The sequence below is a fragment of the Sus scrofa genome, unplaced genomic scaffold, assembly GCF_000003025.6.
Source record: "Sus scrofa isolate TJ Tabasco breed Duroc unplaced genomic scaffold, Sscrofa11.1 Contig1173, whole genome shotgun sequence".
Lineage (NCBI taxonomy): Eukaryota > Metazoa > Chordata > Mammalia > Artiodactyla > Suidae > Sus > Sus scrofa.
This window is the reverse complement of record NW_018084828.1, coordinates 1-111,136: the sequence shown is the minus strand read 5'-3', so window position 1 is coordinate 111,136 and position 111,136 is coordinate 1. Positions and strand designations below refer to the sequence as shown.

The 111,136-nt window shown below is 44.5% G+C and overlaps 1 protein-coding gene across 1 annotated transcript; it reads left to right on the top strand.

Moving 5' to 3' along the window:
* The first annotated feature begins 8,815 nt into the window (after nt 1–8,815).
* On the top strand, nt 8,816–82,422 carry LOC106505329 (multidrug resistance-associated protein 4-like). Its single transcript, XM_021081023.1, has 23 exons — nt 8,816–8,987; nt 9,852–9,907; nt 11,526–11,793; nt 16,311–16,421; nt 16,941–17,061; nt 23,073–23,297; nt 29,118–29,207; nt 30,240–30,403; nt 31,958–32,083; nt 33,509–33,758; nt 43,324–43,425; nt 46,626–46,715; nt 48,560–48,751; nt 54,605–54,699; nt 54,897–54,983; nt 58,426–58,522; nt 62,123–62,329; nt 63,671–63,811; nt 64,617–64,654; nt 65,701–65,795; nt 68,288–68,434; nt 78,429–78,508; nt 81,754–82,422. Exons 3-23 carry the CDS (start codon nt 11,738–11,740, stop codon nt 81,934–81,936), a joined length of 2,697 nt encoding a protein of 898 aa, XP_020936682.1. The 5' UTR covers nt 8,816–8,987; nt 9,852–9,907; nt 11,526–11,737; the 3' UTR covers nt 81,937–82,422.
* The last annotated feature ends 28,714 nt before the right edge of the window (nt 82,423–111,136 follow it).

The window sequence follows — 111,136 nt, the reverse complement described above, 5'->3', positions numbered from 1 at the left end:
TTCTGGAAACACCCTCTTCACGTCTTTGCCTGGACATTTTCTCCCACCTCAGTCCCCTTGGGTGGGTCTCTACCTGTGAATGTTTGTGGGCCTCAGAGCTCAGTCTTTGGCTTCTCTCTCTCTCTGTCTCTCTTTGGTTTCCATAAATGTTATTTTTAAAAATTAAAGTGTAGTTGATATAATAATCCAATTTCTGCAAAGTGACCCAGTCATACATACATTCCTATTTCTTACGTTATCTTCCATCATGGTATAACTCGCCGTAGTATACAGTAGGACCAGAGTTCCCATCGTGGTGCAGCAGTTAACAAACCTGACTAGGAACCATGAGTTTGCAGGTTCGATCCCTGGCCTTGCTTGGTGGGTTAAGGATCTGGTGTTGCTGTGGCTGTGGTATAGGCCGGTAGCTGTGGCTCTGATTCGACTCTAGCCTAGGAACCTCCATATGCTGAAAAGACAAAATAAAAAATATATATATGTGTATATGTATGTGTATATACATACACACACATACACAGTAGGATCTCATTGCTTATCTCTTCTAAATGTAATAGTTCTCTATGTCTGTGCGTCTGTTTCTGTTTTGTAGATAGGTTCATTTGTGCCCTATTTTAAATTCCACGTGTAAGTGACATCATATGGTATTTGTCCTCTGACTTTCTTCACTCATGTGAGAATCCCTAGTTGTATCCATGCTACTGCCAGTGGCATTATTTCGGTTTTTTTTTTTTTTTTTTTTTTGGCTGAGGAGTATTCCACTGTATATGCGTATCTCATCTTCTTAATCCATTCATCTGTTGGTGGACGTTTAGGTTGTTTCCATGTCTTGGGTATTATGAATAGTGCTTCTATGAACATAGGGGTGCATGTATCTTTTATTTTATTTTTGTCTTTTCTACGGCCATACCCGTGGCATATGGAGGTTCCCAGGCTAGGGGTCTAATCAGAGCTACAGCTGCTGGCCTACACCACAGCCACAGCAATGAGGGATCTGAGCCACGTCTGCAACCTATACCACAGCTCATGGCAACGCCGGATCCTTAACCCACTGGGCAAGGCCAGGGATGGAACCGAAACCTCATGGTTCCTAGTCAGATTTGTTAACCACTGCGCCACAATAAGAACTCCAACATGTATCTTTTTGAATGAAAGTTTTGTCCAGATTTTTCCCAGGAGTGGGATTGCTGGATCATAAAGGAGTTTTTGTTGTTGTTGTTTTAGCCTGGGAAACATATGGAGGTTCCTGGCTAGGGGTCCAATTGGAGCTGTAGCCCCTGGCCTATGCCACAGCCACAGCAATGAAGGATCCAAGTCTGCAACTTACACCACAGCTCACAGCAATGCTGGATCCTTAACCCACTGAGCAAGGCCAAGGATCAAACCTGCATCCTCATGGATCCTTGTTCATTAACCACTGAGCAATGACGGGAACTCCCAGAGGTTTTTTTTTTTTTTTTTTTGTCTTTTTGCTATTTCTTGGGCCGCTCCCGTGGCATATGGAGGTTCCCAGGCTAGGGGTCCAATCAGAGCTGTAGCCACCAGCCTACGCCAGAGCCACAGCAACGCGGGATCCGAGCCGTGTCTGCAACCTACACCACAGCTCACGGCAACGCCAGATCCCCAACCCACTGAGCAAGGGCAGGGACCAAACCCGCAACCTCATGGTTCCTAGTCGGATTCATTAACCACTGCGCCACAACGGGAACTCCCCAGAGGTTTAATATTCAGTTTTTTGAGAAAGCGCCATACTTTTTCCATAGTGGTTGTATACAACAGTATAGGAAGTTCCCTTTTCTCCACACCCTCTCCAGCATTTGTTATTTGTAGACTTACTAATGATGACATTCTGGCTGATGTGAGGTGGTATCTCATGGTAGTTTTGATTTGCATTTCTCTAATAATGAGCAGTGTTGACCATCCTGTCATGTGCCTACTGGCCATCATATGTCTTCTTTGGAGAAATGCCTATTTACATCTTCTGCCCATTTTTTGATTGGGTTGTGTTTTTGTTGAGTTGTTTGAATTGTTTGTTTACTTTAGAGATGAAGCCTTTGTTGGTTGCATTGTTTGCAAATATTTTCTCCCATTATAGGTTGTGTTTTTGATGTGGAAACCTGTGCTGTGCCAAAGCTTTAAGTTTGATTAGGTCCCATTGGTTTTATTTTTGTTTTTATTTCTACTGCCTTGGGAGGCTGACCTAAATAAAAATTTATATAATTATGGCAGAAAATGTCACATCTTAGATCTGAGAGGCACTGTTCTTTGTTTCCCATTTTACGCTATTTTTCCCTACCTCTTGTTGAAGATTAATGACTATAGGTGTTGGGTTTATTTTTGGTTCTTTTGTTTTGTTGGTCTGTATTTTCTGTTTTTGTACCAGTCCACTGTCTTGATTATGTAGTTTGAATTTTTTCTGAAGTTGGGGAGGTTACTCCTGTTTTTTTTGCACAGGGGGAGGGGGCACCATGGCTATGGAGGTTCCGGCTAGGGTCGATGGGAGCTGTAGTTGGCCTACAACAGTAAGAATCAGATCTAAGCCATGTCTGGGTCTAACATTCACAGCAATGCCAGATCTTACTCACTGAGTGAGGCCAGGGATTGAACCTGCATCCTTGTGGATGTAGTCGGATTGTTTCCACTGAGCCACAATGGGAACTCTTGCTTTGTTTTTTTATCATTCAGGATTTCTTTGGCATCCTGGTCTTTTCTGGTTCCATATACATTTTTGGATTATTTGTTCTAGTTTGTAAAAAATGTCATGGTGATTTGATAGAGATTGCTTAAATTGTTGATTGCTTTGGGTGGTATACCATTTTAACAACATTAATTTTCTAATCCAGGAGCATGGGCTGTCTTTCCATTTCTTTCAATCCCTTTAATTTCCTTGATTAATGTTTTGCATAAATCTTATTTGTTTAACAAAATTCTTAAATCAGCAGGAAAAATATCAGCATTGTATATAATGTATTTGAGATATGTGTACTTTAAACAATAAACCTTGGGGTATTCTTAGCATTCTTGAAATGTTTCATATTAAGAGGGAATTAACAAACCAAAGCACTTCTGAAAGCATGCACTTTTCCACATGTCGTTCTTTGTACAATTTCAGTCTCACAGAAGACAACGAACCAAAGGCATCTAAGTTGCCAAATTATATGTCCACTCATCATTATCATTCCTAGAAGACTCTCAGATTCCTATTTAAAGCCTATTAAATCTTAGTTTACAACTCTGTTTAAAATTAGTAAAAAGTAATATTAGAAAAGTGAAGAGAAGAAAATATGTAAAATACAGACCATGAAATTTTTCAAGTTAAATAGTAGCTATTGAAAAGTGTATTATATAATCCATAAACCCTATGCTGTGTTTCATTAGGCCCTAAGAGTATTGTACAACAGCCCAGTATCAAGCTGGTAATGATCAGACAATGAAGAATATTATCATCATGTTCTGTGTGCTTCTGAGATGAGGGATTAGCACTACATTTTAGAAAAATGTCATCAAAATTTAACACTTTCAGAGTTCATGGCTTTGTTGTCCCCCGTGGGCCCTTTCTCGCTGGCACGTCCAGGTTCCACCTAGGGCTCCCCTAATCTTCTGCAGAACATGGTGTCGTGATATAAACTCATAGCTAATTTCTATTGTCCATATCATAATAAAAGCCTTCACTCATAGGTATGACTCTAAAAGTGTGAATTACACAGTATAAACTGTGAAATCATATACTAAGTGAAGTAAGAAAGAGAAAGAAGAATTCTTTGTGATATCACTTATATGTGGAATCTAAATTATGGCACAGATGAACCTATCTACAAAACAGAAACACATTCACTGACACAGAACAGACGTGTTTGTCAAGGGTGTAGTGGGAGGGAATGGGGTGGGCCGGTAATTTAGGGTTAATAGATGCAAATAATTACATTTGGAATGGATAGACAATAAGGTCCTACTGTGTAGCAAAGGAGATATATCTAACCTACTAGGATAGATCTTGATGAAAAATAAAATATAAACAAAGTATATATATATGACTGAGTCACTTTGCTGCAGGCAGAAATTGGCACAACCTTATAAATCTATATAAAAAAAAAACCTCCAAAAAACAAAAACGAACCAAAAAACCCTGTGAGCTCTGTGAGTATATGAAACATACATTTCATTTAAGTGTGATTTGCTGCATTTATACCCACAGCTTCCCTGAGAGTGCAGTTGAAAGTAGACTGCTTGACATAAGAGGGATGTCTTCAGAAAACAAAAGAAAAAAAATTCTAAAGTTCTTTATGATCAGGAATAGTACTTTAGCTTTTTAACCCCTAATGTCATTTATTTATGAATATCCAAAGCAAAGATAAACATTAGTAATATGCAATTCCAATTTCTTTTTTTTTGTTGTTGTTGTTCTTTTTGCCTTTTCTAGGGCCGCTCCTGTGGCCTATGGAGATTCCCAGGCTAGAGGTCAAATCTGAGCTGTTGCCGCCGGCCTGTGCCAGAGCCACAGCAACGCCAGATCCGAGCCGTGTCTGCAAACTACACCACAGTTCACGGCAACACTGGATCCTTAACCCACTGAGCAAGGCCAGGGACCAAACCCGCAACCTCATGGTTTCTAGTCGGATTCGTTAACGACTGCGCCATCATGGGAACTCCCCAGCAATTCAAATTATTTTTATGAATGTATTTCTTACTTCAAATTCTCTTAGTTACAAGAAAGTGACATTTAATAAACACAAAAATTTATTTTTGGAGTTGCTGTTGTGGCTCAGTGGTAACAAACCTAAGAAGTATCCATGGGGACTTGGGTTTGATACCTGGCCCTGCTTGGTGGTTAAGGATCTGGCGTTGTCGTGAGCTGCAGTGTAGGTCAGAGATGCAGCTTGGAGCTGGTGTGGCTGTGTCGAAAGGTGGCAGCTGCAGCTCAATTCGACCCCTAGCCTGGGAACTTCCATATGCCATGGGTGCAGCCCTTAAAAAAAAGAAGAAAAAATTTAATTAAATTTGATTTGTTGTGATTTACAATGTTGTGCACACACAAAAAATATTTTAATAAAGAAAAAAATGGACTCACTGATGGTGATTTGCAAGGGATAGAAAGGTTATGATGATATCTTTCATAGTTTTATAAGTTATTTTAAAAAATTGACAGGAAAAAACTAAGTCTGGCCTTCTGATTTTCTTGCTCGAGTGGAAGCAGGCTGTATCTGTATCAGATGATGTGTAAGCCTGTGAAATTCTCTAAGGGATCAGTGGGACATGATATTAATGTAGGATCTCAGTCTATAACGTAAAACTCTCCATTTCCTCTGTTAGAACATTCTGCATTTGAATATATAATCTTCACCAATATCTTACCGTATTTCATAGTTTTTCTTTCTTTCTTTCTTTTTGAGGGCAAGTACAGAGATTTCTCATGTCCTCCCTGTCCCACATCCCACAGCCTCCCCACTCCCAGCGGCCCCACCAGAGTGATACATGGGCTACCCCTGATGAATCTACACTGACACATCATGGCCACCCAAAGTCCATAGTGTCCATTAGGGCTCAACCTGGTGTTGGGTTTGGACGAATGTTTAATGACTTTTCTGTCATTGTGGTGTCATAGTATTTTCATTTTCCTAAAAATCCTCTGTCCTTCCTCTTTCATCCCTCAGCCCCACCCCCACCCTCTGGCGTCCCCTGATCTTTTTACCGTCTCCATGGTTTTGCCTTTTTATCATCTAGTTAGCATGATACAGTATGTAGCCTTTTCAGACTCACTTCTTTCCCTTAGTAATAAGCATTTACGTGCCCTCCATGTCATTTCATGGCTCTGTAGCTCATTTCTCTTTAGTGCTGAATAGTATTCCGTTTTCTGGATGGGACAGTTTATTTATCATCTCACCTATTGAAGGACATCTCAGTTGCTTCCAAGCTTTGGCAGTTATGAGTAAAGCTGCTCTATGTATTCCATAGATTTAAAAAAAATGGTTCCTCTTCCTTCAAAATTAAACATATGGCCCACAAGCTCACTTCCAATGTGCATCCAAAGCCGACTGAAGAGGCATCTCCTTTTCTTCTACTTCGTGCTCTCCCCATTTGCATTTATTGCATTATTAATATTAGCACATTAATTTTTTCTGTCTTCTATTTTTTTGTTTTAAATAATGTAGGAAATGTAATAAGACACCCAAGTGGATCTACAAAGTGCCATTCCAATACCAGAGATGGTTATTTTATGGAAACTGAACAAGCTGACTGATAGGCAGAGATGCAAAGTAATGCTTGATAGTCAGTTACTGAATGGAAGTCTATTTGAAATAAGGAAAGCAGCTTGAGGGTTGCAGGCCTAGAGGAAGGATGTGTGCTAGAAATAGCCTGCATGAGCTGTTTTGATTAACAAGTAAAGACTTAAGCTCCCTGACTGTTGAAGAATGATAAATTACACACATATAGGCACCAGTTGGTGAAAGGGGTGGAAACTTTTGGTCCAGGACTTGGTCTCAATTTAGAGAGAGTAGCATCTCTCATGGGTCACAAGTAAGCTGCGCTAGGTGGTTTAATTCTGAACCCATGGACACATGACATGGGTTAAATGTATCCTCAGAGACCAGATCATTAGAAGAGCTGGCACCTCAGGCTTTCTGACCAAAATCACCAGCTTTGGGCCAAAGGCCATCTGCCCTTTCCCACTTTGCCACGTCCAGCGCTGCAGGGCAACGGGAGATCGTGGAAGAGGGGCTGCGAGACAAGACAAAACACACAAGACGTTTAGAAAGTGGGGGACCGGGAGGCACTCCGTTCCGCAGAACAAAGGCGCCCAGGCTTTAGCCCACATGACTTTTATTAGGGAAGGTGACGTAGGTTAATGAGCAAAATCAGGTGCAGGTAATGATAAAGCTGTCTCTTAGTGGTTGTGCTTTTGCATGTGCGCCAATTTTGTTTACTGCCTCATTTAGCAGTTTCCATGGTCTCCAAAACCACTTGCCTCTTATCCAAAGCAGCCACCTTATCTTGGGTCCATAGAAATAGAATGTGAACTATTTCTATCACTTTAAATTTTGTAGTAGTCATGTTAAAAAGTGAAAAGGAACAAATGAAATTAATGCTAGTAAGCTATTGTTAAACCAGTGTGTTCGACATACCATTTTAACTGTAATCAATGCAAAAAAACATTAGTGAGACAAAAAATATTTTAGACTGCTTTGGAATCCATTGTGTATTTTTTTGTTTTTGTTTTTGTCTTTTTGCCTTTTCTGGGGCCGCTCCTATGGCACATGGAGGTTCCCAGGCTAGGGGTCTAATCAGAGCTGCAGGCACTGGCCTATGCCAGAGCCACAGCAACGTAGAATCCAACCCTTGTCTGCGACCTACACTGCAGCTCACGGCAACACCGGATCCTTAACCCACTGAGCAAGGCCAGGGATCGAACCTGCAACCTCATGGTTCCTAGTCAGATTCAGTAACCACTGAGCCACGATGGGAACTCCTCCATTGTGTATTTTATGTGTACAGCACATCTCAGTTTGAACCAATGCATTTCAAGTTCTCAGGATCCTCTTAATGATTGTGCTGCTGTACTGACAACCCAGGCTGTATAGGATTAGTTAGGTCTTCTATGAGTGCAAGGGAGTGGAGTTCCTGGCGTGGCTCAGTGGAAATGAATACAACTAGTATCTATGAGGATGTGGGTTTGAGCCCTGGCCTGACTTGGTGGGTTAAGGATCTGGTGTTGCCATGAGCTGTGGCGTAGCTCCCAGATGTGGCTTGGATCCCACGTTGCTGTGGCTGTGGTGTAGGCCAGCGGCTACAGTTCTGATTTGACCCCTAGCCTGGGAACCTCTGTATGCTGTGAATGTAGCCCTAAAAAGCAAATAAATAATAAAAATAAAAGGTCCATGAGCAAGGGAGTGAATATATTTATCAGTAATAAGAAGGATGTTTCTGATAGGTGTCTTAGTTTAGGTTCCCACAGTAGCAGACCCTGAAACAAGGATTTGAGGAGAAATAGTTCATTTTGAAGGGTTCCCAGGAAAACACTTGTAGGGAGTGGAGAAGTGAGACAGAGAAGGGAAGGAGGCCAATAAAAGTGTGTTAGCAAGCACGGCACTGCTTAGACAATTGGGCTCCTTCCTGCTGGGTGACCCTGGGAGACAGAATTATTCCAGGCCAGGGGACTGCAGCATTTGTCCACCAGCTCCCAGCTGTAGCATTTCCCACTCCCACCAGCAATGTACGAGGGCTCCAGTTTCTCTACATCCTCTCCAACACTTGTTACTGACTTTTCAGTTATAGTATTGAACCATTTAAGATCAGTAAACGAGCACAGATAGAGGTCCTATGACATCTTCCCCATGTTTGTAAGCTCTGTGCCTGCCCTAGAGGCCATGCTCCTAGGAAGCATTCACTAAACATTTGTTGAACGAATGAAAAAAAGGCTCAAAATTTTTCTTTGTATGTTGACTTAGGTTTTAGGATTTACAAAGTGCAATTCACAAATTCTGAGGTTCACAATAACTGCAGCAAGTAGGAAGGGTGGCAATTTCCTGCTCTAGACCTGAGGTAGGTTAGGTAGTAAGTGAAGCATCTAGAGCTCTGGTGCCCTGGCTTCGTGTCCAATCTTCTCTGTACAGTTCAACACTGGATTTCAGCATCTCTTCTGTATTAGTTAACATTCAGGGAAAAAACCCTAAAAAGTTTCAAAAGCTCTTCGTTTTTAAAAAAAAAGCAGAAGGTGAGGGGATCGAGTGCATGTGGCAGCTTGGAGATGCTCACCGTGGTCCGGAGATGGTTGTGGGGACGGGAGAGGACAGTGTGGGGCCGTGTGACAAGGGACGTCACTAGACCTCCCACTTCAGCAAGCACTGTCTTCACCTTTGCAGTAGTACCAGCAGCTGAGTGTTTACAGGCTGGAAACGGTGGGGCATGTCAAAGAGAACTGGACATCCGGTGAGGGCTGGTTATGGAGGCTGTAGATTGTCTTCTCTGGGAAAGAGCAAACACCAGAAAGGCAGGTAATTAAAAAAATGAACATGTTTCTGACTCTTTTTTGCAACAGAAAATTTCAAACATGCATGAAATATTAAGAAAATAGAGTAATAAATCCACATCTTGCCCATCAACAGAATATTATCAACATTTTGCCTTTCTTATATGTTTGACTTATTTAAAAAATGTTTGAATACATTACTTTTTTTTAAAAGACATGTCCCCTCCAGTTTTATTGGGATAGATTGACGCTAAAAAATTGTATGTATTTAAGATGTACAACTCAATGACTTAATATGCATATATACGCTGAAATATTCACCACAACCAAACCAGTCAACATAGCAAACACACCTTAACCGTTTCCTTATTTTCTCCTTTTTATGTTGGGAACATGTAAGATCTATTCTCTTAGACTATTAAAAGTACACAGCACAGGAGTTCCTGTCGTGGTGCAGTGGTTAACGAATCCGACTAGAAACCATGAGGTTGCTGTTTGATCCCTGCCCTTGCTGAGTGGGTTAAGGATCCAGTGTTGCTGTGAGCTGTGGTGTAGGTTGCGGACGCGGCTCAGATCCCGAGTTGCTGTGGCTCTGGCATAGGCTGGCAGCTACAGCTCCGATTGGACCCCTAGCCTGGGAAACTCCATATGCCGCGGGAGTGGCCCAAGAAATGGCAAAAAGACAAAACAAAACAAAAAAGTACACAGCACAATATTGTCAGCTATAGCTACGTTGCTGTACATTAGTTCTCCCGAACTTATTCATCTTGTATAACTGAAGCCCAGACCATTGCTGATATCATCAGTGTAGCTGAGGCACACAGTAAACTATCAGAAAAATAATAGATCTTGTTATAAGCTTCACGAACTTTGATCTTTCTTCATCTAGGTGGAAGGGAAGAGACTGCTGAGCTGTAAGATGGCTACACAAATAACTAAAGACTTGTGAGTAAGAGCCCAAGATGTTGTTCATTCAGCCCTACAGTCATTCATTCAGTTAAAAAGCATATTCTGGGCTCTTTTTATGCACCCTGTCCATCCTCTTGTGAGACAGACCTTGCTGGACGTGGACTTGAGGCCAAACCAGGGTTCATCACTTCCCGATTCTAAGACCCTGGACAAGTGCTGTCCTTGAGCCTCATCTCCCTCATCTGTCAAAGGGAGATGATAACACCTTCTTGAATAGGGCATTATTAAAGTGAAGGGTGAGGTAAGTTCTCCAGAAATAGGCATAACCTGGATTCTGTAACATATGTTGCTATTATTCAGCTAAGATCTGAGCACACGATGAAAGCAATCATCAGGCAGTCTCTCTCTGTCGCGTCCTATTCCCCTTTCCCAGTCTAGGAGGGCAGCAGATGCTCACAGAGGTCCCAGCACACTGCAGCATGTGAGATGCCCAAAGCCTGTCCCCAGGACAGCATGCATTCATCTTCCTAAATCATGTGAGCTCCTCTAAGCTTCGGTTACCTTCGCTTGCAGCGAAACAAACAATCTATGCTAAACGCTGGCCAGTTGAGGGTTTAGTTGCAGGTTGTGTTGTCCAACCCAAGTTCCTGCGCCCAAGGCACAGTGATGCCAAATAAACCGAAATGTTGGAGTTTGGAGCAGAGGAAGGTTTTTGCAAGGGCCAGGCAGGGAGTACAGGGAGCTCATGCTCAAAAGACCCAGACTCCCCAGGAGATTTCAGAGGAAGGTGTTTGAAGGCAAGGTGAGGGAGAGAGTCCAGGGCATGTGATCAGCTCCTGCACTGTTCTCTGGTTCGTGGTGAGGGACCAGGGTGGCATCAAGTGGTTTAGCATCCTCAGTCCTCAGGCTCCAGGTGGTCTGAGGGCTCCCCGCTCATGGTCATCAGGCAGCTCATTCCTTCCATCTGGTGGGGGTTTTAGTATCTACAAAACAAGTCGGAGATGTGCGTCAGACACTGTTTTCTGTATCCTTCAGGGAGGAACTAAAGACTCTGTGACTGTTATATGGCTGATCTATCACTTAATATTTTTTTGTTATTACATGTTCACATTCTTTCAGTCATTGATTCCTGAACCAACCTTTTGTAACTCAGAGGAGGTGGCAGACTAAAGCTTTTCTCCAAAGAGGCAGGCAGAGGACGCGGGTGGGGGTGGGGGTGTCTATCCCTGGAAGGCCCCATAGGGTCCTGCTGGGTTATAGTTGGAGAACCTCCCGCTGCATCCTTGTCTGGTCCTGATGAGGTCAGGTTGCCCAGAGTGCGGGCTGTTATCTCCCTCTGCAGCTTTTTCTGGGTCTTCTCCACAGCTGAGGGGGTGGGTTGTTCTGAGCAGAGGGAGCTGATAGAGCCTACACTTCCCCACTCCACCTTCTGGGTGGGGCCTGGGCTCAGAGCACCCACTTCAGTGGAGTTCACTGCAGGGTGCTGGAAATTGGGTGCCCAGGCCCCTGACACTAAGTGCCTGGCAGTTTCTTTACCCGCCTCCTCCTACTGTGCAGGAGGCCTCGCCTTGCAACAGCGTGTGGCTCCTGGCAGTGCCTGCCTGGCCACCCCTTGGTCCGGCTGCTCTGTACTGATCTAGGCTCTGGGGCTCAGGGCTACAGGTGGATGCAGTTGTGGCCGGTGCATAGGGAGTGGCCCTGGGCAGCAGAAGCCAGGCAAGCCATAGGTGCTTCACTCCCAGAAGGAGGTGGACTTCAGGCTCCTGCCCAGCAGACCTACTTGGTGGCCAAGCCTCCAGGAGCAGCGGGAGTGACAGCACAGCCAGAACAGTGTGACTCCAGCCCACGCCCACCCAGGTGGGCAACATGGGGAAGCCCAACCCGCTGCAGGACGGGAACGTCTGCTCGAGCCTGTTCTTCTGGTGAGTGCCCAGCTGAACATGCGACACCCAGCTGCCAAGGGGGGCCTGGCCTGACGCTGCTGGCATTTTTCAGGGATTGAGGATTGAGGGTCAGGGCAAGGGAGGCCTGGGAGGGAGACCCGGGACCTGGTAGCTGGGGTGTCAGGTGCCCCAGCTTTGCTGCTCACCTTCCCATCAGCCTCCTGTACCGGGGAGCAGGAGGCAGGGAGGCTGAGAGCCCAGGCTGCCCAGGGGGGACTCACCCCTTGTGGGGAAGGGTCTGGATGCTCCCCACCCCACCCTTAGCCGGCTTCCCCAGTGCTGCTCAGAAATTCGCAATTCTGAACCAAAGCTGCAGCCTTTTTTCCTAAGCAAGTAACTTAAGAACAGCTTCCTTTATCTAATTAGTGCTCTAATTAGTGCCCTGGACCACTGCCGTCTTCCAATAATGTTCCCCACTTTCCCCATGTTCCTTGGTGACAGCTGAGTTCCAGTTGTGTGGCTCCCTCTGTGCCTGTGTCTCTGACCATGTCTCTCTTCCTCCTTCCTTTGTCCAGGTGCGTCTCTCACTGTATGTCTTGGTACCTAGTTGTGGCAAATTTCATGTGGGTACAAAACACTCTGATTTTTATTTAATGGATGTGGACACTGTTCTTGAGCATGTTTTGCTTTGGCTTCCGACACACGCCAGGATTGAGACCACCCACCACTTCTCTCAAGGCTAGAGATCCAGATACGACCCCACAGGCCTCAGGGACCCTCTCCCCAGAGTGGTCCTCAAAGGGGGAGGTGCAAATAAGGGCAACAGGGAACGGGGCTGGGGGTGGGGTTTAAACAAGGTTCCAGGTGATTCTGATGGGAGGTTTAGGCTGGCTACTGCTTTAAGCCACTCCTCCCAGTGACTTTGTTCTTTCAGTATTAACTTTTAAAAGGGGCATCTGGTAGCTCAGCAGGTTATCTCTCCAGCATTGTCACTGCTGTGGCTTGGGTCACTGCTCAGGTGTGTGTTTGATCCCTGTCCTGGGAACTGCCCAATTCCAAGGGGGGAGGCTAAATAAAAAGGGGGGTGGGGGCTAGACTTTTGTGAAGTTAGTTGTTAATCATGGTTGCCACCCTGGGTTTCAAGTCTGAGGTGCCTCAGTGATGCCTTGTGTCCCCCACTCGCTGTCCCGGGAAAAGAGCCCAGCCAGGAAGTGGCGCCCAGAGACAAGCCCACCTTGTAGAGAAAAATGGAGTTTTCATCCTCTCGTTGGGTATTTGATTTTCTTCTCTTTGATTTTGATCTGCTCTCCAAAATGATAAATGATGCCAGTAACACTAGCTGACCGACTTTTATGCAAATGACCTCACTTGTGTTTTCAGTGTTTTCACAGCACAGGTTGGACTTAGGGTCTAGGATAAGAAGTGCATTGTGGCTCCTGGTAATTGTTGTAGGTTTTAGAAAAGAATGTATATTTTCTTTCTTTCTTTTTTTTTAAGAGAAGACATAGTATTTTATTTATTTATTTATTTTTGTCTTTTTGCTTTTTCTAGGGCCACTCCACGGCATATGGAGATTCCCAGGCTAGGGGTCAAATCAGAGCTGTAGCCACCGGCCTACACCAGGGCCACAGCAACTCGGGATCTGAGCCGCGTCTGCAACCTACACCACAGCTCACGGCAACGCAGGATCCTTAACCCACTGAGTGAGGCCAGAGATCGAACCCACAACCTCATGATTCCTGATCGGATTCATTTCCTCTGTGCCACGATGGGAACTCCTCAGAATTCTTTTCATTCTATATTAATGCGTCATCAGACACAAACTGCCCTCTCCCCTTCCTCCCAGCCCCTGACAACCCCAGTGCTACTTTGCTTCCCTATGAATGTGATTGCACTGTGTTGTCTCATGGAAGTAGAATCATGCAGTGTTTGTCCTTTGTGATCACAGCGTGTTGCACTCCCCCATCAGGGGTCAAGGGTTCCAGTTTCTCCACATCCTCACCAACACTTGTTTTCTCTTCCTTTCTTTTTTCCCCATAGTAGCCCTTCTAATATGTGTGAGGTGATATCTTATTGTGGTTTGGATTTGCATTTCCCTAAGGATGACTGATGTCGAGCATCTTTTCCTGAGTGAGCAGAATTTAAAGAGCTCCTTTCAGGGCTGGGCATCATCATGTGGTTCAGCCCCAGTGCTGGTTCCCGGAGCCTTGTCTGGAGTGATAACTATCGGGTAACTGGCCCAACGTGTTGCAAACCTTTTTAAGGGTAACGCTCACAGATTTATACTTGTGTTTTGGAAGGAAATTGACCTAGAGATACTGAGGGTCATGGAGATGCTGGACTGGAGTGGAGGAGGGGAGGGGGACACAGTTGAGGCCCTGGGTCCTCAGCACCACTGCTGGCACCAGAGTCTGGTCTTCAGACTCCTGGACTAGGATTCTTCAGAGGTGCCAAGGTACGGGGTTTGCAAAACCCGAAGCTCAGTCTCTCTTCTTGCTTCTTTAATGATTCATGGATATTCATTTATTCCACTCATCATTCTTGGGCACCTCCTGTATACCTGTATTGTCCCAGGAACAATGCAATGAAAGAAATGTGGTCTCTGCTTTCATGGGTTGTTATTGTCTGGCTTTGGAAATTTCCTTACTTTGGCAAAATCAGAAAAATGGTGTGAATCTTTGGGCTCACTCTGCATATTAATCATTATTTACATAATGCATAATGGATTTGAAAAGAGTTTTTTTTTTGGGGTAACATCTGTACAGTTACTGATTTTTCCTTTTATATTTAAGAAGTAATTTGCAGAGAGATAATTCGAGATAATGTCAATATCATTCTCACTAATTTTAACTTCCATTGAATCTTGACTAGATTCCTTTTATGTTTGCATTCTTTTGCAAGAGATTTCCTTTCTCTCCTGTCAACATAGCAGTAAGGACTCCTGGAGTCTTTCATTATTTAATGGGTTGTCATTCATTGCCACGTATTTGTCATGATGCTGACAGTATCCCAGGTTTGTGTAGTGAGAGCCATTCAAGCTGGCTTCTCTGTCTTTCTACACATCCTCACGATTCCTGAGCGCTTCCTCACTTGATGGTGCAAGAGGTCCCAGGCCCATCATGGACCTTCTCTGCCTGTGGGTCTTGGTCCATTGATAGCGATGCTATGGGTGGGCATGCCTGGGGCACTGCTCACCTGGGCCTGTACTGGTTCTGGCAGCCCCCACAGACATGGCCCTTTTGGAGCCAGTGTTATGACTGGGCTGGCCCTTGTGGTTCTTACGATTGCAAGACGCGTCTCAGCAACAACCATCAGGGAACTTTCAAATGACAAGGTTTATCACTCACACGTCCTACAGGGTTCAAGGCACACCTGGGGCCACACAGTGAGGTCCTGGGTAGAGAGAAAGAGGACATGCGAGCAAGCCTGGGCTTGGAGTTCTGCCTTTTGGGGGTGGAGGGTGGGGTGTCTAGGATTTTGTGTACTCACTGTTTATTGGTGTATTTAAAACACAAGAGCGGGAATTAAAGTGTGGGAAGGCAGAAGCAAGCAGTTAGTGAAATGGTTTGTTATCTGGTCACCCAGAGCTTTCTGAAAACGGGGGACTTCATGGGTGGGGTGGCCGGGCTCTTTATCTCATTGTGTGGCTGGCATGTGTTCATGGGAGATGGATGTCTCTGAAGTGCGTGTCTCCAAAGCCTAATGTCAGGCCCTTACCTTACACCCAACAAGCTAATCATCAGGCGCTGACCCAGACTGCCCAAGCGTGGAACCAGCCATTGCTGCAAGGAGCCTTGGTTCCCTTTAGGGAAGAAAGATGTTAGAAAGTCAAGATCTGGGTGAAGGGGGCTAAAGCCCAGACTTCCCATTATAAAGTAAATAAGTGGTGGGGATGTAGAGGCCGTTATGATGACTGTGTTAATCACACTGTGTGGCACATTTGAAAGCTGCTGAGAGTTGACCTTAAAAGTTGTCATCACAAGAAAAAAGAGATGATAATTGTGTACGTTAAAAAAGAACAAAACCCGAGATCTGGGGGTTGGAGTGCTCTTTGTACCAGTGTGTCATTGCTTCCAGGGTCTTTCAGGATTTTTTTATTTTTTATTTTTTTATTTTATTTTTTTGTCTTTTTGCCAATTCTCTGGCTACTCCCGTGGCATATGGAGGTTCGCAGGCTAGGGGTCTAATCAGAGCTATAGCTGCCAGCCTAAGCCAGAGCCACAGCAACTCGGGATCCGAGCCGTGTCTGCGACCTACACCACAGCTCACGGCAACGCCGGATCCTTAACCCACTGAGCAATGCCAGGGACCAAACCCGCAACCTCATGGTTCCTAGTCGGATTCGTTAACCACTGCGCCATGATGGGAACTCCTCTTTTAGGATTTATAGCTGGTGTGTGTGTGTAAACATATCTAAGTATTTTCCTCCCGTATCTCTCTATATTTAAAATGTAATTTTTTTTTTTTTTTACAAAGCCCATGAATGTAGGATTGTAATTAGACAGAGATGCCTGGTTTGGATGCATGTCATTCTCCTTCTCTTTCCATTTTAACAGGTGGCTAACCCCCCTGTTGCGAGTTGGCTACAAGCGGAGGTTAGAGGAAGATGACATGTACTCGGTGCTTCCAGAAGATCGCTCCGCGCGCCTTGGAGAAGAGCTGCAAGGGTGAGCAGCAGGCAGCCAGGTGCAGGGGAGGAAGAGGGAGCAGGTCTCCGTGCGGCTGGTGGTGGGAGTGGGCGCTGCCTTCCCCTGGGCTCTCCTGGAGCCCCCTTCCCCGGACCCTGCACGCTCGCCCCCGCCCCTCAGGCGGAGCCCAGGCTGAACTGACTCTGGAGGCTGGAAGAGGAGGGGCCCTCAGCCAAGGCCCTGGATGCCAGGCTCTGTCCCCGAGGGGGTGTTCCTGGAGGAGCTTGGCTGCCCTCCTGGGCTGCTCCTGTGCTGTGAGTCCAGCGGAGCTTGGCAGGCACGTGTGTCCTGAGCCTGGGCCTCTTTCCCTCAAAGCCTGTTGTTCTGGTGCTTCAGGGTCTGCATCGTTTTGCCTTCAGGATCCTGCAAGCCATTAGCCAGCCCCTCAGGGACAGTCACAGAGGGCCCTGCAGTAGAGGCTTGTCTCCACGCTGCCCCTCCCCTGTTCTCCCTGTGGCGGGCAGGCTGTCCTTTATTGTTCTTAGTGTCTCCTCACAGGTACTGGGATCGGGAAGTTTCGAGAGCTGAGAAAGATGCACGGGAGCCTTCTTTAATGAAAGCCATCATCAAGTGTTACTGGAAATCCTATTCAGTTTTGGGCGTTTTTACATTTCTTGAGGTAAAGTCTTTTACATACGGTGCATTGCTTTTCAGTGAATGTGGATCAGTCCTGAGGTGGACGGGGCAGTGGAGAGAGAGGCCAGTAGTTGAAGGTCTGAGATAAGTCTTATCTGAGAAACCTGATGGAGCTCAGCAATTGAGTTTATCTTTAGAAAGGACAGATGCTTAAAGGGCTGGACCTCTGGGGAATTGCTGTTTTTCTTTACCTGCTTAAAACGTAGTGTCATGGAAGGATGGCACTGAAAGGAAAGGCCATTTGATACCATGTTAAGACACTGTTGGTGCTCAATTAATAAGGTAAATGCTAAGAGCGGTCCTTGAACAAAATAAGATCCTACAACCTCAAGGAATATGCGCCCTGTGGTTTGGAGGAAGCAATCTTGGACCAGAGCCCCAGAAACATAAGGCATTACCAGGTGCTCAGCAAAGAATTTTAGCTTGACCAGGCCCCATCTGATAAATGCTTTCCTAAGGAGAGATCGTTGCTTCTTCTCTTCCAGAAGAACAGAACTAGGGCCCTGGGTCTGGGCTGGAGCTGCCCAGAGCTCCCAGGAGCACCCCCTTCCCTATGGATGGGCTCCCCAGCACCCTGTTGGGGGAGCTCCAGTTTCACCATGAATTCTGTGCCCCACCCATCTGGCTGGTGTCCCTGGTTGTCAGGGGCGTTGCTGGTTGAAAGGGGAGGCTTGGCAACCTGGCACTTACAGAGGGTGTAGGAGGGGGTGTGCAGAGGGAAACCAAAGGCTGAAGCCATGAGGTCCGTGACCTCCATGACCCTGAAGGGACTGGGTCAAGGTCCCCAGTGAGAGCACTTCCCCTGGGGCACAGTGCCAGTCAGCCTGCCTGTTGTGGGCTGTGGCTGCGGGGTGTCTGCCGTACCTCCTCCTGGTGGCTCTTGCTCTCTGTGGTACCTTCGTGCCGCCTTAGGGATGTGGGCAGCCTGTGGGTGTGACAGCAGGAGGGACAGAAGAGGAAGATGCCAGGAAGGGCTGTTTAGCTGGAGAAGGTGATGAGTTGTCATCAGTATGTTTTGTTGGGCTGAGGACAGTGGGCAAGGGGTTTGTAGGTGGACAGTGTGGCTCTTGTCATCCTGAAGGGCCCTGTGGGCAGAGGGTGGCCAGGTAGGTGAATCTGCCCCCTCATTGGAGAAACCAGAGACTCTGTCAGCTCCCAGGTGACTGATGGTGCCAGGAGACTGAGTTCTCACTTAAGACAAAGGTGGGTTGGCCCTGTGCCAGAGGGTGGGGACAGGTGCAGGGCAGAGTGTCACCTTTAAGAGGACACAGACCCCCCCAGGTACCACAGTGCTGTGTAAAGGGCAGGGGGGAGTGTTGATCCCACAGTTGTCCAGCCCAGTGATGCTCACTGCTGGGGTCCAGGAAGGCCAGCCCGGGGGCTGCACAAGGCGGCCACTGGTAGAGCGCTGGCCCCTCTTTCTGGAGGGTGGTTGTTGGGCGGTCATGGCAGGAAGGTGGGGCATGGAGGAGCTGAGGGCTCATCTCAGTAGTAGTCCTAGCAGTACTCATTATAGTAAACAGGGGTTCATACTCCCTAGTAGTCCTAGCAGTACTCATTATAGTAACAGGGGTTCATACTCAGCAGTAGTCCTAACAGTATTCATAGCCGTGACAGGGGCTCATCCTCAATAGTAGTACTAGCTGTACTCATAATAATATCAGGGACTCATACTCACTAGTAGTCCCAGAAGTACTCTAGCAGTAACATGAGCTCATCTCAGTAGCAGTGGTGCTTGAGGTACTATTAGTCGTTTAGTAATAACAATTGTAAGTAGTCAAAAAGTATTGTGTATTAGGAACTACTCTGAGCACTTTACATGTGCTGTCACTTGTGTTCCTCTGGCTAAGTCCATGAAGGCCTGGGTATTATATCACCTCCCCTTTAAAAGAGAGGACGCTGAGTACAAGTGGTTACAATGTGTGCCTGTGGTCACACGAAGCATAAAGACCAAGGTTCCATCTCGGGCACTCTGACTCACGAGCCTGACCATCTAATGACTGACGGCTTGTCCAGGGTCAGGGAGGCTTAGCGTCCTGAGAGCTTCATCTCCAGGGTCTCAGACACCTGCACCCTGAATTGGCCTCAGGGTAATAAACAGGGTACTGAGAACTCCCGGGAGCAGGGGCTCAGATTGGGGATCATAAATGAGGGTGGAGTCCAGGCGACCACGTCCTCTGGGAGCTGGAAGTGCTGAGAGTGTGACATTGGCAGCAGCGTTGTGCTGGGTTCACAGGGGTCAGGAGCCTTTAGGAAGAAGCCACCTTCCCTCCTTACCATCCCCACGTGGGTGAGCTGTGGCGGCCCTGGTGAGCTACGTCTACACGTCCATTCACACACTTGTGACACCGTTACACACCAGCTTGTTGAGATGGACCCGTGGGAAGGCAGCGGGTCTGGGGTGGTGACTGTGTTGGGACATTGATGATCTGGGCACAGGCTGAGTCCTCTCTGTTGTTACTTAGTGAGAGCTCGTGGCTGCTTGCTGAGAGGAGGTGTCTCTGTGAATCTGGGGATGCATTTGCTCATCAGGAATGAGAACCCCAGGTCATCCCCTGGGGTGTGGACAGTGCTCCTGTCCTGTTGTCTGAATCCACTTTCCCATGTGCCCCAGGCCTGAGGTCTTAGGGTGACAGCTGGGTGGGACCAGGCAGTTCCTGGGTTGGTAGCAGATAAATTAGTGTGACGTGAAGCTGACCTTTCTCCCAGGAGGGTGCTTGCTTGTTCCGGCTGTTGAGGCCAATGTTGTTGATGACTCCCAGGCAGTGTGCTGTGACCACTGACAGCACAGGCGGGGCCTCCCCCAGCACTACTGGCAGTGCCCACGGGAAGGGGAAGGTGATGCCAGTTGAGGACCAGGCTTTTAGTGTCAGGATTTTGAAGTATGAAAACCTCTGTTCTATGAGAATTGAGGATGACAGTAACGCTCAGAGAAGTGAGTACCAGGCTGATGTTGACCCTGGAGCTCCTGGAGGCCACCCCTGATGAGAACAGATCAACCAGTGAGCTCCTGGCAGGCCCAGCCCCTGTGTGCACCTCCACGGACTACAGCTGCTTCATGGGCCAGAGACACACAGGTCATCTCCCCACGTCATCTGGGGCCTTCTCTCTGAAGCTGCTGGTGTGGAAGTGGGGTGACCTCACAGAGCCAGTGTGGGTTCCCCCAGTCCCTACCCCTGAGAGGGGAGGAGTGGCTGGGGTTGTGACCTATTCCTGTGACCTTTAGAAATGGCCCAGGCTTGTCTGGCCACTTGGCCTTTGTCCAAGGCCACGCTTGCTGATTGTCTCTGGTCCAGGTGTCCAAGGCATGTGTTTGTGGAAATCTTCCGTCTGGAGCTCAGCTGATGGACAGGAAGGAAGCAGACCCTCTGAGTCTACAGGGAGCTTTGTGCCTCGATTCAGGGCTGGTTCCCCAAGAGCTGCCCTGGGCTTTGCGTTTATTCCCCAACCCTTTCTTCCAAGTGTCCCTCAGTCCCCTCCGCCCAGGAGGCTGAGGAGTGGCTGCTGGGGGCAGAGACACTGTGGGCCCTGAGCAGCCCCTGAGGCCCACACAGCAAGGGAGGGGTGAAGGAGCACTGAGCAAAGGGGACAGGGGCCCTGCAGGGCAGACCTGCTGTGCACACCTGCTGGTTCCTGAGCACATAGCGTTAGCCATTAGATGTGAGTGGTGTCCACAGTGACTGTGTCATAATGGGGGTGGTGCTTTCCAATCCATTTTCCTTATCTTTTTTTAAAGCTTTATGTAAGTTTTAATTGTGGAATCAAAATTTTTTAAAAATTGAATTACAATTGACTTGCATTTCAGATGTACAAACATAGTGATTCAATATTTTTATACATTAGAGAATTTTGACTGATAAGTGTAGTTACCACACAAAGCTATTCCAATATTATCGACTCTATTTCCTATGCTGTGTATTATAGCCACGTGACTTATTTATTTTATGATTGGAAGTTTATACCTCTTAATCTCCTTCACTTATTCCCCCATCCCCTCAATCCATTTTAAGGAGTCAGGAAATAGGTGACTCATTTTTCAAGATTGCACTCAGAATGGTTAGTTTTTTTTTTTTTTTTTTTTTTTTTTTTGGCTTCACCCACAGCATGTGGAAGATTGCAGGCCAGCGGATCCCGCTGCAGTGACAATGCTGCATCCTTAACGCACTGCACCACAAGGGAGCTCCATAATGGTCAGGAATTTTAAGAATATGCTTAGAAGTGAAACGGTTAATCACTGTCTGGAAAAGCTGGCTTTTATGAATGACGTTTCTCAAGAGGTCATGTTCTCCATGATCACCTCTCAGCAGCAAATGAGTTTTCCAAGCTTGTGCCATTAAGAATCGAGTAGCTTTCTTCCCAGGACTTCTGTGTAGTAAAGTGATCATAGCTTACACTTGTTTTTATGCTGGTTTCAAAGCACTCTGAGCTGTTATATATCATTTAGTTTTCTCAGGATTCCTTCGAAGTAAAGAAGGCAGGTATTTCCATGGATAAGGACCTGGAGGCGCACGAGGGCTTGTGATGGGCTTGGAGTCATCATCATCTGATGGCTGATCTGGTTTCTGAAGCAAAATGTTCTGATGCCTAGGCCAGTTTTCCATGAATTCTATCTTTCGCTTTTTAACAAATTTCTATTGAAGTATAATTGATTTACAGTGTTGTCATAGTTACAGGTTTATGTCACAGCGCACATATTTCTATACATTTTTTAGGTTCCTTTCCCTTATAGGTCATTACTGAGCTATACAGTAGGTCCTTGTTGGTTGTCTATTACATGTATAATCGTCTGTATCTGTTAATCCCAACCTCGTAATTTACCCTTCTCCCCACTCTCCTTTTCTTTTGGTAACCATTGGTTGTTTGTTTTCTATGTTTCTGAGTCTCTGCTTTGGAAATAAATTCATTTCTTTTTTTTTTTTTTTAGATTCTGCATATTAGCAATGTCATATATTTGTCTTTCTCTGATAATCTCTGGGTCCTTGATGGGGGACAAGGGACCTCACACATGGTAACTAGAGGGAGGAAGTAGGCTGTGGGTGGAGTGGCTATTTCACAGGGTGGGTAAGTGTTGCTGTTCCTTTGCCTTTCACATTGGGATAGAAAATTGCTTTCCTCAAGTTTTACTCAGGTCATAGCCCCCATGCCTCTCATCTCATTGGTTTAGGATTTGATTTTTGTCTTGGGGGATAGATGACGGATAGTGTTTCTCCCAAACCAGCACCTGCAGCGTATGTTGGATGGAGAGCCATGGAAGACATCATTTTTTAGCTTTGCCTATGGCATGTTTAACTTTTGATTCCGGGGAACATCCCAGCTTCTAGGAGGTAAAGACATAACCCCCCCAACCCAGCCCTCCAGAACTGAGAGCCTGGGAGCCTCCCAAGCCTGGTTTCTTTGTGATTCACCACGAAAATCTGAGCTCTATTCTCTTGATCTACTGACACGTGAACCTCAGGTAGGGAAGGATTGGATCTGTGTTTGTATCAAAGTCTCAGTTCATAAAGGCTCTTAAAGCAGGAGGCGATGGCAAGAGTGTGTCTCCTGTACGTGAGCCACCTGGACTTCCTGTTGGCTGGGGCCTTGAGTGCACAGGGGACAGGGACAGGCTGTTAGCAGGGTTCCTTCACATGGAAGCAAATGTCTCACCTTTCTTCTGCTGCCTTTTTCCTTATTCATCTTAGGCCGATACTCACTTGGTATTTTTGTCAAGTGTGTTCTAAAGCACTGGTTATGGTATTTATTGAGCATCCCCAGTGTACTGAGCACAGTGTACTAAGGCTTCATCATCTCTGAATGTAAACAATTGGTTTGAGGTTAAAACTGCTTTCTGCTTGTCTAGTAGAAGATAGCAGATCTGCATAATTTTTTCCTAGATTAGCTATGAATGTAGCATATTGTCAAAGTGTCTTTTTAACACGCTAATAACAAAAGTACAGCTTGTGTTAAGAAAAACCAGTATGCCTTGAATTTCTCAATATGACTTTTTTCCTTTAGGAAGGCACCAGAATAGTTCAGCCTGTCCTTTTGGGGAAAATTATTAGTTATTTGGAATACTATGATCCCAGTGATTCTGCCGCCTTCCACGAAGCCTTGGCCTACGCCGCAGGGCTGAGCGTCTGCGTGCTCACCTGGGCCTTTCTGCACCACTTGTACTTCTATCACATTCAGCGTGTGGGGATGAGGCTGAGGGTAGCCGTGTGCCACATGATTTACCGCAAGGTAAGTGTCATTGTCACCAAAGTGTGTACCTCCCCTGAAACATCGGAGGTATTTTGGGAAAGTTCTCTGTGAATTAACAGTTTTGGGAGTTCCTGTCATGGCTCAACAGTCAGTGAACCTGACTAGCATTCATGAGAACACAGGTTCAATCCCTGGCCCCGCTCAGTGGTTTAAGGATCTGGTGTTGCCGTGAGCTATGCTATAGGTTGCAGCTAGGATCTGGCATTGCTGTGCCTCTGGCGTAGGCCAGTGGCTACAGCTGCAATTGGACCTCGAGCCTGGGAACTTCCATATGCTGTGGGTGTGGCCCTAAAAGAGACAAAAAGACCAAAAAAAAAAAAAAAAAATTGTAACTGGGATCATTTATCCGTTACTAGAGAAGCTTGCTATTTGCCTTAAGGCAATTTTGTTATTGTTTAACCTAATTTTACCAGCAAATAATGGCAAGTTTTGTATTGAGATCAGGTCAGGGCTGCCTTTGATAGCTTTTAGCCACACATTATTGCATGGTACCCACTGAATTTGTAACAAAATATAATTTAAAAGTAAGTGTTAAAAGTATGACGTTGGAGTGCCCATAGTAGCTCAGTGGGATAAGAACCTGATTAGTATCCATGAAGCTGCAGATCTGATCCCTGGTCTTGCTCAGTGGGTTAAGTATCTGGCGTTGTCGCAAGCTGCGGCGTAGGTTGCAGATGCAGCTTGGATCTGGTGTTTCTGGGATTATGGTGTAGGCTGAAGCTGCAGCTCTGATTTGACCTCTATGCTGTAGGTGTGGCCATAAAAAGAAGGAAAAGAAATAAAAATATCAAATCGATTTTCAGTGTTTTCATGCCTAAATTTGATAGTGGTGTTTATGGAAATTTTGTTTTTGGTGTTCATTAAAATTTTGTTTACATGAAACTTGTATTTAAAAGTGAACGTCGGTGATTGAATCTATAAAATGAAATCTAGTAGAAAAGAATGTTTTTGGGAAGGGTATGATTCTATCTTGAAATGACATTTAACATAACTGCCTCTTCAACATAATTGCATTAACTAAAGAATAATGTAAATGAGATCTATGCCAGATATAGACTCCCTCACTATATTCTATAGCTATGATTGCTTTTAGTAGTATTAAAAATAGTGAGTTGTTTGGGATAAAACTTGAAATTTTGCATCATTTTTAGTAATTTTGGAGAGAATTTGTTGCTATTCATCCAAGTTATTTTCTTTTTTTAATAATGATTTTTATTTTTTCTATTATAGCTGGTTTACACTGTTCTATTGATTTTCTACTCCCAGCAAGGTGACCCAGTCACACATACATGTTTACCTTCTTTTTCTCACATTATCATGCTTCATCATCAGTGACTAGATATAGTTCCCAGCGCTACACAATAGGATCTCATTGCTTATCCAATCCAAAGGCAATAGTTTGCATCTATGAACCCCCAGATTTCAGTCCATCCCACTCCCTCCCTCCTTGGCAACCACAGGTCTGTTCTCCATGACCATGATTTTCTTTTCTGTGGAGAGGTTCATTTGTGCTGGATATTAGATTCCAGATATAAGTGGTATCCTATGGCATTTGCCTTTCTCTTTCTGACTTATTTCACTCAGTCTGAGAGTGTCTAGTTCCATCCCTGTTGCTGCAAATGGCATTATTTTGTTCTTTTTATGGCTAAGTAGTATTCCATTGTGTATACATACCACTTCTTCTTAATCCACTCATCTGCGATGAACATGGTTTTTCCATGTCTTGGCTATTGTGAATAATGCTGCAATGAACATGTGGGTGCATGTGTCTTTTTCAAGGAACGTTTTGTCCAGATATATGCATAAGAGTGGGATTGCTGGATCATATGGTGGTTCTGCGTATAGTTTCCTAAGGTACCTCTGTACTGTTTTCCACAGTGGTTGTACGAATTTGCATTCCCACCAACACTGCATGAGGGTTCCCTTTTCTCCACACCCTCTCCAGCGTTTGTTATTTGTGGTCTTATTAATGATGGCCATTCTGACTAGTGTGAGGTGGTACCTCATAGTAGATTTGATTTGCTTTTCTTTTCTTTTTTTTTTTTTTTGTTGTTGTTTGTTGTTGTTGTTGCTATTTCTTGGGCGCTCCTGCGGCATATGGAGGTTCCCAGGCTAGGGTTGAATCGGAGCTGTAGCCACTGCCTACGCCAGAACCACAGCAACGCGGGATCCGAGCCGCGTCTGCAACCTACACCACAGCTCACGGCAACGCCAACCGAACCTCATGGTTCCTAGTCGGATTCGTTAACCACTGCGCCACGACGGGAACTCCTGATTTGCTTTTCTTTAATAATCAGGGATGTTGAGCATTTTTTCATGTGCTTGTTGGCCATCTGTATATCTTCTTTGGAGAAATGTCTATTCAGGTCTTTTGCCCATATTTCACTTGGATTGTTGGCTTTTTTGCTATTGAGTTGTATAAGTTGTTTGTATACTTTCGAGATTAAGCCCTTGTCAGTTGCATCATTTGAAACTATTTTCTCCCATTGTGTAAGTTGTCTTTTTGTTTGCTTTATGGTTTCCTTTGCTGTGCAAAAGGTTGTCAGTTTGATTAGGTCCCATTGGTTTATTTTTGCTTTTATTTCTGTTGCATTGGGAGACTGACCTGAGAAAACATTTATAAGGTTGATATCAGAGAATGTTTTGCCTATGTTGTCTTCGAGGTGTTTGATGGTGTATTGTCTCAGGTTTAAGTTTTTAAGCCATTTTGAGTTTATTTTTGTGTATGGTCAAGTTATTTTCTTAATACAGTATTCCTTTTTTGTCGAGTATGCATTGTAACACTTTTAATGATACCTGATTTGATGTGTTCAGTGATTTTGTAATGAGAAATGCTGTAACGTTCCATAGTTTACCCTGATCTTAACTAGTATAAAAGGAGTTGGGATTTTAGATGTCTTTACAAAGGAGTTGACACAGATACACCATGTCAGTAATTGAAACACTTTATAAACTTGATGCTGGATACGTTTTTACCCTGGGCTTTCATTTTTATTAAAGAAAAATCCTTATTTAACTGTATTGTATGCCTGAAGTTTGCTGAGAGAGTAGATGGTAAGTGCTCTCCCCTCACATAAAAAAGGTGTGCTGATGGATGTTGGTTTTATTACAGTAATCTTTTCCCATTGTGTATTTATATGAAACATCACACTGCACACCTTAATTACATGTAATTTTTATTAACAAGTGAATCCTTATTGAAAGCTAAAACCAAACAATTTAAATGGAAAATTTAATTTCTTTCCCGTAGTTGGTACTTTCCTGGAGCTTTTGTTTCTTGGGATTATTCTTGTCAGCCAAATGACATCTGTTTCCTCCTCTTCTCTCCTGGAGCAGAGACTCATGCATTTTGTGGCCCTGTGAGCCCAGGACCTGGCCACAGCCACAGTGACACCAGATCTGAGCTGATTCTGTGCAGCAGCTCGTGGCAATGCTGGATCCTTAACCCAGTGAGCAAGGCCAGGGATCGAACCCACATACTCATGGATACTGTGTTGGGTTCTTGACCCTCTGAGCCACAACAGCAACTCTGGCTTGGGCCCTTTTAAAGGTGATCTCTAAGGCTGCACATCTGCCAGCTTCCCTCTGTGGCCCCTTCAGCATTTTAGTGCTCTCTTCAGCTGAATTTGAAATGCCTCTGAGGGCTGTATCATATATAAAAATGACTTTTCATTTATTTACTGTTCCACAGCTTTGAGAAAATTACTTTTGATTTTTGATCATTGATTTTTTTTTATTGTGCTAAAATATACACAGCATGACATTTACCATCTTAACTCCTTAAGTGCGCTGTTCAGTGACATTAGGTGCATTCATGCTGTGGTCCAGCCGTCACCGTGTGCATCTCCAGAACATCTTCTTCTTCCCAGACTGAATCTCTCAGCCCATTAAACACTCACCCCCCAGTCCCCTCCCCCAGAGCCATCACCATTCTGCTGCTTCTCTCTGTGAATTTGGCTGCTCTTGGTGCCTCATATAAGTGGAATCAAACAATGTTTGTCATTTTGTGTCTGGCTTATGTCATGTAAGCACCATGTCTTCAAGGTTCATTCATGATGTATCAGGTATCAGAATTCCTTGTTAAGGCTGAATAATATTCCATGATCGATGTATACAGCATTCTGAGTATCCGTTCATGTGGTCAGAGGACATTTGAGTTGTTCCCACGATTTGTCTGTTGTGAACGAGGCTGCTGTGAACATGGGTGTACAAAAAACATGTTCAAGTTTGTGCTTTCAGTCCCTTTGAGTACATCCCCAGAAGTGGAATTGCTGTATTATCTGCTGACTTTATGTTCAGTTTTTGGCAGAACTTGTATATTCTCTTCCATCACGGCTACATCATTTCACATTCCTACCTGATTGTTGATTTTTTTTGTTACCTTCAGGACTAAATAAGGTTTTTATGAACTTGACATTTTGTTTGGGTCAGTGGCTCCAGTTGGCGCCTGTTGAAATAGCTCATGGTGTCTGTTCAGGGTCCTCAGATCTCAAGAGCGCTTTGTTAGTACTTTTAACCAAGTAAGTAGATTGTGGGGCACAGGCTGTGTGTTTTGTAAGTCAACAGACTGGCATTAAGAACACAGGTCCGGAGTTCCCGTCGTGGCACAGTGGTTGACGAATCCGACTAGGAACCATGAGGTTGCGGGTTCGGTCCCTACGCTTGCTCAGTGGGTTAACGATTAAGGATCCTGTGTGGCCGTGAGCTGTGGTGTAGGTTGCAGATGCGGCTCGGATCCTGCGTTGCTGTGGCTCTAGCGTAGGCCAATGGCTACAGCTCCGATTCGACCCCTAGCCTGGGAACCTCTATATGCTGCGGGAGCGGCCATAGAAAAAGGCAAAAAGACAAACAAACAAACAAACAAACAAAAACCAAACAACAAAAAAAACCAGGTCCTCTGGACAGAAGTGGTGTTTGTGTTTGATTTTTTAAAAATTTTTGAGTGTAGTTGACTTACAATGTTGTGTTAGTTCCAGGTGCTCAGCAAAGTGAATCAGTTATATATGTCTCCATTCTTTTTCAGATTCTTTTTCTATACAGGTTATTACAGAGTATTGAGTAGATTTCCCTGTGGTTTACAGTAGGTCCTTCTTAGTTATCTCTTTTATTTTTGAATTTTTAAGGTTTTTTGGCTGCCCCAAGGCATATGGGGTTCCCAGGCCAGGGATCAGATCTGAACCACATTTGTGATGTATGTGGCAGCTGTGGCATTGCCAGATCCTTTAACCCACTGTGCCAGGCAGGGAATCACACTCACATCCTGGTGCTGTAGAGACACTGCTGATCCTGTTGCACCACAGCTGGAGCTCCAGTTTCTCTCTTGTGTACAGGAGTGAGTGGATGTTAATTCCACCTCCTAGATTATCCTTGACTTAACCGTGTCTCAGATTTACTTTAGTTGACTCCTAAGTCTAAACCTGTATCCTTTATATGTGGGCGTGTCCAAAGTCATCAACAATCAGGGTGGGGGGGTTGCTTCTACCTCCTTTTCCTCCCTTTACTGTCGCTGAGGGTGTGGCTGCCACCACATTAAAGAGGCTGTGGATGGGAGTTCCCTTGTGGCACAGAGGGTTAAGGATCTGGTGGTGTCCTGCAGCAGCTTGGGTTCGATCCCTGACCCAAGCACTTCCCCATGCTGTGGGCGCAGCCAAAAAAAAGCCCAAGCCCTGCTGTCCGGGGTCATCCTGCTCCTCTTGACACGACTCAAGAGCCCATGAAAACACACTCCCTTTTGCTGTGACCTCAGAGTGACTTGGTGTCACCATAGGAATCCAGTTCTGTTTCCTTCTCTCATTTCAGGCACTTTGCCTGAGCAACTTGGCCACAAGGGAGACCAGCACCGGCCAGATAGTCAATCTGCTGTCCAATGACGTGAACAGGTTTGACCAGGTGAGCTGTACCCCAGGGATGGTTTCCATTTCCTGTCCTTCTAATGGGTTTAGCTTGTTGGACACCAGGCACCAGTGTTGGGTGTTGACCAGGATTCTTTAGGGGACCTAAGACAAGGGATCTTTTTATCCACTACTGATTTCTTCTGTGTGCAGCTTAGATGTAATACTGTGTGTTGTGCTGGAGGTGAGAGCTTTGTTTTCCTAGTAATAAACAGGCAGCCGTGGTCCTACCCAGCCTGGTTACTGTCCCTGAGGGTCTCCCTGGAGGGCCCTTCCCGGCACGTTGTGCTGCTGTTGCTGCGGGACTGTCTGCTCCTCGATCAGGTGGTGTGGGCTGGGGGCAGGGATTGTTCCTCCCCCTGTGCCCTGTTCAGTGCCTGCTGCCCAGGGAGCCTTCGGGAAATCATGCCAGATGGGGGGTGGGTCCCAGCCAGACACAGCCTGATGTCGACTGTCCTCACACTCTTTCTTACACTTACCTTATGAATAGATCACATTGCCAAGGGCGTTGTAGCTGTTGGTCAGATCTGTATTGCACTAGACCACTTCTCTTTCAATTATTTATTCATCAAACATCACGTAAAGCCCCTATTCAGTCTCAGGGATGAGTAAGATTCCGTTTCTTCCCTGGAGAAGCCCCAGTGTGTCAGGGAGGTAAACACACAAGTATTGGAGAGTGTGGTAGGACCATAATACAGGTTTTGTGTGTGTGTCAGGGAGGGATGGGGGCTGAGTTTTGGGGCAGAGAGAGTTTGGGGAAGCCCTGAGCTCATCTGTGGTCTTTAGACAAAATCAGCATCTTGCTTCCAGTGCTGCTGCTCTGGGTCTCCCTGTTGTGGGTTCTGGGCTGACCTGGAGCAGCTTCATGTGGGGCAGAGGCTTGGATCTCTGCTTTAGCAGGTGGAAAACCCGCTGTGATCATTTCTATTTAGGTTCCTGTCTGTCCCTTCAGAGCAGATAGTTTCCCTACTGTGTCTTAAGGGTTGTGTTTTGATATAGTCCTAAGAGGTCCTTGTCTTCTTCTTTTAAGGTGACGATGTTGCTGCACTTTCTGTGGGTGGGGCCTCTGCAGGCTGTCGCGGTGACCGCCCTGCTCTGGATGGAAGTAGGAATATCATGTCTTGCGGGGATGGCGGTTCTAATTCTTCTCCTGCTTTTGCAAACCTGCATCGGGAAGTTGTTTTCATCACTCCGGTAAGAGAAACCCTGGGTTAAAAAATAGGTGACATATAGTTGGAAACATTCAAAGTTTGCTCAATGCGGTTGTTTAAAAACAAGATAAATACCTTCTCTGCTCTCTTTGCGTGTATTGTAGCCTCTTCAGGCTTAGCCAGGGGAGGGAGGCTCCAGCCTTAAGTTGAAGGCTGAACTTGAAGTGGGAAAAGCGAAGGCATTCGTGGCTCCTCCTGGCATCCCACCTGAATAGGTAGAGTGTCCTACAGCAGAATTTACTCATGTCAGAGTTATTTAAACATTGCTGAAACTAGTAATAATCTTACTTGGCCCATTTCTAGCTGCATATATTTTTGTTTGCTTGTATTACAATGATTTTCATGTATGCATGTTCGTGACTTAATTTTTTGTTTGTTTGTTTTACTTTTTTTCTTCTTTGACCACCCCTGCAGCCTATGAAATTCGTGGGCTAAGGATCAGATCTAAGCTGCAGTTGTGACCTAAGCTGTAGCTGTGGCAGGGTGGATAATTAATACACTGTGCTGGGCCGGGGATCAATTGTGTGTCCCAGCGCTCCCAAGATGCTGCTGATCCTGCTGCACCACAGTGGGAAGTCTAGTTCTTATTTTCTTTTTCTTTTTAGGGCCACACCTGTGGCATATGGAAGTTCCCAGGCTAGGGGTCAAATTGGAGTTGCATCTGCTACCTACACCACAGCTCATGGCAACACCAGATCCTTAACCTACTGAGCAAGGCCAGGGGTTGAACCCACATCCTCATAGATACTAGGTGGGTTTGTAACCAACTGAGCCACAGCTGGAACCCCCATGTCTTGTTTTAATTCAGTGTCTCCATTAAATTAGCAGCATTCAAGGGCAAGGTCAGTCTTAATCATCTCTTTGTTAAAGCCCCCCATTCCCAGCAGCATATGGGATAGAAAAGTGTCTGATGATGAAGAATGATCTGATGGTGATGAGTTAGTCCTGAAGCAGGTCCCCCAGGGTTTGAGATGGGTCATTGTCCAGGGTGTCAGGTAATGAACATTGTGTTGTTGTTTCGGTACATTTCTGTGTGTTATTCTTCTCTCCTTGGGATTTCCTTTCCCATCTCTTCAGTGGAGAGATGTTCCTTATCCTTTGAGGGCCTGTTCCAGTGCTAAAGGGTCTCTGAGGATATTCTTGCTCTCCTTTCCCTTTAGAAATAACAGCCCCATCTTTTCTGCTCCCCACTCTTCACTCCTCTGTTATGACAGCACAGCCTGTCTTCCTGTTAGATTCCTTTCTGTCTTCCTTGCCCAACGGCGACCTCCTTGTGGAGACGGTTTGTATCGGACTCATTTCAGGTCTTCCTTAGCTGATCCTGCAAGTTCTCCAAGGTGCTTGTTGAATCGGGCTGGAGGGTTGGCTCATTGAAGTCTTTCTCATTTGTACTTTGAGTAGGACCTGCCTGTGTCATCAGCACAAAAGGGCTGCAGGGAATCATGTGACTCCTGGTCCCTCCCTTTTCCCTGCTGCTGCTGCTACAGAAAGTTGGGCTGTGGTCACTAAGGCTCACCCCTCACGTCTGTCCCCTTAGGAGTAAGACTGCAGCTTACACAGATGACAGGATCAGGACCGTGAGTGAAGTTATAACTGGCATCAGAACAGTAAAAATGTACACTTGGGAAAAGTCATTTGCAGATCTTATTGCCAGATTGAGAAGGTAAGTTTTACTACATGTCACACCATATTTTTGTAGTCCCCCCCCCAATTTTTACTGAATGAATTTAGAAATCTTAGTGAGTTTTCACATTAAGGTGAATTTAAATACTATCCACCCCCCCCAACACCCTCCACATGTGGCCGTGTGGTTAATAGAATAGTGAAGACATTATTTTAACCTGCTCTTCCTTTTACATTCTCCTTAAAGGAAAAATCTATCTGCTTCTCACTTATGCAGAAATGACATTCCAAATATTTCTTAGTACTGCAAATCCCAAATGAGCAATGGTTCTAAGATGTTAGTGTTTGAGATTGATGTTTGTTTGTTTATTTATTTATTTAGGGCTGCACCCAGGGCAAATGGAAGTTCCCAGGGCCAGGGTGGAATTGGAACTGAAGCTACCTGCCTGTGCCACAGCAACGCCAGATCCAAGACACATCTGAAGCTACACTGTAGGTTTTGGCAGTGCCAGATCTTTAACCCACTGAGTGGGACCAGGGATTGAACCCGCATCCTCATGGATACTAGTGGGGGTCGTTACCATGGAGGCACAACAAGAACTGCAAGATGATGATGTTTAAACTAAAACTGTCATTTAAGTTAATGTACCACAAATGGGGGCGATTATAGATGTTGGATATACCTGTTTCAGCCCAAATTTTGCCAGTCAGTTTTCTTCATTCCAGAGCCATGAAATACTGTTGTTTTTGCTTTGCTTTATGTGTGTAGAATTTTCCCCACCTTTCATATAAGTGTCTGATGAGAGCTTATACTCCAGCTCAAGGGGCTTATACCTCTCCGCAGTGCCCTGTCACCTCTCACCTCTGCACCCTCGTGGGTGCCCCTCCCTCTGCCGGGAACACACTCTCATCTTCCTTCTTCTCTGGCCTCCACCAGGCCTGACCCACGCCAACTCGTCTTCTCAGGTTCCACGTGTGTGCGACTCGCCCTGACTCCACAGCTTCGGGTTCCAGGCTCCGCTCTGTGCTGTGGGGGCTGTGCTGGCTGCCTGTGCCTAGTGTCTCGGTGCCTCCCAGGCTTGGGGTTGCTGCTGTTTTTCCCCCATGAGTTCATGAGCTCCTGGAGGGGCTGGGCTGTGTCTCTGTCATCAGCGAGGAGCCAGTGCAGGACTTGTGGTTCCCAGTGCTTGCTGAATGAATGTTCCAACTCGGTCTCATTGACCCAGAATGTTTAAAGTGTGACCTTAAGCCTTTCTTTAATTCCTGGATGCATGACAGGTGATGAGGTGTGTGGTCCTTGTGTCGGGCAGACCCCCGGGTGTGCACTGTGTAGTGTCTCCATGCTGTGGGGGTGGTTTCTCTTAATCCGTGTCCACCCCCTCGAAAGGCCCCCCCCCAAGGCTCTGGAATTCATGACTTGACTGTTGATGCTTCTTTAAAACCTGTTTCCTCCTCTCTTTTCCAGGAAGGAAGGTTCCAAGATTCTGAGAAGTTCCTACCTTAGAGGACTGAATTTGGCATCATTTTTCGCTGTGAGCAAAATCATGATTTTTGTCACCTTCATCACCAGTGAAGTCCTTGGCAACGTGATCACAGCCAGCCAAGTGTTTGTGGTGGTGACACTGTTCGAGGCTCTGCGGTTGACGGGCACCCTCCACTTCCCCATGGCCGTCGAGAAGGTGTCCGAGGCGGTCGTCAGCATCCGAAGAGTCAAGGTTTGGTGACAGGTTTTTTAAGTGTTAGTTGTAGGTGGATTTTACATAAAATGAGTCCTTTTATTTGGGCGTCACTGGTCTAGTTAGGTGAGATTTAACTCTCTCTCAGTGCCAGAGCTGGTCGTGGTTCCACAATGTCCTGTGTCCTCCCCTGTCATCTTAGGTGGAGTCGTTACAGGTCCCGTAAGGTTCCTGCTCATTTCTGGGCAGGAGGAACAGTAGCAGCGGCACAGGGCTCTGGGTGAGCAGTGATGACGTCAGGCGATTAAAATGTTCAGAGCAGGAGCAGCAAACAGATCCATCGTCTGTGCTGACGCGAATGACTGGGTAGCGACAGGGCGCAGTCCTGGGGCAGCAGGACTCTTTCTGGGCCAGGAGGGAAGGAGCTTGCTGAGTGGTTCCTGCTCCTGGGCAGGAAGAAGGGCTCAGCTTCCGTTAGTTCTGTGTCTACAACGGGTTCTTGGCTCTGTGGATGCCTTGCTTGGGGAGGGCTGAGCTCGCCTTTTGGATCTGCCTCCTCGTCCCTGTCCTCTTTTCCCTTTCTGCTTGAGCCTCTCCAGCTGCCTCTTCCTTTCACAGGTGTGATCTCACTATCCCCACTGTCTCCTTTTCTAACTGCCCCTACAATACCAGGGACCAATAATTTACATCTTCAGGACAAGGGCCTGGCTCACTGCAAGTGCTCTAGTATTTGTGTGCAGATGATTAGGTCTAAAATGAGGATAAATGGTCTCTGGGAGCTGCCTGGGCATGAGCTTGAGTATCTGGGCTTCATAGAAAATAATCTGATTTGTTTTGTTCCTACTTTGTCCACCGTGATGGACGCCAGTAATACATCTCTAGTGAAGTCAGATAGCTCAGGGTGTGGTTATGTTTTATCTTTGGGCCTTGTCATATAAGCTGAGATTTTTTTTTTGTGTGTGTGATGAAGTTTCTATACTATAATGTAAAAAAACTACTACTTATAAACAGATGAGTCAAACGGGGTCAGTTCTGGTCCCCCAAGTTCATCATTCTCTTTGATGGGGCTTTAAGGGATGGTCCATGCAGTTCAATAAAATTTCCCTTTCATGCCTTTCATATCCAGAAAGAGGGCATTTAGGAATGTCCTTGGACCATGGTGACATTATCAGTGACACTAAATTGTCCGGATGATGACTGTACACGTGTACTGTGCTGCCATGTTGCTGTTTTCTTATTGCCACAGCCGCTGTCTTCCATCACTACCACCCGGGCTTGCCGTGTGGTCCAGGTGCTCTTGAAGCCTTTACTCATCATCTCATTAAATCTCATTATCCCAGTTGAATGAGATAAGCATTAGTGCCACTACTTTGCAGATCAGGAAACAGGTTCTGGTAACAGGTGAAACAGCTCACCTGTCCTCATATAACTTGCAAAGGACAGAACTAGGATTCTGCCCAAAGCCTGGTTTCCCAGCCATTGTCACACTGCTTTCCTAGTACCTTCTGGAATGTGGACTCTATCCTTAGGTGTGGTTTCCATCATCTAGTCTTACTCTGAAGACCTTCAAAGTTTTCATGATGCCTGAAAAATCAAAATTTTAAACTCTAGGCTCCACTGGCTGCTCTGTTTCCCATCACATGACCGTCTACTCTGGTAGGGGTGGGGAGAGGGAGGGTTCTCTCCATGACATGCCATGTTGATCCCCACTTTGGGGTCTTTGCTTTCTCAGTCTGGCCCCCCTTGTCTGCCCTCTCTTCTGTTCTTGATTTAAGCAAATGCTGCTAGGCCTCCCATAGCCCCATGACCCCTCACAACACTTTCATTCATGCTGATCTAAGACTTCCATCGATGGGCACCGCACCACCGAGCACATGTCACGTGGGGTGATCCTGACTCCCCAGGAGTGTTCTCAGCCCCCTGACAGCAGACTCTACCTCCTAGTTATTTACTGTAGTCCATGGCCTATGTTGGACTCAGCATGGGCATCAAATAAATACTTGATTGACTAAAATAGCAGTGCAGGAAACAGCTGGGACCGAGCAGAGGCCCAGGGTGGGCCAAACTTTACTAGAAGCCAGAGCAATGTAGAGGAGGGAGCAGACAGGAGTCAGGCATTTCTGAAACATTGGGCCCTGGAAGGGGCAGGGGTCTCAACCCCGGGGACTGGTCTTTATCCAGAGTGGGAATAGATCTGAATCGTCCCCTTGTTCTGTGTTTGTCTGTGTATCTCAGACCTGCCTGACTAGACTTGGTGGACCTGTCTCTGAAGAGGGGAGCTGGGCCTGCGCAGTCTGTGTTCATGCAGATCTGCTGGCCTGGCTCCTGGGCTGGGCTCTGGGGCCTTGCAGATAATTAGAAACACTCAGTCTTACTTGGTTAACTGTCTTGCTTACTTGGTTAACTGTCTTGCTGACTGTCTTGCTGGTCATCATGAAATAAAAGAAGATTAAAACCATGAGGCTTTACATTTATGACGAATCCATAGCCAATATTAACACCCAATGGAGAAAAGCTGAAAGCTTTCCCACTAAAATCTGGAACAAGACAGGGATGCCCACTCTCACCAGTTTTATTCAACATAGTATTGAAAGTCCTTATACCCCCAGCAATCTGACAAACAAAAGAAATAAAACGTATCCAAATTGGAAGAGAAGAGGTAAAATTGTCACTCTATACAGATGAAATGATACTATATAGAGAAAATGCTAAGGACTCCACACAAAAACTATTCAAACTGATCATCAAATTCAGCAAAGTAGCAGGATATAAGATTAATATTCAGAAATCAGTTGCATTTCTGTATACTCATAATGAGATGTTAGAAAAGGAATACAAAAATGCAATACCCAACAACAACAACAACAACAACAAAAAGGAGTTCCCGTCGTGGCGCAGTGGTTAACGAATCCGACTAGGAACCATGAGGTTGCAGGTTCGGTCCCTGCCCTTGCTCAGTGGGTTAACGATCCGGTGTTGCCGTGAGCTGTGGTGTAGGTTGCAGACGCGGCTCGGATCCCACGTTGCTGTGGCTCTGGCGTAGGCCGATGGCTACAGCTCCGATTAGACCCCTAGCCTGGGAACCTCCATATGCCGCGGGAGCGGCCCAAGAAATAGCAGCAACAACAACAACAACAACAACAACAACAAAAAGTGCAATACCTTTTAAAGTTGCACCCCCTAAAATTAAACACCTATGAATAAACCTGACCAAGGAGGGGAAAGACCTATATGCTAAGAACTATAAAACCTTAATCAAGGAGATTAAAAAGGATTCAAGAAAGTGGAAAGATATTCCATTTTTCTGGATTGGAAGAATTAATATTGTTAAAATGGCCGTACTAGCCAACCCAATCGACAGATTCAATGCAATCCCTATCAAAATACACATGTAATTTTTCACAGAACTAGAACAAAGAATCTGAACATTTATATGGAACCATAAAAGACACAGAATTGCCGAGGCAATCCTGAGGAACAAAAACCAAGCAAGAGGCATAGCTCTCCCAGACTTCAGACAATTTTGCAAAGCTACAGTAATCAAGACAGTGTGGTACTGGTACTGAAACAGACGTACAGACCAATGGAACAGAATAGAGAACCTAGAAATAAACCCAGACACCTATGGTCAATTAATCTTTGACAAAGTAGGCAAGAATATAAAATGGGTAAAAGACAGTCTTTTCAGCAGGTGGTGCTGACAAACCTGGATGACTGCATGTAAATCAGTGAAAGTAGAACACACCCTCACAGCATGCACAATAATAAATTCAAAATGGATTAAAGACTTAAACATTTCAGGCAAGACACTATAAAACTCTAGAGGAGAACACAGGCAAAACATTCTCTGACATCCACTGTACAAATGTTTTTTTTTTTTTAAAGTGAGCCTCCCAAGGCAATAGAAATTAAAAACAAAAATAAATCAGTTGGACCTAATCAGACATAAAAGCTTTTGCACAGAAAAGGAAAACAACAACAAAAAAACAAAAAGATAATCTGTGGAATTAATTGGAGAAAGTAATTTCAAATGATGCAACTGACAAGGTCTTAATCTCTGAAATATAAAAACAACTTACACAACTCAACATCAAAAAAACCAACAACCCAGTTGAAAAAAGAAGGCTGAATAAGGTTGAGAACTATTCCAGTAGTATTCTATTAAGGCTGAAGACCTTAATAGACATTTCTCCAAGGAAGATATACAGATAGCCAAAAGGCACAAGAAAATATGCACAACATCACTGATTATTAGAGAAATGCAAATCAGAGCTGCTCTGAGGTACCACCTCACTCTGGTCAGAATGGCTATCTTTAACAAGTCAACAAATAAATGCTGGAGAGGTGTGGAGAAAAGGGCACCCTCCTCCACTGTTGGTGGGAATGTGAATTGGTACAACCACTATGGAAAATAGTATGGAGATGCCTCAGAAAACTATAGAACTACCATATGACCCAGCAATCCAACTCTTGGGCATCTATCAGGACAAAACTTTCATTGAATAAGAACCATGAGGTTGGGGGTTCGATCCCTGGCCTCACTCAATGGGTTAAGGATCCAGCATTGCTGTGAGCTGTGGTGTAGGCTGGTGGCTACAGCTCCGATTAGACCCCTAGCCTGGGAACCTCCATATGCTGTGGGTACAGCCCTAGAAAAGACCAAAAAAAGAGAAAAGGATACCTGCACTCCTACGTTCATTGCAGCACTATTCTCAATAGCCAAGACATAGAAACAACCTAAATGTCCATGGACAGATGAATGGATTAAGAAGAAGTGGTATATATACACAATGGAATACTACTCAGCCATAAAAGGAACAAAACCTGCCATTTGCAGCAACATGGCTGGAACTAAAGACCCTCATACTAAGTGAAGTAAGTCAGAAACAGAAAGACAAATACCATATGATATTACTTATATTTGGAATCCAATATAGGGCACAAATGAACCTTTCTACAGAAAAGAAACAAACTCATGGATTTAGAGAATAGACTTGTGGTTGCTGAGCGGGAGGGAGAGGGAGTGGGATGGACTGGGAGTTTGGGGTTAGTAGATGCAAACTATTGCATTGTAGTGGCTTAGCAATGAGATCCTGCTGTATAGCACAAGGAATTATATCTAGTCACTTGTGATGGAACATGGTGGAGGATAATGTGAGAAAAACAGTATGTATGTGTGTGTATATATATATACTTAAAAAACAACAACAACCAACCACACAACCAAAAAAAATAAGGCTTTAGCTAAAATGTATCTCTATTTGAAGGTGATCTTGAGACAGAATTCCCTCCTCCAGAGTTCCCGTCATGGCGCAGTGGTTAACGAATCCGACTAGGAACCATGAGGTTGCGGGTTTGATCCCTGCCCTTGCTCAGTGGGTTAACGATGCAGCGTTGCCGTGAGCTGTGGTGTAGGTCTCAGACGTGGCTCGGATCCCGCGTTGCTGTGGCTCTGGCATAGGCTGGCAGCTACAGCTCCGACTGGACTCCTAGCCTGGGAACCTCCATATGCTGCAGGAACGGCCCAAGAAATGGCAAACAAACAAACAAAACAAAACAACAACAACAAAAGAATTCCCTCCTCCATGGAGCTGTTCAGACTTTTTCTCTTAAGGCCTCTGACTCATTATATGAGGCCTATCCACACTATGGAGGATAATCTGCTTTACTCCAAGTCCATGGATGTAAATGTCGATCTCATCTGAAAAATACTTTCACTGCGATGTGTGTGTGTGTGTGTGTGTGTGTGAGCGAGTGTCTGGGGCTGTGGTTTAGCCAGGTTGACATAAAATTGACCCTCACACCCTCTTGAGTCCCTCTCTCTTCCTTTGAGCTCCTGGATGTGACTCTGTCCTCACTAAGCCACCTGTTTATGGATTTCTTTCCCTCCCTTATCTAAAGGGCAGATGCAGGGCCTTGTTCATCCTCCTCCTCCTCGCAGAGAGCAGGTGCTCAGAAAATGTGCCACCGAGCAGACCATCCAGCTCCATCATGTCTTTGACCCCATAGGTGCCTCACCGTTAAGGATGATTTTATTGGAAAACTGATGACTCTGATTCTCTGATGGATTATGCGATGCACCAGAGAGTCTATGACAAAAGGGGTCCTGCAGAAGGTTTTCAGGGAATTGTATTCAAATATTCGAGTAGGATTTTTCTTTTTTCTTTTTAGGGCCGCACCTGGGCCATATGGAAGTTCCCAGGCTAGGAGTTGAATCAGAGCTGCAGCTGCCGGCCTACCCCACAGCCACAGCAACACAAAATTGTAGTGGTGTCTGTGACCTATACCATAGTTCACGGTAATGCCAGATCCTTTAACCCACTGAGCGAGGCCAGGGATTGAACCTGAGTCTTCCTGGATACTAGTCGGGTTCGTTACCACTGAGCCACAAAAGGAACTACGGATTTTTTTTTTTAATTCTTTAATAACATTTTTTAAAATTAATGTAGAGTTGATTTACAGTGTTGTATCAATTTTTGCTTTACAGCAAAGTGACCCAGTCTCATACACACACACACATATATACATAAACATATATATACACACATACATACACGCACATTATTTTGTTCATATTATCCTCCATCATGTTCTATCAAAAGAGATTGAATAGACTCCCCTATGCTGTACAGTAGGATTGGGTAGGTTTTTTGATTTCTTTTCCACCAAATGCAGCTGAACTGTCTGAGGCTTGAAATTCCTTGCCACGTAGTTGTGTGCAGTAACATGAACATGACAACCTGCTGAGGACTTGGGATTTTCCTGGGGCTGACTTGGTCAAGCTGCTTTGTGTCCTGATGAACAAAGCACCTTTGTTTTGGGCAGCAAACCTAATTTTTTTCTCATGTACATAAAATTTATGGCAGGAAGGTGGTCTAGGAGTTTAGAGATCTGTTCAGCATTAGTTGTCAGTAAAGGGGGGAAAATGTCTGAGAATAAGAGTGGTGACAAGGGTGGGTGTTAGCCCAGCAATCTGCTTCGTGGTGTGTTGAGGTAATTGTTGAAATTTTTTTCTATTAGATCATGGACCCTTTTTCAGCCCTTCTAGTGTCTACAACCCTTTAAAAAGCTTAGGTCTCTGGTTCATCAGAATTACCTGGAGTGCTTATTAAAACTAAATGATCCCACCCTGGAGATTCTGATTCTCCAGGTCTTGGCTGGGGCCCAAGGTACCTATGTCTTTAGTAAGCGCCCTGTGCACCTGCAAATAGGCCACGTTTGGGAAACATTGCTGTAGAATCGGAAAAACACACAAAGCCTCAATGTCCTCTAGCAAATATAAAGACATCTTGTTAAGACTGAAAGAATCTTAAGACTAAAATGAATTTAGAGGAAAACCTGTCTTGGTTTGTGCTAGACGTTTGGGGGGCCAGTTTGCAGTTTATTCACCCATTTAGTCACGTACCCCACAGAATAACAGGGTAGCTGCCTGGAGCCTGGCACAGGCTAGATGCACGTGTCCAGTGGCAGGTGATCAAGTACAGAAAGTCCTTTCTGCTTGGAATTTATGTTTCATCAAGTGACGGGTTAATCAAGAACCAAATAATGAAACTCAGTGTGCATTTCTGTGTCCTTAGTCCTTGGGAGGAAAAGTCTGAGGGGCCATGAGGTGCTTTGGCAGAGAGGCAGGTGTCATTTTTAAGGTAGTGCTTCCTGGGAAGGCTGAGAATTTACTGGAAATTACCTGTGTGTGTGTGTGTGTGTGTGTGGAAATGGGAGGCTGATGCTTTGCATTTTCCTGGGGATGGTGATGAAGTAGGGGAGTGAGAGGTGGATTGTGGGCTGCTTTGGGTTTGGGGGCTGCAGAATCACCTGGATGCACTGAAATGTGGAATACCAGAATAGGAGAATAGGACCAGATTTGAGGAGGAGAAGAGCATGAACTTGGCTTTGAGTTCTGAGGGGCTTTTGAAATAAGCTCCTTATTTGCTCTAAGACCCAGGCCACCAACCAGCCATGGGTCTGATTCAGCCTCCTTTTTTAACGGTTAGTGGGCAGTAATCAGATGCTCCATTTTCTTCCTTTCTCATCTCTCTCTTAGATGTGTTACTGCCCACTGAGAAGGCAGAAAGGGCAGCGGGAGGGAAAGAGAAGGTCAGCCCAGTGGACTGCCCGGATGTCAGGACTGGGTGAGGTTTGTCTGTAGATGTGCTGAAGGCGTGGTGGGCATGTCGATTGTTGAGCTCAGGTGCTGTTAAGCCCTGCTTCCCCACTGCTTCTGCAGCCTGGGACTCAGCAGATTGGATGGGCCCCCTCCCGGGATTTGCACCAGGTCACGTCTGGGGCTCTAAGAAGGAAATCCACCACCCCTGCCCACCTTGGATGTGGGGGATGGTCCGTCCCCACGGCAGACCTCCAGGTGGCTTCATAGTGTCGTGTCTTCTTGTTTACACATGCTTTTCAGTTTCCTTTTTTTTTTTTCTTTTACAGAAAATGGATTGTTTATTACAACCTTGTAGGCCCAAGAAGCCTCTGTATTTTTCTCTTAGTAAGGAAAGGAGGCTGAATGTCTTGACATTGAATGACTCCAATAAGATTGTAAATACCTTGCCTCAATTTCAAAGCCCTAATAGTCTTCAGTGGCTTTTCCCTCCAGTTAAATGTGTCTTTTAGGTTATATTGATCACAAAGCTGCTTAGATTTGTGTTAGCTTTGTAGTGGTTCCCAGGGCTTGGTTTTACTCAGCTAAATGGTGTTGAATAGCTGCTAAATTGTGGGAAAATGGCAAGAAGTGGAAGATGGGCCATTCCTGCTGTGCAAGAGAGAGCACTGACCGGTGATTTTGAGAAGATGCTTATATAGTGTTTGTTAAGAGATAGAAAGGTAACAAAAGCATTTCATTTTTAGAACAATGACTTAAGTGATAGTTAATGACAAGCAGTGATGTGGATTTAACACTTTGAGGAGCAGAGCAGAGTGTACTTAAGTGTCTGGGTGAAGGTCATGACCCCAAACAGGCAGCACCAGGATTTTCCTTCTGAGTCTCTGCTGGAGGTCTTGTGCTCCCAGCTAGTCCTGTGACACCTGATTCCTGAAGGCCTGGGAATGGCCTTCCCCTTTGTTCCCAGCATGCGGCCTGGTGCTTGGCAGATGGTGGGATTCAACAGGTCCTTATGGAATTGTTTCCTAGTAGCTCCTGTGTTTGTTGGTAGTAACACAAAAGTAAAACAATGGAAGTGTCCAGGTTCTAAAGGTGTTAGAGTTTAGAGGCATATTTTCACTTAAAGGAGGAACAAGGACACTTTGTGAGAAAGTTACAACTTTCCTCATGGCCAGAACTCTTAATTTGTGTGTGTGTGTGTGTGTGTGTGTGTGTGGGCATGTGCGTGCATATATATGTATATGTAGGTACATATACACACACATATATACTCTATTATGTATACTATATACATACTATATTACCTGATTGTATATATTACACTAATAATAGTATGTTATTCTATATGTTATTTAGTATGTTCTGGAGTGAACCAACACTTTAAGTATGGTTGGCAAAATGATATGTAGGCTGTATAAAGTTTTTTATTGCAAGTTCTAGGGGAACAATTATTTTTGTACTTTGTTTCTGCAGTTTAAATATCTGTTTTTCCTTTTTCTGCAGAACTTTCTGTTACTCGATGAGGTATCAGAGCGCAACTCTCAGCTGCCATCAGATGGTGAAACGATAGTACAGTTGCAAGATTTCACTGCTTTTTGGGACAAGGTAACAAGTCCTCTATTCTAAGAATGTAACTGCTAAAAGACTGTCAGCAGCATAGATTTATTGGAGAATTTTGAGAATTTACACAAGGCATAAAATGTGATTTACTCATTTACCCAAAGTATGTTATAAAATTGCTGAAAATGAGGAATAAAGTTTGTAACTAAAGGAAATTAAGTATAAAGGCAGCCTAAGACCTTTGACTTGTTCTCCCATCTCATTTTCAAGAGAACTTTCACAGTGTTAGCACATTTTGAACTTAAAGTACTTACATTTGTTATGGTAGAATTATATGACTGGCCAGACAAAGTGCTGCAGTGTAAAGGGGGTTCACTGACAGATACATAAGCAACTGTTAAAAATCAGAGGCTTTGGAGAATCAGTGCACGTATGTTTGCCTTGATACTCTCTGACCATCTCATTGCAATACATGGAGCAAGGTCGTGATCTGGATCTTTGCTGGGGGGTAGGTCGGGGCCCCCCTCCTAAGTTGCTGGGTGGTGCTGGCTACTTTGGTGGCAGCCAGTCATTTAAATTCTTAGCAGTTCTCCTGGTCAGCTGCTATGTTTGTCACTATATGTTCACATCTTTTAAGTTATTAATTCTTGACCCAGGCTTCTGGGATTCAGAGGACACCCGGGAGACTATAGCTTTTCTGCAAACAAGAGGCAGGCAGAGGACACGGGGGGAGGGGTCTGTCCCAGGAAAACTGCATAGGGTCTTTCTGGGTTACATCCTCAGACTTTGTGCACCTTGCACTGTAGTACAGAGCACCCTATTCTGTTGTCCTGGCCTTGCCTATGGTGATTGTGTCCCATGCTGGGGTCATTAGTAATTAGGGCCTGTCAGGTTAGGTCATGGGTGAGAGTCCCCAGGAGGCGGATGGGCACAGACATTGGGGGTTTTGGGGAGAAGCCGAGTCTGAATGAAGCACATGCTGGTTGGGAGGCAGGAGATAGACATGAGCTCTCTAACCTGCCCCTCTAGATAGCCAGGTGGGCAGGTGGGGGAAGGTCTCAGGCACCCAGGTCTCATTCATGAAATGATGGGCCTTGGTCTCAGTCTTTAAATTTCAAAGTAAATGGTCCTGTGGGAACCTCCAAATCTCCGGGGGGTAGGGGTATCCAACTGTGTTTGGCACAGAGTAGGGGCTCAGCTGATGATCCTGGCTGAGTCATTGTCCCCTGAGCCTGGATAACCTGGAGAGAAGGGGACCCAGAACCCCTGAGCTGTTTGGTGCTGCCCTCTTCTGGTTACACCGGGGCAGTGCCGGATCCTGAAGCCTGATGGAGAGAGAACTCTGGGTCTGTCCTGACAGACTGTGTGTGTGTAATTGTGGGGGACAGCAAGCTGATGTATGTGGCTATTTTGTAGTCCTAACTAAAATAGGAACCCTAAGTGTCAGACAAGAAGAATGAAGTGGAGAAGTATAAAAAAATTTCTCTTGTATTAAAATCTAGCTTCTTGATAGTTTTTATAATTGCTATGAAATCTGGGGCTAGCATTTTTGATAGAATAATTTTTGTTTTAGTAAGTGACTATCCCACAATCTATTCAGTCATTCCCAGAAAAGCTTTTCAGTTTGAAGATTATCCAGACTTTTTATCCAGCCCCTCTGCTTTTGGGCATTTTACTAATCACCCCCTCTTTTTTTTTTTTTTTTTTAAGCATGAGCAGCTCCTGAGAATTTTCCTAACATTATATGTACAGATATACATACACCCTTCCGTCTCTTTATCTTGGAACTTACAGATTGTTCAGGAACACGAGCTGTGATTGGCATGATGAGTCCTTGGTCTTTCTTCTCCCTCACTCAGATTGTGTGCTGTCGCGTGTACCTCCATGTTCTGTTTTTTTTGTGGGTGCTGTTTTGTTACTAGTAGAAGTACTTTTTTGTTCCTGTCTATCCAAGACAGGTAATGCCTGTAAGGTGTATAAGACTGAGGCTTTTTCACTCTGATCCGTGAAGTCATGCTTAATTTCTTTATGCTTCATTTTTGTTGTTGTTAGTGTTAAATGACACCCCTGGTGAAATCTGAGGCTTGGAGTTCCCGTTATGGCTCAGCGGGTTAAGAATCCGACTAGTATCCCTGAGGATATAGGTTTGATCCTTATCCTCTCTCAGTGGGTTAAGGATCCAGCATTGCTGTATGCTACAGCCCAGGTCATGGATCTGGCTTGGATCTGGTGCGGCTATGGCTGTGTGGAGGCCGGCAGCTGCAGCCCTGATTCGACCCCTAGCCTGGGAACTTCCACATGCCTCAGGTGTGACCCTAAAAAAGAAAAACAAAGAATAGAAATTAGAGCCTTGACCACCATTTACATGAATTTTCCAAGAGAGACTTTAGCATCTAGAGTGCCCCTTTGCTTTCTGGGCGTTACTGAGATTAAATCTTTCTTACACGAAAAATGGAGATATTAGTGAATATTTCAAATTATTTCTTAGCAAAGGGCCAGGCACTCCATGTACTTGCTTCCATATGCCACAGGCACAGCCATAAAATAAATAAATAAATAAATAAATAAAACCAAGGGTCATAATTCAAACTGATGAATGGCTAAAAACTTCCCACACTGAATATTGTATTAAGTGTATTGTTTTATTTTATTATTTATTTATTTTTGTCTTTTTGCCTTTTCTAGGGCTGCTCCCTCAGCATATGGAGGTTCCCAGGCTAGGGGTCTAATCAGAGCTGTAGCAGTTGGCCTACACTACAGCCACAGCAATGCGGGATCCGAGCCGCATCTGCGACCTACACCACAGCTCACGGCAATGCCGGATCTTTAACCCACTGAGCAAGGCCAGGGAATGAACCCGCAACCTCATGGTTTCTAGTCATATTCGTTAACCACTGTGCCATGATGAGAACTCCTAGTATATTATCTTAATAAGTTAGTGTGCCTTATGCAGGTTGCACTTCAAGCAGGTGCCTTGTCATTTCAACTGCTTAAATTCTGTGGGTGTCTAGGGCTGCGTCCGTGTGGAAATTTGGTAAAAGAAGGATCCTTCCTAAAGGCAGCTAAGCTGCTTCAAACCCAGTGTGATCGGATGAAAAGGCCTCCAGGACACAGTATCTTCATGCAGGAAGGAGGAAGATTGGGGTTATATTCACGTATCAGTGGCTTTTAATTTTCTTCACTTTCTGAAGCAGTTTGTGTTACTTTATTGAAATGGGCACATTTTTGTAAACTTTCATTTGTAGGCCTCAGGAATTCCAACCCTCCAAGGCCTTTCCTTTACTGTGAGACCCGGGGAACTGTTAGCTGTGGTCGGACCTGTGGGAGCAGGAAAGGTAAGTTATGATGCTTCAGGCAGCTTGATGCAATGATGCAGCCCCTAGCAAATCTCAGAGTCCAGCCCAAAGGTGTGTGGAAAGCACCCAGTGTGAATTGGGTGTGTGTGGAACAGCATTTCTCTAAGTGTGATCCACGGAACTTTTGTTTTGCAAGAAGGTTTCATGGCCAAATAAACCTGGATAAACACACACTGTGTTTTCCTTCTTGGTGCTTCTATTCGCACAGCTGGAACTGCTTGTTGGGAATCTGTATGTCTCAGTGAAGGAAATGATTTATGTGAGAGCTGTTCAGGATAGACTGAGACATGGGGACTTCTTTTTGTCACAGTGGCCCCTCCAGGAAGTCTGGAGGCTATCATGGCTCTTCTGGGAAGGTTTTTTTTTTTTTTTTTTTTTTTTGGTCTCTTTAGGGCCATACTTGTGACATATGGAGGTTCCCAGGCTAGGGGTTGAACTGGAGCTGTAGCTGCTGGCCTACACCACGGCCAACAGCCACGTGGGATCTGAGCCAGGTCAGCCACCTACACCACAGCTCATCACAATGCCGGATCCTTAACCTACTGTGCCAGGCCAGGGGTCAAACCTGTGACCTCATGGATGCTGGTCATATTTGTTTCCTCTGAGCCACCATGGGAACTCCTCTTCCAGGAAGCTTTGAGCATCTCCTCCTGTGAGTGGACTTGGCCCATCAATCATATGTGGTGAACGTGCAGCCACGGGCTGGAGCCAGAGACACAGACGTGAGCAAGACCCCACCCCCCTGCCCTCCAGAGGCAGCCAGGTTCTGGAGCAACACAGAGACGCAGGCAGGTTATTTCAGCCCTGTGTGGCGAGTGCCCTGGTGGTGTGGACACAGGCACATCCCCTGTGTGTGTAGAAGATCTGGAGGACGTGCACGTGTACTGGAGTCCTGTGTCTGTGCAACAGGATACAGACCATCAGCGTGGGCTGTGTCCATGCGAGGGCGACGGTTTCCTCTGGGATGGACTTTGCTCCTCGCACACAGCGCCCTGCAGAGTTCTTTTAAATAATCATCTTTGGATGTATTCCTGACACAGAGCTTTTTAAGAATAAGTACCTGTCAGGTAGAGGATACCCAGATGCAGGAACAACTGCATTAAACACCAGACACATGCTGGGCTGCTGTGCTCGTTAAGGATGTCAGACATTCTTTTTTTTTTTTTTTTTTAATTTTCCCACTGTACAGCAAGGGGGTCAGGTTATCCTTACATGTATACATTGCAGTTACAGTTTTTCCCCCACCCTTTCTTCTGTTGCAACATGAGTATCTAGACATAGTTCTCAATGCTATTCGGTCTCTGCTCTTGAGGGCCGCACCCGTGACATATGGAAGTTCCCAGGCTATGGATTGAATCAGAGCTACAGTTGCTGGCCTATACCACGGCCACAGGAACGTGAGATCCAGGCCACATCTGCGACCCACACTACAGCTCATGCAACACCGGATCTTTAACCCCTTGAGCGAGGCCAGGGATCAAACCTGTGTCCTCATGGATACTAGTTGGGTTTGGTACTGCTGAGCCATGATGGGAACACTGTCATTCTTACTAGTCTTTGCTGAGTATAGCACTTCATTTGGGGAAATTCTTGGGCAGACTATGTTGTTGTACTATCTTGTTAATATTCCTTATCAAACATTAGTTTACACTTTCTGATAATGTTAATTAAGATTTTTGCCACATCTGCCAGTACTGTACTTTATCCTACTCTGAACAAAAGGGTTCTGTTGTTTATCAAGCGCCCAGGGCAGGGAAGCTGTGCTGCGGGGCCTGTTCATCCTGGGTGCTGCCTGCTCATGGGTATGTTTGCATCTGTTTCAGTCGTCACTGTTGAGTGCGGTGCTGGGGGAGCTGCCCCCGAGTCAGGGGCAGGTCACCGTGTGCGGGAGGATCGCATATGTTCCTCAGCAGCCCTGGCTGTTTCCAGGAACCGTGAGGAGTAATATTTTATTTGGGAAGAAATATGAAAAAGACCGATATGAAAAAGTACTAAAGGCTTGTGCTCTGGAAAAGGTGAGTAATGACTTCTGAGTTGCATGTACTCAAGTTTCGAATAATAATACTGTTGATTTAACCACAGGGCTTGTTGAAAGTTCTTTTTTTTTTTTAATTTGAAAGATCTTTGAATTTTTAATAATTTAAGCTGGCTTTCTGGGTAAATAAGCAGGCACATACTCTATTATTTCAATCCTGAGGTGTTAACAACTCTCAAAGAATGCTTTTTTAGGGAGATTCCTTTATTTTGTGAAGTTTCATTCACTTCTAACCTATTTTTTAATGGACAATCTAAAAAATCTGCAAAAGTAGAGAGCATCTTGTAGTGAACCCTCACATACCCAGCTTCAACCAGGATCACTGGCATCCAGTCTTGCTGCATCTGCACCCAGCCCTCTGCCAGCCCCAGCCCCAGCCCCACCCCAAATTATTCTGAAGCTGATCCCAGACCTCAGATTAGTTCATCTGTAAACATTTCATTTGTTTTTCCTAAAAGATATGAAAGCCTTTGGCAAAAAACAAAAAAAAAAACAAAAAAAAAAAACAAAAAAAAAAACCAACATGTTATATCACCTGAAAAATAACCCAAATTTTTAAATATAATCAATATTCTCATCTGTGTTTACATTTGTTAACCAGCTCACCATTGGTTTGAATCAGACTCACAAGAGCTCTGCCCCTTGCACGTGGCTGATGCCTCCTCCATCCCTTTCATTCTCTAGGTTGCCCTCTGCACTTGGTTTTTGACTTGTAATTTATTATTTAAAGAATAGAGAATGCTCTAAGATTTCTTTCTCTTTCTTGCTTTCCTCTTTTTATGGCTGCATCTGTGGCACATGGAAGTTCCCAGGTGAGGGATCGAATCAGAGCTGCAGCTGCCAGACACAGCCACAGCCACAGCCACACCAGATCTGAGCCGCACTGAGACCTACGTACAGCTTACAGCAATGCCTGATCTTTAACCCACTGAATGAGGCCAGGGATTGAACCCACATCCTCACAAAGAGGACGTAGGGTACTTAACCTGTTGAGGCACAGGGGAAGCTCTGCTTTAAAATTTCTTTTTTTCTTTTTGTGTCTTTTCTAGGGCCACACCTGTGGCGTGTGGAGGTTCCCAGGCTAGGGGTCTAGTCGGAGCTGTAGCTGCCGGCCTACACCACAGCTCATGGCGATGCCAGATCTTTAACCCAGTGAGTGAGGCCAGGGATCGAACCCGCAACCTAATGGTTCCTAGTGGATTCATTACCCACTGAGCCACGAAGGGGACTCCTTAGTATTTTTTTTTTTTTTTTTTGCTTAAAAATTTCTTAGTACTGCATTTTCACTGTAGGAGAGATTGTTTTCAGAAACGGCATTCAGTTTCACAGAAAATGGCAGGATGAAGTGCTTATTTAACTGTATGTTGACATTTAAATAAAATTAGCAAATGAATGTTGAAAACTGAATTCACCTGATGGAGGAATATAGTTCCCATTGTGGCTCAGCAGTTAACAAACCCAACTAGTATCCATGAGGATGATGGTTTGATCCCTGGCCTCATTCAGTTGGGTTAAGGATCCAGTGTTGCTGTGAGCTGTGGTTTAGGTCAAAGATGTGGCTCCTATCACATTGCTGTGGCTGTGGTGTAGGCTGGCAGCTTCAGCTCTGATTTGACCCCTAGCGTTGAAAAAACAATAATAATGTGGTATTTGTCTTTCTCTTTCTGACTTACTTCACTCAGTATGAGAGTCTCTAGTTCCATCCATGTTGCTGCAAATGGCATTATTTTGTTCTTTTTCATGGCTGAGGAGTAGTCCATTGTGTATACATACCACATCTTCCTAGTCCATTCATCTGTTGGTGGACATTTTGGTTGTTTCCATGTCTTGGCTATTGTGAATAGTGCTGCAAAGAACGTGCGGGTGCATGTGTCTTTTTCAAGAAAGATTTTGTCCAGATATATGCCCAAGAGTGGGATTGCTCGGTCATATGGTAGTTCTGTGTATAGTTTTCTTTTTTTTTTTTTTGTCTTTTGTCTTTGTTGTTGTTGTTGTTGTTGCTATTTCTTGGGCCGCTCCCGCGGCATATGGAGGTTCCCAGGCTAGGGGTCGAATCGGAGCTGTAGCCACCGGCCTACGCCAGAGCCACAGCAACGCTGGCTCCGAGCCGCGTCTGCGACCTACACCACAGCTCACGGCAACGCCGGATCGTTAACCCACTGCGCAGGGGCAGGGACCGAACCCGCAACCTCATGGTTTCTAGTCGGATTCGGATTCGTTAACCACTGTGCCACGACGGGAACTCCTTTTTTTTTTTTTTTTTTTTTTTTTTTTAGTTCTGTGTATAGTTTTCTAAGGTGCCTACATACTGTTTCCCATAGTGGTTGTACCAATTTACATTCCCAGCAACAGTGCAGGAGGGTTCCCTTTTCTCCACACCCTTTCCAGCACTTGTTATTTGTGGACTTATGAATGATGGCCATTCCGACTGTTGTGAGGTGGTATCTCATGGTAGTTTTTTGTTTTTTTTTTGTCTTTTTTGTCTTTTTTGTTGTTGTTGTTATTGTTGTTGCTATTTCTTGGGCGGCTCCCGTGGCATATGGAGGTTCCCAGGCTAGGGGTCGAATCGGAGCTGTAGCCACCGGCCTACGCCAGAGCCACAGCAACGCGGGATCCGAGCCGTGTCTGCAACCTACACCACAGCTCACGGCAACGCCGGATCGTTAACCCACTGAGCAGGTGCAGGGACCGAACCCGCAACCTCATGGTTCCTAGTCGGATTCGTTAACCATTGCGCCACGACGGGAACTCCTCATGGTAGTTTTGATGTGCATTTCTCTCATAGTCAGGAATGTTGAGCATTTTTTCATGTGCTTGTTGGCCATCAGTGTATTCTCTTTGGAGGAATGTCTATTTAGATCATCTTTTGCCCATATTTCACGTGGGTTGTTGGCTTTTTTGCTATTGAGTTGTGTAAGTTGTTTGTATATTTTAGAGATTAAGCCCTTGTCAGCTGCATCATTTGAAACTATTTTCTCCCATTCTGTAAGTTGTCTTTTTGTTTGCTTTATGATTTTCTTTGCTGTGCAAAAGCTTGTCAGTTTGATTAGGTCCCATTGGTTTATTTTTGCTTTTATTTCTGCTGCCTTGGGAGGCTGACCTGAGAAAATATTGGTAAGGTTGATATCGGGGAATGTTTTGCCTATGTTCTCTTCTAGGAGTTTGAGGATGTCTTGTCTCAGGTTTAAACTTTCAGGCATTTTGAGTTTATTTTTGTGCATGGCGTGAGGATGTGTTCGAGTTTCCTTGATTTCTCACAGCATCCTTAAGTGTAGTGCTTCTTGTTTTTGTAACACAGTCTGTAGAAGAGGAAAATGAGACTTAGGGTGATCAAAGGACTTGTTTATCATGAAGACGCCAGAGTGCCACTTGCTTTCTCCCCAAATTTGCTAACATAGAGACAGACATGAGAGCTCCATCTGCAGAAAACTATTGCTGTGTGTCCTAGGTTGATGTCTGAGAGGATTAGTGGGTTACACTCCTGCCACCAACTGCCAAACTCTGCTTGTCTGTGCCAGGATGGTAGAGTGGTAATTATAGGCAATCTACGAAAAGGTTTCTAATATGATGACGTGCAACCTGAACCTGACCTCTTGCCATTTGCAGGGGCTGTTCTCATCTTTTGTCCCCAGATATTCTGGTTTGTCTATTTACTTCTTCTTTTTCTTTTTGGGCCACCCCCACAGCATGTGGAAATTTCTGGCCCAGGAATCAAGTCTGAGCTGGAACCACAGCTATAGCGAATCTGGATCCTTAACCCACTATGCCACAGCATGAACTCATGTCTATTTACTTCTTAAATAATACTCAGATATAACTTGTGATGGATTCCCAGTTCTTCAAGTCATAACTTCTCATCCTTCTCAGCTTTGAGTTTTTCATGACTTTTCATTGAGTAGGATAAGCACCTTCTTAGTCCAGCTGCTCTGCTCAGTGTTCCTCGAGCTCACTGTGTCTTTCCCTCTGGTTTTTCCTGCCAAGCCTGCTCTTTCTGCCCCCATTTCTTGTACAGATCTTGCCTGTCAACCTGTCACTTGCCTTAAGTATCACTGTGAAGACATGGGTCAGGTGTTGTCCCTTCTCTGAAAGTGGGAAGCTGAGACCGAGTCAGCAAAATGGCCAGTTTAAGCCACACTCATTCCCTGATAAAGTAGACCTATGCCTTCACCATCCTGTGCCACCAGCCCTCACACTGGTGCCTCTAGCACAGACCTTCACACTTGCACATCCAGCTTCACGGTGATGTTACCTAGAGGTCACCACAGCTTGTCCACAACCAAAGTCTCCCAAACCTGCATCCACCGTCTTCCCCAGCTCAGTAAGTGGGACCCCATCCTTCCCCTTCCTCACCCCCACACAGCACAGGCCTCCTCTTCTCCTGCAACCCACACCCGCCCGTCAGCAGGTCTCACAGATGCCACCTTCGAGATGTGTCTGGAGTGTGACTCCGTCTCTTCACTCCTGCTGCTTCCACTCTGGTCCTGGCACTGTCATCTCTGGCCTGGATTATTGCAGAAGCCTCTAACTGGGATCCACTCTCCCCTCCCCCTCCTCCTCACTGTTTTCCTCAAAGAGGCAGGCGTGGTTCCTTAAGGTCTGGGGTTAGTAGATGCAAACTATTGCATTTGAAATGGATAAGCAATGAGATTCTGCTGTAGAGCCCAGGGAACTATATCTGATCACTTGTGATGGAACATGGTGGAGGATAATGTCAAAAAAGAAATGTATATACATGTATAACTGGGTCACTTTGCTGTAGAGCAGAAATTGACAGAACATTGCAAATCAACTATAATAAAAAAATTTAAAGAAAATAATTTAAAACTAGGAAAAAAAAAAAAAGGCACCTCAGGCCATGTCGTCCTCCCCACCCCTTTTCCTACGCATGACACCAGGGCTCCTTCTTCTGCTCTGTCTGCCCTCACTCCCCTCACGTGTGCTCAGCTCTAGCTCTCCTGGCCTCCTTGTCTGTCTTGGAAAACCTTGGGCATCTGCCCCATGGCCTTTGCACTGACTCCTTCCTTTGTGTGGATCACCCTCTCCAGGTCTGGGGAGCCCCCTCCACCCTCTGAAATCTGCTCAGACCCCCTCTGAGCCGAGCCCTTCCTGACCCCAGTGTAGATACACTCTCCCCCCTTTCCTCTCTGTCCCCTAAGCTGGCCTCCTTTTTCTCCTGGTGCTTAGTGCTTGCACTCGTGTTAATTTTCCATATTGTCCATCTCCCGCCATGGAAGAAACTCCAGGGACTTCGTTTCCTCAATAGGCTGAATTCACTGTGCCCAGAACAAGGTTTGGCATAGAGTCAGTCCTCAATAAATATCTGTTGAAATGGTCAAATGCATAAATGCTGTGCAGCTCTACAGAATGAAAACAAATGAAGAGCCCTGCAAGTTTTTTTTAATGTTCAAGGTTGCACTTCAGTCACTATGAAATATACTCAATGTTCTCCATCAAATACTTGTATGAAGAATTGATGCTGAAAGTTTAGGATGACAGGAGAACACATTTTAAATCTTTTTTTTTTTTTTTTTTTGTCTTTTTTGTTGTTGTTGTTGCTATTTCTTGGGCCGCTCCCGCGGCATATGGTGGTTCCCAGGCCAGGGGTCGAATCAGAGCTGCAGCCACCGGCCTTCGCCAGAGCCACAGCAACGCGGGATCCGAGCCGCGTCTGCAACCTACACCACAGCTCACGGCAACGCCGGATCGTTAACCCACTGAGCAAGGGCAGGGACCGAACCCGCAACCTCATGGTTCCTAGTCGGATTCGTTAACCACTGCGCCACGACGGGAACTCCACATTTTAAATCTTGTTCCTTTTTCTATTTTTGTCTAGGATTTGCAGCTTTTGGTTGGCGGGGATCTAACTGTGGTTGGAGACCGGGGAACCCCGCTGAGCGCAGGGCAGAAAGCCCGCATCAGCCTCGCAAGGTAAAGGGCGTTTCCGAGGCCTCTAGTGGAGGTGAGTGTGCGGACCCCTTCCCGGGTGGGCGCCATGGGAAGCAGGGGCCCGGCCCTTTCCCTGGGCTCCGGGAAGGAACGCAGAGATGCTGGATGCTGTCAGGATCCAGAGGTGGGATCCCGTAGCGGGAAGCGTCCTTCTCCTGACGTCTCTCTATGTTTTCTAGAGCCGTGTATCAGGACGCGGACATCTACCTCCTGGACGACCCGCTCAGCGCTGTTGATGCAGGGGTCAGCAAGCACCTGTTTGGACAGTGAGTTTGCTTCTGTTTCCTGTCATTTCTGCTGCTTCCAGGATCCCTGCAGGTCCAGGGAAGGGAGCTCAGGAAAGCCTCTATGTTTCCGGAGACTCGGCTCCTTCCGCCCTGGCGTCCCTCTCCCCTCCCCCACCTCCATAGAAGACCCATCGCAGAGAAATCGTGCAGAAGGATGAGGTCGGGATGGAAAGTGCAGAAGGGTCTTCCAGTGTGTGGAAGCTAGTGGAGTTGGTGCTTTAGGGAGTGAGGAGCAGATGGCAGGTGTCCCTGCTCCTTGCAGCTGAAAACCAGCCCCTGTGGACAGATCCTGAGCCCAGGAATAAGAGGGATGCTGTAGGGAGAGTGGGACTCGGGAGCCTGGTACTTGGGTGCCAGTTCTTCTCCTCCATCATTCGTTGAAGGCCAGTTAGTTAGATGGGAAGTTTCCAGCACTGACACAGAGCTTCCGTGGAAAGGCCCTGTTGGTTTGTGCTTAGTGTTCTGTTGGTTTGGAAATACTTAATACTTAGTAAAGTCTAGGACTTTAAATGATTTATCCCGTATCAGAGTATGATTTCAATTCTTTTTTTTTTTTTTTTTTTGTCTTTTGTCTTTTTTTTTGTTGTTGTTGTTTTGTTTTTGTTGTTGTTGCTGTTTCTTGGGCCGCTCCCGCGGCATATGGAGGTTCCCAGGCTAGGGGTTGAATCGGATCTGTAGCCACCGGCCTACGCCAGAGCCACAGCAACTCAGGATCCGAGCCGCGTCTGCAACCTACACCACAGTTCACGGCAACGCCAGATCGTTAACCCACTGAGCAAGGGCAGGGACCGAACCCGCAACCTCATGGTTCCTAGTCGGATTCGTTAACCACTGCGCCACGACGGGAACTCCTGATTTCAATTCTTTAACATTGCTTCACAGATACTCAGTAGACTTAATACTTAGACTCACAGTGCAGGGTTACCTTGAATTTGAAACTAAGTATCTAGATTCTGGCGGGAATCCTAAGTCTTATTTCGTGTTTCTGGAATTTGTTGTCAGTGGTTCTTGCTTGGCCACAAACCCCTGAAATAGAACAACAACTGCAATTCTTTTCTGTGTATAATGTGCCCCTAACACACGCTGACTCATGCCTATGCCTCGGGTGGCATCTAGACCGGCCTTTTTTTTTTGTCTTTTTGCCATTTCTTGGGCTGTTCCCGCAGCATATGGAGGTTCCCAGGCTAGGGGTCTAATCGGAGCTGTAGCTGCCAGTCTACACCAGAGCCACAGCAACGCGGGATCTGAGCCGCATCTGCGACCTACACCACTGCTCACGGCAATGCCGGATCCTTAACCCACTGAGCAAGGGCAGGGATCGAACCCGCATCCTCATGGTTCCTAGTTGGATTTGCTTTTTTTTTTTTTTTTTTTTTTTTGTTGTTGTTGTTGTTGTTGCTATTTCTTGGGCTGCTCCCGCGGCATATGGAGGTTCCCAGACTAGGGGTCTAATCAGAGCTGTAGCCACCGGCCTACGCCAGAGCCACAGCAACGCCAGATCCGAGCCGTGTCTGCAACCTACACCACAGCTCACGGATCGTTAACCCACTGAGCAAGGGCAGGGACCGAACCCGCAACCTCATGGTTCCTAGTCGGATTCGTTAACCACTGTGCCACGACGGGAACTCCCCTAGTTGGATTTGTTAACCACTGCGCCATGACAGGAACTCCCTAGACTGGCGTTTTTGAAAGCTTCCTGGATTTGCTTTTATTGAAACACTGACATTTACCCCTTGGTTAGTTACCTTGCTGTTGTTCACTTTGTTAAAGCCAACAAGCCCTTCAGCTGCACTTATTAAAGCCCTACTGTGTCCACTGAGGTCGATGCCCTTACAGATGTTAGTTCCCACAGGAGGGCAGTGAGCCTGGAGAGGGGATAGAGCCACACGGGACAGAGTGAGGGAGACAGAGATGCTCAGCCCTCCTTCCTGCCTCTCAGGAATCTGTGTCCCAGCAGAGCTTGTTCAGGCAGATGCCCAGGGAAAGGCCAGCAGATTCAGGGTGTTGAGGTTTCCATACAGGACAGTGAGTGCTGAGTGGAGGCCTACGTGGGCAGCAGGAGGTTTCAGCTTAAGCTGGAAAGTTCCCTGTGCCCTGGGTGTGGAGGGAAGGGCCCCCCCGCGCCTACAGGCTGAGCGGGGTTTGTGGTTCTGAGAAGAGGGTTGAGTTCCTTTTGCTGAAGGAACAGTAGAAGCCAAGGTGTGGAGGGAGGAGGAAGCAAGGCCACGAGGAACAGCAGGCACGTCCTCACCTGGAGGATGCAGGCTGTTGGGCAGCGAGAAAAGCGTTTGGAAATTCTTTCGAGCTTATGTGTCTGAAGCAAGGTGCTTGAATGACACCCCACCTTGTGGGGATGTTGGGGTAGGATCTGGCTGCTGTCATTGCCCCCAGGAGGGGGAGAGGGGAGATTACCAGTTATAGGGGGAGTTGAGATCAAGTTGGCTCATTGGTTACCATGGAAACCAGCAAAAGGGTGCACCCCTCACTGCCCCTTGATCAGCATAGTGAAGAGTTCTGATCTAAAGCAAGAGGCAGTCACTAGCTGGGCCCTGGGGCAAGTTTGTGGGAAGGTCAGTGAGTGAGTGAGTGAGTAGGGTGTGGGTGAAGCAGGCGCTGTTGGAGCAGGGGATGTGCAGAGAGCAAGAGGACAGCCATCCTGCTGACCTGACCAGATGAGGGTCTTGGCTGCAGAGAAGTGGGGTGTCTTTTATGCTGTTGGATGATTTCTACTGTGATTCAGGCCATTTGGATTCTGTTATTTTATTTTCATATTGTAAGGGTTTCAGTCCTCATGAAATAAGACTTACTTCCTGGCTGGTACGGGAAATGCTGTAGAGACAGATTGAGGCCACGCTGGCATTTATTTTGTATCTAATATTATTTGGGGAGAAGTGTCTAGAAAGTTGACTCTGGAAAATTTACCAAGAATCTTATTAGTTTTTTCATCAGTATGTACATCATAAATCATAAAAAAATCACCTAGAAAACTGCCTAAGGAAAAAATATACACTTTTTTTATATGACATGGATCCTCTTCTGTCACTCCCACATGGCGATAAAATAGTGTTTTAGTTCAGTCAAGTTTTGGAATCTCCGTCTTGCTCAATTGTTTTTGTTATGAAACATGTAAATTGTTAAGCTGAGTATTTGGAAAAAAGAAAAACTTAGCTCTTGGGGTCTCCTTCAGTGGACTGCTTTTTAGATTTTTTTTTTAGCAGAGCTAGTTTGATGAATTTGAGACCTAGTCAGAAACATTGATTTATATTTGTAATACATTTCTGTGATTTATTTGGTATGTAAACTACAGATCATTGACTGCTGTGTTGTCTTTGTCTCATTACATTTTCAAAATATGAGTTTTCAGTTGGGAGCGCCCCCATTAATGTGCTTTTGCTGCTGTACCTTTTACGTTTCTTTGTAGGTGTATTTGCCAAGCCTTGCACGAGAAGATCACAATCTTAGTGACCCATCAGCTGCAGTACCTAAAGGATGCAAGTCAGATTCTGATATTGAAAGATGTAAGTAGTTTCTAGAAGTCTGTGGAACTTGGTAGCACTCAGGGGTGTTGCTAGCCAGGCCTCCCTGTAGGTCACTGTCCTTGGGGTCATGGTAAATGCCCACTTTTCCGTCCGTTTTATGCCCCCTTCTTCTCAGAGCTGGTGTTGACGCCTTTGAGGATGAATCCAGAGACCTGTAGAAATGTGACCTTTACACTCGAAGCCACAGAAACCCTAAAGTATATGAAGGTGCTGCCACGGGGTTACTGAGTTATCACTGTTCTGGTGAAATGTGTTCAGGATAGTGATGCTGTTTTATTTAGAAGTTTTGTTTTCCCATTCTGTGACTTAGTTCAAAGAGTGTAATTTGAAAATTAGGGATACTAAAACCTGTTTGTGTCCATGTGACTGTCACATGCATTTTGCCTGAAGAGCACCTTCCTTTAACGCTGGAAGTGAGGTTGGGGAGCTGAGCACCGTGTCAGAGACGCCCGCTCTGCTGGTCTGGCAGGTGCTGGGCTCACCGCGCAGGTCTCTCTATGTGCTGAGACATGCAGGAGCCTGTGCAGCGGGAGGACTTGTGCCTTCATGGGGCTTCCTGTCCTGTGGGGTCAGATGTGAGGAAAGAGTGGGGTGGGGGCTGCGTCCCTGAGGAGGTGGTGGCTCACGGGGCCTGAGGGACAGGAAGGTGGGGGCCTCACTGTCACCTGGGGGTGGGCGTCTGAGGCAGGGGGTCCTCAGGAGGGCGCTGACCTGGCCTGTGGGAGAAGGGCAGGAGGGCCAGCGTGTCTGAGGCCCTTTTTGGGGGGATAGGGCACCTCCCAGTCAACCCACAACGCGTGACATGATTTGGGGTGGAGATTGGTGAGAATTTTTCAGACTTGGTGTTAGTTGATGCTTCACTCCCTGGCTTCTTTGCCTCTGTGCCTCAGAACCTCTGTCCTTAACCTTGTCTGTTCCATCAGGCCCTTGGCCAAATCCCTCTCTTATCAAATGAATTTCTGCCCTAGGAAAGATGATTAAAATGCAGAGCCTCTGTATCTTTTGAAGCAGTGCCATGTGTCATTTCTTCTCTGTGCCTCTAGGAATGGGGAGCTCAGTTTCTCAAACTTGAGAACAGTCACTTTCATGTGCAGAGGGGATGATACTAGTGTGTAAAACCCCAGCCTTGGCAGCATCCTGAGCACAGAACCAGTGGGCAGGAGAATAACCTATTTAGCCAGTCCCTACATGTTTGGGGTCCCCTACTGCATCTTCGAGGAGACAACCCTCTATTTTAGTACTATCAGAACAACCATTTGTCCTCAGTGAGCCTCCCTGGATGAGTTGGGGTCCATCCTTACTGTTAGTCTGGTCCCTCTGTCACAGCAGAGAGGGGACAGCCGCCCTCTCGTCCCCTCAGGATTGTCTGTGCTTGGCTGCTGAGTAAAATTGCCATATCTTTGTACCACTGCATGGAAAGTGGAAATTTCATAAAAACACGGTGCATGCATTTTGCCTCCCCAGTGGAACAAGGCACAATGTATCATGAATACTTTTCTAATTCTGTGCAGTCACATGGTGCCCAAAGGCTTCATTGAGTGTCTGCCAGAGGACCACCTCAGGGGATGAGGTGAGAGGAGGACCAGCTCAGGTCCTGGGCCACCTTCTTCCACCTCACCTGCCTTAACCAGAGCTGCCCTCCTTTGATTAGCTTTGCATCTTGTTATTTTGCCTAATACTTTCTTTGACACTGAGTGAATCAGCTGAGTTTTGTTTCATGGGGGCAGAAAATAGCACATTATTTTATTAAAAAAATTTTTTATTACTCAATGAATTTATTACATTTGTAGTTGTACAATGATCATCACAATCCCATTTTACAGGATTTCCATCCCACAACTCCAGCGCCTCCCCCTACCCCCCAAACTGTCTCCTTTGGAAACCATAAGTTCTTCAAAGTCTGTGAGTCAGTATCTGTTCTGCAAAGTTCATTGTGTCCTTTTTTCAGATTCCACATGTCAGTGAAAGCATTTGATGTTGGTGTCTCATTGTATGGCTGACTTCACTTAGCATGATAATTTCTAGTCCATCCGTGTTGCTAAAAATGCTGGTATTTCGTTCCTTTTAATGGCTAAGTAATATTCCATTGTGTATATGTACCACATTTTCTGGATCCACTCCCTCTGCCGATGGACGTTTAGGTTGTTTCCATGTCTTGGCTATTGAAAAAAGTGCTGCAATGAACATTGGAGTACGTGTGTCCTTGTGAGTCATGGTTTTCTCTGGATAGATGTCCAGGAGTGGGATTGCTGGATCAAATAGTAGTTCTCTCTTGAGTTTTCTGCGGAATCTCCATACTGTTTTCCACAGTGGTTGCACCAATTTACAATTCCACCAACAGTGTACTAGGGTTCCTTTTTCTCTACACCCTCTCCAGCACTTATTGTTGGTCGACTTTTTGATGATGGCCATTCTGGCTGGTGTAAGGTGGTACCTCATAGTGGTTTTGATGTGCATTTCTCTAATAATGAGTGATATTGAACATCTTTTCATGTGTTTTTTGGCCATCTGTATGTCTTCTTTGGAGAATTGTCTGTTTAGATCTTCTGCCCATTTTTCAATGGAGTTTTTTTTTTTTTTTTTTTTGGTATTGAGCTGCAGAAGTTGTTTATAAATTTTGGAGATTAATCCCTTGTCAGTTGATTCATTTGCTAAGATTTTCTCCCATTCTGTGGGTTGTCTTTCCTTTTGTTTAGGGTTTCCTTTGCTGTCAGCACGTTATTTTATATAATTTTGTAAGGAAGGGAAATTGTGCAATGACGTACCCCATGCATTCAAAGAAAATGATTAGATTGAGTGTAGCTTAAGCAGATGCTTGACGTGGGGAAGCCTGGTTGGCTGCTTGTGATTGGTTGTTCTTAAGTCTTTTCTCAGATTTCAGTACATTCATTCTGGCTTTGGTTTCGGTTTGCTGGCACAGGCATCCAAGACGTTAGCGTCACTTTGGTCTCTGTCTCCTGGCTCCTTTTTAGTTACTTTATCAGGTGGAATATTGAATTTTCAGTTGGGAACTTCCTGTGTTTGTGGACAGTGTGAAGACCATGATGACACTGCTCAGGGGTCCTCTGTCCAGGGCTGGTTCCTACACGTCCTGACCCAGCAGGTACATGAACCTATGACAGTGGTCAGCGAAGACTGACGAGTGACCTGACCCATGCAGATGTGCTTGTGCCCACCTCGGGTCAGTCTTAAGTTTCCTTCCAGGAATATCCTCTCCAATTCACTGTTTTTTAAAATTCTGCTTGTCACAGGAGGCTTCTCTCAGTTTCCATGTTGTCTAAAAAGACCGACTGATACTTCCACCAGCATCTGTGCTTTTTGCCTCCCTCAGTGCATTTTTAAGACATGATCACATGTTCCTTTCAAATCCCCCAGCACCTCACACAGGGTTTGGCAGAGAACAGAATGCTCAGTTCTGTGTCGAGTTGAACTGAACTAGGTTTTCAACCAGAATTCCAACCTAAGGGTCATTTTCTTAGGAAAATCATGATTTAGGACTGGCTCACTTTTCTTGATAAGTATGTTATTAGATTAATAGCATCAAAAACAAGTGCATTCCTCTCAAATTCTTTCTTGTAGGGCAAAATTATGAAAAAGGGGACTTTTGCCGAGTTTCCAAAACCTGGGGTAGATTTTGAAGATATCCTTTTAAAGACGAATGAGGAGGCTGAACCATCTCGAGTTCCAGACTCTCCCACTCTGAGGGGTCAGCCCTCCGAATCTTCTGTTCAGCCTCAAGAGTCTCCCAGACCCTCGCTGGAAGATGCTGCCCCTGAGGACCAAGATGTGAGTTTCTCCTCCTGCAACATGCCCTGGTCTCTCTGCCTTTGGTGGCCTCATGGCCCTTCAGTCTGTTCCACTGAGGGCATGTTTGTTTGTCCCAAAGTAGACCCTAAGATTTCAAAGCCATATTCCATGGAATTAGTAGAATTAAAAGAGCATGAAGGGAGCAAGCCTGATTGGGGTTCCCTTTGGGTGTAGATGGAGAGTCTTAGGGAGATCAGCAGTAGGTGTACTGCTATGAGTTCCTGGGCATATGTGACCCACACTGATACAAGAAGTCTTTAATTTATCATGGTTACATCCTGCTCACTCTGGTGGCACTTGGCTTCCTGTATGCATCCAGAGGCTTAATTTAAAGACCCCCTTAGACTGAGTCCTGGTGCAACCCAAATTAAGTCAGCTGCTTTTCCTATATGCTGGAATTACTGCATGTAATTGATGGTAGTGTTTTGCCCCATTCTCAGATGGTTTGTGATAGGCCAGAGGTAGCAGGTGCAAAGGACCTGACACACAGTGGCCACTTTAGAGTTAGTTCCCATCTTCCTTTCTTATCCTTCAAGACTGAGAAGCACATCTTATCCACCTTGAATCCCAGTTGTCAGCACAGAGCTGAGGACATCCTTGGCCCATGTGACTCTATAACACATTCTGAGTCCTGCAGACAGAAATGCGGACATGTACCAGATCTCCCTTAAAAACATACATAGATATTCCTCAATATCGAAACCTTCACTATTCAAATACTTGGATGATTCTACAAGTCTTCAGATTAGTCCCTCACATTCCAAAGTCAGGAATCACTCTCTGAAATTCAGGAACCATATGGATTTGGATCACACGCTATCCCTTGCTATCCAAACTCGCATCACTCCAGCTCGCTGTGCGAACTCAGTTTACTCTGTTTGAGCCCCAACTGTACTTTATGTTTCCATCACTGAGTCACACAAGCAATCTAAACGGATACATCATCTCATAGCATTTTGTGTATTATTTCGGTACAAGTTTCTGCATTTGTACTTGAAAGAGGTATATTGAATGTGTGCTCAGAGTCATGACTGCCCTTAAGTCCTTAAGCAGAGCCACTTAACAATGAATAACCTCAAGCAAATGATGTTTCCTTATTTCGACCAGATTCCTAGAGATAGGGTGGCTGGGTCCAAGGGTAATGCGTATATAGTTTGTCGAGATATTCCCACACTTTCTCCACGGAGATGCTCCTACTCCTACCAGCATTGAGATGCGTCTCTTTCCCCCCAGCTTTGCAATGGGGCATATTATGGAACTTTAGAAATTTGGAGTTTGTTATATAAAATTTTGTCTCTTACTGCCATTTTTCCCTTCCAGACTGAGACTATACAGGTTGCCCTGTCACTGGAAAGCCGTTCAGAGGGAAAAGTTGATTTTAAGACCTACAAGGATTACTTCACAGCTGGTGCTCACTGGAATATCATCATTTTGCTTATTCTCGTAAACACCGCAGCTCAGGTAAATAAGGACATTTGTTTTGGTTTGCGCCCTCAGCTTGATATTTACATACTATTTGTACTGTATTTATTATTTATTATTATTGTTAACATGTATTTTAAGAGATTTATGTCAAAGAACTGGCTCACGAGACAGTGGGACCTGAGTGGGTGAACCTGAAATCAGTCAGGCAGGCCCTCCGGCTGGAACATCAGGCAGGTGCCAACACCGCAGTCTTGAGGCAGAATTTCTTCCTTCTCCAGGAAGCCTCAGGGTTTGCTCTAAAGGCCTTTGACTGACTGGATGAGGCCCCACGTTGTTCAGGCTGACCTCTTCTACTTCGGTTATCTTAGTGTAGATGTGAGCCTCATCTGCAAAATACCTTCAGAGCAATTTCCAGACAAGTGTCTGGATGAATCACTGGGACTGGCCTGGCCCAGCTGACACACCAAACTGACCATCCCAGTACCTATCAGGCTTTTTTCCTTTGAAAAATCCCAACATTTATACTATTATTATTATATTTTCAGTCCACTTGGATTTGCATTGTAATGTGTTTTCTGTGGGGAGCAAAATAAGTGAGGCTTACTCATGTTATGTGTACATGACAGAGAGCTTCTAGGGTACAAAGGACGTCTTTTAAGATTTTCACATGTGACATGCACTTCCCTGACCTGTGGTTGCCTGGGGTGTGGGGCTTGGTGCAGATCTGAGCCAGAAGGACCATGTCTGTTTTCTGGAGCCTTCCCATCACCCATTGTTGTAAGTGGGGGTTTTGAGGGGCTCAGTGATGTCAGCGTTTGATTGATGGTTGTTCCTGCTCCAGGTGTCCTACGTCCTTCAGGATTGGTGGCTCTCATCCTGGTGAGTGATTCCTGGTCTGACCCAAAGTGCTATAAAATCGACATGAAGCCTCATTTTCCCAGAGTCCAGGGAAGAGGCAGGGCTTGTTCAGCCTCCTCTTCTGATCCTCACGTAGTTTCTCTAAAGAAAAATTAAATTCTTGCTGATGGAGTGTGACCCTCGCATGATTTCTCCCCATGTCTGACCTTCAGCACCTTCTCACAGACAATTTTGAGAACCGAAAGTCATGATTGAAATTGAATGTTTTCTTTTTTCTTTTTAGGGCCGCACTCCAAGCATATGGAAGTTCCCAGGGTAGGGGTCGAATTTGAGCAACAGCTGCTGGTCTACACCACAGCCGGAGTAATGCCAGATCTGAGCCGTGTCTGTGACCTACACCACAGCTCATGGCAATGCCGGATCCTTAACCCACTGAGCGAGGCCAGGGATCGAACCCGCAACCTCATGGTTCCTAGTCAGATTTGTTTCTGCGCGCCATGAATGGAACTCTGAAACTGAATCTTTATAAGGTAGATGGACACAGGGTCCTGTGAGCTGGGGATCTTTTTTTTTTTTTTTTTTTGAACAATGATCAGACATTTTATTTGACCTAAGATAGTAAGAAACTTTAGTACACAACTGGGCTCAGCTCTGACTAATAGGAAGGATGGCTGGGGATTTACAGCAAGTGGGTGGGGTGAGAAAGTTCATGGATGGAAAATTACAAAACGGAGCTTGATTAGTTACCACCGGTGGAGGGGGGTCTCAATAAAGTGGCTTAGTAGAATTCTTGCTAAAACTGGGTTCATCAGGCCAAGGTTAAGGCCTAGCAGAGAGGAGGGCTCAGAGAGGTGTGGCTAAAGTTTAGTCAAAGAGTGAGTCCCCAGAATATATGTCTGAATCACTTTTCTGTACACCAGAAACCAACACAACACTGTAACTCAACTATGCTTCGAGCTGGGGATCTTTTTCCAACTTGAAACACATCTCCTATATCGAGCTTAATTTTTAAAATTATTTTTCTAAATTCTATCTATAGTGTAATATTTTTCTTCCCTGTTTCATAGGGCAAATGAACTGAGTACTGTGTATGCCATGACATATGGAAAAGGAAGTGTAATCTTGTTACCTGATCCTGGCTGGTACTTTACACCTTATTCAGGTAAAGCCGAGTCATGTGCTCTAACATATGAGTGTCTGAGGTGCTTACAATGAGCCTGTGTGAGCAACCAGGGCTTCCAGGAGTAAGTCAAAAATGTCTCAACAGATTATAGTTGAGTCATATTTACTCTGTGAATTAATTAGAATAATTATTTTTAAATCTACTAGAAGAAAGAGGGTGGATGAAGACTCTTAGATTTCTTTGTACTGGATTTTGGAAGTTAAACCAGGATTGCACATTCAGAAAATCAGCCACTGGAAATCCGTGGCAACTGACTATGCTAATAGGTTGCTTTAGTTGAGTCTTAGGTCATTATATGGATGGCAAGGGGATTAGAAACGGATCCCCACCCTGTGGTTCCAATTGTTCCAATTCTGAGTAAACCCTGTATTTATTGAACTTGGACAAAGTTTTCTGGCAGCAAAGCCCCCCCCCTCAATAAAAGCATCATTCTCTCGCAGGTATGCAGAGCTCCCCTTCACCACACAGCTCATCTCCTCGGCTTCACTAATTACTGAAGAGAGAAGCTGAGCAGGAGAAACCAAGTGTCTGGGAACTGGGGTCCTTCTCTGTCTAACCTCGACATCACCATGTTATCACATCCCCAGCTGTGTGATTAATGTAACATCTGGCTTGCTAGACTAATATTAACACAGCTCTCTTCTTAGAAGATATGTTGCTTTGGAATCCCCTTTTGTGGCTCAGAAGTTAACGAACCTGACTAGGATCCATGAGGTTGAGGGTTCGATCCTTGGCCTCGCTTAGCAGGTTAAAGAGTTGTGGTGTAATTGGCAGACGTGGCTCAGGTCTGGTGTTGCTGTGGCTGTGCCGTAGGCCAGTGGCTATATCTCCGATTTGATCTCTAGCCCGGGAACTTCCATATGCTGGAGGTACAGCCTTAAAAAGCAGGGGGAAAAAAAAAAAAAAAAGGATATATGTAGTATTCCATACTATTTAAAGGAAATCCTTATATAAAAGATTAAATATTCCCACAGGAAATGCTCTTACAAGCTTTCTGTGAAAGTAAAGTGAGTTATCTTTGTAAGGACCCACTCATTGAAATTTGGTATTTAGGAGTTCCCACTGTAGCACAGTGGAAACTAATCCAACTAGGATCCATGAGGATGCGGGTTTGATGCCTGGCCTCACTCAGTGGGTTAAGGATCCAGGGTTGCTGTGGCTGTGGTGTAGGTCTCAGATGCAGCTCAGATCTGGAGTTGCTGTGGCTGTGGTGTAGTGTTGCCCTAAAAAGCAAAAAAAAAAAAAAAAAAAGAAAGAAAGAAAATATTTGGTATTATTTGGTATTTACTTCCTTGATCACTTGCTAAGAAACCTAAATCCATTAGTTGTTTGCCTTCTGAATTAGTGGACTAGGGGAGCTTCAAAGAAAAAGGAAAGGATTGTGTTACGTGTATTCATGTAGGATGGTGGGCTAAGGCAGATAGATGCCTGTTGATAAAATCAGGAATTTGAGCAGCTTTCAGAAATGAAATAACAGATACATTAGCAGAAGAGGAAAAAAAGTACCTGATTGAATATTACAGAAGGTTTCTCCAGTCTCTTTAGTGTTGTGGCTTCAAGAACTGTTCAGAGATCTATTTTAATTTCTACATGACTAGTAGGTACCCATTTATGTCATTAATAAACTGTACATTTAAGTGAATATGTTCATTTCCAAATACTTCACGTTGCTGTAAAACACTTAGTGACAGTTTAGTTGCTCATTAGATTAATTATCTTGCGTTAAAATAAAATTTGTATTTTCTTGCAATTGAATTATTTAAGGGACTTTCCACTTACAAGTTAATATGTTGTTTTCATACTCTTTAAAGCTTTTTGGGCGTGGAAATAGCTACTTTATGTGGAAGTAAATTTCCATATGAGTTTACCATGTACATGGAAATCCTTTCTCCTGTTCCCATGCTAGTACAAAGCATTCCTCAATTTCTGATTCTGAAACCTGTTGTAAGTAGTAACACTTGAAATATGGAGAAAGGAAGATCAACAACTTTTTATAATTTTCTTTCTTCTGAGGTTTTTTTTTTTTTTTTTGTCTTTGTATGGCCGCAGCCACAGCATAAGGAAGTTTCCAGGCTAGGAGTGGAATTGGAGCTGCAGCTGCTGGTCTGTGCCACAGCCACAGCAACGCTGGATCCCCAGCCCACTGAGCAAGACCAAGGATGAAACCTGCATCCTCATGGATACTAGTCTGGTTCGTTACCACTGAGCTACGATGGAACTGCCTGTGTCATTTCTATTTAATGAGAGGACTGTAGTGATTTTTATATTGTTTACAAATGTATCTTGTGAATGTGTTACATTATCATTGAACCCATTATATCTAAATTCATTCTATATTCTACATATGAATTTATATATACATTATATTTTAAAAATTAAATACATCATATCTTTGTAAGCTGCCTTCCACGCTTTAGCATCATTGAAGAAAAGGCAGAGACCTTGTGCTGAGCGATGTTTCTTTGTTCCAGTTCTCACTGCAGGTACGGTGCTATTTGGCATCTCGAGGTCTCTGTTGATGTTCTACGTCCTTGTTAATTCTTCACAAACTCTGCACAAGCAAATGTTGGAGTCCGTTTTGAGAGCTCCGGTATTGTTCTTCGATAGAAATCCAACAGGTGAGTCAGACCAAGTTTCTCAGTAAATATGTCTTGTTAACGCATTTAGTGCTTGGTTACGTTTGATATTTGAAAATGGAGAAGATGCTTGGAAGGCAGTCACAAAAAATTTTACAGATATTTTTTCCTACCAGACGACATCTGAATATAGAATCATATAAGATTTTTTTTTGAGTTCACTATTTTTTATCTTATTTTATTTTATTTTATTTCATTTTATTTTATTTTCCCACTGTACAGCAAGGGGATCAAGTTATCCTTACATGTATACATTACATTTTTTTCCCCACCCTTTGTTCTGTTGCAACATGAGTATCTAGATATAGTTCTCAATGCTATTCAGCAGGATCTCCTTGTAAATCTATTCTAAGTTGTGTCTGATAACCCCAAGCTCCCGATCCCTCCCACTCCCTCCCTCTCCCATCAGGCAGCCACAAGTCTGTTTTCCAAGTCCATGATTTTCTTTTCTGTGGAGATGTTCATTTGTGCTGGATATTAGGTTCTAGTTATAAGAGATATCGTATGGTATTTGTCTTTGTCTTTCTGGCTTATTTCACTCAGTATGAGATTCTCTAGTTCCATCCATGTTGCTGCAAATGGCATTATGTCATTCTTTTTTGTGGCTGAGTAGTATTCCATTGTGTATATGTACCACATCTTCCGAATCCAATCGTCTGTCGATGGACATTTGGGTTGTTTCCATGTCCTGGCTATTGTGAATAGTGCTGCAATGAACATGCGGGTGCATGTGTCTCTTTTAAGTAGAGTTTTGTCCAGATAGATGCCCAAGAGTGGGATTGCGGGGTCATATGGAAGTTCTATGTATAGATTTCTAAGGTATCTCCAAACTGTTCTCCATAGTGGCCATATAAGATTTTATGCCAGTTTACGTGTGTGCAGAAATATAAATGAACACTCACTTTGTAGGATGGATTAGGAATCCATTTGTTGTGTGGCATATGAAACACCCTACGGTCATGTGTCAATGTTATTGACTAGTTGCTAAAAGTTTGGCTGTGTTACAAAGTGTTAAGCTAGGTTGTCTTCTAGGAAGAACTTTCTTACAGTGAATCTCTGTAAGAGACAGGCTGTGGGTGTCTTTTTTCATTGTCCATCCAATTCTGGAAACACGGAGCTCTGGCACGTGCTGCAACCTAAAATGGTAATGAAAGATTCCTAAAACCCAAGATTGGTGAAATGTAAACATCCTCTTCAATACAATTAATTCTCTAGTTTTACAGTGGACTTTTAGTGCCATGTGAGAGGTTGTGTGGTCTGTATCAGGTGGATCTTCAAGAGTAAGATTCTCAATATGAGTGTCCCTGGAGGTTTCCCAGTGGTTGCTTCCTCTGCCCTGAGGCCTTTGACCTGTCCTGCTTTGAAGGTAGCTCCTGACCTGGGTTCGTTCACGAATAGTTCATCAGCATGCATGCCCACTCTGTTCAGTTGGTTGGACTAGTGGTGAGTCCCAGGGCAGCTTTGTTGTTGCAGGTGATGATTGACAGGACCAGTAGAGGCAGGGAGGTGGGCTGGAGGGAGGAGAGGAGTAGCCTTGACCTGACCATCAACTAGGCATGTGACCAAGACCAAAACAGGTGAGCATTTCTGGGCAGGCAAATCTCAAAGCAGGGTGTCATCATGGTTGTAAGTATGGGCTCTGGAGTCAAGTGCCTGGGTTCAGTCCTAGTGCTAGTTACTCATAGTGGTAGATGGCTCTAGTTATATTGATGCTTATGTGCTACTTACTGAAATTCTCTGTTTCTCAGTTTTCTCCTCATGAAATGGGGATGCTATTCTCATGTACCTTATCTATATCTTGATACTGTGGGCATTAAGCAGGTCAGTACGCTCAGAGCACTTAGTGCACCGTCAGTGGCTAATGAACCTTAGTGACAACAGTGACTTGGCGCCTAGGAACTTCCTCTTCTGTGAATTGGGAATACCTTCTGCCCTTCCTGTTTCTCAAGACTCTGGTAAATATGAAATAAGACTGTTCAGTGAAATATCTTGTGTAGATTTACTCAGCACATGCTGTTCAGTCCAGCCTCCGTGCAGAGCCCTGGGTGGTAAACTGCAGAGGCCCCTCATACACCTTATTTATTATGAAGCCAGTATGAGAAAGTGATTGGAGGAGTTCCTGCTGATATGGCTGTGAAGTTGCTCCACTTTGTCAGCTAATGTGAAAACTACAGTCATAAAGTTGGGAGGATTAAGTGGGACTGGATTTCTATTATCATAGCCTCTGAGTGCTCATGACCACAGTTAACCAGGATCTTCATGTTCAAGACCTGTAGGCTCTTCCAGATGCTAATTCATTTGTTATTCATGGATTTCAGACCAAGTTCAAAGCTTCAAGGTCACTCATCTTAGAGCAGTCAGGACCCTAGTGTTTATCTTGTCTCCCCCTCCCGTATCTCTTAGCAGGACTTCATTCCTTCAAGAAAGTAGAAGCCCAAATAAGTACTGCAAAGATAGACCTTCTTTGTTCAAAATGTTTAGGGACCATGAATTATTTACTCTTTTAATGGTAGATTAAATTAAACTCTCTCCTATAGTTATTTGCCAAAGGAGAATTTGTAATAGATTATTTATGATGGACTTTGTTTCTGGCATGTGATGGCATGAAGAAAAAAACCACACATGCCGGTTCTTTGGAAGCTGTGTTTTGTGGAACCAAACTATCCAAGCTTCCAGGTACTATTGTCTGTCAATCAAGGAAATGAAACTGTCAAACACCTAATACATGTCTCTGGGATGTAGTTCTGCATTGAAGATGAATCTTGGAACTTAAGTGGCTTAAATACTTGATACCTGATAGTTTTACCTTATAAACTGTAGCCCTTAAGAAGTAGAGAGGAGGAGTTCCCGTCGTGGCGCAGTGGTTAACGAATCCGACTAGGAACCATGAGGTTGCGGGTTCGGTCCCTGCCCCTGCGCAGTGGGTTAACGATCCGGCGTTGCCGTGAGCTGTGGTGTAGGTTGCAGACGCGGCTCGGATCCCGAGTTGCTGTGGCTCTGGCGTAGGCCAGTGGCTACAGCTCCGATTCGACCCCTATCCTGGGAACCTCCATATGCCGCGTGAGCGGCCCAAGAAATAGCAACAACAACAACAACAAAAAAAGACAAAAGACAAAAAAAAAAAAAAAAAAAAAAAAAAAAAAAGAAGTAGAGAGGAGGAATTAATCCATTTAAAACATCATTAGACCTTTAAAAACTGTTACTCGACAGGGATCTGAGAGGTAGGTGGAGATGTCCTGATGTCCCAGTTGTGCTGGAACACAGCCCTGGGAGAGCAGTGCCTGTCACTCCCCTTCTCTTGGCCTCAGGTCAGAAGAGGGGCCTTTTCACTAATCAAGCATTTTTTGGTCATCTTCTGGTTGTCAGTTGTGGTCCCAAGCACTTAGACAAGAAGTCCCTGTCTTTCAAGGCATTTGCCAACTTAAATGATTGCCGACAATGGATTATTTTTTTTGATTTTTATTTTTTTTGTCTTTTTGCTATTTCTTGGGCCGCTCCCGCGGCATATGGAGGTTCCCAGGCTAGGGGTTGAATCGGAGCTGTAGCCACCGGCCTACGCCAGAGCCACAGCAACTCGGGATCCGAGCCACGTCTGCAACCTACACCACAGCTCACGGCAATGCCGGATCATTAACCCACTGCGCAGGGGCAGGGACCGAACCCGCAACCTCATGTTTCCTAGTCGGATTCGTTAACCACTGCGCCACCATGGGAACTCCGGATTATTTTTAAAAATTGTCAATGTTCTATGACTGCATATGGAAAAGATACAGATTCAGAATTTAATACAGCTCTAGATTGGAGAGCTCAATGCATTTATAAACAAAACACAGATACGTACATCGGCCCTATGGTGTATTTCTTTTTCATAATCAATTATGTAATGATTTTCCTTGATTTCAGAAAATTTCCAGAACCTGTTTTCCTGGAACTTTAAAATAGATTGTTCTCAAAATACAACCATACCAGTGGGAGTGGGAGTGGAATTTCAGAAATAAGGTGATTCTTTATTTAAAATCATCATCTCTGAGCTTACAGCAAACTCAACCTGGTTTCTGACCAGACTCTTGATGAAGCTGAAATGCTCTCCTGCCCCATCAGGACTGTCTGGGCGCAGAGCTCCTCTCTGAAATCTGTGTTCAGGGAGAAAAGAGGGAAGCAGCACTTCCAGCGTTGTCCTTTGTAAATAGCCACACACACTTCTCTTTGGGCTTTTGAGAGTCGGGTACAGATGCTTTGGCAGAGGTCAAACATTATTAGCAATGCCATTTTCTCCATAAGTAATGTTATCATGAAATCACCTATGATGTCTGTGTTGAGTGTTCTTTTCATTCTTGGAAACCAGGATTAATCTGTTAGAAATTTCCCCTCATTTAGGTAGAAACTCTTTAATGTCTAGAAGTAGATGGCAAGCGTTGAAATATATTTTGAGTGGGAATTTACTAAAATCCTGTTTTTAAATGGAAAGCTATTGTAAAATCAAGTTCTCTGTTCTGGAAATATTTTCTTTTCTCTCTTTTGCATTTGCAGTTTAATAGATTATATCACCTGGGAGACATTTCAACCTCTTGAACACCTGGAAAGTCTCTTTGAGGCTTGTTATGTGTTTAAGAATCTTTGTCCAGATGTTCTTCCAAATGCAGTCGTGCTCCTCATGGTGGGCAAGTCCTGCCTCCGGGTCTGCAGTTGGGGGAAGCAGTGCTGCAGGGCAGCATGTTGTTCACACAGCAGCAGAAACCAGAGCATCGGCCCTGGTTGATTCACAGCCTAAGCCCTGAGTTGGGAATGGTTAGGTCTATAATTAGGTAGTGATTTCTCTCTGATCTTCAAGTGATTGTTTCTAGAAGTGTTCTTTCGGCTCAGTGACTGATCTTATTCTTTATTCTGATTGAGGAATACAATTAAAAAACAGAGATTTTTTTGCTGGTGCAATGAGAAAAACTTGTACCCACTTCTTTCTGATCCATACAAAAATACTTGCACAGATACCACGGTGTATCTGGACTTGGCCTTAAATATATCTTCCTACATTAAATACTTACATATATCTAGATCAGCAGTGGTGCTTTGAAATATATTCAGAATTATGCATTAATTTTTTCATCACCTTTAAATATTTAGAGAGAAATTAAGAAGGAAGTGCTTGCTTTCTTGTATGGAGTCATTATTTTTAGAAGTTTTTCCTTTTTTCTCCTGTTGGCATCAGACTGCCTGAGCTCAAAAATTTATTTCTTTTGGGATTACTATAAATTTATTGTTCTTCCTTTTTGGCTAATAAAGCAACCATAACATCTTAAAATTATATCACATGTCAATATAAATCTTTTGGATATTCTTTTTACTTAGCATAAAAATGAAGAGGGAGTCAAATATGGCTTAATGAGTTTCACTAGTGGCCAATACTGTAGACAGAAGTATTTCTTATTGGTGCCAAGTTTTCAGTGTTAGTCTTGACCTAGTCCTGTAAACGAAAGGAAAGTAAACATCTACTTTAAGATGGCGAGTAATCGGTGTTACTAGAAAACTATGCTTTGACTTCAAGACAAAATAAATAGTTGTTGATAGAAATAGCCAGAGTAATAAAAGGCAGCACCTGTGTAATCTTGGAGTCAGTGGTTTATCCTACAGTCATAGAAGCTGCTGTTTATTAACAAATGCTCAATCTTTGGCCCAGGTGAGTAAATTTCACTGCTACATTAGGGAATTTTAAAACTCACTTGAAGAAGCTTTAATTCCCGTTGGTGCCAGATTTTCTATCCACTCCCATCTCTTTTGACAAAGAAGACAGTAGGAGTTTCAGGCTTAATCGACTCGGCCTTCCAGTGTATGTCTCTTGGTTCTTGTTATATTCAAGTAGTCAGATGAGAATAAAGTTTGAGTGTTAGGTAACACAATGAGTCCCTTATACATTTTGGATAAACACTGAGTATTTTTACTCTTAGAAGAGATCATAGACAAAAGAGTCTGACATAAACTGTCCAAATGCTTTCTCAGGTCAGTCTCCCAAGGCAATGAAATAAAAGCAAAAGTAAACAAATGGGACCTATTCAAATTTAAAAGCTTTTGCACAGCAAAGGAGACCATAAACACAAAAAGACAACCTATGGAATGAGAGAAAATAGTTGCAAATGATGCAACCAACAGGGGCTTAATCTCCAAAACACACAAAGAACACATACAACTCAACAATGAAAAAAACCTAAGAACCCAGTTGCAAACTAGACAGAAGATCTAAATAGACATTTCCAGAGAAGACATGTGCATGGCCAGCAGCATGGGAAAGGATGCTCAACGTCATTCATTGTTGGAGAAAGGCAACTCAAAAGTACAGTGAGGTACCACCTCACACTGGTCAGAATGGCCATCATTAATAAGTCTACAAATAACAAATGTTGAAGAGAGTGTGGAGAAAAGGGAACCCTCCTACACTGTTGGTGGGGATGTAAATTGGTACCGCTACTATGGAAAACAGTGGAGATGTTCCTCAGAAACTAAATGTTGAACCACCGTAGGATCCAGCAGTCCCACTCCTGGGCACATATCTGGAAAAACTATAATTCAAAAAGATGCATGCGTTCCCCATGTTCATAGAAGCACTAGTCATAGTAGCCAATACGTGGAAAGAACATAAATGTCCACCAACAGATGAATGGATTAAGAAGATGTGGTTCGTGTATAGTGTGGAATACTACTCAGCCATAAAAAGGACAAAATAATGCAATTCACAGCAGTATGGGTGAAACTAGAGATTTTCATACTAAGTGAAGGAGGTCCGAAAGAGAAAGACAAACACCATATGATATCACTTCTATGTGGAATCTAAAATATGGCACAAATGAACCTATCTACAAAATAGAAATAGACCCCCAGACATAGAGAACAGAGTTGTGGTTGCCAAGGGGGAGGTGGGAGGGAGTGGGATGGAATAGAAGTTTGAGGTTAGTAGACGCAAACTATCAAACACTTAGAATGGATAGAGAGTAAGGTCCTACTGCGTAGCACAGGGAGCTCTGGCCAATCTCCTGGGATAGACCATGAGGGAAACATATATGTGTATGTGTGTATATGTATATGTGGAAAACGTATAAATGTACATAACTGTCACTTTGCACTACAGCAGAAATTGGTACAGTATTGTAACTAAAGTTTACTTTGATAAAAAAATAATAGTCGGGGGAGTTCCCTCTTGGTGAAGCAGGTTGAGGGCCTGGCATTGTCACTGCAGTGGCTTGGGTCACTGTTGTAGAGCATGTTCTATCCCTGGCCCAGGAGTTTCCACAGGCTGCAGTCACAGCCAAAAAAATAGTAATTGTGTAGGGGTTTGTAGTAACCGTAAGTAACCTCAAAGGATGTTGACGTTTAAAAACAGTCAAACCATCAATATCCAAAATATTATATCTGGGTTCTCATGAAAAGTTGTATTTATGCTCCGTATCTTTTGTTGAATGTGATCTTACTGTATAGCACAGGGAACTATATTCAGTATTCCGTAATAAACCATAATGGAAATGAAATAAAATTAAAAGTTGACAAAGGTCTCTTGTCTGCATGAAAAATGTTCTGTTAAAATGACTAAAATAAATTTTGTTACTTCAAAGGTTCTTAGTAATTTGAAATTTTAACCTTACAAAATCTATCATTTCCCCAACTAATTTTAGTAAGCATCAGTTGTTGTCCCTGTGGTGGTTGTTCTAGTCCAGGCTTTGGGTTCTAGGGGCAAAATCTACCCAAGTTGGTTCAGAGGAGGAGGACTTGAATGAAAGGAAGTGGGCATCTTGTGGAGCTGGAGCAGTGCTGACTTTCCTGGGAACTGCAGCTGGGAACTGGGTCCTTATGGGAGCTGGGGCCATTGTCACAGGGCTCCTGCATGTTCCCAAGCCCCTCTGCCCGTCACCTTTGCTGGGTGTGGTGAGTCTGCTCCACTTTCCTGATTCTCTTCTGGCCTCATAGTTCTTGGCAGGGAAATCAGAATGATTGGTAGTTAGTCAGTGGCTTAGCTCCCCCTGGGCCCTTCTGGTCAGTTAGCTGTGGGGGCTCCTGAGAGGGCAGCACAGTTATTCCAAGCCTGTCCAGTAAAGATAAAGGAGCTTACATGAGTGGCAGATTCCTGGAGCTACCTTTGCCAGCAAGAGTCTCAAGGAGGAGCAAGGGCTAAGGCTGAGATCTGGAGAGATGGGGCCGGGATTGAGGACCTTGTTGGTGGGAAGAAGAGAGAGGAGCGGGCCCCCATCAGAATAAGGACCCGTGGCCAGGAGTGAGGGAAGGGAGGGGAGGTCGGTACCTCTCTTCTGTCTCCTCTCTCCTCACTGATCCTAGAAACATGGTAGATTTGATTTGCTAAAGAAAGGTGGATGCAGATGAGCTTATTTTAAATGACAGGGTGAGACCTGTTGGTAATTATGGGAGGTCAAGAGACGTCAAAAGTGAGTAAGAAGTTTTTATGCTCAGTGTTGGGCAGAGGTCTGAGGTTGAGTGTAGGTAGTTATGGGTCAACTTTAAAGGCTTCTGTTCACTTTAGACGGCAGCCAGCCTGTCCTGGGCAGTGGAAACTCCACCCTCAGCCTCTGGTCATTCATGGTCCTGTTGTGGCTTGGTGTAAGGGCCCCCAGAGGAAGTCTCCTGTGACAGAGGCCAGGAAGAGGACCGAGAGGTCCTGCATCTCATCTGCAGGCTGGCCTCCTGAAGTGTCAGTTACAACTGCAGTTCAGGGGCCTAGATGACATATTTCTCAAGAGTTGCTGTACCAAATTAGGTTGTGAGTGTGGGTGTATGCGCGTGCGCATGCACCTTAGCCATTGCTACCAGTATCCTGTGTTTTCTCATCCTGTTTCCTGAGGCTGCGCTTTTGGGGGGCAGCTTCAGTGTCTGATGGCTGCAACATCTTTTGTTTACTGATGTGACAGGGAGCATTTTTAGTTTACACTAAACTAAATTCTCATTTTCTAATCCTAAAACCTCTAGGGTATACTGTTTTTGTGGATTCTGAGAAGGTAAATAAAATCAATGATGATAAGTGACTTTTGGTTATTAAGTAGCGTTTCTTTTTTTCTACCTCCATCTCTCTGGTCTGCTTGGATGCTTATGCAGGAGTCTGTGTTCCTCACACCCGGTGCATCTCTGAAAATAACCACTTACTACCCCAGTGGGAAACTAATAACTTGGAAATGGCAGGAATCTGCAATTTCCCAACATGTGAGGTCCTCTGTTGTGTCTTGAGGGGAAAATTTACAGAGAGGTTATAATTACGTTTATTTTAAAAGTATGACTTAGCAAAATTTATTTTGATAACTAAAGCAAAATTTGAGTCATAATTAGGATTAACTTAAATATTTTGCAATTGTGTATTCACCGACTTAGCACTTAGAACGAGTCTTAGATGGGATGGATCGAAAAAGAGGGACCATTCTCAAATGCACCAACCCTTCCCGATGCTGCCACAGGATCCCACCCCCATACTTTTAACATCCCAATCTCAACACTTCCCTCAGTGCCATTCGGTGGCGTTTTCGTTAATCCTTAGGTGTCATTGTATTTTCTCTTTCTTTACCACTGACATGGGCTTATTTCATAGGAATCTCTAATATACTGAATACATACACTTTAAAAGTACTGCTTTGGGAGTTCCCATCGTGGCGCAGTGGTTAACGAATCCGACTAGGAACCATGAGGTTGCGGGTTCGGTCCCTGCCCTTGCTCAGTGGGTTAAGGATCCGGCATTGCTGTGAGCTGTGGTGTAGGTTGCAGACGCGGCTCGGATCCCGAGTTGCTGTGGCTCTGGCGTAGGCCAGTGGCTACAGCTCCGATTCAACCCCTAGCCTGGGAAACTCCATATGCCGCAGGAGCGGCCCAAGAAATAGCAAAAAAAAAAGACAAAAAAAAAAAAAAAAAAAAGTACTGCTTTGATTTGTTCATGAATTGGTTGCCTTCAAGGGTCTATCTGGAGAAAGGAGTAATTTCTCATGTCCTCTTCTTGCAGGAAGGATTTTAAATCGTTTCTCCAAAGACACTGGGCATATGGATGACTTGCTGCCCCAGATCTTTCAAGATTTCGTGCAGGTAAAGTAACAGTCACATCGACGTTCTCACAGGGAAAAGCCAAGTGCCTGTTTTTCAAGGCCTTTTCTCAGGGGCTGAGGGTGGGCCTTTCAGCCTGGTGCTGTGTCCTTTTATCTTAGTTAAAGGCCGTGTTTGGAAGATAAGGTGCAGTTATGATTGGGAGGCTGAGTTAACATGCTGAGTTAACATAATACCTGGTGTGGCAGTGGCTGCGCCGTCACGTCAAGGTTGATTTAAAGCAGCGACATGCTTGGTGAGTAGGTCTCCCTCTGCCGTCCATGTATCTGGAGTGGATTCCCTTCACTGTGAGCACATTTCATGAGATAAAACCTCACCTCTCATGGAAAGAGAGCCTAGATTAATTAAGTTATGCATTGTTATCATCACAAAACATATTGACTGCACTACTTTGGGGGAATTTATTTTGGATAAATGCAGGTGTGGTTACTTACAAAGAAAAGATCAGTAATGATAAGGTGAAAATAATACTTGGACAAGGCCGATAGAGAGCAGGTATTGATGATACAATATCTCTAAGCCAGTAATTGGAGTAGAGGATCAAAGTTCTCTCAGAAAAAATTTTTTTATTGACCTAGTTTTTCTATTCACTCATTGATTTATCTCTCTTAAGGTGTCTTATTTTTTGTTTATTTTTTTGGTCTTCTTGCCTTTTCTAGGGCCGCTCCCTCGGCATATGGAGATTCCCAGGCTAGGGGTTGAATCAGAGCTGTGGCCGCCAGCCTATGCCACAGCCACAGCAATTCGGGATCGGAGCCATGTCTGCAACCTACACCACAGCTCACGGCGATGCCGGATCCTTAACCACTGAGCAAGGGCAGGGATCGAACCCGCAACCTTATGGTTCCTAGTCGGATTCATTAACCACTGCACCACCTCGGGAACTCCTTAAGTTGTCTTAAAAAAAAAAAAAAAAAAAGACAGGAGTTCCTGAGGTGGCGCAGTGGTTAATGAATCCGACTGGGAACCATGAGGCTGCAGGTTCGGTCCCTGCCCTTGCTCAGTGGGTTAAGCATCCGGTGTCGCCCTGAGCTGTGATGTAGGTTGCAGACACGGCTCCGATCCCGCGTTGCTCTGGCTCTGGTGTAGGCCGCTGACTACAGCTCCCATTGGACCCCTAGCCTGGGAACCTCCATATGCCGCGGGAGTCGCTCTAGAAAAGGCAAAAAAAAAAGAAAAGAAAAGAAAAGAAAAAAAGAAACACCCACAGAAATAAATCCCTTCTGTCCATCCTTCTTTTTGTCTGTAAACTTGAGGTTCTGAGGAATGATGTTGGTCACCTCAGCTCTCATCTCCTCATTCAGTATCACTGCTCATGCGGGATGTTTTTTCTGTTATTTAATTCTGTCTGCTTTTCAGTGATTCAGGCTGTGGGGACTTTCTTCATTTCAAGTGTTCATTTTGGAAATGAAAAGCATTTATCAAAAGCTGCACACAGAAATGCAGCCACGAATATTTGACTGCAAACCACGTATTCTGTGGGCAAAGGCTTCCACTCTTGACTAGTGAGCAGTAAGCTGATCTCAGAGGCAGAGTACTTTTATAGCAGAGATCTTATTTTTTTTTATTTTCTGCAAACTTATTTTATAGATGTGTCCTGCTGAGTTTAGGTATCTAATTCATCCACAGAGGCAGTCTATCTGTACAAACAGTGTCACATTTTGACAGTGATTGTTAATTAATTTGAAAGGATTGTGTGAAAGTCCTGTTTCTCTGCTACTACAAGTGAGAACAAGGTTGGGTTTCCAGAGCTGGCTGCCCCGCTGTGTGCTGAGCACATGGTTAGTTATTCTCATCATCAGAATCTGTGACATATTATTGCATAAAGAGGGACAGGGATAGATGCAGCCTGATTTCAGTAGAAACTGTTCTCAGAGGTGCAAGGAGAGAGTCTCCCTGATTTCCAGTCCCAGTTCTCCCTGTTAGAGTTCAATTACCTTGAAGTTTTGGGACCTTCAGGTGCAGGCACAGTTTATCTAATTGGAAGTGAGAATCTGGTGGTTGAGAGAGACATGGGATGAGCAGACACCGGTATATTCTTCACTGAGCAGGTAGTAGGTGAATCTGTGAAGATGAGTAAGGTTGCCCAGAGAGAGAGGGAAGTATTTTTAGGGGCCAAGATCAGAAGGTTATGGAGGCCTCTCTATTCAGAGCAAGAGCAGAGGAGACGCATACAAACAGCAGGGAAGAGAGGAGGGAATAGGTTGGGAACAGAAGAAAGACAGGTCTATTCACGGCAAAGGAGAAGCTATGTCCGTGGAGAGTTGCTGGCTGATGTGGGATCAGGAGGCCTGTGGTGACCAAGAGGGGCCGGTTTCAGCTGGGAGGAGGCCAGAGGGCAAAGGGCTGAGACTGGAAGAGGCCTGGAGAGGGTTGAGGTGCGGGCAGGCTGCTCTGAAGGAGTCTGACTGAAACAGGAGGGAGGCCTGTTGGGAATGAAGGCTCTGAGGAGGGGCTGCTGCTTGTTGGCGTTTAGTTTGTGGGTCAGAGGAGGACGTGGTGGTGTTTCCCTCTCTGCCTCCTTCCCTTCACCAAACAGGGACCAGTGTTGAGGCCCTGAGGCTCAGGGGGGAGTCAGGCACGATGCCCTCCCCTCATGGGTCTCCTCCAGCCGCCGGAGGGGTGGGGGGCATCCAGAGACTCCCCCCTTGCTGCCTTTGGATCCTGATTGTGTGAGAGGGCTGTGCAGAAAGTCCTGGAAGGCAAACTGGCTGTGGGGTTGGAGGCAGTGGGGAGCCTGGTCCAGGAGGAGGTGGGCGGAGCTTCCAGGAGGTGACCTTTGATCCCAGATGAGAGGAAAAGGCCCCTGTGGGTGGAGGGCAGCAGGTGCTCCCAGAAGCTGAGTTCCGGGTGGGAGCCAGTCTTTTCTGTCTGTCATCTGCTGAGAGTGGGGTCAGGAAGGGGTTTGAAGAGGGTTGCTTAGTTTTGTTTTAAAGGACGTAGTTAGTACCCAGTGTGTTTGAACTCATCTTTGCTAATTCTGCTCATCCTTGGTATATTTGATAAGCCTTGGATGATGCTTGATCATTTTCATTTTTATTTGCATCACTTCTAAAGTGTAAAGTGTTTTTCTATATACTTTTCCCTCATCTAATATTTTCTCAGTCCAGTTTATTTACTGTTTTGTAAGAGTGATGCCATTCAGACAGTTTATTTACTGTTTTGTAAGAGTGATGCAAGGATGGCTAAAGAAAACCCTGGATTCTGAGCAGTGGTCCCCACTGCAGGTCAGCCCAACCCTAAGGCAAAGACATTCAGAGGCCCTGTCCCAGCCGAGGGGAATCAGGAGTGTGGACGCCATCACGTGCTCTGACTCATCCCTCCCAGATCTGTGGCCTGTCCAGTCACATTGTGGTTCGTGGCTAAACTGGAGCCGTTCGCCTTCCAGAGGAGGAAGGCAGGCAGCATGAAGAAAATCTGCTTGTGTGGTGCGCTTCCACCTGACAACCATGTGTGAGGTCAGTGCTGTGAGAGTGGTGGAGCCGGGCCCGCGGTCTCCCTTTCCAGGCTTGAGTCCTGGCTCCCCCCTTCCTGCCTCCCCCCCACAAAGCCGCACTTTCCTTCTCTGTAAAGTAGGGAAATAAGACCAACTTCATGAGGGTCGTTGGGAAGACACAATGAAGTCCTGGTAATAAAACTCTTAGTGTAACATCTAAGTGCATGTTGAGCACTCAGTAATGGGCAGTTACATTTAAAAAAAACCATATGTCTTTTTAAGTGGGAGAAATGGACTTATAATGGCATGGTGTTGCATTGAAGTTATTGTTACAGGCAGTTTCCAGGGACATAATATCACCTCATGAATTTGTATTATAGGTTTGTAATGCTTGAAGATGTTAGTGGACACTTTCTCATATAGACTCACAGAATAAAAATCAATTATTTTCCAAAATAGACCATTGAGCGTTAAATATTTCAAATTAATGTAACTTTTCCTACAATTTGCCAAAGTCCAGGATAACATTGAGTAAGGAGTTTCAATTATCTACAGTTCTTGTCATTAAAATCATCACTTCCAAGAAATCTTCATACTACAAAAGCAAGGAAACATGAAGCTAAGATGCAGACGTTGGATTTAGGCATTTTCATTAAAAAAAAAAAAGGCACTGCTCTGAGCATGCAAAGTTGAACTCAGCTACCCTCAGCAAAATGCAATAATTTATTGAGGAAAACTAAATTGCAAAACCTTTCCTCCCCACACAGCCCTCATACAGAAAAAAGAAAAAAAAAATCAACAGCTTGGCTTTGCCTAAAAAACCCACTTTTCATCTCCTTTCCTGACACAAAGGGCTAATACTGAGGCTCCTTGAGCCCCCAGTGCTGCAGTGGTGGGACCAAATGGAACGTGTCATTCCCTCCTCCCCGCACACAGAACGCAGTGACTGCAGCCCTAGAAAGTGAAAATGCCCAAGAAAAAGAAAATGGGAAGCAGGTGCCCCCAGTCATTCCTTCCCAGAGGGGGGAGCACAGGAGAAGGATCTGCTGCCTCTGGACACTGAGAACAAAGCCAGCCTGAGACTCAGCATAAGGGGCGGGTCACTGGCTTTCAGAGAACCAAAGAGTGGAACTGCCTTTCCTTGTCTCAGCACCACTGACCGTACATCTCATGGTGTAGAGACCTCAGGGAACGTGTGTAGGAAGCATCCCAGCCTCTTTCACTGAGCAGTGACCTTGTCATGTTGAGATTCCTGTGGAGTGTTGACCCCTTTCCCCACCCCTCCCTCAGATCCCCGTTGGGGATATTTATTTCTAGTGTGTGTATTTTATACTAGTCTTTCGTGAATATTTTCTTCCAGTCTGCGGCTTGCCTTTTTATATCCTTAATGGAGATCAAGTTTTAATTTTGGTAAAGTCTGATGTTTATTTTTTTCCTTTTGTAGTTCCTGTTTTGGTATCCTAAGGAATCTTTGCTTATCCTTAGGAGCGTGACAAAACTTTCCTGTTGTTCTACCTTTTTAGAAATTGCTGCATCTTGCTTTAATTTTCGTATATGGAAGCGTAGTTAGTGCTTGAGCTTCACTTTTTTCTAGTGATTCTAGTCACATTTGTTAAAGACTTTGATGCACTGAGTTGGCACTTTGATTCAAAATCATTGAACTTTATGTGAGGAAGTCTGTGCCTGTATATTTTGTTTCATCAATCTGTTTACCTATCTTTATAGCAATTGTGCAGTGTTAGTTATTGTACACTTTTTAAGATTTGAAATCCAGTGGTTTAAGTCTTCTGTGTTTATTTGTGAAGATTGTTTGGATCATTCTAGATTCTTTACTTTTCTGTATAAACTTTATTTATTTTTTTCTCTTTTTAGGGCTGAACCCGCAGAATATGGAGGGTCCCAGGCTAGAGGTTGAATTGGAGCTGTAGCTGCTGACCTACACCACAGCCACAGCAACTCATGTTTTGAGCCATGTCTGCGACCTACACCATAGCTCACTGCAATGCCGGATCCTTAATCTGCCGAGTGAGGTCAGGGATCGAACCTGCCTTCTCATGGATTCTAGTCAGAGTCATTTCCACTGAACCATGATGGAAACTCCTATGTGTAAACTTTAGAAGCATTTGAACTTGTTTTTTAACTGAAGCCTGCTGGGATTTTTACAAATATTTCCTTTTAGTGTAGATCATTTTGAGGAGTCTGAGTCTTAGCAATGTTGAATCTGCAGTTATGAAAATGGCAAATCTGTCCACTTACTTAGGTCTCATTTAATTTTAGAAATATTTTGTAATATTTAGTATAGGTATCTTACACTTCTTTGCTTAAATGTATTTCTGAGTATTTGATGTATTTTCATTGCATTATTGGATTGTCTTTATTATTTATTTATTTATTTTGCTTTTTAAAATTTATTTATTTTCAGGGCTGCACCTATGGCCTATGTAAGTTCCTAGGTTAGAGGTCGAATCAGAGTTGCAGCTGCAGGCCTATGCCCCAGCCATAGCAACACAGGATCCTTGCTGTACCTGTGACCTACAGAACAGCTCATGGCAACACCAGATGCTTAACCCACGAGCCAGGCTGTGGATCTAGCCCTCATCCTCTTGGGTACTAGTGGGTTCGTCACCCACTGAGCCATGACAGGAACTCCTATTGGATTGCTTTTAATACTATTTTTTCAACTGCTTGTTGCTAGTATGTAAAAATACAGTCGATATATTTGTGGATTTAGTTTGTATTTACTGGAGTTGCTGGTGGTGTTTTTAAAAATTCTGTAGGATTTTGTATATATACAGTCATGTCAGTTGTAAATAATGATAGTTTTACTTCTTCGTTTCCAATATTTATGACTTTTGAATTGTTGTAGCTAGAGCCTCTAGTACATCATGGAATAGAACTGATGAGATGAGATAATCTTTGTTTTGTTTTATTTTGCTTTTAGGGCCTCACCTGTGGCATATGGAGGGTCCCAGGCTAGAGGTCAAATCAAAGCTGTAGCTGCTGACCTGCACCACAGCCACAGCCATGCAGGATCCAAGCCACGTCTGCGACCTATACCACAGCTAACGGCAACACTGGATCCTTAACCCACTGAGCAAAGCCAGGTATCAAATCTGCGTCCGCCTGGATGCTAGTCAGATTTGTTAACTGCTGAGCCACAATGGGAACTGCAAGATAAGATATTCTTGTACTCATCAAAATCTTGCCATATTTTTACATTGCAGATGATGTTTACTGAGACTTTCTAGGTAGCTCTCTGTCATTAGATTGAAAACGATTCCTTTAATTCCTCAACTGACAAGAATTTTACTTTTTTAAAAAAAATCAAGAATGGGTGTTGAAAATGGACAAATATTTTTCTATATTTCTTTAGATAATGATGTGATTATTCACCTATACTCTTTTAATGTGAATTATAGTGATTAGTATTTGAGGTTAAACTTAGATTCCTGGAATAAACTCCATTTTGTCATAATACAGCATCTTTTTTCTTTTTCTTTTAATGTATCACTTTATGTAATTTGTTAATATTTTATCAAGAATTTTTGTATCTATTGTTTATCAAGGATAATGGCCTGTAATTTGTTTTTCTTGTTTTTTGGTTTTGTTTGTTGTTGTTTTTTTTTTCCTTTTTTGGCCACATCTGTGGCATATGGAGTTTCCCAGGCCAGGGATCAAATCCAAGCTGGAGTTTTGACCTGTTGCACAGCTAGAGCAATGCCAGATCCTCAGCCCACTGTGCCGCAGTGGGAACTCCTGTAATTTACTTTTCTGGAAATATTTTGTCAGCTGGTTTTGGTATCAGAATTACACAGGCCATGGAATTCCCGTCATGGTGCAGTGGAAACAAATCCAACTAGGAACCATGAGGTTGCCGGTCTGATCCTTGGAATCACTCAGTGGGTTAAGGATCTGGCATTGCTGTGAGCTGTGGTATAGGTCACAGACGCATCTCAGATCTGATGTTACTGTGGCTGTGGCAAAGGCCAGCAGCTGTAGCTCCTATTGGACCCCTAGCCTGGGAATCTCCATATTCCACAAGTGCGGCCCTAAAAAGCAAAAAAAGAAAAAACTATGCAGGCCTCATGAAAATACATAGGAAACGTTTCCATTTTGTGATGGTCATTTTTATGTGTCAAATTGATCAGGCTATATTTCCCAGTTATTCAAACCAAAAGGAATCAAGACATTGCTGTACAGGTATTCTGTAGATGTGATTAAAGTCCATAATCAGTTGATTTTAAGTAAGAGTGATCATCCTAGATAGTCTGTGTGGGCACAGTTCTGTCAGCTGAAAGGCCTTGAGATCTCAGGCTTCTCTGAAATGGGTGGATGAACAGCATCAGCTCCTGCCTAAGAGCCCCCCCGTCCTTTCTAACAGCCCGCCCTTTGGATTTTGGACTTGCCTAGCCAAGACTGTGAAATATTCTCTTTTTTATATTGTTAGATTCAGTTTATTGGTATGTTGTTTGATGCTCCTGAGATAGTTTGGTTTGTAATTTGTCTTTAATGTCTTTATCTGGGTTTTATATGCTAGTAATGCTGGACTCAAATTCCCTGGATGAGTGTGGGAAGACTTTTTCACAGAATGTATTTGGTGAAGCCCTCTGGGCCTAAAATCTTTTCTGTGGGAAATTTAAGGATTACAGATTTAAGTTCCTAAATCAATATGAAATTATTCAGATTATCTATGTCTCATTATGTCAATCCTTATATGTCACTTTCAAGATATTTGTCCTTTGCATGAACATTTAAACATTTATTAGCTTAGTGTATATAATTTCCTCTTTTTAATGCCGCTAGTATCTCTTGTTATCTGGTGTCAATTCAAGTTAATGGTAATTTCTCCATCTTTTTTTTTTCTTTTTACATTTCACTGATACTTTCAAAGAACCCTGCTTTATATTTGTTTTTTTTCTTCTGTTTTTCTTTTTCTTTTTTTTTGGTCTTTTTTTGTCTTTTCCAGGGCTGCAACCACGGCATATGGAAGTTCCCAGGCTAGGGGTCTAATCGGAGCTGTTGCTGCTGGCCTACTCCAGAGCCACAGCAACACCAGATCTGAGCCAAGTCTGTGACCTACACCACAGCTCACAGCAATGCCATAACCTTAACCCACTGAGCAAGGCCAGGAATCATACCCACAACCTCATGGTTCCTAGTCGGATTTGTTAACCACTGAGCCATGGAGGGAACTCCTATGTTTGTTTTTTTCTACTTAGAAGTTGGTTTTCCATTGCATCTGTGTCTACTTTTTATTTATTTCCATTCTTTTACATATTTTAATATGCTGCAATTTTTTGTTTTTTTCCTGTTTTAATGTGGATTTAAAAACCCTCGACTTTTAGCTTTTTTTTTTGGTATGACTTTGTTTTTTGCTAGGGCATTTTGTCAGTTCACAGCAAAATTAAGTGGAAGTATAGAGATTCCCCAGTGTATCCTCTGAAGCCTTCTAAAAATATGTTAAAAGCTGTAAATTTACTTCTAAGCACAGCTTCAATTTGCAGCCCTCAAATTTTAATATTAGTAGATTTTCATTTTCTTTTAAGTCAGAATACTTTCTCATTTATTGTAATTTTGAACTAGGTGATATTTTCAAGGGTTTTATTGAGCTCCTAAATACTTATTAACTTTCTAGTTACCTTTTTGTTACCGATTCCTTGTTAATTCCATGTAGGTTAGAATATGTTCTGCACAATTTCTGATCTTTGAAGTTTGTTGATTCTTATGTTAGTATAGTATAATACAATTGAAAAGAATGTGTTGTGTAGTTATTCACAGCAGTATTGTGTATTTCCTATTTATTTCAAGTTTATTGATCATGTTTTCACAATCTTCTATGTCCCTATGGATTTTTATCAGTTTGTTTGGGGGTGAATTTAAATCTCCTGCTATGAAAATGGAATTGCCTATTTCTCCTGAGTTCTGTCATATTTTCCTTTATGTATTTTGAAGCTATGTTATTAGGATTATATAAATTTAGATTTTTTCTTTTTTTTGTCTTTTTGCTATTTCTTGGGCCGCTCCCGTGGCATATGGAGGTTCCCAGGCTAGGGGTCGAATCAGAGCTGTAGCCACAAGCCTACGCCAGAGCCACAACAACTCGGGATCTGAGCCACGTCTGCGACCTACACCACAGCTCATGGCCACGCCAGATCATTAACCCACTGAGCAAGGGCAGGGACCGAACCCACAACCTCATGGTTCCTAGTCGGATTCGTTAACCACTGCGCCACAAGAGGAACTCCCGTCTTCTGGATAAATTGGACCTTTATTCTTATGAAATGTTTTTATTTATTTCTAGGAATCCTTTCTAATTTCATGTTCATAGTGGTGTAGATAGATACTCCAGTTTTCTTTTCATTAGTGTTTTTAAGGAGTACCATTTTCAACGTTTCATCTCCTCTTTTCTATGCTGTTATTTTTAAGGTGTGCTTTATAAAAGTAGCAAGTAGATGGACTGCAGTTTTGAATTTTTTAGTAAACTTAAACCCTGACAAAGGCTAGAAAGGAAGCCACTGATTAATGAGATAGGCAGAACATGTGCATTATATTGTCCCCTGATGCTTTCTGTTGTAAACCAAATGCCACCATTCACTTTTCCATAGAGGTGATTATGACTCTCAGTTGGGAGCTAGTTGAAGAATACACATGTCCCTGAGCTAATGTGGTTGTGAAGAGATCCGAGGCAGGAAGGATGTGATTAGTGTATCCCAAGGAAAGGATAGGATGAGAAAAGCTGAGTCTCAAGGTTTGTATAGATCTCATCATAGAGATATGACACACCAATGTTCTATAATGTTCTGATTTAACAGCATTAACTGAGTTGGCTGAGGTCAAAGGGAACAGAAGTGATAAAGGAGGGATCTGGGAACCAGAGCTGATCTCTGAACTCCCTGAGACTTGCAAGGTACCATATCAGCTTACGCCTGCAGTCTCAATATTAATCATTGGTTGCTATTAGGCTTAGGAGCTTATGGTTAAAAGCCTTCCATGTTTTTCTTTTTTGCATCAATTTATCCTGTAACTGATATGTAATAAATACTGGTTTGATAGAGGTTATATTTTATTTCTTGATCCTTTCATAGATTTGTGTAGTCAGATCAGGATTTTACTGCCTCCATGAGAATCTTGTGTTAGCCAGCAGCACAGTCCATGTGATAGTCGTTTCATTGAAAGGTTATTTTTTAAATTTCATGTGTCTACAGAATAAATAGATGCAAGGATCTCTCCTGCACACAATCAGTAAACATCATGCTGATCAAAAACAAGTCATTTTTTTTCTCTCTCTAAATCACAAGGAAATCTTGCCTTGTTTTCTTGCCAGGAAGTGAATCTTGCTGTGTTTATTGCACTTTAGCTGTACCTTCTGCAGAATAAGCAATAATTTAAGGAGATCTGGACTATGTGTATTTATCACAGTTTGAAATAGAATTCTTAAGAATCTGACAGCAGAATTAAAAATTTTGAAATTCTTTTGAGATATTAGCAATCCTAATGATCCCAATTTCATATATTAATACTGTAAACAAAAAAAAAAATACTATCTAATGATTGACTTTGTGTTTAAACATATACTTCACATTATGCCTAATATGAGAGCAGGCAAGTGAGGATTCATATAAGACTGGAGTGAGCCAAAGTATGGATGGCTTAGTTATTTGCATAAAGTAAGACGAATCCCTTTTTATTGATGTTTATAGACAACATGTTCTTTGGCACAAGCTTCACAGAGCCTATTGGGAACGAATCCCTTGGAATTAAGGTTAGAGTAACATGTAGTTAGGTACCTAGGAATTCCTACAGGACTGAAAGCAACTGGGAAGGTAAATGCCCAGGAGGCCAACAGGGCCTTGTCTTCAGCTGGTGCTTGTGGAAGGAGTGTGTTAATCTGCGATATGAGATACAGTGTTCATCCCACAGGGAGAGACGCCCTTGTGAACATGGGATAAATGACTCGCAGTTGGTCATGGTGAGTGATGTTTTTTCTATGTTTTTGGATTCAGTTGACTAAAATTTTGTTGAGAATCTTTGCATCTATATTCATCAAAGCAATATTGGCCTGTAATTTTCTTTTTTGGTAGTATCTTTGTCTGGTTTTGGGATTAGGGTTTGTGGCTTCATAGAATGTCTTTGGAATTATTCTTTCTTCTCAACCTTTTGGTAAAGTTTAAAGAGAATGGGTGTAAGTTCCTCTTTGTATGTTTGGTGGAATTTGCCTGCAAAGCCATCTGGTCCTGGACTTTTGTTTGTAGGGAGTGTTTAATTATATGTTCAATTTCATTTCTAGTGATCTGTCTGTTCAGTTGATGTGTTTCTTGTTGATTCAGTTTTGGTGGGCTCTATGTCTCTAGAGAGTGTCTATTTCTTCTAGGTTGTCAAATTTGTTGGCATGTAATTGTTCATGGTATTCTCTTATGCTTTTTGTATTTCTGCAGCATCTGTTGAGATTTCTACTTTGTCATTTCTCATTTTGTTTGAGTTCTTTCTCTCCTCTTCTTGGTGAGTCTGGCTAGAGGTTTGTCAATTTTGTTTACCCTTTCAAAGAACCAGCTCTTAGTTTGATTGATTTTTTTTTCCTAATGTTTTTTTGGATCTCTATTTTATTGATTTCCTCTCTGATCTTTTGTGATTTCCTTCCTTCTGCTGACTTTAGGTTTTGTTTGCTCTTCTTTTTCTAATTCCTTTAGGTGGTAGGTTTAAGTTGTCGATTTGAGATTTTTCTTCTTTTTTGAGGAAGGCCTGTATTGCTATGAACTTTCCTGTAAGCAGTGGTTTTACAGCATCCCATAGATTTTGAATGGTTGTGTTTTCATTATCATCTTTCTCGAGGTATTTTTTAATTTCCCTTTTGATTTCCTCATCGACTCATTTTTTTTTTTTTTAGTAGTATGTTGTTTAGTCTCCATGTAGTTTTCTTTTGAATTTCTTTTTCTATGGTTGATTTCTGGTTTCATGCCATTATGTTCAGAGATGATAGTTGAAATAATTTCTATATCTTAAATTTGTTGAGGTTAGTTTCGTGCCCCAGTATGTGGTCAGTTATTAAGAATGTTCCATGTGCACTTGAGGAGAATGTGTATTTTGTTTTTTTCTTTTTTTGATGTAATGTCCTGAAAATATCAATTAAGTCTGACTTTTCTATTGTGTCGTTTTGGATATCTGTTGCCTTATTGCTTTTCTGTCTAGGGGACCTGTCCATTTATATGAATGGGGTGTTAAAGTCTCCTGCTAAAAAAAAAAAAAAAAAAAAAAAAAAAGGGAATGTAAACTGGTACAGCCACTATGGAGAACAGTTTGGAGATACCTTAGAAATCTATACATAGAACTTCCATATGACCCTGCAATCCCACTCTTGGGCATCTATCCGGACAAAACTCTACTTAAAAGAGATACATGCACCCGCATGTTCATTGCAGCACTATTCACAATAGCCAGGACATGGAAACAACCCAAATGTCCATCGACAGACGATTGGATTCGGAAGATGTGGTACATATACACAATGGAATACTACTCAGCCACAAAAAAGAATGACATAATGCCATTTGCAGCAACATGGATGGAACTAGAGACTCTCATACTGAGTGAAATGAGCCAGAAAGACAAAGACAAATACCATATGATATCACTTATAACTGGAATCTAATATCCAGCACAAATGAACATCTCCTCAGAAAAGAAAATCATGGACTTGGAGAAGAGACTTGTGGCTGCCTGATGGGAGGGGGAGGGAGTGGGAGGGATCGGGAGCTTGGGGTTATCAGACACAGCTTAGAATACATTTACAAGGAGATCCTGCTGAATAGCATTGAGAACTATGTCTAGATACTCATGGTGCAACAGAACAAAGAGTGGGGGAAAAACTGTAATTGTAATGTATACATGTAAGGATAACCTGACCCCCTTGCTGTACAGTGGGGAAAAAAAAAAAAGTCTCCTGCTATTATTGTATTCCCATCAGTTTCTCCTCTGGTATCTGTTAGTATTTGTTGTATGTATTTGGTTGCTCCTATGTTGGGCATATGTACTAAAGACTGTAAATACTCTTCTTGACTCAATCATTTTATCATTAAATAGTGTCCTTCTTTGTCTTTCTTTGTGGCCTTCATTTTAAAGTCTATTTTGTCAGATATGATTATTGCAACTCCTGCTTTCTTGTCTTTTCCATTCACATGAAAATCTTTTTCCACCCCCTCATTTTCAATTTATATATGTCCTTTGTCCTAAGGTTAGTGTCTTAAAGGCAACATGTTGTAGGGTCTTGTTTTTTTGTACAGTCCACTGCTCTGTCTTTTGATTGGAGCATTCAGGCCATTTACATTTAAGGTAATTATTGATACATGTATATTTATTGCCATTTTAAACCTTGTTTTCCAGTTGATTTTATGTTTCTCATTTGTTCTTTCTCTTTTTGTTTAGATGATTTCCTTTTATTTTACGCTTGTGTCCTGTTCCTTTTAGTGTTTGTGTTTATCAATCTTTGGAAGGCTTAGAGTTGGGAAGAAAATACAGAGAGGACAAAAATTATAGTAGGTATGAGGTTTACAGGTCATATTACTTTAAAGGTGCGTCTTCAAACAAAATAGACTTGAGATACTATTTTTGCTTTGACCAGAGAAAAGCCGCAGTCACTTTGGTGTATATGACATCATCTAAGAAAAATAGCACCTGCTTTGATAAGTCCTTATGTGATATAAGCTGTGCCAGTGGTTCGAATGAGTGGCCTCTTAGGGTGCAACTTCATGAGCTTCTTAAGATTCTTTGGGTCCTTGGACTTAGTCGTAATGGGCTTAGAGTTTCTGTTTGTTATGTATGACCTTATAAGCACTTTACCTGCATGATCTCATTTAATTCCCACCAGCATCCCTTTATTGTTGTTGGTATATCCCAGTTTTCACTATGATTGAGAGTAGGTGTAGGGCCTTACCCTCCCTGCTAATATCCAAGAAGGTTGGCCCTAAGCCCCGTCCTCAGCACAATATCTGGCTAATGGAATTTCCATTCCAGGTTTAGGTTTTCATTCTCTGCAAACTAAAGAATTATTCTGAATTGTGATAAATCAGTATATTCTCTCAGGCAAAATATTTCATCCAACAATTTTTTTATGTATTTCTCCATGTGGATTCATAGAATTTGGATAGAATTCCCAAATGCTATGCTCCAAGTAGGCTATAAGCACAGCAGCATAATGATAGCCTTTATTTCTTGGTACTTTAGGACTTGGGTCACTTGCTTCTGGGTCACCATGTTTCTTTCTCCCCCATCATTGTCTCTGTGACATAGTGTGACAGAGGCACAGAGGCACTGGCCGTGGGGAGGTGGGCCATCAGATGAGGCTGAATTCCAACTAGATATATGGATGGGGAGAATGGAGTGTGTAGCCTGGGCTATGCTCCTTGGAATTCCTGGGAGTGTGGAAGGAAGAAATGAGATTGGCCTCAAGAAAGGGATATTTATTGTGCACCAGAATTTTCTTTTTCCTTCTTCAGAGAGTTGGCTCTTTGCTTAGATAGTATTGGAGACAGCTGGCAGTAAAAGATTCACAAATGTATATATATAGATACATATGATTGTAAACCTATACATTGTGTTTTACTTCCCTTGTTTTTGTAATACCCAGTCCACTATGAGGCTGGCTATAGTATGACCTACAAGTAGAGACAAAACTCTTGCAGAAACCTCTTTGAACTGCTTCAGAATTTAGGGCATGAGATCTAACGGACTTAACCTAACTAGGGAGCTTCTGAGAGCAACAGTTACCCACTGGTCCTTATGGCTACCAAGGAAAAACACTGACAGAGCTCCCCTGGAGCTCTGCTTCTTCTGGGCTGTGCCCACAGCATGTAGAAGTTTCCAGGCCAGGATAGAGCCCTTCATTTTGATCTTAGGTCTGCTTCCCAAGTAACCTGCCAGGCTGCATTAGTCATAAAAGCCCCTCACCTGGAGAGAGCCAGATTATTGAAACTGGTGATTTTCCAATCAAATGATGGGAATCTGCTAAAAAAAACCTATAACTTGGATTTTTTTCATAATTGACATTTCATTAGGTTTTTTTTCTTGTCAGCTAATGATCGCAAGCCAAGTGACTTTACCTAAGACCAGACACAGAAGCAACCAGAAAGACCCCTCCCCATTAGCATGAAGGGTATAGCAGGGTGGGATGTGTCAGTTAATCCAGGAGCTGTAAGAAATCGTACAGGTGTATGTATAACAGGAGAGAGGTCAGACGGCTCTATCTCCACTTATGGTTGGAACTTGTTCCTTCAGAATTCTATTACTTTTCACTCTGAGTTTTATATCGATACCGCAGCAGAGCCTGGGAGAAACAGGAAAAGCAAAGGGGTCTCCATCCAGATAATGCAGTTTGGTTTACAAGGGTTCCTGGCCACAAAGTCACAGTTCCGGAAGTTTCCCTGCTAGCCCATGCCTCAGAGGTGTGACTGTGGCCAGCTGCCCTGGGTGATGAGGTAGGAGGGTCCTGGGCTGGTGAGGTCAGGATGCAGGTGCTGGTGCTGAGAGGACCCAGAACAACCAGTGTTAAGTAGGAAAAGCCTCTTAACCTTCCTAACCCAGCTCTCTCTTGGTCAAAACTTCTATGACCTGTGATTACTCTCTGCACATTACTCATGCCACACTTCCCTCTAAGAAATCCTCTAAGAAAAGCGTTCAGATATTCTTTCCTGTGTTTCCCCAGTGCTTTGTGCCTTGTCCAGATGGTCATGGATTTATATCCATCTGGGATCATAAACTGCAGAGGCCTTGGCCCAGGCTGAGTGAATCAGCCTGTCCTCAGCAGCCCACCCTGCTTTCATAGCATGGGGACATTGAGTGTCGCTTGAGTTCACCTCACCTGAAGCTGTGCACCATGTGTCATACTTTTCCTGGTAAAGATGGATATTTAAGTCAGCATCAGCCAGTGGCTTAGGTTTCTATTCTTCTTGCTATATTTTTAGATCAAGGTCATTTCCTGAGATTTAAAATCACCTCGTGAGATGAGGTGATGATTAAGTGAATGTTCTTAGACCTCTTGGCACAGTGCCTGGTATGCAGTAAACACCTGGTAAAAGGCATCTGCTGTTTTCACCATTAGCCTTTGAAATGGACATTTAGATACTTAGCATAATGAAAGAAAGCTGGCTTACATGGTGGGGCAAACTTAAATATGTCACAGTGGCTCATAACCCTGGCTCTGTGACTTATGCTTTGCCGTCTCCACCAAGTTGCGTTTCCTCTCCCTGTGCCTCAGTATTTCCATCTGTAAAATGAGACCATACTGTTACTCAGTAGTGCTGCGGTGAGGAGTAAGGAGGTAATAGGTGTGAAGTACTGAACGGGTGGCCCTGTACACAGTCCGCACTCAGTAAATGTTAACTATGGATAGAAGACCAAGAAAAGGAGTTCCTACTTCTAAAGGTCAACATGTGACTTTTTCCCTACCTTTCTGGTCACTAAATTTATAATTAGCCACTTCTTTATGCCTACACATGTAGCAGAGGCTTCTGGATCCCTCATCTATGCTACCTGTGTGGTCATCTACCTACTGACACCTGCTGACTCCTGATAATTGGGATTCAAGCCCTGCACTCTGAGCCTCAAATATTCTCCTCTGTTAAAAATAGCAATGCCATGGAGTTCCTGTCGTGGCTCAGTGGTTAATGAATCCAACTAGGAACAATGCAGTTGCGGGTTCGATCCCTGGCCTTGTTCAGTGGGTTAAGGATCCGGCATTGCCGTGAGCTGTGGTGTAGGTCACAGATGCAGCTCGGATCCTGCGTTGCTGTGGCTGTGGTGTAGGCCGGCGGCTGCAGCTCCGATTAGACCCCTAGCCTGGGAACCTTCATATGCCGTGGAGTGTCTCAAGAAATGGCAAAAAAGACAAAAATTAAAATTAAAAATAAAAATAGCAATGCCTGCTTCATAGGCCCCTTGTGTGTCAAAGAGCTGATACCTAGAAAGATCTTATCAGAGTTTTTGATGCACATATACATGAGGACCACCTGTAATTTTATTTCTTTGACGGTAAAGCATTCCCTGCCACTCCAACAAGTCCTTTGCGGAACGAAGTTTAATCCTAACTAAACAAACATTAAAGTTTATCTTTGCAAAGAATCCTTGATAGAGAGGCCTCTGTATCTGTTTCCTATTTCAGACATTTCTTCTTGTGATGGGCGTGGTGGGCGTGATGGTGGTGGTGATTCCTTGGACTGTGATACCCCTGATTCCACTTGGCATCATCTTCTCTGTTCTTCGGAGATATTTCTTAGAGACGTCACGAGATGTGAAACGCCTGGAATGCGCAAGTGAGTACCTGGGCTCTTGAGGTGGGATGGAGATACAGGCTGGTTTCCATTTATGCCGTAATTAACCAGAGCCTTGAAATCCTGCAGGTGCTGTCTTCTAGAATTTCTCACCAAGTGAACCTTAGGTAACTGAGTATTATGGCCACTGGGAGTCAGTGTGGCCCTTTTGGCACATGGAGCTGGTAGCAAGTGAGCTGCAGCTTTGCATTTTAGCGCGAGGATGAATGTGAGCACCATGAGGACAGGGCCCGTTTCTGTCTTGCTCATGACGTACGTCCGAACAGAGCTGCCACTCAGTAAACATTTCTCTAGAAAAAAAAAATTTTATCCTGTTGGAACTAATGTAGAAGAAAAATAAGGGAATTTTTCTTCCCCTGAAGTTACTAGAAATATAAAGGAAAGAAAGACTAGATAAAGGAAAGGAGGCATCAGGAAATATATGTTAGAAGTGATATATTTGAAAAATAAATTGTTTTATATGTTTAAAAAATGGCAAATTAGTTGCAGTTGCTAAATGTTTTGAAAAGATAAGCCCTGTTCTTTTCAGGTTTGCTCTTTGTTGTCACCAGTAATTGGTGTTAATGCGACAGTGTTTGTGGTCCTCCCTCCCCAAGGCTGGTCATAGGAATGGATGCTGAGAATAATCCCCTTGGGAGGCCCTGGGAGGGGGCAGTGTCTGTTCAGCACACACATAATCTATTACTCCATCTGACTGCCTAGATTTGGAATATCATCATTTCTAGTCTACAAGTAATCAGAGAGGCTGAAATTCATTGTTAATGCACCAACACATTTCATCATTATTAAAACCAAAAAACATGAGACTAGAATTGTTACATTCTTTTTAAAGGTCTGTGGATGATTGCCAAAAAGTAAAAAAGGAAGATGTTTGTATCCAAAACCTCAACCATGGATAGTTCCTGCAAATTAATACCAACTTAACTTTCTGGAAGCCTAGCCAAGAAGAAAAGCCTTTTGAGTCCCATAGTTTTCTATATCTATTAAGTAGAATAATCTAAATTCATCAAGACAAAGGAGTTTTTTTTTTTTTGTTATGGTATTTGCATGCTTTGTTTTTAATAATACGCTATTATGAGGCACTTGTCCTGAGCATTTGAGTAAAGGATGGTGGGCCTCAGTTTCCTAAAAGCTGTGGAAACGTTTCTCACTCATCAAGGGGAGCAGCTCAACCCCCTGAGGTCTGGTTTGTGAGGAGTCTGAATGGACAGCGGAGCAGCGGAGTCCAGGTGTGTGTGACCATGTGACGTGGTAGGAGGCAGGACCTGGGGAAGCAGGAGAGGAAGTGAGAGCTCCATCCAGCCTTCTGTGTAGACAGGGCCTCAGATGCTTTATGACTTGAGGCCGCTCATGAAGGGGAGTCACTCAGCAGTCATGTTGCAAAGCAGTTTTCTGGTACATTACAGGAGTGGTGGTTCCAGAAGGAATGTTTGCTAGAGATCTTTGCCTGGGGCTGGGACCACCTTCTGTCCATGTGGTCATGGAGAGAAGGACACCCCCTGAGGCTTCTTTCAAGAAGCAGTAGAGGATTTTCTCAGGGTTTGATCTGGAGAGTCTGAGAACTTTGGCCTCATGTGTGTGGAATGTTGAGATTTTTGGCACCCTAAATAGGCTGCAGGAGTTAGACAATGAATTCAACCCAGACGCTCCTTCCTCCACACCCCAGATAACCAAATGTGGTGGATGGTTGATTAGAGCTGTTTATGTTTTCTCTCTAGGTGGTGGGTCTGTGCCATAATAATAACACCACTATCTTCCCTATGCAGTAACTGGTAGTGTGTCTTTTTTTTTTTTAATTTATTTAATTTATTTATTTTTTTTGTCTTTTGTCTTTTTTGTTGTTGTTGTTGCTATTTCTTGGGCCGCTCCCGCGGCATATGGAGGTTCCCAGGCTAGGGGTCGAATCAGAGATGTAGCCACAAGCCTTCGCCAGAGCCACAGCAACACAGGATCCGAGCCGCGTCTGCAACCTACACCACAGCTCACGGCAACGCCGGATCATTAACTCACTGAGCAAGGGCAGGGACCGAACCCGCAACCTCAAGGTTCCTAGTCGGATTCATTAACCACTGCGCCACGACGGGAACTCCGTTGTTGTTGCTATTTCTTGGGCCGCTTCCGCGGCATATGGAGGTTCCCAGGATAGGGGTCGAATCGGAGCTGTAGCCACCGGCCTATGCCAGAGCCACAGCAACGTGGGATCCGAGCTGCGTCTGCAGCCTACACCACAGCTCACGGCAACGCCGGATCGTTAACCCACTGAGCAAGGGCAGGGACCGAACCCGCGACCTCATGGTTCCTAGTCGGATTCGTTAACCACTGTGCAACGACGGGAACTCCCTGGTAGTGTGTCTTAAGGCCACTGTTGGAGCCACCAGCAAAAGAAGGTATAACCCTGCTTCATCCTTGTGCTCTGCAGGACCTCTGAAGTCCCAAGGTTTATTTTCAGATCCTGTTGCTTCATCTTAATGAAAGATCTTTTGTCATCTTAATGAAAGATCTACAGCTAATTATAATTTCTTCCCCCATTTGCAAAAGTGGGTATAGTAATGGTCACTTATGGATCCCTGCATAAAACCAGCAAGGCCTTATGTTGCCTTTTTCTGGTCAGCTCTATTCATTAAGCTGTGCCCGAATGATGAAGCCACATCCACATTCTATTTGAGAGGTGCTGTAATCAACTAGCAATGTCTGCCATGGGCACCGCTAGGGAGGATTAGCATGTGTGACATGTGTATTCAGACCATGGAGTCTCAAGTCTGCTGTTTTAAGGGTTCTTAGGCCAGTTTCCCAGGGACTTTGTTCAGCTTCAGGTACTTAATAAGATGCACAGGAATGTGAAGGCTGTTGGATGTTAGCTGAGTAAGATTTGGGGTTTTCTAAACAACAAAGTCTAGGGAAAAGTGCCTGTAGTCACGCACAGGAATCTTTAACCTTGATTACTCTCCCTCTGAGACAGTGTGGCTGTGATTAAAAGCACAGCCTTGGGAATCAGAGAGTTGGCTCTGACACTCAGCTCCACCACGTAGGTGGGTCAACTGACTGACTCTTGGGCAGTGAGTGCTCTTAATCCCTCAGTCTGGTTTTCTCTCTGTCAAGGATATAACAATACCTGGCCTCTGTGGTCTCATGAGGATTTCTTGAGTTGATGCTTATAAAGTGCTTGCCAGCTGCTCTCAAGGGCATAGAACCTTGAACATGAGGGAAGTAACATATTAACAACTCATGGGCATCAAGTAGCGTGAACGATAACCCTCAGCAGGGCTGTCAGCCTGGGGGCCTTGCATTCAGTTCCCTGCCCTCCCCCTGCCAGGGAGGATCTGCAGGCCTTGTGGGGGTGTGTCCCCAAGAGTCCCCAAGGTGGTGTAAACACAGCCGTCAGTCATGCGAACTGTAGGGTTACAGGTGTCTGTGACTGTGGATTGAGGCCATGGCTGTGACGTAGTCTCTTTCAGAATAGCGAGCTCAGTCTTTGTGGGAAAAGGATGTTACTTTGGGCGAGATAATGCAAGAGCCTTAATTTTAGCTTAGTTAGTTTTCTTTGCAGACTCTCCAGTTCATGCACCCTGGTAGCTTGCTCAGTCCCAAGTGGGTTTAGAAGAAACAGGATAACTTTTCGTGGGTCTAGTTTGTTGCTGGATTCTGTGCCTCTTTGGCATGAGGTGAGGTAGGTGATGGGGTGTTTGGTGTCCCCAGCATTCAAGGCTGAGATGACACCTGATTTCTAAAGTGCATTCCATCCTCCATCCCTGCTGGAAAGAAGCACCTGCAGCTTTGATCTCCTGAGAAGGGAAGCAGCAGAGGGTGGCCAGGCTGAAGAGTTCACCCCAGGACTCTCCCTGGGTGACCAGCATGTCTGCTTCCTTCTCAGAAGCCTTGTCTGTGATGAGTAGTGTTGACGTCACAGCGTTTGCTCTGGGATGAGAGTGGGGTTCTAGTGAGTTCTCTGCACTCTCTGGGGCTGGACTCCTGGCCCCTCCTTTTGGGATAATGGGCCCCAGATTTCTCCCACATTGTCACTGTGACCCCCCCGCCCCCTGCCGCTTCCAGATGGATTGAGTTCTAGGGGCGGGTTGGGACACCTGCTGGGGCTGCAGGAAAGGCCTGATCAGAGCTTCCAATCTTCCTTACTTGGAGCGTGAGTTCAATCTGTGTTCATGCTGCTGTGTTAAAAGTGCGAAGTTAAAGGAAACTAAAATAAATAAAATTAAAAGTCCCTCAATAGAATGAAGGGAGAGATCAGTATGGATGCTGGAATAAGACCCCAAACCTGCAGCTGGATGGTCAGAAGCTCCACCGAGTCTCTTATGGCTCTTCGTCTGATTTTGATACAAGAGGAAATCTTAGTTCATGTCCCAGTTCAGAGAAGGATTTTTTTCATGAACACACCATCACAGGTGAGGGTCCCTGACAGTGAAGGTTCCTGGTCAGATGTCCTAGTGGAAAAAGCCCCAGCGTGAGTGGCTGGTCACTGGCCCACGGCCGAGGCTGTGCTCCCCCAGCCCAGGGCTTCCCACCCCCTCTGAAGCCCAGTGTCTCACAGGAGGAAGCTGCCCCATCCTTGCTTGCAGATCAGGGACACTAAGCACAGAGGAGGTTCTGTGTCTTGGCCCGTTTGTACCCAGCGCCCCCAACATCTGCAGTGCCCACGTGCACATCGGTACTGAGTGAACTGCCCCCAGGCAGGCATTTGGTTGCCGGGCTAAGGAGTCAGGCCCTGAAAGTGATTTGGAGTTTTTCTCCAGCAGTTCCTATTCCCCCATCGTTTTATAGCATCTCTGTACCCCCTCTGAGTTGTTACCTTCCCCTAAACACCTAGGTTTTGCTGACACTCCTTCTCTAAGAGACACACGGGTACTAAGTGCTAAGTCGGTGTTTCCTGCTGATAAAGCACAAGTTATCACTCATCCCGGACAGAGGTCACAGGCTCCGAGTCTGCCCTTGACCACAGCGAGTTACAGCCTGGTTCACGGTGGGGAATGAAAGCCGTGAGGGCTCCTCCCTGCCCAGCAGCCTGAGCCCACCTGTTTCCTGATATGCAGGAGCCTGGCCCTGGTGCTGGTGTTCAGTGGGCTCTTAGGGCAGACAGCAGGGAGACGAATGGCCAGTCATGTGCCACCAGGTCCTAAACCCACATGAAGTCTCTCAAAAGAGAATGGCCACTAAGGCCACCGTCTGCTTCTAAAAGGGTGATGATGTGAGTGTCACATGCCACAGGGACCTCCAAATGCCAGGCCAGGTCTCCAGCAGGGTAGTTACGAAAACATCCATCAGGTTCCCAGAGCAGAAGTCATAATAATTCAAAGACAACTTGGCTGTGTGGGTCCTGTGGGCACAAGGGCCCTGCGGTACCAGGTGCTCTGTGACCCATGTAGCACAGGTGCAAGGAAAGTCCCAGGATGCAGGGCGATGGCAGACTGTCCCCTCACCTTTCTTATCTTGCACCTGTCCTGGGCCTGGCACTGTTCCAGTTTGGGGGACATACCAATTTCATCCCAGCCCTCAGGTTACTCACCTAAGGTGGGGACAGCACACAGCTCCTCAGAATTCAGTGTGGTTAGGGTTAGGGTTAGGGTCACGGAGAATTAAATCTGAAAATACTACTCACTGAGAAATTCGTAAATAGTAATTACACAGGAATAAAAAGACTCAAATGTCACCATATGCAGCAACGTGATGTACGTAGAGAATGTTATTCTTAGTACAGTAAGTCAGAAGAAAACAAATACCATATGAGATCACATATGCAGAATTGAAAAAATAAGACAAATGAATCTCTATTCAGAACAGAAACTCTGCAACATCGAAATCAAACCCACCGTTATCGAAAGGGAGAGGGTCAGAGGAGGGAGGGACAGAAGAGGAGTGTGGGGTTGACAGATCCGCACCACTGCACATCAGATAGGGAGCAACCAGGGTTTACTGTGCAGCACAGGGAGTTTTATTCAGGATTTTGTAAGACCCTCTAATAAAGTATAACAGAAAAACCTCAGTTACTTGCTATGTTCCTGAATGTAACATGACATTGTAAACCAACTACATGTCAGTAAATTAAAAACAATTAGTGAATAGTTTCCACCTGGGGATGTGTCTGGGAAGAATTTGGAGGGAGGTGTGTTTGAGGGGGACCTTGATGGATGAGTTAGTGAAGAAAGAATTTTGTGATCTTGGAGTTCCTGTTGTGGCTCAGTGATTAACGAATCCGACTAGGAACCATGAGGTTGTGGGTTTGATCCCTGGCCTAGCTCAATGGGTTAAGGATCCTGTGTTTCCATGAGCCGTGGTGTAGGTCACAGATGCGGCTTGGATCCCGTGTTGCTGTGGCTTTGGCATAGGCCGGTGGCTACAGCTCCAATTCGACCCCTAGCCTGGGAACCTCCATATGCCATGGGTGCGGCCCTAGAAAAGACAGAAAAAAAAAAAAAAAAAAAAAAAAAGGAATTTCATGATCTAAATGTAGCTGTGATTTGGATTTGGTCAAAGAGGGGTTCAAAGAGAAGCTTTCATTTCCAGGGTGTTAAAGTGAAGCTGATGTGAACAGGAGTTTGAGGTTCACACAGAGGGTCCTCTTCAGAAGGGGTGTCATCCCTCCTCCCCCAGGCAGCCCCCCAGGAAGCCCCAGATGTGCCCTCTGACAGGATGTGTGACCCCAGAGCAGGGGAGGCAGTGGGTTTCCTGGCATCCAGCCTCCCTGACCCGCTCTGTCGTTTCTCTGTCTCTGCTTCTCCAGCTCGGAGCCCGGTCTTTTCCCACCTAGCATCTTCTCTCCAGGGACGCTGGACCATCCGGGCGTTCATAGCGCAACAGAGGTTTCAGGAGCTGTTTGACGCTCACCAGGATTTGCACTCAGGTCTGTGAGTTTCTGGAAATGATTCAGAGGAAGGGATGAGTTGACTTCTGAGGCCTGACCTCCCCCTCAGGTGGCCCTGCTGGCCAGCACCTCTCTCTGTGCCTCCCCGCCCCACCCCTGTCCCCCTCTGCACATCCTCCCCCTCCCCCACCCTCCCTCTCAGCTTCCCCTCTGTGCTCCCCTCTGCCCCTCACAGCCCTGCTTTTCTTCCCTGACTGCTTTGCATTGTCCTTCCCTCACGGTGCCCTGCGGCTTTCTGTCCCTTTAGGGCAAGGATCAGCCAACTTTTTTTGTTTTTTAGTGGGAAAGATCAACATGAAAAATATTTCAGGCTTTGTGTACTGTTTTGTCTGTGTTGCATCTACTCACCTTTGCTATTGTGGCACCAAAGCAGGCAATGATTATCTAACAGCCAATGGTCGTGGCTGTGTTCCAATAAAACTTGATTCACAAACCAGATGATGGACTGTTCTTAGACCACAGGCTGGACTTTGACAAATGTCTTTTCACAGCGTGCAAGGTGGCAGAAGTGGTTGAGGAAAATAATTTCCTGGTTTGCCACCCACTTGGTGTGTATTATTCTTTGTATCAGTGATGTTTTTCCTAGGGTAGAAATTTCAGAATTTCCTCTAAGTCTGTGAAATCCTTGCCCACCTTTCCATTCAATCTTTATTATATTTTGTCAAAGAACATTTTCAGGGCAACCTTCAGATCCTTGTAGCTGATGGTCATTTAGATACTGGCCCTTAAGACTAAACATGCGCAGGTCCCTGCCGTGAGCACAGAAGGTGCTGGAAACAGTGAGGGCTGTGCTCTCTGCTGTCAGAGAACAGGAACCGTCAACTTGTGAGAGGAAGAATCTCCCTTGAGGCCCCAGCCCTGCAGGAAACGCACCAGTGAGACCATTTTCCATCATTGTCCTTGTGACCGTATTTCTGTTATGACCTGGGGGTTGAGGTTTTCAGCACACGCTTCCCACCAGCCCCTGGACTGATTCCTCTGTGTCCCACATGTTGTCTGGTGTGAGAGCCTAGATTTCCGGAATCTTCAGGTTCCTTGAGGGGATGACTTTGTGTAAAAATCTCCTGTAGCTCAACTGAGCAAAATATTCTTTCTCATGGGAAGCTGCTAACGTGTTTATCTGCCTGTTCATTATCATTATTTGGGTTCATGAATCCAGAGGCCTGGTCCTTGTCTTTGACCACATCCCGATGGTTCGCCCTGTGCCTGGATGCCATCTGTGCCGTCTTTGTCATTGGTGTTGCCTTTGGGTCCCTATTTCTGGCAGAAAGTAAGTACAGATGTGGGTAACTATTTGTGGTATGATTACAGTTTATGGCTTCATATACATTTATTAAATTAAACTCTTGCTAACTTGCCTAATATATACTGTTTGGTTCTAAGGAATTGTATTGAAGTGTTTGCAGCTTGTGATTCCGAGTGTGGCCTGTAGAAGGGAGTCATTTGATTCTTGATAAGACCTTTTATTCTTCTATCTCTCTTTGAATGGGTTGACGTCTATGCAACTGTAGCAAACTGACTTCTGAACATTCTAGGTCGTGTCCCATGGTTGGGAGAGAGAACCAGGTTCACCTTTAAGCCTTGTGTCCAGCTCAGGGCTTTGGAGTTTAGCTTTGGGGCCGCTTGGATCTGGTGGCTGAAGGTGCCTGGTGCAGTGTGGGGAGAAGATTCTCTGTAGGAATGAGCAGTCTCCTCCCTGCTCTGTGGGCACCAGATGAGCAGGTGTTGGCATGGGTTATATGGAGTCACCCTCCCTCACTATTCCATGGTAACAACACAGAATCACGGTCTTTAATGATGGAACAGGAGTTCCTGCCCTGGCACAGTGGGTTAAGAGCCTGACTGCAGTGGCTTGGGACACTGTGAAGGTGAGGGTTTGATTCCAGCCTGGCATAGTGGGTTTAAGGATCCAGTGTTGCCACAGCTATGGTGTAGTTTGCAGTTGTGGCTCTGATTCAGTCCCTGGCCCAGGGAGCTTCCATGTGCCACAGGTGTGGCCATAAAAATAAAAAAGAAATAATACTCTCATTATATGCAAGTGATTTAAATATTATAAAGGCGTCTTCTTGGTAGAGTGACAGAAGGAGCTGGGCTTAGGAGAAGAACAGGACTGACTTGTTCTTTCCAGCAGGTAGTTCTGAGAAAGTTGGAAGCTGCATGTGAATCAGTGAAGTTAGAACTACCCTCAAACCATACACAAAAATAAACACAAAATGGCTTAAAGATATAAGTATATAACATGACACCACAAAACTTTCTTAGATGAGAACATGGGCAAACCATTCTGTGCCATAAATTGTATCAATATTTTCTTTCTCTTTTTTTCTTTTTTGCTTTATCGGGCATATGGAAGTTCTCAGGCTATGGGTCGAATCAAAGCTGGAGCTACCGACCTATGCCACAGCCATAGCAACTTGGTTCTGAGCTGCATCTACCACCTGCACCACAGCTCACGGCAACGCCAGATCCTTAGCCCACTGAAAGAGGCCAGGGATTGAACCCACATCCTCGACCCCCATTCTTGTGGACACTAGTCTGGTATTTTACTGCTGAAACGCAACAGGAACTCCTATACCAGTATTTTATTTCTCTCTCTCTCTCTCTCTCTCTCTCTCTCTCTCTCTCTCTCTCTCTTTTTTTTTTTTAGGGCTGCACCTGTGGCTTATGGAAGTTCCCAGATTATGGGTCGAATTTGACCTGCACCACAGCCACAGCAATGCCATATCTGAGCCATGTCTGTGACCTACACTGCAGCTCATGGCAACTCTGGATCCTCAACCCACTGAGCCAGGCCAGGGATAGAACTTGTGTCCTCTTGGATGCTAGTCAGATTCGTTTCCGCTGATCCACAATGGGAGCTCCGACAACTCCCATTCCAATTCATTGTCTTAAGTTATTCTCCCATTGCAATGGGAGTAAAAGAGAAAAAGGGGGAGGGAACTAATAAAAACTTACAAGCTTTTGTACAGCAAAGGAAGACATAAACAAAATGAAAAGACCACCTGTCGTCTGGGAGAAAATATTTGCAAATGATGGGACCGACAAGGGCTTCATTTCCCAAATATGTAGACACCTCATACAACTCAATAACAAAACCTAAACAACCCAATTGGAAAATGGGCAGAAGACCTAGATAGCCATTTCTCCAAAGAAGACATACACATGGCCAGTAGGCACATGAAGAGATGCTCAGCATTGCTAATTTTTGGGTAAGTGCAAACCAGAATAGCAATGAAGTACCTCCCAACACCATTCAGAATGGCCATCATTAAAAAGTCTACCAGTGACAAATGCTGGGGATGGTGTGGAGAAAAGGGAACCCTTCTACACTTTTGTTGGGAATGTATGTTGGTGCAGTCATTATGGAAAACAGTATGGAGGCTCTTCCCAAAAACCTAAAATAGAGTTACCATATGATCCAGCAATCCCACTCCTGGGCATATATGCAGAGAAAACCATAATTTGAAAAGATACGTGCACCCCTATGTTCACATCAGCACTATTGACAGTAACCGAGACATGGACACAATCTAAATGTCCATTAACAGATAAATGGATAGAGAAGATGTGGCAGAGGAGTTATTATTGTGGTTCAGTGGGTTAAGAACCTGATTAGTATCCTTGAGGATTTAGAATTGATCCCTGGCCTCACGCATGGTGTTAAGGATCTGGCATTGCTGCAATGTGTGGTGTAGGTCACAGATGCAGCTCGGACCCAAGTTGCTGTGGCATAGGATGGCAGCTGAGGCTCTGATTTGACCTCTGGGCTGGGATCTTCCATATACCTCAGGTGCAGCCCTAAAAAGAAGAAAAAGAAGAAGGAGATATGGTATATTAGAATACTGCTAACCCATAGAAATGAAATAATGCTATTTCCAGCTACATGGACGGACTTCAGAATTGTCATACTAAGTGAAGTAGGTCAGGGAAAGACAAATACCATATGATATCACTTATATTTGGAATCTGAAATGTAAGACAGATGAGCTTGTTTATGAAACAGATACAGACTCACAGACATAAAGAACAGAACTGTGGTGGCCAAGGAGGAGTGGGGGAGGGGGCGGGGATGGATGGACTGGGAGTTTGGAGTTAGCAGATGCAAACTGATACATGCAGAAGGGAGAAACGACAAGGTCCTACTGTACAGCGTGGGGAACCGTATTCCGTATCCTGTGGTAAACCAGGATGGCAAAGAATGTGAAAAAGACTGTATGTATAACTGAATTATTGTACAGCAGAAATTATCACAACATTGTAAATCAATAAAATAAATTTAAAAAGGAATGGCGCTGACCTCATTCCTCCTCTTCATCTTCTTTTAGCTTTGAATGTCGGGCAGGTGGGCCTGGTGCTGTCTCTCGCCCTCACGTTCATGGTGATGGTCCCGCGGTGCGTCAGACAAAGTGCCGAAGCCGAGACTATGGTAAAGTGTTTATCTTAACCTTCTTATCCTGTTCTAGTCTCCCTGCCATCAAATGGTATAACATCAATTCTTATGTGAAATATTAAAACTGATGTTTCCACATTGTAGGTAACAGAATTTTCTAGGTTCTTCTCCCATCTGTTTAAAGTTAATATGGAATAAAATATAATCTTTTTCTCACTCTGTGGGTGCCAGGTCAGCAGGTTTTCTGTTCATCACATGCTGTCTTCACATGTAATAAATGTCTCTGTAGGAGGGAGGTTCTGAAATCCTGGAAAGAGTTAAAGTCGGTTTCTTAGAGGCTTATTTATTTTTGTTTCTTAGTTGGTAATTCCTCATTTTTGGTAAAAGAAGAATGTAAGGTTTTGAAAATGGTTGTTTAATAGGTATCCTCCCCCACGCCATTTTAGCATTTATTCTTGTGTGTGTTGAACACCTGAATCTGCAGGTGTCCCTTCTTTCTGGCAGGATAAGCCCTGTCTCAGAATGTGCTGTCAGAGGTGCTGAGTGAATGGTTGTTTAGGAGGCCTTAGTCAGTTTGTAAATTATCCCCTTTTTTGAGTATTTGCAACTTCTTCTAAAAGGAGAAAAACAATATAGACGAAATGTTTCCATTGCATTCTTCACTTTTGTAGAGAAAGTGACTAGTTATTAAAACGAGCTTGCTGACTGTCCAGTTCTGCTCGTCATGACAGACGCCCTTCTGTACCACACATTACTGATCAGGGTCCATCAATATCCTTTTCTTTGACACAACTCTCTTGTTTTTTTATTCAGGTATGAAAAGTGGATCAGTAAAGTCTTAGCATTCAGTTCTCTAGTTCTTTTGGTTTTAATACAATGTTGAAGGAAGTGGCCGTAAGTGACAGTGTTATAGGACGATGAACAAGTTTGCAAATCATCAAAGGCCTCATCAGATGCCTCCTTCTGTCCTTTGGGGATGATAAGACCTGGGATAAACTTAACCAGAGAAAAGCCGACATAAAGATAAAAAAGCAAAACATCTCATTTACAGTCTCTGAACCTCCATAAACAAGACGCTTTGTTCCTAACCCACATGATGTCATGTGTCTTTCAGATGATTTCAGTAGAAAGAGTGACTGAATATACAGACCTTGAGAAAGAAGCACCCTGGGAATACGTGTTTGGTCCACTGCCATCCTGGCCCCATGAAGGAAGCATTGGCTTTTATAATGTGAGATTCAGGTACAGCTCAGACGGGCCTCTGGTACTGAAGGACCTGATATCATCGATTCCCCCAAGAAGCAAGGTTTGTTTAAGCCATTTGCCTCATTCATTGTCCAGCTAAAGTGAGCACCATGTGCTATTGTCCACTCCAGCAGAGGCTGTGGGGCAGCTGTGTCACCAGAGAAGAGCCCAGAATCATGACTTAGTGGGGGGTGAGGAACCAGGACCCCAAGCTCAAGGCAGGGCCCAGAGACTTGCTCAGAGTTGATGAAAGCACATGGAAGGGAGCAGGGAAGACACACGTGGGAGAGCAAGGGGGTGTGACCAGCGTCGCGGCAGGGCAGGTCGCGGGGGCTGGGACAAGCAGGGCGATCTGTGGTTGGGTGATTCATGCTCAATTTCAAACCGTCAAAGGAAGTTCTTAGAAAGCATGGTTTACGAGTCATGAAAAATTGCCTATGGGTAAGAAAGGACTTTACTGGAAGGTCTTGTTCAAATGCTATTCTGAATCGAGGTTTGGGTGAACCCCTCTTGTGACTGAGCATGAGGCTCTAGAAAGTTCTGTGCCATTTACTTTAGAGTTTTACTCATGTTTGTACTATGAAAATTGTGCCTTTACATTGTAATCCAGCTCTATGTGATCCTAATGCACTTATTTGCCTCTGTTGAGTGTAGTCTGGGGCCCATCCTGCTCCGGCCTTCCCCACACCAGCCTCCTGCAGGGACGGGAGGTGTTTCACCCCAGGCTCGTCCTGCCTGGGCTCAGAGTCAGAGACAGCCCCGCGTAGCAGTGCCTGTGAGGCTCTCTCGCCACTGATGGGATCAGACATGGGTCTCGCTGCCTTAGGCAGGGCCACCGGTCTACTGGGCCTGTTTCCGGGCACCTTGAGCCCCACTTAGCTTTAGATTCTTAAGGTTTCTCTCCCAGCCCGGCTGTGGGTGCTGGGTCTTCCTGCTGACAGCCAGCCACCTGACCTCAGGTCCCCTCTTGGCTCAGAGACGTCAGCCCTCTGAATCACCCACCACATTATAGTCACCTGTGTCCCTGTCATGCTTTAACCGTTTGGCAGTAAGATCTCTATGGTCGGTAGGCTCCTTTAACTGCAGCTACACCCCCCCCACTTTCTCTGTTCTGGCTACACAGAGAGACATGATAAGGTACCAGGCCATCCAGGTGATAAGGAGGCCATGAACAGAATGGAAAAGAGGCTGACACTGTGGCTTTGAGTCCTGTCTGTGACATATGAGCTCTGTTATTTGAGGCAGACTAGTTAATCTTAAAAGCCTCGGCCTTTTCTTGTGCAAAATGGAAGTGATAGGCCTTAACCTCCTGGATAGCTGTACAACATAAATAAGACACATAAAACAGCCAGCATGGAGTTCCCCTTTTGGTGCAGCGTAAAAATCCAACCAGTATCCATGAGGACACAGGTTTGATCCCTGGGCTTGCTCAGTGGGTTGGGATTTGGTGTTGTGGAGAGCTTGGGTGTAGGTTGCAGCTGTGACTCGGATCCTGCATTGCTGTGCCTGTGGCATAGGCTTGCGGCTGTAGCTCCAGTTCGGCCCCTAGCCTTGGATCTTGCTTATGCCACAGTTGCAGTCCTAAAAAGCAATAAATGAATGAATGAAACCCAGCATAGAGACTGGCACAGAGTAAATGCTTGGACAAAGAGAGCTGTCATTTTAATTGAGTGTAAAATGACCATAACCACTTTCCCTGGGTAAATTGTTGTCTGTTCATGAATATGAGGGGTTGGCCACTTGAAATTGTATTTATGGCTCTAGGATCCATCTAATGTGTCTCTCTGTCCAAATTATCATTATCTAAATATTATGGTAATAGATTTTTCCATACATTTCTCTAGCCTGCGTTAAAAATCTCAGCTCCCTACTGAATGCCTCTTTCTGTTCAGTACATCACAGGTCATACGAATAGTACAAAGTCAAACAAATAGTTTGACTTTATGTAGATCCTGCTGTCAACATATACAGTCCAGTTGAAGATGTGAGAAAATGGCTCTATCAGCTGTGTAAGATAGAAGGTGGTCGTGATGTGTATAGACGTTTAGGCAAAGATGATGTAACATCTGTTTCGGTTGAGAGACGCCTACATGATGGGTCAGGTAGAGCATTTCCGAGGACTGAGGCATATGAGACAGACTTAGTGATGTGTGGCTAGGATTTCAGCAGGTGGCAATGCATGGGACAGGCATTCTGGGAGGTGGGACCAGCATGAGCAAAGGCACGGTGTCCTGATCCTGTGAGTGAGGAACTAGGCCCCTGCAGAGCATTCAGGGGACAGAAGTAGCAGGTGCAGAGCACCCATTGTCACGGTCCTTCCTCACCCCTACCCAGTGGTCCCAAGGGAGCT

What these genes read in the sequence shown, in the direction of transcription:
- LOC106505329 (XM_021081023.1), top strand. Translation starts at nt 11,738, where the DNA reads ATGGGGAAGCCCAACCCGCTGCAGGACGGGAACGTCTGCTCGAGCCTG. An exon ending in TCACTGCTTTTTGGGACAAG is followed by an intron (nt 43,426 to 46,625) that starts GTAACAAGTCCT and finishes TTTCATTTGTAG; the next exon opens with GCCTCAGGAATTCCAACCCT. An exon ending in CTTCGATAGAAATCCAACAG is followed by an intron (nt 68,435 to 78,428) that starts GTGAGTCAGACC and finishes CTCTTCTTGCAG; the next exon opens with GAAGGATTTTAAATCGTTTC.